Source organism: Atractosteus spatula, chromosome 2, assembly GCF_055471065.1.
Source record: "Atractosteus spatula isolate fAtrSpa1 chromosome 2, fAtrSpa1.hap1, whole genome shotgun sequence".
Taxonomy (NCBI): Eukaryota; Metazoa; Chordata; class Actinopteri; order Semionotiformes; family Lepisosteidae; genus Atractosteus; species Atractosteus spatula.
Genome location: NC_142707.1, coordinates 45,363,596 through 45,493,962, shown reverse-complemented (window position 1 = coordinate 45,493,962; position 130,367 = coordinate 45,363,596). Strand labels below are relative to the sequence as shown.

General features: G+C 39.2%; 3 protein-coding genes across 3 annotated transcripts; 1 reads left to right on the top strand and 2 right to left on the bottom strand.

The window, feature by feature from the left end:
- Positions 1–17,966: 17,966 nt before the first annotated feature.
- On the bottom strand, positions 17,967–72,176 carry afg1lb (AFG1 like ATPase b). The gene is made up of 13 exons (XM_088932084.1): positions 72,037–72,176; positions 70,982–71,205; positions 64,048–64,099; positions 62,976–63,077; positions 58,072–58,202; positions 49,772–49,871; positions 42,378–42,436; positions 34,779–34,861; positions 32,055–32,125; positions 31,677–31,777; positions 23,396–23,536; positions 22,478–22,591; positions 17,967–18,487 (listed from the first exon to the last, which is right to left on the bottom strand). The coding sequence occupies exons 1-13, from the start codon at positions 72,149–72,151 to the stop codon at positions 18,338–18,340; spliced, it is 1,443 nt and encodes a 480-aa protein (XP_088788210.1). The 5' UTR covers positions 72,152–72,176; the 3' UTR covers positions 17,967–18,337.
- Positions 72,177–72,777: 601 nt separating this feature from the next.
- On the top strand, positions 72,778–98,586 carry snx3 (sorting nexin 3). The gene is made up of 4 exons (XM_088933442.1): positions 72,778–73,038; positions 91,751–91,846; positions 95,464–95,588; positions 97,875–98,586. Exons 1-4 carry the CDS (start codon positions 72,877–72,879, stop codon positions 97,978–97,980), a joined length of 489 nt encoding a protein of 162 aa, XP_088789568.1. The 5' UTR covers positions 72,778–72,876; the 3' UTR covers positions 97,981–98,586.
- Positions 98,587–106,418: 7,832 nt separating this feature from the next.
- On the bottom strand, positions 106,419–113,611 carry nr2e1 (nuclear receptor subfamily 2, group E, member 1). The gene is made up of 9 exons (XM_088936122.1): positions 113,554–113,611; positions 112,879–113,024; positions 111,888–111,975; positions 110,471–110,706; positions 109,918–110,064; positions 109,323–109,419; positions 108,797–108,946; positions 107,989–108,094; positions 106,419–107,546 (listed from the first exon to the last, which is right to left on the bottom strand). The coding sequence occupies exons 1-9, from the start codon at positions 113,609–113,611 to the stop codon at positions 107,384–107,386; spliced, it is 1,191 nt and encodes a 396-aa protein (XP_088792248.1). The 3' UTR covers positions 106,419–107,383.
- Between the last annotated feature and the right edge of the window lie 16,756 nt (positions 113,612–130,367).

The following is a 130,367-nucleotide window of genomic DNA, read 5'->3' as shown; positions in this document are numbered from 1 at the left end:
ATGGGCTGGCTTTTCCCCGGATAATACCCTCACGGAACAGGTGCTGGGTAGCCTTGACCCGTCCCTGAGAAAGCATGCCATTTTCAGGAATCCTTCACACAGATCACACGGGGATTGCTGGAACTGTCCACACAGTGGGTTAAGTACTGAACGTCTCTTCGTAGAACAAGGCAAAAACAAAAGGTAGCACAACACAACAAAAATAAAAAAAATTTATATTTGAAAAATATTTTCAAAATAAGCAGCCTTGGCTTCTATTTAATGAGGTCTAGAGCAGTCTTGTTCTGTAAATACATGGGCTGTTGAAGACGAAAAGCCTACTCCTTTAAGATTGCAAACCGCGCTTGCCCTTCGAGTTTCCCTTGTGGTTGTCAATCCTCGTCATTGCAGACAGGACACGCCCCCTTCAAGCTTGTTTGACTTCCTCAAACATATGACGTCATTCTATTTCTAATCAAAGAGCCCAGAGCGAGATCCTCCGCGACCGAGTGTTGGCTGGCTTGACGCTGTCTCCGTCCCTGCTCCCCCCCCCCCCCCCCCCGGTCTGAAACACACCACTGCAACGCTTTTGTTTTTCGTTCGCTCGAAGAGAGAGAAGTTGCTGTCTGTGAAGTGTGAAGCGGATGTGTGCTCGTGTTTTGTGCAACGGAATGCGCTGCTGAATCCTCCAGATAAATTACCGAGGCGTGGGGTTTTGATTTAAGGATGCAGACATAGCAGAACCTCAGAAAGTAACTTTATCGTTATACATTATTTAAATTGTTCCGCTCGCATGGTTATAATGACTTGAATGCGTACTGTATCGACTGCACTAAAACAGCTGTCAGTCATGATAATAATAATAGTAGTAATAAACCCTTATTCGGTATGGATGTCAGACAAAGAGCCCAAAGCACTCGTGAATATTTATCTAAATTTGCTTATTTTATATTTCGAGCCCACGTTACCCGTAGACATGTGCTAGTTAATGTTGTTAGGCGACTCAACAGAAGGTGAGGGAAGAGATGGTGTTTCTGGTCCATACTCGGCATCGGTCCTTGCTGTTCGTACGGGGAATCGAGTTAATTAGTAAGAAGAAGCCGTTCTTTATAATCTCCAGAATTTGTTTTTTACACCAGTGTCTTTCTCACTGCAGAAAAAAAAAACATCGGCCGCGTTATCGGTTAACAGTTCTAGACTATTTTTGTCGATCGACCTTAGTTCTTTGCGTGATTATCTTATGAACGATTTGTTTAAATTTTGCACGAGTGCTTAACACATACAGTACAACTAATAATACATATAACGTTACGAAATCCATCACGGAAACAGGGTTTTCACTACCTGGGACATCAGTTCAGGTGCAAAAGAAAATTTTGAAAGGTGACAGAAGTAGTCTCTGTCCGTGTGTAATCAAAGTGCTTTAACTTGTCTCCGGAGTAAATGGCTTTGTCTCTCCATGCCCCCTCAGACAGATATTAAATTTCAAGCTACAGTTCTCGTAGTGATATAACAAATCAACCATGAGGAGCTTTTTGAGACATGTCAGGGATGAAGTGGTAGAGAGGAACAGATCAGGAGAAGGTGATTTGTCCCTTTGAGTGCAGTGACATGCATCATTATGAACTGGAATATGGACCATTCCTGCAGGGCACTACCTAGAGCAGGCCACCCTTATAATAATAATATTGTAACGCTTACGGCCGTCAGGTACTGTGTAAGAGCCGGCGTACCAGAGCAGGTGACGTCACCGCCCTTCCCTATGATAGCAGGACTACAGCTACTGGGCTGGAAAGAGATCTCTCTTTAGCTCACGGGGTTGGATCGCTGCAGAGAGACGCGGAAGTCCCGGGTTCGAGCCACCTATACTTTGGGCCGACCAGATGCGGCAAGGGCGCCCGCCTGAGCCCCCGTTGCGTTACATTGGTGTCAGAAGTGGGATGGGATAGCCCTTCGCCGGGGACGGCGATTTAAGCGGGGGAGAGTGTAACGCTTACGGCCGTCAGGTACTGTGTAAGAGCCGGCGTACCAGAGCAGGTGACGTCACCGCCCTTCCCTATGATAGCAGGACTACAGCTACTGGGCTGGAAAGAGATCTCTCTTTAGCTCACGGGGTTGGATCGCTGCAGAGAGACGCGGAAGTCCCGGGTTCGAGCCACCTATACTTTGGGCCGACCAGATGCGGCAAGGGCGCCCGCCTGAGCCCCCGTTGCGTTACAATATACTGTAATTGCTTACACTTATATAGCGCTTTTCTGGACACTCCACTCAAAGGAGAGAAGAGTAATGAAGCCAATTCATAGCTGGGGATTATTAGAGGGCCATGATGGATAAAGGCCAATGGGAAATTTGGCCAGCAGGCAAGCAGACATTTTGTCACAGATGCCACTGTGCTGCCAACAGTGACCTTGAAAGATCTGATTGAGATGGTATCCACTGCTTATACAGTATATCAACAACATCTTGGTCTCAACAGCTAGCTGGCCTATATAGATGTGTGGCGAGTAATAAGCCTTTACTGAAAAAGACTCGTCTTAAATCTAGAATGAAGCAAACAGCAGATACATGGCAGAATGGGGTGGCAAGGTGGTGAAGTGGTTAACGTTGGTGCCTCACAGTGCTGGGGCCCTGGGCTAATGTCCAGCCCTGGTGTACTACAGTGTGTGGAGTTTGTTTGTTCTCCCCATATTCATGGGGGTTTTCTCCAGATGCTCTGATTTCCTCCCACTGTCTAAAGACATACTGGTAGTGTGACCGTCACAGTTCCATGCGGGCTCATGCCCTCCACCGCTCCACCCCGCCCGTTTCGTACCCCAACTTGTGGGGTGCGAACCCGGGTCTCCGGCCTAACGCAACAGGGAACCAGCAGCATGAGCTAAAGGAGACCTTCCTCAGCCCAGGCGGCTACGCGCAGGGAGGGTGATGACATCACCGTGTCCAAACTAGCTCCGCTACAGTAGGTCGATTGCCTTGGAAAATTGTCCCTGGTGTGAGTGTGTGCATGTCTGTGTCTATGTGTACCCTTCGATGGACTGGCATCCCACCCAAGGTGTGTTCCCCTTATCTATACAGGGTTGTGGGTGAGCTGGAGCCTGTCCTTGCAAGCAGTGGACACAAGGCAGGATACACCGTGGATGGGGTTCCAGTCTGTCGCTGGGCAGACTCAGGAACAAACACAAACGTGCACACTCTCACAGCAGGGCCAGTATGGCAGTAATCTAAATTTTATCCCAAAGAATCCCAAAGCACATCATCTGTAGGAGAGGACCCTTTCATCTACCACTGAAGAGCCTGACCCACCTGAGTAACTCATGGCGGTCGTTTTGTACCAGAAACACCTTTACACCACAGATGAGGTACAGTGAGAAACTAGTTGAATTAAAGAGGAACTTTGTGAAGGCCAGATTGAGCAAGCCAGAGAAATGTAACCAGGACATGGGGGTTAATTTCCCTACTCTTACAAACGGTGCCATGGGATCTCTAATGACCAAAGAGTCAGAACCCACAGCTGATTAAGTCCGACCAGTTTGGAAAATTATTATCATTTCTCTGTCTAATAGAATAAAAAGATCTTAAATGAGCAGAGATGGTGACTCATGCTGCTGCAGGTAAAATAAACATCAGGCATTTTATTGGATATTGACATTTGCTAGAGGGGGAATTCATTCCAGTCCTGACTGTGACTATGTTTCTATATTTTAAGTAAATCACCCAACAGTGAAGAACACGCTTAGAACTCCAAGCCTCAAGGTTTAGGTTGAATAAAATTGAGAACTGGTAAGTGAACAGAAAACTGATAATTTACTAAAAATATAATGTCTTTGCCATGTCTTGCAGAAAGGAGTGTAATACTGAATAGCCAATGTTTCACCACAGAATGTTTATCAAACACAAGAAATTTAATAATTAGCCAATCTAAGACAGTTCGGAGTCAGAAAGGATGTATCTATTTCAGTGCCAGTGCCCTGTTTCAAGACTGATAAAAGAGTTCTAGAAAAAACATTGATTTCAGACAAGACATAACAGAAGCTGGTGCAGTCAGCTGCTGAGCACGTGACTTCAACACATTCTGTAGTGTGATCGTATGATAGGAAATTCTGCAAATTCATTATGTATAGACTCTAAAAATGTCAGCAAGCAAATTTTCAGAACTGTATGTGGTATCAATAAGAAGCAGTTTGTTAGTCACAAAGGGCAAAGATCAGTTCCACATTGTCAAATGTGAAGTATCCAGCCAGAGGCAGATCCACTAATATATATTTGTGAGATATAATGAAGACACTCAAGACACTATCCACTCAAGGAAGAAACAGACATCCACCCACCATAAGGTTAAAATATAGTGACTTTAATGTAGATATAGAAAATTAGGGGATGAAGAGACCTAGATTTCTTACAATAACTGATTTACAAAATAAACAAATCACAAAACTGCTGCCTGCTAGGCCAGAAATGTATACCGATGGAAAAAAGAAACACAACATTTTCTGGAACGAGAATACTATAGTTATGGCTTTTGTACTTCCACAAAAAGATATCAATTTGTTTTAAGCCCTCTGACCAACAATACAGCTTGTGCAGTGAGGTATTGCAACTTGCCAATCACACGAAGGCTCGTTAGGTGCACTTTTACCCAACGAAGTCCAGGTGGAACAATGCCTGATCAGGTCACCTTTAAAAAGGCCTTAATTCAAAGCTTAGGTCACTGCAAGAAAAAGGCCACACTTATTTAGTTTTCTGTGCATTCCGTAATGCCTCGAATATCACCAGAAGCAAGGGAGAGGGCCATTGGCGTGCTGCAGGCAGGCATGTCATGTGCCGCTCCACTGTGTCCCGACTACAGAGAAGGTTTCAGCAGACCAGCAGGACAGATGACCGTCCAAGATCCGGTCGCCCTCGAGTGACCACACCAGAGCAGGACCGACACATCAGACTGGTCCATCTGAGAGATCATTTCAGATCTGCCTTCCATACTGCTGCTGAAACTGCCAGCAGACACAATGCCTGCATCAGTGACAGGACAGTGAGGCTCAATGCTGCTGGCCTTACAGCAAGGTGACCTGTCAGAGGCCCTCTGCTCACACCTCGTAGACGTCACACCCAACTGGCTTGGGCCAGATAGAGGCTGCGATTGGACTGGTCAGAAGTGCCATCAGGTCCTCTTCACGGATGAGTCGCTCTTCAGCCTGTTCCATGCAGATGGGAGTCACAGAGTGTGGAGGAGGACGTATTGTGTTTCTTTTTTCCATCAGTATATTTCTAACTCGAAATGTTATTCCTTATTAATAGACTAGCCATATTTATAATCAGATATTAAGTCTGGCTTTAAAAGACTAAGAATTTTTCAGTGCTCTTGGGGCTAGAGCATTACTCAACAAAAATATATATTATTAATAATTTTGTAGACTTTCATCATTTTTTAAAAAATTACCACATATTGCATTTCCTTTCACATCTTTGTGGAATATACAGTACAGTACTTGTACAGCTGTATGTGCTGTATAAAAACACCTGTGAATGAACCGTGCAATTGGAATTCTGAAACATAAAATGATTAGTAAAGAGTAAATGTTCTGGCATTAACAAAATACAATGCATACCAGTACACAGACACAATAAGGAAGATGTCAAAGTTATCATTTTTCACAGTGAGTGCAAAATATCATGGCTCAGTTGTCCCCAATGATTACTGTGATAACACTCTGGAAAAAGTTGTTTGTGTCTTCAGTACTGATGGTATTTCTGCTCTGTTGATTTTGTTTTGAATTTGGAATTATGTCTTTTTAGGGTAACATTGATTACTTTGAAGTTTTGTAGAACTTGTCAGCCTGTTAATGTGTAGAGTGGGAAAGAATATTTTTCTCTCATCCTGTATTCTGTGTTCCTGGTCTTAACATATTAAGCATCCACATACGTTGTGCAATATATACCCTTACAAACAGAGTGTCTGACAATACATTTGTTTTTTCCTAATGGAAAAAAGAATGAAATACTATTATGATTTGCGTGAGATATGATTTTGTCATTCATTCTTGGTTTTAGAACATTAAAAAATCACGTCTGTATTTGGAGAACTGCAAAGAAAATTCAAGTAACAGAGCTCAAAAATATGAAATGTGTTATGATTCTGATACAAGGAGAACTGCACATTCTACTGAAACCCGTGAGATACACAATCCATATTTCTTTCATCCATCTATCCCTTTTCTAACTGCTTTATCCAATAGAGGGCCACAGGGAAGCCAAAGTCTATCCTGGCAAACACTTGGCGCAGAGCAGGGAACATCCTGGACAGGACGCCAGTCCATCGCAGGGCAGACACAGATACGCACACACTCACACCAGAGCCAGATTTCCCACAGGCCAATTCATCTACCAGTATGTCTTTGGATCGTGGGAGGAAACTGGAACACCGGGAGGAAACCAGTGTGAGCGTGGGGAGAACATACAAACTCCACACAGATAGTACCCCAGGTCCAGAATCAAACCCAGGGCTGCAAGACAGCAATGCTAACAACCAAACAACTGCACCACCTGCCGCCCTCCTTACCTCATCCCTGTCTCTGAATTGTGCAGTTCAAGCTGCTTAACCTGTTTGTGTGTGCAATTATGAGAGACTGAAGAAAACTGCTAGAGCTCTTGTCCCCTTTCTTGCACACATCATTAGCTCCTGAGCACAAATGACAAAAGGTGTGACAGAACACACATATATGGTAAAAAATGTGTACCTGCAAGTTTTCTCTGCCAAAGGTAATTATTAGTGCTCATAAAAATACCAAGCCCACAGCTTCATTAGTTTCAATTGCACAGCAATGCCAGAGCTAAGTGAACAAACAATGGAAAATGATCTAGGAATGTTACTGGCAGGAATGTTGTGATATTAAGCCACTAAAGAAGTCAGGGCCTATTGGTAACTTGCCACAGAGAGGAAGCCTGACCCAGCCCCAGGAGACAACATGTTCTTACCTACTGTAGGAAGGACGATCTGAGCTTTCACCTCTGCACAGCAACACCTGAGAGATGAGAGTGCAAATGGAACTGGGCATCAGAGATGATTTTTGTGTGTTTTCTGTTTCTCTCTTGATGATGGAACGTCATTTAATATTTCAACATGATTATGCTGATCCCCGTACAGTAGGAGTCACTACTTCAGTCTGAGGTCAATGTCATGTAGTATAGAGACTATATCACCAGCTCTTCACCTGGCTTAGCGTTAGATAACATCTCTGGTCTGGGAGCTACTTTACTCATGGAGCCTTGAGTTCTGGGTTTTGTAATTTAAACTAACAACGCATTTTTCACATTCTGATCACTTTTAAAGAGTTACCTGGCCTGAATGTACCCTTTGATTAATGCAAGATGTCACTACCTTGGTCATAAAAATATTTATAAGGTGTAAAGGGATGCCATTGCACCATGACAAAAATATAGAGAATAAGCCTTAGTTTGTTCCATCTGAAGATTATTGTGAAACTAGGGTTGTGTTTCTAAAGTATTTTAGAATACTTATCTTATTATTAAGCTCACTTACTATTGTACATGGTTGTATTTGTGAGTATTGTGTATTTTTTTAGAAAGGCCAGGCATTCCAGCACAATCCTGTGACAGTCAGTAACTGACCATGAGGCTGCTGTGTGCCTGAGAGATGGGCTCAGCTGTCTCGTCTGAACGTGATGCAAACGCTCAGACGTGGACGCACTCTGGTCTTTTAAACCATCTATCTGACAGTGTTGTGTTTCCTTGTGTTTATTTCATTTAACAAACCACACTCTTCACTTCAAAGTGACTGAGCAGACAGTTTATTCCTGATCACCTAATACATCAGAGGTTTGGTCGCCAGTCACACTCCAATGACTCTCAGAGTGACCTGCCCTGGACAAACCGACGGAGATCAGTGAGCAGGACTCGGTCCTGCCCTGGCCAACCCGACGGAGATCAGTGAGTAGGTGAGATCAGTGAGCAGGACTCAGTCCTGCCCTGGCCAACCCGACGGAGATCAGTGAGTAGGTGAGATCAGTGAGCAGGACTCAGTCCTGCCCTGGCCAACCCGACGGAGATCAGTGAGTAGGTGAGATCAGTGAGCAGGAATCAGTCCTGCCCTGGCCAACCCGACGGAGATCAGTGGGTAGGTGAGATCAGTGAGCAGGACTCGGTCCTGCCCTGGACAACCCGACGGAGATCAGTGAGTAGGTGAGATCAGTGAGCAGGACTCAGTCCTGCCCTGGCCAACCTGACGGAGATCAGTGAGTAGGTGAGATCAGTGAGCAGGACTCAGTCCTGCCCTGGCCAACCTGACGGAGATCAGTGAACAGGACTCGGTCCTGCCCTGGCCAACCCAACGGAGATCAGTGAGTAGGTGAGATCAGTGAGCAGGACTCGGTCCTGCCCTGGACAACCCGACAGAGATCAGTGAGCAGGACTCGGTCCTGCCCTGGCCAGCCCGACGGAGATCAGTGAGTAGGTGAGATCAGTAAGCAGGACTCGGTCCTGCCCTGGCCAACCCGACGGAGATCAGTGAGCAGGACTCGGTCCTGCCCTGGCCAACCCGACGGAGATCAGTGAGTAGGACTCGGTCCTGCCCTGGCCAACCCGACGGAGATCAGTGAGTAGGTGAGATCAACTTGAACTTGAACTTGATTGCCATATGTAACCGGTACTGGTACAATGGAATTCTTACTTACAGAAAGTCTCTCGATTGTAAAACAAGTGTAAAAAACAAGACAGAGTGCAAACAGTGCATCAAGACAATATACAAACAAACAGTAGACAATGTGTAAGTAAACATGTAGACAGTTTGAATGTAAACAATACAGACGTGTAAACAATGACTGGAGATGTGCAATAGATAAGAAATCATAAAGAGGTAGATGGTGATGGTGTAGGTGTGGTCCGAGGGGGATGGCTAAATGTGTTCGCCAGTCTCACTGCTTGTGGATAGAAGCTATTGAAGAATCTAGTGGTAAGTGTCCGTATGCTCTTATATCTCTTGCCTGAGGGCAGTGGGGTGAAGAGCTCATGCCCGGGGTGGTGACCGTCCTCTGTGATGGCCAGAATTCTACCACGGCAGCGGTCCTCATAGAGCTGTTTAATCTCGGTGAGACCGCAGCCGATGATCTTCTGGGCCATATTGACCATTCTCTGCAGTGCCTTTCTTTCTCGCGAAGAGGTGTTGCAATACCACACGGTGATCCCGTTGGTGAGGACGCTCTCGATGGTGCAGCAGTAGAAGTTCACCAACACATGTATTGGCATCCCCCATCTCTTGAGGCACCTCAAGAAATAAAGGCGCTGCTGAGCCTTCCTCATGATAGAGTCAGTGTTCACAGTCCAGGTTAGATCTTTAGAGATGTGAATTCCCAAAAACCTAAAGCTGGTGACTGTTTCCGCTTCTGTTCCATCAATACTGAGTGGGCTGTGAGTGTACGGCCTGTGTCTCCGAAAGTTCACTATTAGCTCTTTCGTTTTCTTTATGTTCAAGTCCAGGTTATTGCTATGACACCACCTAAGCAGCTGTACAACTTCATCCCTGTAAGTGGACTCGTCATCATCACTGATCAGTCCTATTATAGTGGTGTCATCGGCAAACTTAATGATGCGGTTGTTGCTGTGTCTTGCTGTGCAGTCGTGAGTAAATAGGGAGTACAACCTTGGACTCAGACAGCAGCCTTGTGGGGTTCCAGTGCTCAGGGTGAGTGGTGTTGATGTTTTATTGCCTATCTGCACCACCTGTGGTCTCTCGATAAGAAAGTCCAGCAGCCAGTTGCAGATAGAGTTGCACAGACCTAATCCCCTGAGCTTTGTCACCAGTTGACTGGGAATGATGGAATTGAATGCTGAACTGTAGTCCACAAACAGCATTCTCACATACGAGTTCTTAGTGTCCAGGTGTTCCAAGGCTGTATGCAGAGCCAGGGAGACAGCATCATCCACTGATCTGTTGTTCTGGTAGGCGAACTGCAAGGGGTCCAGGGACTCTGTGATGGAGGAGTTGATGTGTGACAACACCAGCTTCTCCAGGCATTTCATCACCACAGATGTTAATGCTACTGGGCGGTAATCATTCAGGCATGTCACTTTTGTCTTTTTGGGGGTTGGAACAATAGTGGTTTTTTTAAAGCAGGTGGGGACCATGGACTGTGACAGGGAGGAGTTAAAGATGTCCGTAAGCACTGTGGTCAGCTGGGCTGCACATGTCCTTAGGACTCGATGTGGTATCCCATCAGGCCCTGCAGCCTTATGGATTTTCACCCTGCTCAGAGTCTTCTGCACGTCCTGCTCTGAGAGTTTCAGAACAAACTCGCCCTGCACACTTGGGGTCTTCTCAGCATTGCCCGTGTTCAGAGCATCAAAGCGGGCATAGAAGTGGTTCAGCTCGTCAGGCAGGGCAGTGAGCAGGACTCAGTCCTGCCCTGGCCAACCCGACGGAGATCAGTGAGTAGGTGAGATCAGTGAGTAGGACTCGGTCCTGCCCTGGCCAACCCGATGGAGATCAGTGAGCAGGTGAGATCAGTGAGCAGGACTCGGTCCTGCCCTGGCCAACCTGACGGAGATCAGTAAGTAGGTGAGATCAGTGAGCAGGACTCGGTCCTGCCCTGTCTTCCAATGGTTTTATTTTGCTCACGCCATACCTTTACTTGGCATTCCCTTCTGTGGCACACTGTTCTCTGTGCCTGGGCATGAAGGGAGCTATGTCCACGACATGGCCACTAGAGGCCGCCAAGGAAGACATGAAAAGGTTTTTTCCATGGCTGGTAGATCTGATAGATGGTGGCTACAATGGCTGTGTAGTTTGGGGTTGTGTTTGAGCCCAGTACAATAAAACCAGGAGCCCTCTTGGACTGGTCTTGCTTAGTGTGTTCATGTTTGAAGGCTCCCAGTGGCTTCTCATCTGTACATAGGCCTTCCCATAACTTGCATCAATTTTTAAACTATCGATGTTGCTGTGCTTGATTACATTATACTACAATGCAGCTCACTGTTAGCAGATGAACTGACCAGAAAAAAAAAACAAATACACTAATATAAGGACAGAATGTTTCCACAGTAAAAAGCAAAATGTCCAGCTCAGATTTTCATTCTGCTTTTTTGTATCTCAGGTATGAGCAAAATGCATTGGTGACTGTTGGCCTGATTTAATCAATGAATAAAGAAGTCACTTGGCTCTGCTGAATTGTGTTGAACTTTGGCATATGTCCTATGAATTTACCTCCTCAGCCCATGCAGTGACTTTTGCAGCTTACAAAATTGCAAGTAAATCTGTAACTATACTGCAATAGATGTTTATAAAAACAGCTTGATTGCCTGCTCCTCTGGCATTTGGGAATGTTGCTTTTGAGTTTGATGTATGAGTGCATGTAGGAGTCTATAAAGGATTATTCAGTATAGGTATGTCCTCCAAATTTCAATATCGAGTAAAATGAAATAAGGACCAAAAGCTTAGTACAGTTTAATCACTTTATCACATTTTTTTCTGTATGTTTGGCACATGATGACCAATTTGTAATTAAGAATCATCTCAGTAAGACTGTACACATTAGAGAAAGGTATTTGGGGGCATACTGTATTTTTTTTATATGCTAAGTGAGTGAGCATTAGAGGTCTGCACGGGCATGAAATTGAAGCCCGAACCCGGCCCGTACCGGAGACCTTGAGACCCGAACCGACAAAGCCCGAATGGTACTGCCAAATTTGAAACCCGAAACCGAAATCGGTCGCTCTCTTTTCCTCTCAGAGCGAGTAGACACACCTGCACACACGGAGACAGATTTTCGCAGACTTTACTATGCTTTGCTTGACTGCTATGCGCTTGAGTTGATAGAAAATGCAGTGCGCTGAGAAAAACTGGTATTTTATAAATCCATAATACTTTTGAAAGCTGTGAACGTCTGATGACCGTAATAGGCCTACTAAAAAAGCTAGCGCTATAAGCAAAATGAATATGCGCAGGCATGACTGGTTTAGCTACTGTACCTTCCGCGTCGCAAGTCAAAATAGCATAGCAAGCCCTACACTGTACGTGACCAGTGAGCTTTTCATCTGTTACCACGAGGTCATGTTTCCATAACGAAGCCGTTCCCGACTCATTTGGCATTTTGAATAGTTCTCCCTTTGTGAGTTTTCGTTTTATTTAATCCTTTGCGAAGTTAGCTACAGTACGTACTGTAGGCTCTGTTACACACAGAAGAGAGAGAGAGAGCGACCAAGCGAGCGAGCGCGCAAAATGAGTTACGAATTTCTTCTAATAAAAATACATTTAAAACATAAAATAATAATCATTAATTTTCACTTATTAGAAAACAAACCCCAACCTGGCCCGAGCCAAGAAGTTGTACGTGAAAAACCGACCCGAACCTACCAGGGTAATGTACTAAGCTTTTGACATGACATTACCCATCTTTGATTCCCTGAATACAGAAGAACAGCTCAGCATGCCTTTCATTTCCTACCACACCTGTTCGTCTGAGAGATGTGCTCACTGCTAAATTCATTTTTGGCCTTTTATAAGTGCACAGTATATTGATTTCTTGCGACAGATCAGTGTTTCGTGAACGCATAATTTGTCCTGTCAGTGCAGTAGTACAAACAGTAAAATATAAGAGGTAGAACAGTATTGTGTTTTAATTTATACTCAACAGACAATCAAAGAAGAAAAGCCCCAACTCCACCCCCTCAGAAGTAAGGTAAGGCTGTCTGGTTTAGCCTTTAAAATTAAAACAGATAAATTACACAAATGATTGTTGAGTACCGAGAATTCCCCTGGTTTCTGTATAACTGGTTTCCTGGAATGACGCCGCTGATTAAGCCACATCAGGTAATATTTGCATCCCTCTCTCTTTGTCATGGTGACCAGCCATGCACTTGACATTCCAGAGAAGACGTCATCAGTGCAAGGCACCAGCTGTTTCAGAGAGTGTCATCTTCGCTGCTCTTTCATGTGTACAAAACAGAATGTACACAAGAATATTGTAGACAGAAAAAAGAGGTTAACCACAGGTTGAAAAAGAGAAAGCAGGGACGTTCTTTGCTTAGCAGTCAAAAGTTTTTCAGGGTGGACTGAACCTTTGCAGATCAATAAAGATGTTAACAGAAAGCACCACAACTCTCATCTTTTCGGAAAAGTGTTCACAAATTCGATACAATATTGTCCGAGAGACACACTAGTTTGTTACTCCTTTAAAACGTGTCAAGATATCTAAAAATTAAAATTCCTGACTCTCCCCGGTGAATTTGTTTTTTATGTAAACCCAAAGCAAGGATTTGCATTGACTTTGCAACACATGCAGCATACAGTATCTACAGTATTAGAACTGAAGATATTCCCCAGCCTGTAGTAGTTTCTCCGGGTATGAGTGCTGTCTGCAGGAGCTGGGAAGTGAAGGTCAAAGGTCTGTTGGTAAACTGGGGGGGAACAAAGGGGGCTCTTGTCTACATGCATGTCCACTTCTCCGATTGAAGCAGAATTTGATCATCTTTTCCCAGCCGTTCTCCAATCGCATGCTCTCCCGACACACACCCCCTGAAGAAGCCCCACCCACACAAGGCTGCTTGCTCCAGCTCAGTTTTTATTGGCGGGAAGGAAATTGATTTGAAACAGCTGATCTGTTGTTTACACACAACACCCATGTGCTTCCGAATGGTGATCATCTGAAAACCTAGACGCTCAGCGTCGCCCAGGTGAACTCTACTGCCACCTTGTGGTTTTTCAGGCGACTTTTCCAGAACTCGCAAACCTACTGATGGGCACAGCATAGCAGAACTATTCCTCATTGATATTACCATGACTTCAGCCATTTCTGGATACGGACTCAGAAACAACTGAATTTATCATACTTTTAACTTGGCTTGAAAGACACTAACGATTAAATTATCATCTCTTAAATAAATTATGAACTGAAATCTTCAAATACATCTAAGCATCAAAATCTGTACAGTGACCTTGTTATGTTAGCCAATGTACTGGCTGCTCACTGACAGCATTGTCTGATACTGGCATCTGTTACATGTGTTCTTTCCAGCTAGTTTTCCATGACTAGTCACATAGTGCCAAGCTGACTTTACTGTAAGTTCCAGTGTATGGACAGCATCAATTATACACATCCCGTCCCAGCAATTATTTTGCAGTATTATATCAATTTACAAAGCAAGTGATAAGCAGTGCCATCTCACTTGTGGAAAAAATGTGAAGATCAGATCTACACATACACATTTGTCGCTGATCTCTCTTCTAATACACACAAACCAATTGTTTCTTTTACCACCGTTTTTTACGTGATATGGGCTAGGAATTTACCTACGTTTTTATTGTTCAGTGCTGAGGTTAAGGGACAGAGCATAAAAATCTATGAGCGCCCTAGATTGCATGAGCATCGCTTAGGGACAACAACCTCAGTAGAAGGCATAGAGTAAGTGTGCTAGTACAGTATGCAGCAGATGTTCTTAGTCAGCAGGACTGTTCATCTAATATTTTGAAGAGACTCTGCAGATGTGTATTGTTCTGCTTTTCTTGCAAAGTCACCATGTTGATTCGATTCAGAAGTGTTACCTTGACAATCTGTGGGGTTAGCTTGGGTGACGTCTACAATACCATTTGCCTCGACAGAGTCTCTGGCCTTTACAGTGCTCTTACCCTGCTTAGGTCTTGCACTGGATTTGGTCTCACTGTATGGCTGTACTGCTACAAGAGTCATCAGCTCTACTTATCATCCAGGTGGATGCTGCACTTTCGTGGTGGTGGAGAAGAGGCCCTATTACCTGTTAAATGCTTTGAATGTCCAGAAAAAGCTCTATATAAATGTAAGCCAATTCATAGATGGGGATTAATGGGAGGGTAATAATTAGTATTAGTATTCATAGATGGGAATTATTAGTAGGAGTAACATCCCTACTCTTTTCAAGAAACACTACAGAAAGTCAGGACCTCAGTGTCCCCATCACTATACTGGGGAAATAAGACCCACACAGGCTGCAGGGTGAGCACCCCCTGCTGGCCCCACTAATACCTCTTCCAGCAGCAACCATAGTTTTTCCCAGGAGGTCTCCCATCCAGGTACTGAGCAGGCTCACACCTGCTGAGCTTAAGTGGGCTGCCAGTTGTGAGTTGCAGGGTGACATGGCTGCTGGCTATAATATTCATCATATTTTTATTTATTCCCAATAATTTGATCATTATTGTTGTCAAATATATTATTAAATATTAAAGCTGACCAAAATTACATGATTCAGTCCTTGTGTTTTTAGTGTTTTATAGTTCTATTTGTAAATCTTACTGTATTTTGTGTTGTTCCAGGTTACCATGCAGTGACACTGGTCAAGAGGGAAGAGCGCCATCTACTGGTCTCACCACACCTCTTGCAGCAACAACCTGGCTTTTCCTAGAGGTCACTTGGCCCAATACCAAGCCCAGCCTTGCTGAACTTCTACCATGATGAGGGTACAGGATGGAAATACTGCTTTACTCACTGATAACTCAGGTTTACATAAAATCAGACTTAGACTTGCTGAGAATTACAGTTTTGTTTTAGTTTTAGTCGTAGGTCTGCATTAATTTAGGTAGAAGCAGAGACGAGGGTTCTGGCTGCCTGTCTGGCTGATAGGTCAAACAATGGAACAGAGGAAGGATTGGTAAAGGTTTAGAGCTCAGTTAAGAGTCTGATAAGCTATACAGTGAGTATTGGTCCATTGCCTTAGCTCAACCTTCATCCTGACCTTCTGAACACGAACACCAAAGACACCTTTACCTCAACACTTTCATAATGGTAGTTTACCACTTTCAGTTCAAAACCTAAACCTTGAACATCTGATCCACCCCTGTCCTTAAGTCACCATTTGTCTTATTATTTCAGCCTTCATCTAAGGCAGCTTACCAACAAGACAAATTGTCAAGCAATAAAAAAAAACAGTAAAAATAAAATAAACGGCATATGAACAGAAATTATTCATAAACGAAACAAGGTACAGAAATTATGCCAATGCTATATTTGAAGAAAAAGCAACAACACAAGCTACAAAAGTCACATCCATGCAGGATCTAAAGAAATAGTTTGAATAGCTGAGTCTTCGGGAGGCTTCTTAAGGTAGTCTACAAACAGGCCTGTTTGGTTTCTATGGCTAACAGATCCAAGGTTCGCATCTAGTTGTTTCTTGAAAGAAGTTAAAATATCTGTATTTCACAACATTACTGGACAACTTGTTCCATACTCCCACTACCCTTTGGGTACAGAAATGCCTGTTGTTCTTGGTTTTAAATGAATACACTTCACCATCCTGTAGTTTTCTCCTGTCCTCTTGTACGTTTCAGTGTTCATTCTGACAAAATGCACTGGGCTGACTTTGCCAGTGCCTGTTAGGATTCGGAGTGCTTGTACCAGGTCCCCTCATAATCTTTTCTTTTCAAAGCAAAAAGATTTCAGTTCCTTCAGTCTGTCAGTGTGTAACAGCGCTTCCCTTCATTGGTCCTGAAGGAACACTCTCTTCTCTTTTTTGCCCCCGCCTAATCATTAATCACAGGAATTGATTTAAGTTTTTTTGGGTACATTTGTAAATTTGCTCCCTCAATGGGTCAAAAGGGATTTGTAACCCTGGGCCCCTATCTGAGTTTCAGAATATCCCTCATTCAGGTGTGCTCAAACACTAACTAACAGCATTACCTCTGAATTCAGCCCATCTACAATCCTGACAGAAACTCTGCTAAATATAAACTCAAAATGAAGTTATAATCTAAATCCAACCCAGCCTAATTCAATATGCATTTCCAATTCTCAAAGTTCTCAGTGTAACATGAAATGGTAGCATTACCTCCCCATCTTTGTCAGACCAAACCTTTAACTTATTGTCAGGGCTGTAAAAGACTCTAGATTAGAATCAAGGCTGGTTATGGTCAGAATAATCTATTTATAATAACACTATGCAAATAACATTTCAGATATTGAATAAACTCAAGAATTAGTCACACAATAATACTATTATTTCTATCAGTGAATATTTTACAAGTAAATGTTTTAGATTTTGGCAAATACAATCATCTCGGTAACCATCATGTACAATACAGAAAAAAATATTAGAATATGTTTCCATTTTCCCCATTGTTTTCCACCCATGCAAGCAGAGCATGAGTATTCAGGTTTTCATATTCCTGTGATGCTCCAGACACATCAGCCATGTACTAACATTAATTTGTTGGCTGGTAAGTGACTTACATCTGCACCCACTTATACAGCTCAAGGATACAACAGCAGGGTCTCAGCTGGGATTAAAACCCACAGGGCCAGAAACCTAACAACTGCACCACTCACTTCAAAAAGCAGAACCCTTTCTGCTGGAACAACAAAACCTTGACATGCTAAAATGAGTGGCTATTACTTGGGGAGAATATGTAAAGCAACAGTTTGGACAATTCATCAGCAAAAGCACAGAAACATCACCCTTTGTATTACAGTTCTGGTTTGAAAACTGCCCCTTTCAACAGGCAACAGCTGTGTGCATAAACCTCAGCTATTCCAGTAGATGGCAGTAGTTTGTTTCTGAACCAGCCCAAACTTCTCATTACCTTCAACCAGCCTGATGTTTGAATAATCTGCCACAACCATATTGAAAATAAATATTTAACTACTAATCATGAAAACCTGTTAGTTGAACAACAGACTGATTATGACACTTATCAAAAGGTGACTGGGATTTCATAGGTACTATAAAGTTAAGGAAATCCTGCAAATGTAAACCTTTGACACAGTTTTAATGGCTCACCATCCGATATCTCCGGATCAAAACAAAGATGTTTAAGATCTATCTGTATAAAGGATTTTACATGTAAAACGAACATTAGATAAACACTCACAATTTTTAGTTTGGTACATTTTTTAGCAGGGTTTTTAGTAAAAAACAACTTTTAGGTTTAGGTTTGATTTGAAGTACTGACACTATCAAATGGAAAAATGCTCACAAACACAGAAGTGATGATTTCAAAGATATTTTACTTGTGTGTTCACCAGTCAGTGACAAGTCTTACAGATTTAAGGCAGTTTTTTTATTTGTGACAAACGAACAACGGGAAATTCTTATAAATTCCATGTTTAAATACCACACCTTTCCCTCATCTAAAATGTCATCAAGGAATATCGGGTTTAAACATCTGTGCCTGATGTCTAAACAATTTCATTATTCGAGTATTCAGAATATTTTTAGAACATAAAACATTATTCACTGTACATCTGGAAGATACATTTTGGAAACTGGTAATTGTAACTTTAAGGTAGGACATTATGAAGTTTTCATTATGATAATAAATAAATTGCACTGCTTCCTTCCTGGGCTGTATTTAAAAACATCTGTGCTTTCCCAGTGCATGCTGGGAGCTGATCAGCTAAGAGCCCTCACAGGGAGACTCTTGTTTGCTCCTGTCACCTTCAATCCAGTACTGCTCAGTCTGCATCTCAGTCAGACGGGACACCGTTCTCTGGAATGCAAAGATCTCCTCCTCACCGGTGAAAATAGACAGTTCATGTGCCGAATCCTAGATAACACAAAAAAGGATCTTTTTAGGACAGGGACGATCATCATCAAATCTGTTGATTAAAAAGTGTGGAGGTGGCTCTTAACATTCAGAAGTTGAAATGCTTGAAATCGTTCTTGATTTAGGCAAGAAAGAACTAAATGGGTAAGAGGATCAGTAACTTATGAAGAGTATGGGCTGGTTCTATCCATATGTAAAAATGTTATTGGGTATTTAGGGTAAATTTATTTCTTATTTCGAGAGCTAAGCAGGAATTTGAAGTGCTGACAGGTAAGTCTAAGGGGAAATCCTTGTTTGAAGCCACAGTACTGTAGGTCTTCTCCAGGGCACCCCTCCAGTAACCGCTGGGTACCTGAGGGCACTGGTTACAAGGAGGTGCTAACACCAGCAGTGGAAAGGAAAACAAAACCTAAGAAAGAAACATTTTTTTCATGAGGAAATAACCTCGAAGGGAAAAACAATGTCTCCCATCCTATATTTGTTCCTATATTTTCACACGTATAAGGAGAAAGAAATAACAAACAAGAAACTGAGATGCTACCACCCCAGACAAGGGCTTTTTCCTCCTCCTCGGAAAACGTGTGGCAGCCATGGGCTCTGCCACTTCCTGTTCTCCCTGAGCCTCACTCCTCTGCACCCAGCAGCTCTCCAGTCTACTGGGTTATTCTCCACTGGTGCCGAGATACAGACAAAGGGAGATACAGGACACTGTCCAGCCGCTGACATCTCTAAATAACTGTAGCTGTTTGCAAGCTAACCGAGACTACTGAAGTCAGATCTATAAGGACACAGGAATCTAAATATTTCTGTTTAATTCAAATCTAGTTTCATTTCATTTGCCCTTCATGTTCAAGAATGTAAGGTATATGGTACAGTTTGTCTATTTTATGGTATATTCACCGTTTTACTTACGTTTTGTGAAGCCTTGAAACACAAAACCGAAAAAGAAAGAGGTCATACAGTACTTGGGGATTGTAGCTGTTGTGATGGTGTTGCTGGAAGAGTTTAGTACAGGCCTCAAATCACAGACTGACTCTGGGAGGATAATCTTAGAGGGACAGGACATTCACTTACAAGGACAGTCTAAAATCTATCCTGAATACTAATAATTGTCCTGTTCTCTGGTCTTTATTCTTGTCTGTGTAAGCTGAGTGCTTGATTTTATAGATATGATACCTTTTATCAACATCGAGCGCACTATCAAAGTATCTATCAAAGCTAAGGGGTACAAACAGCCACGAACTTGCTATGTGTACATTTCAATATAACAAATACTGCACACCTATATACCCATACCTATAATTATTCATTCATGTGCAGATGTTTTTTAAAATTGACTTCACCCTTGCACTCTTGCATGTCATTGATCATGTCTAGTTTGCTTTTAAAATGAACATTAGTTAATTAAGAGATGTGCCACACTAATTACCTGCGATGTGAAAAGCTTTTAGGTTTAGATAATATTACAGTAATTATTATAAGCCTGGAATGTAAAGGAGGAAGAGTTAAAGTGAATGGCCATACACTCATACAGGTATAAAACAGAATGGCAAAAGGGAATCATCAGTATAGAGTACTTCAATAGCCATGTAAACGTACATGGAAGCACAGTAACTGAATAAATGTATCTGGAGGTGAAGAAGTAAATACTGTAGATATATGTATTAAGTGAAAGAAGAATGCAGCTGTCAGGAGTTTTTACATTTTTCTAACTATGTCATTGCATACGCCTCCGAAACAAGTGCTGTATTTGCCCCGATATATACTGTAGGATGGAACTGTGCAAAGAATATCATTATGTTTAACTGTTGATATACTTGCATACAGTAGACATCAGCTGGCATGTTCAAAGCAAATTGTTCTTTTCAGGTTGTCAATGTTTCTTTGCCATCCTCTTTAAAGCATGACAAAAGTCACAAAGGAAAGGCTTCAGACTCACAGATAGGCAAGCACTTCTGATGGCCAGAGGAAAGAGCAGTGAGAGGAAAATTGCTCACATGGCTGTTGGGGAAGGACATTTCAAGTGTGCAGACGAGACCCCAAAATCTCTTTGCGAGTGCTGAGATAATTCATGATAAACAAACATTTGAGATAAATAGCAATACTTCCCTTTAAACTCCCCTTGGTCTTGTTCTCTTCTTTAGTGTTTCCATATCTCAACTGATTATGTGTATATGCTTGAACATGTATTTTCACCAGTTGTTGAATGATATGCATCAATAATTCTTTTTTCAGGTTAATGGAGATATAATCAGTGTATAATAATATCTTAAAAACCTTTTATAATGATAAAATAACAGTTAAAAAAATTGCAAAACTGGATGTTGTGAAGATGAAAGAAATGCTAATTGACTTTCAAAGTGAGGTATGGCATTATAAAATAAATGTTGAAAACACTGAATGCATTAATGCTAGTAATTTGGTACTAAATGTAAGGAAAAAATGCTGAATGCATAAAATACTTCCAGAAGTACAAATAAGGCTTACAGTCCAAAACGTAGGCCAAGTTACAAGATAGGAAACTACCACTAATTTATCTTATTTTGCTTGTTTGGCTGTGAGGTGTTTTTGATCCAAGAATCTCTGTGGTAAACAGTTAAAATGACAATTCCTCATGACTTAAGACATTCAGTTCCTGTAAACCGTGTGAGATACCCTTCAGATAGAATATTATTCTAGGTGCTCTCTTCAGTGTAGCTATTTGTGCATCGTCGATGTAAACTGATGACCAAGAACTGTAGATAGAATTCTGGGTGAGACTATCCAGATATGTGTCCCATATACTTTTTTTACTCTGCATCTTAAAATGTCCTTATTGCTTCCCCAGATTATCTGGATGAAAACAAACAAGTAAACAGAGCCACCTACTGTAAGTCCTTTCTATATGTAGCACATTCACATTCAGCACCACCCATATATTTACTTTATAGATTCATGCTACCCTTGTGTAATACTGTGCCCTTATTACCATTAAAATTCATAGAACATGAGCCCATCTACAAATGAAGAAAATCAAATGTATTTACTGTAGTTATTTTTTATTTTTGAATCAGCAGTTAACCACTGTAAGAGGCACACCCAAGTGGGGTGTCCCTGCTCCCATCCAAATCACCAGCTGATTCTTTACTGTACTGACATTCACGTCTTGGCCTGGAAGATCACGGTTTCTTCTGCTTTTCATTTCACCCTGATGTCTTAATGACTCTGAATCAGTTATTCACTTAAACTCACGGCAATTTATTACCACTGCTTCCATGTCTTTTGACATTGGATGAAAGGATGATAAAAAATGTGATGGACTGCCGCCCACCAGGAGCAGCAGTTAGGATCAGTGGCTCCTGTACCCACTCAGCCAGACTGAGGAAGGGCAGGTAGGTTTCAATGCACTCACCCCTCTAAGCCATTGATCTATTTTTTTTGACACAACGCAAGGTCTGCAGCACCTGACAGGAAAGGAGCGTCCTGTGCCTCACTGACGTCACCAGAAGCCCGCAGGCCTAGGCAAGTCACAAGTGGGCTGTTGTGCTGGGTGCTGAAAAAATGCTAGCCAACTCATCTCTGGCAGAATCATGCTAATTATGTGCTCTGCCGCTTGGGGAATCAGGGTTGCAGTCAGCAAGTGTTGTGACCAAGGCTTGAACTTGAGATATCTGGAGTATTTATCTATTTTCCAACAGAACATCTCATGCACAGAATTTGTCATTGTTCATCTCACAGGAAAAAGGACTATTACCTTAGGATACTACAATTCGATTATTCATTTGATTATTAATGCTTCTAGCTGCAAACTAGAAATGCATGAACCACTGGGTACAACAGAGCCTGAAATGAAACACTAAAGGATATTTCCTATGCAGCCCTAGACATAATGGCAGCAAAAGTTCTTTGCATGACTTGGGGCATTAAGTGGACATGGGTCCCTTTTGTTTGTGATTAAAATGTGCTGATGAACATTGGTGATCGGTAAACTGAAGAAGAGTCCTTGTTTACCCTGCTGAGCCCAAGGTCATCCATGAGTATCCTGTGGGCCTCGTCATCACTGCCTTGCTGGTCATGAACAAAAATGCTCTCCAGCGGCGCGTTGGCTAGACACACAACCCGCACCTGGAAAAGGCAAAGACACCGCTGAGCTTCGCAATCGCTTCTGATTCCAGTGGGATTTACATGATGCTGAAGCCACTACATTTCCCTCTCTCCTTTCCACCAGTTCTTCATGTAGCTGAGCTTCAGGACCCAGGACACACATGACTCCAAACTGTTGCAATGGGGTGAAAAGGCAACACCACAGAAACCAGGGTAAGAAGTGAGTTTCTAGAATAGACTACATGGAATAAGAGAAAATTGAATATATATATCTGACAGAAAGATAGGCTGATTCTGAGAAATAATACAAACCTCTTAAAATGCAAAGCCAGGAGAGAGGATTACTAATGTATTGCTGAAGTTCTTGTACGACTGACAAACCCAGCATGTAAAACATATTGTAACAGAGAAACATTGTAGAAAGAAGTACAGAAAACCAATCTTTGTTAGTTTTCTCAAAAAATTGATACAAGTAACTAATAATTTATCTTTAAACCATAAACAGCAAATAAAACCATTTAATTGTAGGAATATTTATTGAGGAGGCATAAAGACACTTTATGAACCTGCTTAGCTGAGGGTCAACCACTTGGCTGAAGGAGTAGGAAGTTAGGACCCCCATGCAAAGTAAGGAGTTAACCAGGGATGCAGAAGAGAGAGAATTTGACCATAGTATTTATCATTTTTCTAGGAAGTGACATCATGAAGAATGAGGAGTCAGAGTAGCAGAGCTGAAGCACACCTTGGCTGCTGTCACGCCTTTCCAACTGTTGTTACAGACTCCATTAAGAAGAAAAGACATTACAGTGAAATAAAGCCCCTTACTTTGTGCTCGTAGAAGGCATCGATGAGGGTGATGAAGCGCCTGGCTTGTGTCTTCTTGGCCAGAGTCAAGAGGGGTATGTTTCGGATAAACACTGTGTCAAAGTGCCTGCACATCTCCAAATAGTCACTGGCACCCAGAGGCTGCAATGCAAAGGTTTATAGTTTTAACAAAAAGGTCCAGAAAAATATACGAAACCTCTTTATAATGAAATGTCTAAAAATAAAACTTAATAGAGTAAGTTGTGAATAGACCAAGGAGAGATTATTTTTGAACCTTGTGAGGGTCAGTATTTTATCTCTCAATTTCTTGTTCAGTTTTTCAGTTCAGTTCTTGGCCCTGGAAAAAGCTTAAGGTTTAATAGCGCAAAAGGACTGAAAGCTTCTTTATCTTTGATCAATTCTGATCCTGAGTCTCAAAATTGCTAAATTGAAGTGAAGGCAGCTATTCAAAAAACCTCACCACCACACACAACTCTTCCCTGAAACTAAACATACCTCAGCTACTTTCTGCTACCTCTGTGAATACCTACAACCATTATTATACATTACTGGTGCTAAATAATGTATGTGTCCCATAAAGGAAAACAATGAGATGTATATATTTTTGCTAAGCACATGTCTGTAATTTTACCAATTTGTTCTAATCCAATAGAAAAGTGAGTAGACTGAGTAATGGGCGATGTGGTGGCTCTGTGGGTAAGGATCTGCAACTGTGGCTGGAAGCTTGCTGGTTTGTATCCCGTGGCCGGCAGAGGAACCCTACTCCGTTGGGCCCCTGAGCAAGTCCCTTAATCCCAACTGCTCCAGGGGCACCGTATAAATGGCTGACCCTGCGTTCTGACCCCAAGCTTCTCTCGCTTTCTGTGTGTCTCATGGAGAGCAAGTTGGGGTATGCGGAAAAATAAATAAATCCTAATACAAGAAATTGTATATGGCCAATAAAGTGATCTTATCTATCTTAAGTAGCCTGTGTGTTTTTTACTCTTTTATTACCTGATAAAATAGTTAGGCAGTCTTCAGATAGTATGCACATTATGTCTGGAATAGCAAAATCTAGACAGTTCATAGAGCAAAATGCATAGAGCAACACTCTATCCATTTACCCTCTCTTATCAGTGAAAGGCATATTCTGGGTGAAGGGCTGAGGCAGCTTGACATCTGTACTAAGAGCAGGGGGTGCATGAAGGAATCACACCCTAAACAGGACACTAGAGCATCTCAGGGCACACACACAAGCACAATGGGACAATTTGGACACTGATTGACCTAGGCAGCTTGTCTGGAACAAGGAAAGTTTTATGAGCACAGAAAAAGATATCCATAAAAGCTGAATTATGTAATAACACATTAAATGTTGTACTGTATGGAAAATACATATTCCTAAGTGCAGTAATGAAAGTATCTTTGGTCCAGCAAAAATGTTATTACTTTGGAAATTATTCTACAAAGTTGCTCTTTCTCAACAAAATTCTTTTAAAACATGAAATTATTTCAATATCTGAAATGGGCAATTATGCTTTTTGTTGTGTACAGTACATTATTTCAGTAATGCCTGAGAACATTTAGGAAGTTTTGGAAGTGATCCTGAATGTCATTGGGTTTTCAAGGAAGCCGAACACACAAGCAAAACACTCATTATCACATCATCTTTGGTATGTACAGGGAATTGTCTGAAGAGCTCTTGTAAATGATTATCAATTTAAACTGTTTTGTGGACAGTTATAAAAATCCTATATACATTCCTGTTTTGACTCTTGTGCCTACCAACAAAAAGTTCAATGCATAAGTTTGGCACTCCAAGAAACAGTTCATAAGAAGATTAAATGGCAATTAACTGCTGGATAGTTAACTGAGAAATTTAGAATGATGGAATAAAAATGTGGAACTCACTTCATTCTCTTACCAATTGGTAACAACACAAAGAAAATCTGGTTAAAATTACTCTAGTAAACTGTCAGTTGTTGTGCTTTTGAGGAAATAAATCTTCTTCAAAGTCTTATACATACCAATGGGTGGAACACGAAGTTGTTCCAAATGATTCTTTCACAACCTATTATTTATTATCAATAACCAGTTGTTGACACCACCTTGTGCTATCATGACAAGCCCACCCTCTCCAGCTTTCACACTTATGGGTTTCTCTCTTTTTACTGCAGTTGATCCCTACCTACGTGACTGATTTGGAAGCTAATGAGACCAACTGGACCACCTGTGCTACCTGTACTTGGCTTCTTTGCTCTTTGTCCATATGTTACTAACCTCATCATTGAGTCCTTCAAATCTGGACCTCTGTAGGCTTAAACTCTGCTGCTACCACACCTGAGTAGAAACAAAAAATACCATACACCCCCAAATACTTTACAATTTACAATATTGTCCTGTTTCTAACATGTCCTTCTTTGAAAAAAGTCTTGAGTGGACAGAAGCAGCAAAATTACAATTTAATCTAGCATTTAATGAGGCACCTGAAATGTTTCAGTGAGGTTTCAACCCTTGTAGAGGTAGTTAATTGTGCTGATGGCTTCTGACTCTGGGTTGCTTAAGATTTTTGTCTGCTTCTGGATTTAAAGGAGAACTCTAGTCCACATTTTTCAGACTGGTTATTAAAACTCAGTAACAAAATAAATTAACCGATGGTATCGGAATATTTTACAAATTCTGAATTAAAGAGAAACTGCTGTCCCAATTTCTCAGACAAGTTATTAAATATTGGTAACAACATAAATTAATTGATGGTATCCCAGAATTTTACAAAATCGTGAACTTTGTGAAAGTACTGTGTGGTTGCCATGTTGTCTCACCATGGGTGAGAGCAAGGGCTTGTGAGATTTATATACATAAAACTAGCTCGTTCTGCTCACTAGTCACTGTAATGACTAATGTAATGTGATGTACAAGCAAATATGTGCAGCAGACATTTCACTGAAGAAATGTTCCAATGTGATCTGGAGGCAGAGTTAACAAGTAAAAATTATTTGTTGGCAAAACCATCTCAAAGTCGGTATGTTGAATTCAATTCAGTTGCAGTCTAGTTAAAGTTAAAGTATCTAAAAAACGTATATATAAATTAATATAGTAGCAAAATTTGCTTTGGTCTAAAGTATGTGCTTTATTGCAACTGACAATATTTGAAATATTTTCTATTTGGGATTGTGTATTGAAATTTTTGCTGCTTTAAAGTTTACATGATTATGAAGCCTGACAATTCGTAATATGAAATATATTTTCATTTCAGATACTGAAACAAAACGTCCCCAGTCCAGGTGCCAATCCTACCATTTTGTCCATAAAAAGCAACCAATGAAAAAAGAACAGAGTGATATCAGTGCTTCATATAAAAATAGAAAATCTACAGTATCTTCACAATTTAAGTAACCTTTTTTATCATAATTATGATTAAGACAAGACCCAAATTAAGATCTGCTGAATGATATTCTGATTATTTGTTTTATGACTAAGAGCAATATTTCTATTGGATTAAAGGAGATGTATTCACAAGTGTGCTTGTTTACAATGAAATAGGACTGCTTCATGACACCGAAGTTTTGTTGCCTCGTTCTGAATCACAGACAATGATGGCAATATAGCACTGTGTATATCTGGAAATTTTGTCTATTTTGTGATGTAAATTGAGGGTTTTACAGGTTACTGTGTAAATTGTACTTTCACTGTGGTTTCAAATGAACTCATCAATGCTGATTCTTTATAACTCCAAAATGTAAAAATAGTGTTGCAGTTCCCCTTTAAGGGCAGCTTGTTATATGGTCAAACATGCCATCCTACTAGAAAGCATGGAAAATTATTTAAGGATCACCGATCCTTTCCATGACTGCTTTAGCTCCTACTTGTCATTCAGGAAGAGATTTGTAATTATTGGCTGTTTTAAACCTGTTGTCCCACTTACTGCGGGTGTTCCTCAGGGTTCTGTGTAGGACCTTTATACTGTACATTAGGATTTGCAAGTTGACACTGGTAATTCAGATGAGTCATGTTGATTACTGAGACCATGCTGACCAAATCAGATACTACTACTGTGGTTTCTCAAACTTTATACAAAACCACCTTTGCAAAACTGGATGACTTGTTAAATTTGGTAATATCAAATACTTAATGGAAGTTAAAAAACGTTAATAATACTATTATTCTGTCACTTGAAGTGCGAGTTAGAAATATTCAAAAGGTATCATTCTTCCACCTCTGCAACACTGTGTATGACCCTAGGTCTGCCCATCTGATGGTGAAATAATGATACATTTATTGTATCAAGAATGGACTAATTAAATGTCTTATTTACTGAATCTTCTCAGATACTAATAATGCTCCTGTATGTCTAAAAGTCTGCAACTTGTGTGCTAACTAAAAGTACTCTACATCAGGGTTATATAACTCCTGGTCCTTAAGAGCCCCAGTCCAGCAGATGCTATAGGTACTGTACAGTACCTTCAAATGATCAATTTCTAAAGGTCTGGAAGAAATTAGCTATGATCAATTAAACATGTGGTGTGCTCAAATAACTAATTCATAGATAATTGAGAATAAAAATCAGAATATCATTCAACACTCAATGGTCATAATTCCCCTAATTAAAACACTACTTGCTTACTTGCTTAATTGATTAATGACCAATAAGAATGACTGGATTGTGTTCTGTAACAGATCTCCAGAACCAGGGTTGGACAGCTCTCCTATACTTCAATATATAACTCCTGTTTAATGCAAAACTCCCTGGAAAACGGAAAATTGACTTTAAGGCACTGAATGGTCCAGCTTCAGGTTATTTTAAGATTTTAGAGTTTCACTGCAACCCTTAATCCACGCTCTGTGGATTCAGGCCTTCTTCTTACTCTACCAAAGACTCAGCCAAAGCTTCCCACATTGGGTGATAAAGCCTTCTCCCCAGCACCTCATCTGTAAAACCAACTGCCCAAACTATTACAGACTCTGAGACTACTAGCATGTTTATACCTTAATTAATTGGGTTTTTACTTAAGCTTTTAATGGATAATTTCATTTTACTAGGTAAATTATTATGCTTGCCTTTTAACTTCTGTGATATGTATTATGTACATTATGTGCTATTGCTCAGTGCAATGGGTTTCGTGAAGGGGGTTCATAAAAAAATGTATTATTATCCATCCATCTATCTAAAGTTGGCAAACACTTTATTTTCAACCCCCTCACAGTTACCTAAATCAGTTTATGGTAACCTGTCACACTGGGACAGGGCATGACGGTAAGGCAAACACACCCTCTAAAATTTGCCCTGTCTGGGCATTAACGTTCTTTTCACACTGTGAGCCCACTGTGGTCAGGGCTATAGGACAGGTGAAGGCAAATCTGTCTGTCTTCAAGCCCATCCAGCTCCACTGGAGCTGAGACAACTATGACCCTCAGCTGATGACATGTGTCCTTGCAATTTACAAATGGGCTTTAGCGTAGTCCTGATTGTGAAGGTGCATGTGTCACAAGTGACTGGACAGAATTTGGAGGATAGCTGTATCAGCATGCAGCCTGCAAAAGGAAAAACTAAAGATAACTTCCACAATGGGAGGAAATAGAAAGAGAGCAGCTGAAATGTTCTGTACTTCACTCTCTTTCATCTACCTGTCGGCGTGAAATTCCACTACTTGTCTCTTGATGGGATTCAGTCTACCATCTCTCCATCCTTTGGGTTACAGCAGCATTGATAAAAAGAGTTTACCAATACAACAGTATCCTACTTTCTTAGGAATAGAAGCAACAAGTCAGTTTTTCACTTCATTGAATTTGGAGAAGCCTTTCCTTATTAACTTTCTAAGGACAAGTCTGAAAAATTCAAAAATGAGACAAGAATGCACGCACAATGTAATTGACGTGCTGTCCAAAGAAAATTCTTCCAATAAAAAAACAGCAGGATGCACACTCTTTACTCCATTATAACTTACAGTATTTTACACTGTCAAGATCAGGACATGCACATTTGGCTCAAATCAGATCTTATATCACCTAACACGAATTATTTGAAAAAGATACCATGTAAAAGGAAGCCTTATTTCCCAATTAAATAAAGTTGAGAGTTAATCAATTACTGCATAAATATGCCTATTGAGATATAGACATCAGAACATTAAAACTGTCAATTAGAGCACAATGCCTGAAATAAAAATAATAATTAGATGTACAGTAGATATAATTGTATGTGAGAATATATGGAGATATAAACACATATTTGCATTTAATAAAATATTTAGGCTCTCACACAGCTTCAGATTCTGTATTACATCTTAGGTGAATTAAGATCATGATAGTTCAGGTGGGTAGCTGCGTCAGCATGCGTAGGCTGCAAAGGAACAAGTAATAGGTTTATTCCATGCTGAAAAAAAGAAGAAAGAGAACACAACGTTTCGGCCGTGGAGCCTTCTTCAGGTGTGAGAGAGACAGGGCAGTAGGCAAAGGTAAAGTAGCGGGAGAACAAAGGTTGGGAGGGAGGAGGAGTGAGAGGCGGGAGCAGGGGACAGAAAGATAGGCCAATCAAGAGGTGTGAAGTCAGAATGGGTGCAAAGAGGTGTGAAATGAAACTTCCAATGAATGGAGAAAATTTAAAAGAACATTAGTCTGTCGTTAAGGGAAGGGAGAATGTGTGATCCTAGCTGCAGAATAATTTTAGTTTCGGTGGTCTTTCTGATGTATGAGTTCGGAAAACCATCTTTGAGAACACAGACGGAGAGATTAGAGTGGTCATGGCCGTCAGAGGTGAAATGAGAAACAATGGGCTTGGAGAGATCTTTAATCTTCACAGCCCTGACGTGTTCTCTGAAGCGGTCTCCAAGTCTCCTTCCTGTTTCTCCAATGTAGATGGCTGGGCATTTACTGCAAGAGATACAGTAAATAAGGTTGCTGGAGGTACAAGATGCTGTCTGGGTGATCCGGAATTGTCCTGAGGGGCCTTGAATGAGTGTGGTGGTGGCTGTGTACTTGCAGGTGATACAGCGAGTTCTGTTGCAAGGAACTTAACTGGGCTACCGTATCTCTAGTCGCTGAAGATCAAGGCCTTGCAACAGAACTCGCTGTATCACCTGCAAGTACACAGCCACCACCACACTCATTCAAGGCCCCTCAGGACAATTCCGGATCACCCAGACAGCATCTTGTACCTCCAGCAACCTTATTTACTGTATCTCTTGCAGTAAATGCCCAGCCATCTACATTGGAGAAACAGGAAGGAGACTTGGAGACCGCTTCAGAGAACACGTCAGGGCTGTGAAGATTAAAGATCTCTCCAAGCCCATTGTTTCTCATTTCACCTCTGACGGCCATGACCACTCTAATCTCTCCGTCTGTGTTCTCAAAGATGGTTTTCCGAACTCATACATCAGAAAGACCACCGAAACTAAAATTATTCTGCAGCTAGGATCACACATTCTCCCTTCCCTTAACGACAGACTAATGTTCTTTTAAATTTTCTCCATTCATTGGAAGTTTCATTTCACACCTCTTTGCACCCATTCTGACTTCACACCTCTTGATTGGCCTATCTTTCTGTCCCCTACTCCCGCCTTTCACTCCTCCTCCCTCCCAACCTTTGTTCTCCCGCTACTTTACCTTTGCCTACTGCCCTGTCTCTCTCACACCTGAAGAAGGCTCCACGGCCGAAACGTTGTGTTCTCTTTCTTCTTTTTTTCAGCATGGAATAAACCTATTACTTGTTCCTTAAGATCATGATGTAAGGGTCTCAGTTCCAGTCCTACGGTACCCCTGAGCCTACTATTCTTTCTCTTCCAGGTGAACTGTCACTTACTTCACTGAACACTGAATTCAACATGTATCAGCCTTGATCTTCAGCGACTAGAGATACGGTAGCCCAGTTAAGTACTCAATAAGAAACTGAAAGCATAGCTGGAATGAAGACAAAATAACTAAGATTATTTTGACCAAGACTGGTAGACTTGGACCACTGGACCAGTGCTTTTGTGTTTCTCTATTTCTTCATAGACAGAAGTAAAGCACAGCCTATGCTCCATTGATTACATACAGGCAGCTGTCATGAATGAAACACTCCAGCAGAATTTATCAGCATGGGCCATGTCTCCATAACAGTGGCCTGCTGTCCTTACAACAACCCTAGCCACTATTTTTGAATTGACTAATTTGTTGTCCCTATAAGAAACACAATATAAAATAACACTAGAAGAGTTTCTAGTTGGGCCTAAGCAAAGAAGAGGAGAAAAAAAGTGCTGAAATGTGTCCCTTTTTGTGAAAAGTGTCTTAATGTCCAGGCACACTGCGGGAGACATTTACTCACTCTGTCACACAGCTCCTCAAATGTGCAGTCGGCTACAGTCCCACAGGCTTTACTCAGTCTCAGCTTTCTGCCTTGCACTTTCAGAATCCTTGGCCGAGTAACTATGGGAACACGAACAAAGGCTAAGTCTTGCCTGGGTAATTACAACAACAATAAAAAAAGGAAAAAAAAAACATCTCTCAGCACTAGGAAATGCACGGCCTGATGAATAATAGCACATGATTCAACTAATAAATAAGACAAAATACTGATACAATAGCAGCCACTTGAGTGTGCGGCATCAACCCATGTTCACCAATGGAACTTACTAATTGGTCAGCGGAGATTGGGCATTGTGTTCTAAATGTATGCTCTTTCAAGAGAAATTAACTTACGTACTATCATTTTGTTTTTGAGCCAGCTCATCAAACAGCTTATCCATGACAGCCTCCACATCAGCTTCACTTGTGCTACAGTGAAAAGAAGAATAGAATATGAAATTAATAACACTTGAAGCCAACATCAAACAGCTGCTGGGGCCCGCTTAGCTTTTTGCCCATCAAAAAAAGAACAGGATGTTATACTCTAAATACAAACATTAGATTTAGAATACACATTAAAAGCAGGGAATAGTAACTCTCAGGTAGATGATTCTGCCTTATTTGCATACACTGAAAGACGTCCACACTTGAAAGCTGAAGCCAGTAATGAGGCAATAGAGGCAAAGCAAATCCATTAATGCTATGTGTACACAATGAGAAGAAAGGCCGCTGCTTTTCTCCTGCATGCAAAATAAGAGCAAATAGGCAAAACAGTCAAGCATCCGAAGCAGCCACCTTTGAAATCTGCTCTGAAATGGTGTGCGAGTGTGCGTCCGCGCTTTGTGAAAGTAACAACGGAACTCGCCCGCTTTTCAAATGAAAGTTACTCGCCTCAGAAGTTACATATTCATGGTTTTGCCTTTTTAAGCATGATTCACCAACCAATCTCCTTTAAAGGCCAATAAAAAACCTCGCATTTTAGTAACATTAAAGTGACTAATTAGAAAAAAACGACAATCACACCTCGGGCCGAGGTGTGAACACTCTGAATACGGCAACGAAGGTTCAATTGTGCCAAATGACTGATCGGGACAACTGCTGGTTTTTCTGGATATATCTACAGTGACTGGGCACCATGAGAATCGGTTGTGTTCAAAGCATCAGCTCTGTGTTCTGTCGTGACCCCATGAAGTTATGGGTAGAGGGCTAATAACCCTCCCAAGAAGGTTTATATCTTCTGGCTTAACAGAGGGAGGAGCTCAAGGGCTTAAATGAAAGCTATTGACTAGTGTCGCCTAAAGCGTTACCCCACACAGAGTTCTCTGAAAGTAGACTGAGAAAGAAACTAATTGATACTGATGCTTAAGTGTTAATAATTCATTTTCCATTGAGCAATTGAATAATATCAAATCTGCTTTAAAATAAATCAGCAATTTAAAGCAATGCTCTTGTGGGGCATGTTGTAATTAACATTATTACAAATGTTCTTAAAGAGAGTTTATTTCATTTCACTTTATTAGTGACAAAAATATTTGAATTGTGTTCATTGTAAACACAGCACAAGTCTGAAACTTTTCTTTTTTGTTTTAAGAGTCACCTCAATGATTATATTGGGAGTGACAAGAGTTTGGGGATTCACCAGAAAAACAATCTGTCTATAAATACTTTCCCTGAAAGTGTAGAGTTTCAATTGTCTTGCACCACAAGCCCACTTTCAAAGAATGAACAGCAGCTTGTGGAGGACAGAAGATCTCAACTGTTTTCAACCACTTGAGCCTGGTTTTCATATTACCGTTTTCTCCTCATTTTTTTTCCCTTCATTTTGAATGTGGTTCTCTATTTAAAACCAATCATCTAAGCCAGGACTATCACTGCTGTGAAAGCTGTGCAAATTTGTTAGAAACAGGTTATATACCCAAGTTGCTAAGAACTGTACATATAAAAATAAGGAATTATTTCATTTACCTATTTGTGCAGATAATCTGGGCAAATTAGTTTAAGAATTGCATAATGTGCATAAGGTTTAATGTGTGTTGTGTGCTCAATAATGGAAAAACACTTTGCCTTTCTTACTTTTGACGGGCAACTGAAATCACCTGATATGCACTATTTAAGGTGCAGTGCCACTTCAGTGGAACTTACAGACGTCTTCAGGCATTTATTGAGAGTATTTCATTTAGTGTAGGTGATTTGTTTTCCTGTTTCTCAGCTGGGCCCTTTTGACAGCCCTATAATACATGAGCTGCAATATAAGAACATTTATGGATACTTTAAAAAAAAAAGACCTGACCAAACTTAAAGAAATCCTAAATAACTATGGTATAAATGGGATATTCATGGTATGGTAAAGTTTTTCTTTAAAACAAAACTGAAATGCACAGAATGCTGATTTTAAAAAGGCAGAGAACAAGTGCATTAGCCTACACTGTCATCCAAGGAAAAGCCTTCATGAACATGGGGCACTTTTCTTCCCTTACCTCACACACAACACACAGGGCCAGCTCATTTTGCAGGAAGGACACTGTGAAGGAAATCTAGGTTGCCACTGTCCATGGTGTTGGGGCACCAGTAGGTGGCGATCTTCCCTCTGTACCAGAATTTTCAATAAATTCTGAATCTCAATCTAAAGTTCCCTCTTAATTAATCCAACTGATCAAGCAATTTCTCACTTCTGTCCCTGTGCTGCTGCGTACCAGGACTGCTGCCAAGCAGTAGCTTACGCTGCTCTTTGGGGCAGAGCGGTGGCACTGTGGCTATGTATCTGCGCCTGTGGATGGAAGGTTGCCAGTTTAAGTCCCGCGGCTGGAAGAGGAATCCTACTCCGTTGGGCCCCTGAGCAAGGCCCTTAACCCCAACTGCTCCAGTGGCGCTGTACAATGGCTGACCTGTGCTCTGACCCCAAGCTTCTCTCCCTGTCTGTGTGTCTGTGTCTCATGGAGAGCAAGCTGGGGTATGCGAAAAGATGAATTCCTAATGCAAGAAATTGTATATGGCTAATGAAGTGATCTCTCTATGTGAAGTGCTTTGGTAGCATGAGAACACAGAGTTATTAAAAATATCAACATATATATGTACAACTCACAGGTAGTATAGTTTTCCTGCGGTGGGCATGTGTCTTTTCCGGTAGTCTATTCCAGAGTCCAGCTGCAGTGATCGGCAGTGTTCCTTGATATTAAGAGAAGAAAATGAGGGGTGAACACAGTGTGTGTTGGTAGTGGAGACAGGGTCTAGACAGATCTCAAGTTCAAGAGATTTTACAGAGAAGTCACTTAAAGTTGACCATTTTTAGCAATGCTGTCAGTCACACTGAATTAGACAGCATTTTCCCTTTTAGCCTTTGCACCTCTTGTGAAGTGTTGCCTGTCTTTGAAGAAAAAATCGTGAGAACTTAACCCCATTAAAAAAATCTATTTTATAACAAGTTAATGGGACACACAAAATATGTTTCATATGACAGAAAAACTAGTGCACATCGCAACTACCAAATGTGAATCAGTATTCTACAACAGTACTGGCAAATTATGGAATCAGTGAATTTCTGCTATCATCCTCCTTGATCTGAGAATAATTAGTAATCACTACAAAGCTAGAGGACCGAAATATTCTATTCTCCTGTGCTGTCAACTTTTACCTTGATCTATGCTTAAATGAACAGAGTTCTCTTTCTGAGGCAATTTGTTGAATCAGGCATAATTACAACCTGACATGCTCTGAATTGCAACACAAAAGGAGATGTCATTTCATCAACCTCTGCAACCTTGCACCATTCTGGGATGTAAATAGTTTTAACGCCACATCGCAATATCAGGTAATGTACATTCTCTTTTGTTTCACGTACTATATAGCTTGACACAAAATGCATTACTTCACGGCCTATGGAAGAAGCAACACAATCAGTCATAATTTCATCTGTTATTTATAATCAGATGTGCTCCACAGAGTCTTCATGCATCATTACTTGATTGTAATTTTATTGGGTTCATTAAAACTTTATACCCCTCGCTGATTTATTTTTTTCCCTGCCTTTTGCACATGACCTAACACAAGAAATGAACCCTTTTTAAAACAGTTCTAATCGTGCTTAGTGCAGTATGAAACGTATAAAACAAAAGCAGTCCAGGGCGTCCAGCCTTCTGATGAGAGGGATGCCCATCCTGCTATACTGACATTAGTATGAACAGAGGACGGTTCTGAAGTTGCATGAGAACACAGGTCAAAGAAACATGTCTTCTGATTACGTTTCAGTCAGCTTTGAGACACTATGGGAAGCTCACAGGCTCCTTCTGTCAGCACTGATGCAGTGGTTACCAGATTACACCGGTGCAAGCAACACTCACTCCTTACAAAAAAAAATCCAAGCAATCTGACATAATGGCAAAACATTTTAAAATGCAACCTTCCTGTCCACAATATTAGTAATTAATTTAGTAATTTCAGACAGAATTCAGTTAGGTTTAACATAGGCTCACATAGTGTATTCAGGTCAGGTAGCACTACACAGGTGATCAACATTTAGTATGTCCTCTACGAGTCACCAGAACACACACAGTGTGCCATAGACTGGCCGAGACACTTCTAAAGTATCTGAACCAGAACAATGTTCTAATTTGTCTGTAAAACAACTTTGAGATAACCAACATTATCTGAATGCATTTGCTGCTCTTTGACATTAAGTGTCTATCCAACTCATTCCACAGGGAAATGAAAAGGTGACGATCTGGTGGCACAGAGGACCTGTGGATAAAGTTAATGTCCCCTCTGTGTGGAAACACATTATTGTGTTGAAAGATTAAAGGATGCATTGATGTTGTTGCTGTAACAACAGGTAGAGCGGTAATATCAAAATGTCAGCCTAATGCTTTGTGAAGAGAATATCTTTAACAACAAGTTGTCTTTTAAAAGTTGGCATTAATGGACCCCCACACCATTACACTACTTCCACCAAAGCAATACGATTGTCTATGTATGGGTTTATATACAGTATACAGTATAGCTAGATAAGACACAGAAAAATGATTCATCTGAGATTTGTTTTACCAGAAATCAAGTGAGCTGCCATCCATACTGAAGGACAAAACGCACAAGGACAAGTCACACAGCTCTGAGACTCTGCGTCATGATGGCCGTTTGTCTTTCTATATTCTGGAGCTAGCAAGGATCACAGAAATGATGCAGGGCTGCTAACACAGTGCACACATATCACTACATCTCATTGTATCACATTCAATTGGGTTAATTAGTTAGACTTGCAAAATTCATAATTAGGACTAAAAATGTAAAAATGTTTCTAAAATGGGTCAATGTGTTCATATAGTGAGAAGAAGAATACTGAGAGAAAAGATTTACAGATTAACAGATTTTTATCAAATCTCCAAAGAGAGACAATGGGAAATATCTATTGAATCAAAGTGATTAATTTAAATTTGACAAATTTTACAAATCTACAACTAAGCTTCACAAACAGCAATACAATAACACTCATTTATGTTAAAAAAATAACCAATGCTGTGTAAGCATTGTATAAAACCATGTAAAGTCAGGCTTTTTGAGGTTTTTACCAGTTTCACTGGGTTTTACAGAGAAGGCAGTGTTTTGCAGGATACACACACACATCAGCAAAACTTCCCTAAGGCACTTGCAGTAACAACCTGGGCCCTGGTCAGTTTCCTTAACTTCACCATATTGAGCCATTGACCAAACAAATCCACACCAGCCCGGCAAAACCTCATATACTGTAATCAACTCTGAGCCGATGCCATTGCCTAGAAAAGAGCAGACCTGGCTGGACTGTCCGACAGGGGCATACAGAAGCTATTGTTGTTTTCTTTTGCAAACATGCTGAAAACAGTAGTGAGGTAAAGTTGGAAGCAGGGATTTCAAAACTAAGACCGAAGGGAGAAAACCAGAAATAAACTAAATACAGTTTCGCACTGCACACAGATGCAATGCTGTAAGGATACAGGATGAATCTTGCCTTTCAATTCAGAAATCTTAAAGGAATCCAAATGCTAATAAAAACACAGCCAAAATCATGAGAACAAGTCTTTAAAAGTCAGCTTAATGCACATTTTTCAACTTACGGCGCTCCTGATTGTCCAGACTTTCTGAACTGCAATTAAACGTAATAATGAGCCTTTTTTTTCTTCTTAAAGTAAGATGCTTTCGAGTTTGGAAGAAAAAGAGCCATTGAGCTCCAACAAAAGCTAAGGATAGCTAACTATTTTGCTCTGATGAGGTCCACTGCCTCATTACTAACAGCAGAAAACATTTGATGCTTTTTTTGTTTGGGAGAGAATTGACTAGCCTCAAAGAACTTGGGGTGGGAAGCTGTAAAAGAGAAGGGGGAGTGAGGGGAGAGAGGGGAGGTTGTAGTCCATTCACCAGTTTGTGTCTTACAGCCACTGTGAAGGGGAAAGAAAGGAAAAGAAAGCTTAAAACACTGCCTTTATGCTGCCAATCCAGGACGACTCCTCTTACATCAAAGTGTTTTCACTACCATGGCCTTCTCTGCTAAACGTATTCAGTCCAGGGACAGGGAAGCAACAATGCATACACACTAATTATGCCTAATTATCTATTCCCTTTAAGTGTGACCAGCTTTGGCCAGGCCTGTTTGTTATATGGGTTTCTCACAACCTCCCCCCTGCCCTGTCCGGTGCTCTTAAAGAAACATCTTTTGAAAGCTGTTACTGCCTTCAGTCAACCACCCCCGGCCCCCCTGACCTCCTCACTCCTCAGTGTCTCTCCACTCCTGGATGAGCTTCACCTGCGCTAAAAGGCTGACTGTTCTATTATTAGCAGCAACTGAGATGCATGTAAAATATAAGGACTTCCTTGTTAATTTGGCAATTCCCAACTGTGCTGCCAGCACAGGAGCCTCTGAAAAACAACCCGTCCTGTGGGTCTTGTCCTCTTGCTTTCTTTTCATGATCTAAATGAGACGTTTATTGGATTAAAGTTCTTCTCTGCGGAGCTCCAAGGTGGCCTGGGACAAAAAGCTTAAAATCTCACTGGCTATACTAATTGCCTTGGGACTTCCAAGCAAAAAAAAATGATTTCACATTACATCAGAAGCTGAGCTCATGGAACTTTAATAGGATTTGTAATCGGTTTCCTTTCCTGTTTTCACTCTCAAAAGGTGAAATTTCAGAATGGCACCGTTAACGCACAGAATATCACATGCAATCAAATGCTGTGGCATGAAAACGAATATAAACAGAAAAAGCAACAACAGAAAAGCCCATCAGTAAGAAACGTAGTAATGCAGTTTCAGCATGTGACTTGCGCAGTGCTAATCTTTCTTCCTTTTTTGTGTTGAACCTTTAAAGTTTCATTCACTTAACATTGGTTTGTGGAAAAGAAGACCTTCAAAGACAAGCAAATATCAATTTTGTGCTTTTCGCTTTCTCATTACAGACCGAGTTTAACTTGATTCTTGCTTTCTTCAGGCAAGCTGATGCAGCAATTAATACTCACAATAGAGAAAAGAACAAATGAAAGAAAGAGCCCACAGATACTTGAACTGAAGTACGGTTATCATATTTCCGACATAATAACTTAATATTGTAGACTACCGCCCATCAAAAGGTAAAATAAAAAAGTCAATCCTTTACTTGGGTTTGGAATACAAAACATGACCCTGAGCAGTCAAATGGAATAAACAGAGGCCTTTAGAAAAAGAAGAAAAAAATACCCAATGAGATTTAATAACATGTTCGAGTTCTAAAAATCCATGTGTCTGAAACTACCAACTTTAAGTCCCACCGACAGACGCTTCACGTAGCATACAGCATTCTAAATATGAACGCTTGCTGACACAGTATGCGTAAAGCACCAACTAGGATGAAGAAACACTAGATGAGCACAGAATGATGCCTAGACTTGTATGCACTCCTGTAATTGCTCTCCGAGTATTTCAAACACCTGGCCCATACAAGCCTTCTTCAGGACTGACACTTATTGATAAGTCTTACTTTAAATAAGGACACTAAACAATTTTAAAATGTATTATCTTTTTATATCACCGATCAACTAATGTACGGACACCAGGATTATATCTTCATGCAAAAGCCTTAATTAGCTGGCGAACAATAGGAGAAAGTTAGGAGGATGTGTCTTCTTTTTTTTTGTATGTCTCCTTAACACAGCACCAGTTCAAACAAAAGCCCATAAGCCCATGCTTTTTACTGTACATCTCTTTGTTTGACAGAACAAAAGTGATTAAACAGCTGCAAATGTTTACACTAACATTTAACACTTGTTTAACTCCAAATGAACTTAGGTTCATTTAACTGTACGTCACAAATATTTAAATCCACGTTTTCAAAGATCAAAAATACAAAGACATCTTCAAATGTTTCAAAAATACATTTGCTCTGTTTAACGTTTTTAACTCCTGGCACAGATAGCCGTATTCTTCCAAATACCAATTTTTTCACTGAAGATGTACTGTAGGTCCTCCACCACTAATTATATAAAAGGAATGTCTCCTGTCATAATGAATAACGTACTACAAAGGATATGTGTTTTTGAATACAAAAAAGAAAGCACATAAAGAAATGTACAATATTGATTCTAACTAAGTAATCTTTAAATTGACTGCACTTAAGTTAAGTACAAGGATCTTATTAACTTCAGCAACAATTTATTACTGGTTTAAAACCACAAATCTAACAACAAAAAATCGATCCTGGATTCTGAAACAAGGTATAACATAGTGCTGTTGATAATTTCAAATTAACAATCATTTTAAAGATAACTAATAACTAAAATATGATAAAGATGCATTTTCACAACACAATAATGTCAGTAAAGAGCTGTGTAGAAAATGAAATGTTCATAAAATATGGTGAGATGTTAAGATTTTACCAGTGCTACATGTGCAGAACTGCTGAAGATTCACGTTTTAATTTGTATTAATAACTCCTAGCGGTATAATCCCGGATTAACAGAGAACAAAGGGCACATCATTTCCACAGGAACAAGTGACACAGAGATACGGATTCAGGCTCTTTCTGCCCAACATATCAATGGTTAAACAGATCAAGGCCCCTCAGCCTCACTTTACTCCAGGTTGATTTCCCATTAGCCTCTCTACTTTTCTCCTAACCACTAATCATGGTGATTTACCACAAGACTACTTCATTGTGACTGAAATCATTTTCTGCCCAGTGGGAACTCCTCCTCCACACACCTCTTTAGAACAAGCCCTCTGCGGCAGCAGCATTGTGAGGCTCTAGAGTGGACGGCAGTCCTGCTGTTCCTCCTGCAATTCTGGTAATAAAAAGTCAATTGATAAGTAAAGACATCACTGGGGGGATTAACCCTGGCACTCCAGCTCAGGTGACAGCTGAGCAAAGGTCAGGGGGGTCCCGGCACTGACCTCGGGGCCTGGCCCATGCCTATTCACGCCATAGAAATGCTGCTGCATTTTCGGGGTGTTACGAAGCCGCAGCCTGACAGCTCTAATTTTATCAATTAAAGTACACCGCTGAGCAAAATGGCCGCTTTCCACTACAATTGGCACTGCTAGAATAACCCTGTGTTACTAAAACAGATGGCACGACAAAGGGAACATGGAAACATGACGGGGCTTTAAAATGAAGTAAAATAAAAACAGAATGAAAAGCATTAATTATTTCAATCAACATGGATTAAAAGACACTCTAAAAATGACTTCTCCAGGCAATCAGATTTATATACCGAGTTATCAAAGAAATAAACTCCCAGTGTGCTTTTCAAAATTCTGTAATTAAATCTTGCTAGGAATCTGCATTTGCCCTGCATTGTCGAGAAAATCAAAACTGCCTGTAATTTCTTCAGAAGCAGCTCATAATTAAGGGCCATTTAACAGTGATTTAGACATATGTTGAGACATTTGGTGCCACAATTTGTTTCTTTTCATAATTCTGTACAAAAGGTAGCTCACTTTGAAAAAGGACATGGAAGCACAATTGATTCAGCTTTTATGCCGCATTTACTTTGTCTGGCATGGAGCGCTAAGTGAAACACTTGTATATCTATTACCAGGGGTACAAAATGTGCTAACAAATTACACCATTGGATCATAAAAGTTTTAAAAGCTTAAACAATCAATGACTCTTTTATTTCTCCAAGATGTGCAGTTATCTAATTTTATTTCTTTTTTTTATTTTCTTAAAAATATTTATTTACTTAGAGCTGGCCACCAACAACACAGAAATATATTTTTATATATATAACATGACATGTTTTGATGAGATCAAAATGGTCAAGCAATTAGAGAAAACTTGACATGTGAAAGAAAACAATAAAAATATCTCTTCTAAATGTGGAAAAATGTTTTATTTGTGAAAATTCATGCTAATCAAGCATAAAATCTATTTTTCTACTAAGCAATGATGTGTAATGATGTGTAGAAGCAACAAGCCATATAAAGATATAAAAGCTTAAATTAATATAATTAAATTGCAAAGCTCTGGATCGCATTGCTACACCTTCTGCAGCTCACATGCTCTCTAACTTTGAAATGCAAGCAGGCTAATAATTCCCCAGACTAGCCAGCTCTTTACAGGTGCTACTTATTTCCTGTTTTAATTACTAGCTGGATTGTAATATTAGTATCCCAGGGAAGATCAAAGAAATCCTGCAAACCAATATTATAGACAGATGGAAAATGCATAAAAACATGACTTTTCATTACCTTCAGCACTGCAATGAATGGCACAAAGTTAGCCCTCTGAAGCCCATTTTTATACAGGTCTGAAAGAGAAAATTTGTATTAGCCTTGCTGTTTAGCCTTAATAATGTCATTTTTCCCTCACAGATTGGCAAACAAAGCCTCTATTGAGAAAAAACATGAAGAGAAAACAAAGGAGATGAGGAAGAGTAGAAATTGATTTCTCTACTGGCAACACATGAAATTCATTTCATTCGCAAACAATGATTGAGAAAGAAAGGCTTTGCTGAACACACAGCATCTAAAGGCCGAATGAAAGGGGAACTCAATTAGCTCTGTAAAATGCACTGCATTTGAAATGCAGTACCACAAATACAAAACATCATCAAGCTGCTTTCTACAAATACTAGCTGTTGGTGTTTGTTCGAGTCAAAAAAGTTGCTTAAACAAGGGAGTTTTATGAATTAAATAAGGGCATTTTTTATAATATATAAAATTCCACACTGATCCTAAGAGTCTAGAGACCAAAGTCAGTGACAATTTGGCTAATTGTATAATTGTAAATTGAAATTGCACCATATTCATTTCATTCTGCTTATATTTCCATACTGGTAAACAGATGAGATTGACTCGATAAGGAATTTCCAAAATCTGCAAAAATATTTTATGTGAATGATGTAGCAAACATTAATCTTTATTTACGCTAAAGCTAAATTGGATTTTTTAACTTGACAAAAACTGCAGCGTGCATACTGATGTCTGCAACAAACGAAAGCATTTACCCATTCACTGATATCTTAATATTTGAATAATGGCCACTCTGTTTTTTCATAAACTATAGTATTCACTCAGAAATGAAATAGATATACTGTAAGTTGACTATATTTTCTCTATGTATAAATGTATTCATCTAAATATTAATCATGGACTGATTGCAACTTGAATGGTTTTAATTCCTAATACACTTTAGTAAAAAAATATTTTTAAAACAAAATTGTATCTAAGAAACTATATAAACAGTGCTCAGAATGTACTGGTGTACCTAGACATCTCTCAGAAGGATATATGATTTTGTATTCCCTTCGTAAGGAAGGTTACTAATCTTTATTGTGGAGTTATCCACTGAATAAAGCTTAAAGACATACTATGCTATGTAGCAGCAACAAAAACAGCACAAAAGATTTCCACCCCTCTCTCATGACTGTCTGGCACAAAGCACACCTGACGTTCTGTGCAGAGCAGTCTGCTAGAGTCGATCCAATATTGACAACACGCATAACAGTATTTTCTATGCTTTGCAAAAATCCCACACAAGTTGTTGGGCACTTCTATTTTGTGTTAACGTGTAGCATTTCAGTTTCTGAGGTTTTAATACTCAGAGTGAAGTTAATTCATGCTGACCCTAAAAATATAGTCAGCACCAAAAATTAAATAGAAGAGCTAAATGTCTGACATTTTAAAGCACATGTGAAAATGCACTTTTTTTAAATACATTTTTTAATTCGCCATTAGTTTGTTTGGTGGTAGATGACACCCTTAGTACTTTCATTAACTGTAAATGGAGATGGTTTGCAGTCTATTCTGGTTTGAAATGTGGTCTGCCCTTTAACTTTCTATCTCATTGTGGGGACTGACTGAAGATATAGCTATCACAGCAACAAATTTTGCAAAAGCAATATTTAAATGTGTTTGTGCAAAGGTCTAAAACACCTATTTCAACCAGTCTGAGCCAGAGGTTGAAAGTGTTAACAGATTGAGACTTTGACACAATGGCATGGAGACCAAGACAACTGAAGGTTCTATTCTGGTGAAGGCTTCATTCGCCTGAACAGCCGTTGAGATATTAAGATACTTCTGGTGGTTCATCATTTTTAAACTGCCATGGAGGACTCGGCTGCCCCTGTTTGCTGGGAATGGAGGACACAGGAAACCTAGCAGGCCTTCATGGTAACTGAAGTGGCTCCGAGGCTGAAGGAGTTTCTTCTCCGTAACCCTGTTAAAAACAACTCCTCAGAACTTATTATCCAGGTTCCACAGCGGGGACAAGGGGATTGACTTTGGAATCCACACAACACCAACAAAAAAAAATCGCCTAAAAAAGTTGCCTAATTTGTTAACGATAAAGATATTCTGACCTGAATTTCAAAGGCCAATAAAACTCAATTCAAAACTGGTTTTCTGTAACGGCAAACTAGCGTGCCTCTCTAAATGACAGCTACCAGACTTGCAGGGTTACCGAACGCTGGCTAAGAAACTCATTTGTGGTGTTAACTCTCAGAAAACATTATCTTTTTTCTCTTGAAAAGCTCCGTTTGTGATAAGATCTGTGTTGAAGCACCAGAAATCCATTATTGTCTTTTGTAATTATGCTTAAGAGTAAGTTAACCAATAAATCACCTACTGTAGAGCCATGGTTCAACCCTAAGGTATAGATATCACAGGTTTTCATCTAGGCTGTCTTGTTAATTGGCCATGACCTGGATCTCCAAGTGGTGGAGCATAACTGTCCACATTAACTGTCCAAATCGTCCACTTCACTAGGGTCCTGAGTTAATTCAGTATGCATTTCCACAGGGTGCCATGTAGCAACGACACCTGTGGATTGCCTCACATACATGGTCTGGAAGTACCATCAGAGAGACCTGCATCAGGCTCTCTTCAAGGCTAACTCTACAGTGGGTAATGTGGACCTTGCAGCATGAACAATGGAAGGAGGTGGCCTTCTACTTCCACATGGTGCTCATTCCTCTTGTGTTGACGTGCGTGAAGTGACAGTCAGCCAAACTCACTGATATTGATTCCATAAATATAAAACTGATTCCAGAAGTATACAAATCCAAAATGTAAACAATAGATACAGTTGGAGGTATACTGTCTTGTGGATGATGGTCTTTAAAATGATCAAAGCAAAAAAAAGTCCAAATGATAAGCAACACATTTTATTAAATTTGGATTTGATAATATGGTTGCTGCGATGTAATCACTGCTAGAGTCAATATTTATTCAGTGACGATATACTATCACCCCCCAGAGATAAAAATTTAGAAAGTAATGTCAGCTCAACATTTTAACTTGCACAGCTGTCTAGGATGTTAAATAAGTGTGCAGTCAAAACTAAAGAGAAGGCAAAATCTGATTATGATGGCAACATTTTCTGTGGGCATTACTGTCATGCTACCTAGGAATCCTGTACTTACACTTTTATATTTGGCTGATGCTTTCATCCAAAGAGACTTACTTTTGCACCTAGATATTTTACCTGAACAATTAGAGTGAAGTACTTTGCTCAAGTGTACAACAGTAGCATCTGACATGGGACTGAACACCTTCATACAGTATATGATGATGTTACTCTGTTTCTAATGCCACTCCTGCTTGCCTGCAATTTATTTTTTAAATAGTTGTAAACTGTAATACGGTTTATATTAATAAATCAATACCACATGTAACCTTATTCATTTTTGCTTCTCATCCAGTTTCATTTACATACTTTATACAACTTACAGTACTGCTTTGAATGTTCAAAAATATTAAGATATAAAAAAGTATAATAATAAAGGCACTGATAACATTTTCAAAAATTAACACAAATTTTAAAAAATACACTACATTGCAAAGTAAAACACAGTAGCTTTCTGAAAACAAGCAAATCTCCAGGGTCTGATGGTATTCTAACAACAATACTGAAGAAAAACAGACACTTTTCATAGGTCATTAATAAACTTCTTCCAACAGTCACTCAAGACAAATTTAAAATACACAGACTGGAAAACATTTAATGTGGAATTCATCCACAAAAAAGGCAATTAAACCAAATGAATTACAGACAAATACTGTAAATCTTATTTCTACATTTCAATTTATGGAAAGAGTATCATAAATACAATAGAGGATCTTCTGTATGACAATACGATTCCAGGGGATCGTGAACATGGATTTAGAAAAGACAGGTTTTGCTCAACTAAGTTTCTTGTACTTTGAACAAGCAACGGCAATAATGGATACAACCAGAGCTTAGGATGTGGTGCATTTAGATCTTCAGAAGGGTTCTGATAAGTTTCCATATAAAATATTAATTCTGAAATTCAAAGCAACAGCTAGATAAGGTTTTTGGATAGAGGTACTGGTTAATTGTTAGAAAACAGAGTACAGATTAGAGTGAATGATGAGATTGGTGTGATTTAATTAGCAGAGTGCCACAGGTACAGCAGCTGTATTAGGAGCACTCCTTCCTAGTTCAATCTTCCTACTGTAGTTCAATCCTTAGTCATTAAGGACCCCATGGCACTTTATAATTGAGTAGGGGTGCTAACCCTAAGATTAAGGCAATCCTAAAATTCCCCTTAATTCAACTGAAGAAGCAGTTTCTTATCACTCAACCTAATCTGTGGAGTGGTGGTGCTGCAGACATATAATAGCTGATGTGTGTCACCCAGGTGAAAGCTGCACTTTAGTGCAGGGTGTGAATCCCCTCTTATATCCCTCTTCCTATATCACTACACCTACAGAAATGTAAGGATTTAGCATTATTACAACTACAACTGCTACTACTACTATTACTACTACAGGGGTTGTGGTACAATGGAACAAATTACCCACTGGATGAGATCGTTGGTCAATGAACTTCTAGAGACCAAACAACCTAGATGGGCCAAATGGCCCCCTCTCATCTACAGCCTTTTCTTGTGATCTTATGTTGCATTTTCTTTAGGCATAAAAATACAGAGTGTATGGGGTTTGCGGTAGTGCTTAGGTACCTTAGCGTAACCCTCCCCTTGCAAAAACATTAGAAATCTTAAGTGTCCACAAGACTAATTTGGTGAGGCTCAGCTGTTGACATGATTACAAATAAAGATATAAGCCAGTAGCAAAGGCTGCTGGTCTTGTGGCTGTTGTAATGTGGTTTGCTGAAGGGGTGACAGGTTACCTTAAGGCACCTGTGTAATTGCAACAGTATCCCCCAGACTGTTGGGAGAGGCAGGGATTTGACACAGATTAAAGCCTAAACACTGCTGAAAGCAGTGAGAGGTGCAAACAGATTCATAGCTGACATTTTGGCTTATTCTAAATGCCAGGTATTAGAATTAAATCAGCTTTGTATGTAAATTAGGAGAGTTGATGATCAAATATGTCTACTTCAAGCAATGCACAATTTAAAAACTCAATATAAGCTTTGAAAAAAAAACAGCCAAAAGAGTACTTGGGATAGAAGGACCAACTAAGGACTTCTCAAAGTTCAAGTGCAAACACGTAATCCACTTATACGTCCTGATATCACCTTGCAAATACACATGCAGATGAAATTTCTAAGCCTTTCATATAATGTATACCTTACTATGAAGTGGTTATGTATTTTTTCATGGTTTACCTTATTAATTATAAAAGCTCTTTATTAAGTTCTTATGGTTCACTTCTTTTTTTCTGATTATTAAGTGATGTCAGGAAAACTTCTCTGCATAAAACACTGTATAAGAGGCAGGGCACTTGAATGTCAGAATATTAGCATCCTCTAAGAAGATGTAAGAACATTATTCTACTGCCTCTCTTAAATATGCATAACAGCGTTCACCATGGACAAACAGATATGTTAATTAGACTTGCCCAGGTTTTCAACTGTGACACTTGAGGTAAGCTTTGAAAGGGAATATTCAGGCTGGCACATCTGCAGAAACCTTCATTTTAAAAGGGATAGCTTAAATAAACAATCACTTTTTTCTGAGGGAGTGGAGAGGCAACAGTAAAGAAGTATGCTGAGATGCTGATGTTTCAAATTCAAAGCCTTTACAATGTCACATTTTCATTTTAGTTTTTTTTTCTATACTTCAACGGAGTGAACACCAATTCATTCTTGTTTTCAAAAACTCATTACTTTCTGTTAAATTAAAGTTGAACAATAACAGGGCCTGGTCAGTACTTGGTACTTGTATTGAAACCTAGGTTCTATTTTAGAGCTATAACGTGACAGAAGTAAAAGAGAATTTTTTTATATTTAGGACAATATTATCAACAAATACCATAAATTAACAATGTGGTTAAATGACACATATATAAAGAATATTATGTACTTCAGTGAACACAAAATCATACCTTGGTCATTTATAAACTAGGGCAGAAGAACATCTGTCTTCCTTTGGCTATTAGTTGGAACAGTGTGGCTGTATCTGACAGCTTTGTTAGGCAGCAGCCTTAAAACTTGTAAGCTGATCTGGCCTCACTGAAGTGGCTCTGTGGCTAAGGATCTGTGCCTGTGGCTGGAAGGTTGTCAGTTTGTATCCTGCGGCTGGCAGAGGAATCCTACTCCACTGGGCCCCTGAGCAAGGCCCTTAACCCCAGCTGCTCCAGGGGCGCTGTAAAAATGGCTGACCCTGCGCTCAGACCCCAAGCTTCTCTCTCCCCGTCTGTGTGCCTAATTGAGAGCAAGTTGGGTATGAGAAAAGACAAATTCCTAATACAAGAAGTTGTATATGGCTAATAAAGTGATCTTATCTTATCATAAAAAGGTCATTAAGGCCGAGTCTGGTCAGTACTGAGATGGGAGACCTCTAACACCCAAGCTGTGTCGGTGGACCAGAAGGTGGCGTTCTTCCCCCTGGGCCAGAATTTCCAAACCAGCACCCCGTTATGGTGTGCTGTGCTGTGCCTGTGCTGTAGCAGGCGTTGTACTTTGGATAAAATATTAAAACAAGGTCCTTGCAACCTGACTGGTAGGGATATTAACCCTTATGTCAGTGGTGAATGAAGTGGATCTTCTCTCATGTGTAAAGTAATATGGGATCATTTGGGATATAAAGCACTATGCAAAAGCAAGAAATTAATATAATATTTTTATTAAAATATTACTGCTTTTAAAAATACAGACGGGCAGGTACTATTCTGTTTTTTTATGTTGCACCTTGAGAGAGAATACTCAACTGAAAAGAGGTGATCTTAAAAACTTTCTATCGGACAAGACAATCCTACCTCTGAAGGAAAAGGTAAAACTATTATTACTAAAAACACCAAATCTGCAATCTAAGTCTCTCATGGTATGATTTTAATTCATCCAAATTAAAATTACTTTGGTGTAAAAACAGAATTAATAATCTGCTTTCAAATGGTTAATAACAAAGATGAGAAAGAAAATAAAGGATTTTTTTAGGAAAAAAACATTATACATTTTCAAACAAAAGAAGTGCCACAGTATACTGAGAAGTATACTTACAACACTTATAGAAAGTATACCTTTACTGCTTCAAACGACTTACCTGTATGGACAGCTACCCATAATTATTACAAATACATCCGCATTCAAGATATGTGGGGGGGGGGGGGGGCATTATTCCAAAGCCTCACCTTCAGAGTCCAAAACAGAAGAGAGTGGTGGAGGCAGCAGAGATCATGAGAAATCACCCTTGCAGCTGAAGAAGATAGAAGCTCACCTTCTGCAGGCCGGTTGGTTGTTGCCACAACAACCACCCCATTCTGGAAGAGGTTTTCGAAGAGCTGCTTTAAAATCATGGCATCTGCGATGTCAGTGACCTGTGAGAAGAAGAATACTGAAAAAATATTCTCTTTACGCGATCTGTGTTTTTTTTCTTTTTGCTTCTGTCACAGGTAGAGCACTGTGCCTTCTAATTATCATTAGGGAGAAAAAAAGGCAGAAGAATGGTCAGGAGAGAAGGTATGACACCATCTTTTGAACTCACACATTTTCTTTACGAAACCTGTTATTTCCTTAAGGGTAGTTAAATGACTCAATCTTAACTTCCATTATGAGGTTACAGGTGGGCGCTGTAGAGAACACACCACCATTTCCTTGAGCTAATTAATGAGATCTAACATGAAGAACAAAATACCAGGTATTTTACATTTCTATAACCCTTTTTTGGCCAAGGCCTTTTTCCCCGAGCTGACTGTAAATGGTCACGAAGCTGCTTTCTGTTGAAATGAGGACAAGTAGCTGATGTATGGGAGCTGAGATAATCAACTGCTGTTGAAAATGGACTGATATGAAATAGAAACTATTACACAATGGCAGACAAAACAACTCCACAGATGGCCTAACACAAAAATAAGCAGCTTCATTGTCTTTTAAGTGCCTCACATTACTGTCTATGAATAATCACAGGCGGAGTGTTTTTTTTTATTTTTGCCTCCTGTAGGTGAATAAGAACTGAAACCTGTAAAAATACCAATAAAAACACAAATTATTTCACCATCAAACATGTATGTGGCTCCACTTTAGCTTTATAATATAAAATTAAAAAATTGTATATACAAATACACAAACTGAAAAAAAAGAAAGAGACAAAAATAGAGGTTCTTTTTCCCCCCTTAATACAGTACCTTAGAATAATAACCCTTAAGACCATAACTCTGTAGAGCTACATATGACTCAATAATGTGCACTGACAAAATCAAGGGCAGATCCATTTCTGACACATTGTGCAGTTTTGGAAAAACAGAGTCATCTATTATATGTCAACTAGCTGATAGACAGATGCACGTGAAACCACTCTTGTGCACACTGGTTGAAACAGATCTGAAACAGACTGTGCTGAATAGAGCTCATATGGCCCCATATTCATATAACCACACCTTGAATGGAGGAAGATGTGATCTGCCATTAAAAATTCTCTTCCTGAAAGAGCTCAGTCCTGCATGCGGTGTTTCTTTCCAAAACTGCTCAAGTAATAACTCCAACTTGAGCAGCATTTCAATTTTCAATGCAAGCAGCACAGTGCAGAATATGCACACACAGTGGCCCTTGCCAATATCTGTACAAGCTGGAGTCCCTGTTCACATAGACCATACAGAAGAGTGTACTTTGCTGAGTGAAACTCAATTCAGTATTGTAGAAATGTAACTTAATCCTGAGATATGCCTTATATTGATTCCCTACCAGGACTGGGATCTAACGCACCTTGTTTTTATCATTTTCTGTCATCAGAAATGGGTATAACCACAAGGTGTCGACCAGACTCATATTCTATTGATGCATTGTACTTCAAACCTTATATCCATTTTCTTAAGCTTTAAATCAATACATATTATGTACATATACTGACATTAGCAAAGCTTTGTTTAAAGACTTTCAAGCTTAAAGTGCTATGTATATGGGAAAATTGGAAATAATAATAAACTTTATTTTAAATAGTGCTCTTAAAAGAAGTAGTGGAAAACAGTAGGAAAGCAAAAGGGAAGAAACAGAACCACTTAAATAAAAGCCCTTCTAAACAGGTTTTGAGTCTTGATTTGAAAGTGCACAGGGAAGGTGACTCTCTGATATCCAAATGTATAAACCTCCAGAGCTTTTGGGCATAGCAGGAGAAGGCCCCATCACCCACAGTATGTAGGGGTACAAACAGGAGACCAGCATTAGATGAACGAAGTTTGTGAGGTGGGGAGTAGGACTATAGTAAGTCAGACAGACGTCAAGCCATGTAGAGCCTTATAAGAGAGCATGAGGATTTTGAAGAGACCTGATAGGAAGCCAATGCAAGGACTCCAGGATAGGAGTAATATGATCACTTGCACAAGACCTGGCCAGGATTCTGGCTGCCAAATTCTGTACATAATGAATCTTGATTTAGATACCCCAGCAAGAAGGGCATTACAGTAATTAATTTGAGAGAAGAAGTGTTCACCAGCTTTCTTAGCAACAGTTAGCAAGAATATAGGATGTAGTCCAGTAATATTTCTAAGGTTGAAGAATGATGTTTTTACAATTTGTTGCAGAAGTGGATCAAACCTCAAACCTGGATCAAATATCACCCCCAAGTTATAATTTTAGATTAAAAAATTCAAGTACAGTGACTTCCACAGAAAGGATTACTGTGTTGGCTTTCCCTAGCTGAAGGGAGGTGCCGAGAAGTATGACTTTTTTCTTGTCATAGTTTAAATGAAGGAAATGCAAAAAAAATACATCTAAACTAAACAACAATGCCCTTCAAATGTACTCATATCCCTGACAACACAGGAACGATAAACTAGAAATAACAGCAAGATTTTCAGAATGGACGTTTCTTGCTTTCTACAATTTAATTATTTATGACAAATATGACTTTGCGCTTTGCTATGCTATTATGATTCATATTGTTATGGGTATGCTAGTATTCGTAAAATGTATTAAGTGTGATGCAATCCATAACTAATTCTGCTATATATAATATATATTGAATTAAAAACATAACTATTAAAAGAGATTAATGCAACAAAACAATATGATTAAGCTACAGTATATGTCCTTAAATTTAAAAAATGCAGCTGAAAGTATATTTCTAACAGAAGGTAGTTAAAGAGTCAATAATCTCAGAGTATAATAACAGAACTTATATCCTTATTCTAGCTGACGTTTGTACAGGAAGTAAAGTCTTATTCAGGTTAATTTAGGTTGCTAAGAAGGTAAAGTCTAATTCAAAGCCAAGTGCCATACATGTGGTGTGTTTCTTACCCTAGTAAGAACCCCTGCTGTTGTACTCTGCACAAGCTGTAATATTGAAAAGGCATAGCATGCAAGATGGAAAAGTAAAGCACTGCAACTATCCAGTCTAGATTAAATAAAATAAAATAAGGAAGTAATTTATCAGTCAAAGAAAGAAAATCTCCAATTCTATCAACATTTCAAAATTGATAAAAACAGTAATATCGGACAGATTTTTAATGTTTCTCAAAATGTAAATCAGAATCACATAAAACTCCCACATTCTTCACCTCAAAGTTTAACTTAGTGGCCAGACTACATGACTAAACAGACTAGTCTATTTTTGTTAGTAACACAACATGTGTTGTCTGAGGATTGAGAATGGCAAAAATAAAAAAAAACACTGGAAACACTGGACTTTCGGCATCACCATTTTTGTAATTACTTTGAAATTCTAAGCATCTGCAGCACATCTGCATCAATACTTATTTAAGACACTGTACATGTTAAATAATTACTCTTTGACAAAACATGAGTCCAAAAGAAATACACAGCAGTAAATTGTTTAGATTTAAAAGGAAAATGTGCTCGGATGTGAGACGAGGATGCGTAATCTGAGAATGAAATATGAGATGTCTTACTATCTTTCCCTGTATTTGTTTGGAAAACCTTAACCTTTCAGAAGGAGCAAGTATCTTACTTGACTAAAAAAAACACACTTTTCACCCTGGAAAAAGGGTGTCTGCAAATAAATAAATAATCATCTTTGGCAATAATTAAAAGCTTTAGAGAGTATATGGTACTTTTACAAAACAACAATAATATTTAAATCAGCATCCAATTACTAAAGCAAGAGTCACTTTGTGTACTGTATACGGGTGCCAAATTAGGATCTTTTGATCTTACAACCTTACTTACACAGCACTAGAGAAGAGTAATTTCACAGTCTAACTAAGCACAAGACAATAGCCGAAGCATTTTCTTATCCTGAGCTCTTTCAATACCTAGCATTCATTACAAATGGGGACAAAGGAGAAGGCTACAAATTACTGATAATGGTAGTCTGCTAATGAAGAGAATGGAGAAATTTCATTAGCATTTAAGAGAAAAGATTTTTATGACCTACAGTTGCTTTCCATTACGACTCACTTTAGAAAGAAAGAGAAAAAAATCTAATACTTCATTTACATGAGTGAGTGCCTGGGGCTCAGTCATCTGTTGATTGGTATGGACTCTTGTAATGCATTACAAACATAAGCATGTGTTTTCACTAACAGTATTAGCACCAACAAAAAGGAGCTTGGCTGTAATTTAGACTTTTAAATCACGGCAATCTTGGAGGATGAAAAACAAGCCTGCAGGGGAAAGTTTCAGAGCACTTGCACAAAGATACCTTTGATAATCCCTAAGAAAAACTGATATTGGGCTGTAGCCTGAACAGAAGGAGATAATCAGGGCCAATTAAATTTATCAGCACCAAGGTAGTAGAGAATCCATAAATATTAGCCACCGATCTTTCCTGGTAGGGGGAAAATAGCAGGGATGGTAACAGCAGAATATAAGATCGGGATTCTAATTCAAGAGGGCCACTTTCTTAGGGAATGATTTCTAAGGGGCCATAAGTGGTCCTAAAGGCAGCTAATGAGGACCTCTGAAGTACCATACGTTGACAGAAAGGTTGAAATGCAGCTCCTAAAAAAGTAAGAAAAGGGGGAATATAAATGAGCAGGCGATGTAAAATATCAAAAACACAGAAAGGATGAGGAACTGAAAAAAAATGAATGTTTGAGTGCTAATGCCATTTATCTTTTGGTACCTACAGTACAAAAAGCATGCAAACATATGCCTCTCTGCCTGCCTTTCTGTTTTCTACATTCATCTGCGAAAAAAATCATTTCTGTTGTAAGAATCCTTCTAGTTTTAATAGATAAACAAGACATCCCTGAAGATAAATACACTCTTGTCTCAGAACACCAGAAACCACTAGAGGGCTCCAGGTTTATTGGACTTACAGGCAATCCATTCTAGTTGTGTTTACAGCATAATCTGGTTTCTCCATTTGACATTGAGTTAAAATTATGTTGGCCCAATTTTTTCTTGTAGCCTTTTCTCATTATTTTGTACAACTACCTTTAAGTTCTGGTAAGAAAATTCAGGGGGTACATTAAGCATTTCAAAAGCTGTTGTTACACTAGTATTTCAAAATTGATCTTTGATCGGTTAGACAAAATGTATCAAGGCAATCAAACCAGATCTAAATATGAACTTACTCCTATAGTTTGCTACATTTGGCCACTAAAAAGAATTAAACATATGTGAATTAATCATCATTACAACAGGGAGTCTCACAATCGTCACTACCAGATCAAAGCACTAACTTGAAATCTCACTTTTTCTCTTCCTTCTCCTCTGTTGATCATGCATGCAACAAATCCGACCCCTGAATTTCAAAATTGTGACTAACTCAACAGTCAAAATAGCGAGTAAAAGCACTCAGAACATGGGTTGTGAGCTTTCAGATCACCTGTTAGAGTCAACTAATGCCACCACATGCACTTTCTGCTTTCATTAACCTTAGAATTAAAACCACAGAGCAGATGACATCTGTTTTTACGTTACTATATTTAAATGCATTTAAGTTGAAAGTAGATCATCCTGTGCCTGCATTGCGTTTATTTTCTTCTGTCAGTCAAGTTACAAATCAAGTAGAACTGTTTCTAAACATCTTTGGATTCTGTTATTTACAGACAGTGATAGGAAAAGATGTTTTACAGTTGCAAATTACATGCATAAGAGATTACTTCTGAAAAATAATAAATCGAGAGGAAATAAATTTAAAAAGGAATCAGTCACAGTGATCTATTTAGTGTGTGTATAGTCACTGTATAAAGGAATACATTACTTCTTAAAAGCAACTTCCCATAATCCCTTATACGTAACTTGTAACAGTAATATACTGTATTTCTTTCACTGACATAGTCTATTCGTTTTAAAAGACAACTTAAATGAAAGTTACTAAATTGTATAGTTTAATAATTTGACTCATGGACACTGCAAATCATATCAGGAACAAAAATGTCAATACTCGTTACAAAGCAAAACACAATTAATATGATCTCTAACTTTTCGAACTCAACAACTGTATCAGAAAAACAGAACACTGTCCTACTGTACATATAAAACAGCACTGGACTCAAGAAGAAACCTGAACTAAGAGCTGTTGATAGTTTTACGATGGGGGATTCCAGTCCTGGTCCTGGGGCATGTTTGTAAATTTGCTTCCAGTGTCTACAAGGTCAAATGGGATTTGTAATTGGTATCAACCTCTTTACAGTTTTTGATTTGTCTCAGAACTGCCCTCCCTTTTGGTGTGTCAACTGACATAGTTGTATAACTGCACCCCTGTACAAGAAAAACACAGAGGGACTGTCTGATACATTGTCTTTTCTACAATGTCTGTTCATCATCAATTGAACTCTTTTTTAGACCTGTAAAATTGAAATAAGAGAGCAAACTCTTAAAAAACACCCCAATGACAGGCATTCTTCATGCTGACATTGCTGGAACAGTACACTTGAAAACACATATTCTAAAAACCAAGTGCAGAAGAGGACAAGTAAAAGACCAAACAAGCTAGCAGAAGAATTAAAGGCGGCAGTCAGAATCAGGGGTTAACAGCTCATTTGCAATGAAATCCAGCCTCCAGATACAAGGTTGGGAAAGACAACTGCAAATTTGGAGTAACCATCTCTGTGAAAAAGATGCAATGTTTCTACCAGAGCCAAGGTGGCACTAACATACTTTGTCACTTTTAATGCTGGTAGATTTCTTGGATTAGTGAACAAGAGCAATTGTCACAGCTTCTGCAGTCGATAGTTCCCCTCTTGAAGAGATTGATTTACCAGAGTCAATGTGACGTGCAATTTACTGGTCATGAACTCATTGCCGCTAACAGTAACAGCACACTAACAATATTTCAGGTGGGTAGCTGCGTCAGCATGCGTAGGCTGCAAAGGAACAAGTAATAGGTTTATTCCATGCTGAAAAGAGAAGAAAGCAAACACACTTCACTTCGGGTGAAGAAGAAGGCTCCACAGCCAAAACGTTGCGTTTTCTGACACATGTGAAAGTTCTATTTTAGACAAGCTCATCAAAAAACTGAAGACTGAATGGTCAATTCTGGAATTTCAAGTTTGATTCCAAAGCCAAAAATGTTTCACTTTAATGGTCACACCATGGAAAACTCTCAGGTTTTCTCAGAGGTCCTGTGTTAATGTGTCCATCTTATCATCAGGACAAGCTGCATGCTAACAAACATCAACAAACTCTCTAAGTACTTTCGTAATTTTATTATATGTGCATATTTAAACCCCCTCAATTACTGCAATGCCGACAGTATTACAAACTCTTTATGCATTCCAACTTAAAGTGCACAATACGTGACGTACAGTATTTAAAATACTCCCACATGAGATGGTTCAGTCTACTTCAAAAAACCCAACAGCTGCACTTCAGCACTTCACATCAGCACACCAGTGGGCACTAAGTAATAAAAGTGGAATTTAAGGTATAAAGTGCTTCGTTATACATTATTCACATATATTAATGAAACATGCAAGAAAGAGAAAAATCTCTCAACACATGTGCTAGCATTTAAAGAGAAAAGTTTAAACTTTAACATTGAAGTAATGTGTGATGTTCACAAACCTTAAAACATCTCAACATGAGCACCAACTCCACTGACCATAATATGAGGCGTAAAATTTCAAGTTTGCTCTTTGCAACACAAAGTACGGCTCTCCCTACATCGACAGTTTCTGCTGATTCCTGTATTTGCTCGTTGGAAATTGAATGAGCATGAAGACACCAACTGATTTGACAGTCAGAATGTGATCATGAGGCCTTATAACTTTTACCAAACCGCTTATTTTTTCATATAGAGTATACTGTATGATGACAGGATTTGACAAAACAAGCTAAGAATCACGTATCATTTGACACAATTGTGTGGTGTATTCTTATCTTTAGAGATGACAAAAAAAACTTTGAACTGACATTGCATAGCATGTCTCATTTTTGCGGTGTTAATCTAGGACAGAAGCAGTTAATAAGACACCTCATACTGTAAATATTTTTAATACAAAGTTATTTTTGCATGTTTATATCCAGAAATACTAGGCAGGCAAATGAGTAATCCGTGTTTATTATTTATAAATAATAAAATCCAGTTTTGACCAAATGAGATGTTCATTCTTGATCTGTCAGGATCTCAAAATAGGGACTTCACCGATTAGGAATATCTCCTTGTGTCCTCACCTGAAATTCATCAAAGCACAACAAGCACGCTTCCTCACTGATCTCTAAAGCTACTGGAGCGATGGGGTCATAAGATTTGGCCATTAATCCAGGCTTCCTCTTTGGCAGAGTTTGTTTAAGGCGATGGATTCCTATGAAATGACAAAGACAGCTCATCAGTTGGTTATATCTTCATAGTCATAATAACACTAAAACACGTTAAAAGGAATTCTGCAGATTCCTGCATTACAAATAAGAAACAATTTACTGCAAGCACAATTTACTACAAATCAATGAAGTAGAACTGTAACTGTGAAAGCAATACGCCTCAACACTGTATGAAACAAAAGGTCTTAGCTTCCAATATTTATTAATGATGACACCACTGGCCTGTGCAAGACTAGGATTTATGTGAAACATATTTAATTACTGCAAAGGAACAAGTAATAGGTTTATTCCATGCTGAAAAAAAGAAGAAAGAGAACACAACGTTTCGGCCGTGGAGCCTTCTTCAGGTGTGAGAGAGACAGGGCAGTAGGCAAAGGTAAAGTAGCGGGAGAACAAAGGTTGGGAGGGAGGAGGAGTGAGAGGCGGGAGCAGGGGACAGAAAGAAAGGCCAATCAAGAGGTGTGAAGTCAGAATGGGTGCAGAGAGGTGTGAAATGAAACTTCCAATGAATGGAGAAAATTTAAAAGAACAGTAGTCTGTCGTTAAGGGAAGGGAGAAGGTGTGATCCTAGCTGCAGAATAATTTTAGTTTCAGTGGTCTTTCTGATGTATGAGTTTGGAAAACCGTCTTTGAGAACACAGACGGAGAGATTAGAGTGGTCGTGGCCGTCAGAGGTGAAATGAGAAACAATGGGCTTGGAGAGATCTTTAATCTTTACAGCCCTGACGTGTTCTCTGAAACGGTCTCCGAGTCTCCTTCCTGTTTCTCCAATGTAGATGGCTGGGCATTTACTGCAAGAGATACAGTAAATAAGGTTGCTGGAGGTACAAGATGCTGTCTGGGTGATCCGGAATTGTCCTGAGGGGCCTTGAATGAGTGTGGTGGTGGCTGTGTATTTGCAGGTGATACAGCGAGCTCTGTTGCAAGGGAAAGTGCCTGGTGTGGATGGTTGTTGAGGGCGGTCAAGGGAGCTGTGAACAAGGAGGTTACACAGATTAGGTGGTCGGCGATATGAGATGATAGGGCGATCAGAAAAGAGGGCCCCAATGGAGGGATCATCCTGTAGGATGGAAAAGTTGTTGTTAATGGTCCTGGGGATAGGAAGTGTGTTAGGGTGGTAAGGAAGCACCAGAGGAATGCGGTTGTTACGGCGGGAGTTCCTGATCGGGTTGATGGTCCGGGGGGTGTTTTTGGCTCGGGCAAGGGCCCTGTCAATCACACTGCTGGGGTATCCTCTGTTGATGAAAAATGAGTACATTTCGAGGGCTTGGTTCTCAAAGTCGATGTCGTCGCTGCATAATCTTCGTAACCTAAGGAACTATGAAAAAGGAAAAGAGAGTTTTTAGTGTGGTTGGGGTGAAATGAGCTGTACAGGAGGTAGCTGTGTGAATCCGTGGGTTTGTAATAAACTGAAGTGGACAGTCGGGGGTAGTTGATAGACAAGTGGATGTCTAGAAACGGAAGAGTAGTGGAAGATATGTTAATCGTATATTTGAGGGACGGGTGGAAGTTGGTGAAATGGTGCAGGAAGAACTCAAGCTGATCGTTGGAGCATATGGCGGCACCGACGCAGTCATCAATATATCGTTTGTAGAGGTCAGGGACATAGCCAGTATAGGAAGCGAAGAAGCGTTCTTCTACCCAGCCGACAAAAATGTTGGCATAGCTGGGTCCCATTCTGGTGCCCATGGCAACTCCACTGACCTGTTGGTAAAAAAGATTATTGAAAGAGAATGCGTTCAGTGTGAGGACCAATTCTGCAAGGCGTACCAGGGTATGGGTGGGTGGATCAAGCACTGTGCGTTTGTCCAGCATGTGCTTGAGTGCTGTAAGGCCGTCATTATGGGGAATGACGGTGTACAGAGATGTGATGTCCATGGTAAAAATGTAGCATTCGGTACCCTGAAATTGGAAATCATTAAAAAGTTGGAGTGCGTGGTTGGTGTCTTTGATGTATGAGGGAAGATCTTCAACCAGCGGTCTCATGAGGCTGTCGAGAAAGGCTGAGATGCAAGTAGTTGGACAGTTACATGCTGATACGATGGGGCGTCCAGGGGTGTCCCTTTGTCCGCAAACCAGCGGACAAAGGAGGCGCTGTTGTGCGCTGTTGTGGTGTGGCGCTGTTGTGGTGCGCCAGGAGGCGCTGTTGTGGTGTGGCGTAAGGATCTATATATCTTTGAAGCCTCTAGACAACTAACTGACACTTCTGCCTACCTCCCTCTCCAACAGGACCCTACCACTGACTACCAAAAGGAAGTGGTATCCACCATTTCTCTTCTGATCAGCAGTAATGAGCTCCCCCAGGAGGCGAACCGGCTCATCATGGAACATCCACAGGTATCTCAATTTTACCTCCTCCCCAAAATCCACAAACCGGACACCCCTGGACGCCCCATCGTATCAGCATGTAACTGTCCAACTACTTACATCTCAGCCTTTCTCGACAGCCTCATGAGACCGCTGGTTGAAGATCTTCCCTCATACATCAAAGACACCAACCACGCACTCCAACTTTTTAATGATTTCCAATTTCAGGGTACCGAATGCTACATTTTTACCATGGACATCACATCTCTGTACACCGTCATTCCCCATAATGACGGTCTTACAGCACTCAAGCACATGCTGGACAAACGCACAGTGCTTGATCCACCCACCCACACCCTGGTACGCCTTGCAGAATTGGTCCTCACACTGAACGCATTCTCTTTCAATAATCTTTTTTACCAACAGGTCAGTGGAGTTGCCATGGGCACCAGAATGGGACCCAGCTATGCCAACATTTTTGTCGGCTGGGTAGAAGAACGCTTCTTCGCTTCCTATACTGGCTATGTCCCTGACCTCTACAAACGATATATTGATGACTGCGTCGGTGCCGCCATATGCTCCAACGATCAGCTTGAGTTCTTCCTGCACCATTTCACCAACTTCCACCCGTCCCTCAAATATACGATTAACATATCTTCCACTACTCTTCCGTTTCTAGACATCCACTTGTCTATCAACTACCCCCGACTGTCCACTTCAGTTTATTACAAACCCACGGATTCACACAGCTACCTCCTGTACAGCTCATTTCACCCCAACCACACTAAAAACTCTCTTTTCCTTTTTCATAGTTCCTTAGGTTACGAAGATTATGCAGCGACGACATCGACTTCGAGAACCAAGCCCTCGAAATGTACTCATTTTTCATCAACAGAGGATACCCCAGCAGTGTGATTGACAGGGCCCTTGCCCGAGCCAAAAACACCCCCCGGACCATCAACCCGATCAGGAACTCCCGCCGTAACAACCGCATTCCTCTGGTGCTTCCTTACCACCCTAACACACTTCCTATCCCCAGGACCATTAACAACAACTTTTCCATCCTACAGGATGATCCCTCCATTGGGGCCCTCTTTTCTGATCGCCCTATCATCTCATATCGCCGACCACCTAATCTGTGTAACCTCCTTGTTCACAGCTCCCTTGACCGCCCTCAACAACCATCCACACCAGGCACTTTCCCTTGCAACAGAGCTCGCTGTATCACCTGCAAATACACAGCCACCACCACACTCATTCAAGGCCCCTCAGGACAATTCCGGATCACCCAGACAGCATCTTGTACCTCCAGCAACCTTATTTACTGTATCTCTTGCAGTAAATGCCCAGCCATCTACATTGGAGAAACAGGAAGGAGACTCGGAGACCGTTTCAGAGAACACGTCAGGGCTGTAAAGATTAAAGATCTCTCCAAGCCCATTGTTTCTCATTTCACCTCTGACGGCCACGACCACTCTAATCTCTCCGTCTGTGTTCTCAAAGACGGTTTTCCAAACTCATACATCAGAAAGACCACTGAAACTAAAATTATTCTGCAGCTAGGATCACACCTTCTCCCTTCCCTTAACGACAGACTACTGTTCTTTTAAATTTTCTCCATTCATTGGAAGTTTCATTTCACACCTCTCTGCACCCATTCTGACTTCACACCTCTTGATTGGCCTTTCTTTCTGTCCCCTGCTCCCGCCTCTCACTCCTCCTCCCTCCCAACCTTTGTTCTCCCGCTACTTTACCTTTGCCTACTGCCCTGTCTCTCTCACACCTGAAGAAGGCTCCACGGCCGAAACGTTGTGTTCTCTTTCTTCTTTTTTTCAGCATGGAATAAACCTATTACTTGTTCCTTTGCAGCCTACGCATGCTGACGCAGCTACCCACCTGAACATATTTAATTACTGTTGTGTTCACTTCAGATTTACAAAAACAGTTAATAATGAATAATGAACTTGGAAAAATTCAACACGTTGATGTAGGAAAAGATGATGTAAATGAGTACTCCTGTTCTTATCTTTTAAAATACAATCAGCTAGAGTTAAACTGGCACTTGTTTTCCTCAAACTTTACAGTGAATGCACTGAATTTCTGAATTAGTATTTTCTATATGCAGGTAGACCCCTTCTTAAATGGATTTACGGTAGACCCATTCAAAATCTAGAAGAATGTTTTCTAGAAAAATTAAGTATGTCTGTTTGTATCAGCCATAGCTCTGCTCTCAAGGCAATCTTTCTTGACTTAATTTGGTGTATACTGTAACAGTAATTTTACAATCAACTAATAATGAAGTAAACTGGAACAACTACAGTAAGGTGGAAACTAGCACTAGCCAAGGGTATGTGATCAGATATGAAATCCTGATTTAGCTAATCCCTGACTTTAAGAAATTTCAGGTACAATCCAGCTCTGTGGTATGATGAAAAGATGAGAAAACTCACTTTTATGGACGTCTAACATAAAACCATGAAAATGGACCCTCTTTTTCTTGTCCACCGCAGCATGAGAATAAAACATGTCCATTACCATAGTTTTCCCTGTACCTGGAACACAAACATTGAATTGAAAACATGAATTACGCAGAAAGGAATTAATAAATTTATTTTTTATAATTATAGATTTTTATGTATAATATTTTTTTAAATATATACAATACTTCACAATGACAGTATTTGTACAACAGTATAAAATGTTGAGATATAAAACTGTTCCCTCCTGGGTTATAGCACTGTCAGGTGGTATCAAGCAACACAATCAAGCACCTTTTCTGAGAAATGTGTGACAATCTCTTTATTTATTCAGATTTAAACAAGTAATAAGTAATGGCACATGAAAAAGCACCTTCATGAATATATAATTTAGGACTAAACCGAAACAAAACCTTAGTTTCTCATTCAGATACCCAAGAAACAAACTCGTGATCTTCTGTTCAGTCTTGTGAAAGTTACAAACAGGCTTGGATATTCTGTGTGCACACATAAATGTCAACATCGCTAATTGCCTATTTCCCAGCAAGGAATAGCCTTATTGCAAAGCACTTTTGCAAGTAAAGAAAGCAAAATGAAAGCACTGACATCCTAACTTGCTCTCAGTAGCTGTTGTTACACCTGGTCAATTCAGTGTAGCAGTCGCACCCATTCGTGAGGTTCTTTCCCAAGGAAATAAACATTGTCAGATAATTTTGGGACCGCCTATCTGCCACTGACTTGCCTTTGTCTTCTTGGATAAAGCATCTATATATTGTGATCTCAAGCATCCCATCAATCTCCCTTTATTGAGAGGCTATTTTCCACTTTTGAAGCAAACAGCCTTGGAGGTTTTGCTTAAGTGGCTGCAATTAGAGTCACTTTTTTAGGAACAGACCCCCTTCTGGTGTTCAGCATCAGAAAAGGAGAAAAAGAGGAAACTTAAAAGCTGGTGCTGACTCAATGAATAGGTGGAGCTCCGGGGCAAATACTGAACAGTATCCTGAGAAACTACTGCGCAATGATCTTCCATTCCTACTTAACTTACCCACATCGCCATAGATATAGAAACCTTTCGGAGGCTGAGGTTTTGTGAAAAGCTGAAAAACAGAAAAGACAGATGAAACTAAAAATCCTTCCTTGCGATTTAACATAAATATAGTTCAATACCACATTTTATTTCTTTGAACTTATCATTCCAGAGGCTGATGGGTGTTGTCGCTTAAGTGCGATCCAATATTATTGCATTGTCTTCATGTCTAAAGCACAAAACATCCCTTTTTTCAGTATTCCTCCCGTGTCAGTTGAGGAACAATAATAATAAATGTCTGTCATGTGTAATCAATAGCTTATATCAGGCTTTTTATGCATGAAACACTAACAATGAACAGAAAGACACAATATTCACAATCCTGATTAGACATTTTAACAGAACCAAAATAAATGTAGTCTAATGCCAAACCTTTCACAGGCTACGGTTATATTGACTGAAACAAAGTGATTAAAAGGAGTTAAGAGGAGTAAATTTAAATTAGTCAAATTTAAAAACTCATTGAGGCAGTTAAAAATGGTAAAGACATCAGGAATCAGCCATCCGGATTGTGTTCCGGAAACTGTGGCACCCCAAAACAACAACTAAGTGGAAGAACTACTGGACTCACTTTGCAAAAACTATAAAAAGACAAAAACATCTTAAAAAACTAATAAGTTATTGCCAGTCAGAAAGGCTATGATACAAAACCGAAGAGGAAATGATCTCATGGCACCACTTACAGTGCATTTTGATTCAGATAAACACTTGAGCTGTATTTAAATTTTCTGAGCTTTAATACGGTTTTAAATTGAAAAGTGGACATATCTCTCTGTAGCAAAAATGTAGTAGGATCTGCACCAGAACAATACTACAATGCTTTGAAGTTCCTATGTGGCTCTGTGCCAATAGGGCAAAGCAAGAAAGCGGTTCAGAAGAGGGATATGGTTGAAATGTTTCCGACAATCATTTTAAATAAGACGAACTGAGAGGGTGTGCATGAGTGGAAGAGAAGGCAAGCAGAGAAACATCATGAAAAATATCATTAAGGTACCCATGACATTCCAGGAATATCAGCTGGGGAAGACACACAAAAAGTGTTCTGTAATGTGCATGAAGTTGACAGAAATTAAACGTAGGAATTTAAACTATTGCATGAGCTTCCCATCAATGCGTTAGTTGGTTCATTTAAGAAATCATTATCCTGGATGCTGAAAGTCATTCCCTTCGGGGGGGGGATTCTAACCAGAACATGTTTAATGAGGTCCAATTGTTTTTATGAACTCTTCCATGACCAGCTGGTGGCTGTGAAGGACAACAATGAGCAATAACGAATCTCTAAAGTCACTCAAAGTCGCACATGTTCCAAATCCAGAAGAAATCCTCGAAGGAAAAAGCACCCGTTGATTGTTTCTCTTTGGTGTGATTTTGGACTGTTCTATCACCGATTCACTTCTGAATTCTTGTTTATTTGCTATGTACCCCAAAGGATCCTTTTGACTGATCCTTTTAATGCAAAGTAACTTTTGCGCAGACTCTGAACACTTAATCAAAAATGGATATTTGTTATGATCTCTTTCTTCAGCTCATTCTGCTACTCATTAATGTATCATAGCTGCCTCATGTTTACTAGTAGGAGAACAGATTTGATGCAGTGCATTTGGTACTAATAATGTCTAATTAGGGGATAAATACAAACATGCTACCTACTCCTACATTAGAAATGCACAATGACAATTTGGTCAATATTTAAGCAAGTGCGTTGCTGTTCTCCAGCAATGTCTCTAATCAGAGTACAAAAGCTGAGCTGCAGAAGTGGAGAGCAAATTAAAATGGCAGCAGCATGACCTAATTCAAACCAGTGTAATTGCTAAAGAACTAGAGTTGGAAGCATAATTCCAAAGTATCGTTCAGCATTTAAAAGCAACGTCCAAACAATAAAACCCTCTCATTATAACTGAAAGACACAATAAAATTTAAAAAAAAAACAGCAGGAGGTCATTTTCAAAATCTGAAGTCCTCATCTTGAGTACTATCTGCAACAAGCTTGCTTCTAAAAGGTCTCATCTTACATATAATACTTATCTAAAGACATACACAGCATTTCTGGTCAATTATTTTTTTTAAGTAGAATTAATGACATATACACTTTGTTGGATTGCAGAGACAAAGGTTCCTGCATTCTCAAAAATGTCTTAATTACAAAGTCTTCCATTTAATTTACAATTAGTGTCCCCTTTGTCAAAAAGCTTTACATCTCCTCAATGCAACTCAGTAAAATGCATTATGTATTTTTTAATGTATTGGACATGTACTGTTTTTAAAATAAATAACTACAACTATTACTGCAATATTACTTTTCTTGTTATTATGTGGTATGATCCATAATAATACAGAATCGTGAAAAGTAAATTTAATTCAGCAAGCAGAACACCTGGTGATGCTTTTAGAGTATCAGGTTTGAAGTGGAGTTACTCTTCAGCAAGCACAGAGGCTGGACACTGCTGGAAAAACCCGCCTTCAATTAGGCAAGAGAACACAGCCAAACAAAAGACAGTCCTTGTGAAAAGAAAAATCACTTTGACCAAAGGTAGATGGCAGCTAAACACAGTAAAAAAAGCTGCATTTCAGGAGTCATATTCAGTTTTAAGCATGAGCCATTAGATGTTTGTTTATTACATTATGAACAAAATGTTCAAGCCCAATTCCAGCTGGTACAAAGGAATGATCTTAAAAAAGTGAAGTTCTTACCGTTTTTATTTTGTGTACAACATAATTAAAGGAACACTATTTTCTTACAGCCTTCTCAACTCTTAACTCTGAGATATGCCATTATATTTCTCTAACACACTAACTTTGCTAATGGCGCACATTTGTTTCCATATCTGTAATAATTTTCAATAGTTTTTTATTTGTTTACATTTCTGATGTAATATAAACATAAACTGAAAATTGTCTACTTTACGATATCAGTTGGTTTGCTCAAAATGTGTACACTTTTGTGCATCCATTAAATACAAAGGCTTCCAACAATCTTTCCTTTTTCTTAGCCGAAGAGTTTTTAATCCACCCTCTATGTGGTACGCTGAGTATCCAAAGTGACTATAACATTTTCAAAAAACATACAGCTTTGCCAGGAAACAAACTATTATAATCCTGACTTGCATGAGTAAGTGCAGAAGTGCACTTCATAGGCACGGAATTTTTCTAATATTCTGTCTATGTGCCTCAAGAGCTCTACCTATCAAATCACTGTGCCTCATGGAATGGATGAGAAACCTTTAGCTGCTGTCTGACCAAGATATTCTAGATTTTAGAGCTGATGATGCGACATGTTTAACTCCTTCTCCACCTCTCATGACGTCCTTTCTGTCCTTCCCTAAATGTCGGGATCCTCCCGAGAATCGCCTCTCCTGCTTCTTTGGATGGACCAAAACCTGTTGAGATCCCTCTGGCTTGTATCAGTGACTGTGCTTCTGAGACAGCTCTCACAGACTACATTCTCTTCTTCAGTAAGATCAGCAAGTGTGTTTCCCCTCCACTTGTCCCTGACCTTCTTTCCTGTTGCTCAGCCACACTGCTCCTGATACAAAGCGAAACACAAAACCAAGGGGCCCCCAGCGTGAACAGCAATCCAAAATATGGTTCTTCTTTCAAAATATTTTGATAGCATAAAATATTGCTCCACGATCACAAGCACATATTGTATAATAAAAAATATAATGAGCAGATGCTTTATTCTTCAGAAAAACAAAAAATAACAAATCCATGACACGAGGCAGCAACCTCTCCTGTAGCTGCTCCAGCAACACTTCCATTAGCAACCTCGAAAGTCCTGTAGTTCCATCTGTCCCTTCTTTCTCTGACAACCCTCCACAGCCTACTTGACAAAGGCTCATCTCCAACCTTTCCTCTTTATCAGTGTCCTGCCAGATCATTACTGAAATGAACCTACAGTATGCAGGACATGGGACTCAAAGCCAGCAGTGGTCACTGGTCAGCATCCCTTTAATCATTTCTGTCAACACTGTTATTTCTCAATTTCTCCTTTAAAATGATTGTAGCTGACAGAAGCCACCTTTTTAGGATTTGTTCATTACAAGATGAGATCTCTCGACGTTCCAGATGTTGAAGTATTTTTAACTGTTTGAATTCAGCTACGTTTTCTGGCTAACTTATTTAAAGATCAGCTCTGAAGTTGCCAAGTAGTTTGCAACAATAAGGATAATTAAACTATAGCATATTTATTTTTTGTTCAGTTTTAAGCTACAGCCTGCTTTAGAAATCAGTAATATCTTTCAGAATAAATAAATGTGCATTTATTAGCTTCTCATAAATGTGCATGTACAAATTATAGTGCACCAAAACAAAATAATGTACAAACAAAATCCAATAGGAACAGGTGATTATATTGATGACTAATCAGAATCACTTCAACTGATGCCAGGTAAAGGCAAATTACCTTTGTACATGATTTGGAATGTGGTTGGTTAAATCTGATCACAGTTACAACCCCCTTTATAATGGGTGTCTACACTTATGCAACAAAGGCAGTGAAAGTTTTTTTAATTTAAATTATTTTTCCTAAAAATTATGCATTTGTTTTTCACTTAAATATTGTTGGTTACAAGATCTTATTAAATGTGAAAAAAAGGTTTGACATGATTTGACTTGATTTCAGCCTTTACATCAGCAAAAGCTGAAATTTCAATAAAGGTGTGTAGACTTTTGATATCCACTGTAGGTGGCTCTAAACAAAATTAGATTATAATTACTTTATCTAAATGTCTTCCAATCAGCACATTTTAATATGTATGTGCCTGTCATAAGTAACTGGAGGCATCAAACACTGTAAAAGAGAAATCTGATAACAATACTGTGGTTTAAATAAAATGTGGTGAATACCAACTGCTAATGCCAAGCCCTGCATATGATGTCACACTTTCAGCCTCACTCTACAGCTTTTGTTCTCCTAATCACAAATATCCAGGTTGTAAAGTCTAGTAAAAGACACTCTATAGATAAGAGTAGTACAACTTTAAGCTATCAATCTTTTTTCATTATCCTAGATTCCCCTGAGTGGTATACTGTATTTGTCTCCTTGGTATAGAACATACTTGCATGGTTGATAATGTATGTGTTTTACCTAACAAGTACAGTTTTGACACAAGTACTAACCATACTGCAAAAGTGTAATCTCATTTCTTTCTTTCACATTGACTAATATCAATGTGTGCTAGGTCCACATCACCCAATCACCTCAACTTCACCCTACAGTAATGCTAACACCATATGGATCTCATGTAACTCATGTTTTTAATGGTAATATGATTTTATTCACTGCAGACTTGGAGTGTGTACCAGCATCATGTCTATATTACTGCATTGTAACAGCACTGCCACTACACGCTGCTATTAAGTACTTAATAAATATTTTTTTTTGTTCTTGTTTTAGTGAGGAACTTGTTACACTTTCAACATTTTTGAACTCACCTTATTATAACTTTGCTATTTTTATTTTACTACACTTGCTTACAATATTTGCTCCCTTTAGACTTAAACTTGATGCTGTGTAATGCTGTTTAAGTTGCACTGAACAGGCGCATATGTTGAGCAAATAACTTATAGCATCCTGCGGCCAGTACAAAGCAGACTGCCCAGAAACCTGTCTTGTATTAAGTGGAATGAACACATTTCCCCATTCCAGAAACATTAACACAGTCAACCATCCTGTATCAAACTCTGGCCTATTCTTATGATCTTCCCAGAACACTGTAGCGTTGATCCAGGTTGGCACTGAGATGCAGCGATATCTGTGTCATACATGGCACTTAAAGTCATATGATTCTGAGATGATATATTCAGAACTGGGCTATTGTTGTTCGACTGTGACTGCCTCAGTCTGCAAATCTCTGCTGGTCCCTCACCTTTACTGGTTTTCCAACCTAAAATGTTCATACAGTAAGTCTGCTTGCACAACTGTCACTATGTTGCTGGGGTTTAAGTTCTTCAAGCTGTTCCCTTTTTTCCTAAAAGTTTAGTTTGTCGTACATTGAGTTTGTTGTACATTGGTTCTCGTAGACTGATTGCTTTTTCGACTACTACTTGCAAGCTTCAAATAATCTATTTTCACCAGTGTTTTTCTCGATACTTTACTTTCTGTAAAACGTCTAACTCTTCTGTGCTTTTAGACATGACTCACCCTGAAGAGCTGGGAGACTAAAAAAATGCATAGAATATATTTTAAATGTCTCCCACTTTCTTAACCAGAATAAACATTTCCCCCTGCTGCAACACATTTCCTATAGTGAAGACCAGTTGTGATCAATCATTAAATCGGTTCCTATTCCAGACATTACCTTGCAACTCACTGAAGCTTAGCAGGAGTAAGCCTGGCCAGTACCTGGATGGAAACGCTAAGGTTGCAGCTGGAAGAGGTGTTAGTGCAGCCAGTAGGGGGCGCTCACCCTGCTGTCTGTGTGGGTCATAATGCCCCAGTATTGTGACGGGGACACTATACTGTAAAAAGGGACTGCACTTCAGATGAGATGTAAAAATAAGGTCCTGACTCTCCATGGTCATTAAAAATCCCGAAGCATTTCTTGAGAAGAGTAGGGATGTAACCCCTGTCTGTATCCTGGCCAAATTTCCCCATAGCCTTTACCAGTCAGGGCCTCCTAATAATAATATAAGAAGTGCCTTCATCACTCTGTTCTCCTCCCCACTGATAGCTGATGCGTGGTGAGCGTACGGGCGCACTATGGCTGCCATCACATCATCCAGGTGGGGCTGTACATTAGTGGTGGAGGGGAGTCTCCATTACCTGTATAGTGCTATGAGTGGAGTTTCCAGGAAAGCACTATACTGTATATGTGTAAGGATTATTTATTATTTATATCTTACCTAGGTAGATTTTCTAGATTGCTGAATGTGTGCTGCCCTCAGTTCTCACCTTTGACAGGAAGCTCAGGGGAGTGTTGCTGTATCCTTTCAGGGCCTTGTGCAGCTGATCTAGATGCTGAAGAGCAACTCTCTGCTGCTGATCTTCTCTCAGTGCACCTGCTTGGATAAGGCGATTGTAATGCTCCAGTGGGCCACTGAAGCTTGAACAATCACCAGGTGGCCGGCTTTCAATGGTCTGTGTAGCTGCAGTGTTTGCAACATGGACTGCATGGTCTACAATAAAGAAAATGCACAAACACTTTAATTATGGCATTAGTATTAGCTTGAAACATGCATGCTTCTGAAAGTTAACTCAATAGGTTGTGCTGGCATCTTAAAAACAATGTGGATGTCCCCACTACTAAAAAATAATAATCTTTGTGTGTGCGTATAAAAATGCATTATAGCCTGCGTCTCCAGTTATTTCATTTTTGACATTATGCAATAAAATAAAAAAAAACTTTTGTAAAGTAAAGAAAAAACTTTTGGGCAGCTGTTTTCCTGCCGTGATTCGCCGGACAAACAGAGGAGAATGTTACTGTGCGAAAGACAAGGGTACTACGAAACTAGAGTCCAAAATGGTGTCGTCACATTCTGTCAAAGGCTCAGTACCACTATGTTATACTACTAGGTCAGGTGGTTTAATGAGTTTTTAAAAACACGTTACTGGAATTTGCTGTCTGGAATATTGTAGTGGGTGCATAATGTCTCGTACAAAAATATTTCAAACTTGTCGTTACGCTTAAACTTTAATTGAGTAAGGCAATACTCCTTTATTTGTTCAGTGGCATTCCAAAGGACTTTTCCTTAATGAATATCTGTTTTGAAAGGACGATTTGCCAAGGATCATATTAAGAACTTGTCAACTGACATTTCAGTATTTTAGTTATTTAAAAGCCTGGAATATTTTATATACGGTTTGCTACACCGCTGCCATCAACCCGCAAGTTTTATTCCATTTTAATCCGTACGCTAAAAAACACTTCTGTCAAGTGACAGCAGCACTTTTAGAAAATAGAACATGTTTTGTTTGAACAAACATCCAGAAAGAAAATAGGTGCTCACCACTTAAGGAATTCCGTGATGTACAGAAGAATTTCTTTTGAACTAAAATGTTTTCTTTATTTAAAAATCGAATGAAACATCTCACTGTAGCCAAGGGTAACAAGGGCGCAGCCATTTTTTTTCAAATAATTTCAAACTTTATTAAGAAACAGCACAGGGCAGAGTACATCAGAAAATGTGTTTGTTCAGCAATTTCTGTAATTTTGTATTTGTAGATTTTTTTGTTCAAACGTTACATTTTAAGAAAGGGTTAGTGTATTCTGTTTTTCGTTCACGATAATTTACGTCATAAGGACCAATTATGTTGCTTATTTCTAAATGATTCTAGATGTTTCTAAATGATAACATAACGTTATTTGTAACATAATAACATATAACAAAAACATCAAGCAGATTCAGAAATAGCCAAATAATGGTGAAAGTCTTATACGTAGTGACAAAGCTTTACCTACTGGAAAACGACTTAATATGGGAGCTATTTTCCCAGAATCAATTAACACTAAGTCTTGCTCGTCAATCTCGTTCCCCAAAAATGTTTAACACAAGGCATGTGATCTTGATTTGACATCGTTTTATATTTTCAGAAATAATATTAAAGCTTTTTCACTATATTATTTGTGAATGTGTTTTCATGGGATTCATTTATTGGCTGATTTCATTGGCTACAGAAAGCGCCGACAGATCAGCAAGCGTTCCTCAGGCTAAAACTACATTTCCCATCGGACCTTGCGATGCGAGCCCGTTCGTAGCCTGCAGTTTGTGCCAGTCAGCTGCGCCTCAGCTGATCGGAAACAGAAAACGGATCCTTCAGGAGGTTAGAGGGAGATCTGTGTGTGAGCAATGGCTGAGGCCATAGCCGATACCAGGAGGTTGTTGTCCAAGCCACAGAACTTGAACGACGCCTATGGACCCCCTAGTAACTTTCTAGAGATTGACGTGAGTAACCCACAGACGGTCGGAGTAGGCAGAGGCAGGTTTACCACCTATGAGATCAGACTGAAGGTGAGTAAGACAGACCTGGCCTTCTGTGGGCAGACTGGGGCTGGAGAGGAAAGCAATCAGATACCTAAAAGAGACTGCGTGATATTGCTGTTTATTCCTTCTTCTTCATCTACTGTAAGAACACCGGCATGATATTGAAGTAAATGCAAGAATGTCAGCTTTTTACTGGTGTTGGGAATTTTCCGGTTTATCTTCCATGAGCAACATTTCTTGTGACAGTTCTATATTAATCTTGTATTTCTATGTTATAATACGCTATGTAACCTAAAATAATTATGCAAAATTCGAATAATTCTTAATATTAATACTTTTAGTATTAATCATAGTAAACAGTTATTTAGTATAGCTGAGGTAGGTGGGTATTGGAGTCCCTCATTATCTAACTAAAACAAGTAGAAAGGGAGAAAACCTAATGCAGAATTGTTTTGTTAATCAACAGAAAATTATTCTAGAATACACTTAAGGGAGATATTAGCACTTGTTTCCTGATGTTACACTAAATCCTCTCTAGTTTATTTGTAGCCACACCCAGTTCATTCATAATATGACTAAATCGATTTGCGGACAAAGCCTTTATATTTCTGAACTACAACTGTCACTCACTGTGGCATGTTGAGAGAAACAGTCCTGCAATTAATCAGCAGTGACATGCTTTAAGAGGGATAATTAACAGAATTTCAGCAAATAATCATCTAGGTCACTTGTCATAAACTACTAGTGATTAACACTGCCAGTTCATAAGTAATAAATTTATAATAAATAAATATTTTTAAATAAACTTGTTTGAAAAATGTTTTTTCCTTGATACGAAAACTCAGGTTTTACCAAAGACTGGAAAGGCATTGAAAAAATGTTTTGAAATTTGTCGAGAGAAATGTCTTGTGTGCACAAATGAACCTATAACTATCTGTTGAAGTGTGTATATATATATAGCCTTTACATCTAGTGCACATCCCTGAAATCTGTCAGACAAAGTGTCCAAGTTTTTGCCTGCTGTCAGAAGTTGCAAGAAAATAACTAATCATGCAAATGATAATTAATGATAATAATAGAACTAGTACAAGTGTATCATACCAGTGTATAATACGAGTGTATCAATGTATATATATTTAATTTACATGTATGTATGTGCATGTACCTGTATGTGTACTGTATATGATTACGTATAAGAACATACAGGATATGCATACTTGTCAGGTACAAGTAAGCTGAAAAGCACAGGATAGGTCCAGAGACCAGCTCACTCTTGTCACGTTTTAGAGCGAAAAGGACTTGGATCAAGTGTTCCTGCACCCACAGTTTGGGGAAATATAGCTGACAAATTAAATTTTTTACACCCTTGATCAGAATGCAAAAACTGAGTCGGAAAGGATGATAAGGGAATTTAGACATTAGTGTGCGTCACTCAAAGGTCCTGATTTGAATACAGTGGAACACTTGAGCAAGTTTTACAATTTTACAGAGAAAACCCAAGTCTGAGGTAAATTCTGCTTGATGAGAATGGAGTAGTTTTGACTTTCTTTCAGAACTGACTTGACTTGTACCCCAAGGAGTTCAAATGTAAAAAAAACATATAGGCTTATTAGTATGATTTGCTATATAGTTTTATTTAGTTGTGAATGCAGTTGACCTTGATCATCTTTTATAAGTGGCTAAAGTTATCATTTAGTAAATCTTTAACAGGCCTCTCAAAAGCAGTAAGTACACTTAAGACAATGGAATGTCAGCCTTACAGCAAATGTAATACCAGAAATATGATCAAGGTTTTGCCATGAAGGATAGGGTAGAGTTCTTGTAAAGCTCTGTAAGGCATGTTATCAATTAAGATTTTACGAATTCCAAAGACTTCAAGCACAGTATGCACCATGGCGTCCACTATAATGAAGGTCACATTTCAAACATCTAAATGGAATAACCTTTTCTAACCAACACTTTAAAATATGATAGATAATAATTTACTAGGAAGACTTGCATTGCAGCATTTACACATAGGAGAATACAAATTCTTGGCCTTTGCACCAGAGTAAAAAAAAAAGAAGCCAAACCACTCATGCAGAGTATGAGTGACTATGGCAGTCAGGATGTTTTCACAGGATGTCTTAACAGGAAGTAGTATTCCCCTCCCACTCATTTCCTTCCTTCTCTGTTGAAATTGGAAGGGGAGCTCTGAAATGAGTGCCTTCATCAATCCTGGTTCCATCATTGGTAGGTCAAGGTTCAGGTGAGTATTTAGGTTATTACTGATGACACATCTCCAAGGCAGATGAGACACAGCACCAAGGTGATTATTTGTGGGATAATGGTGCATTTGTGTAATGTATGCTTGAGCTAAGTAAACCGTAATATTTTCATATTTTCATATAATGCAGTATCCCCTAGGGGAAAATTATTTTACAACATAAAAACATCATCCACAAAGAGTCCAGGACAACTGTTTCAGATGAGAAAGTAACTGTTTTATATTATTCAAGAGTGAGATTGCATGGGGCTGAATGATATCCTAAGTCTATTTCTTTCATGGCGGGGGACACAGAGGCATTCCCCACATGGCAGGAATATAAATAGACAGCGGAGGGCGTGAGCCACACACTTCATAATACTGTTGTAATGCTCAGACTTTGCACCAGGTGAAATCAAAACTTCATCCCAGCTGCATATACAACAAGACGCCTCAATCAACAAAACACTACCCTCCAGTAACTTACAGGGGTTTGATACTGGTGCAGAGTGGTCAAAAGTCTGATTTGGTCCTATAAGACAGTCTTAATACAGAAACATACACAAATGAATAAAACAAATTAAAGACTGCTAACAAGAATGGGTTAATTACACTGAATGATTGCAAGTGTCAATGTAGCAGGGTGGTGAATTTTTTAAAACAATTTATATGCTACATAACTTCTGATTATATAACTTTTGCAGCTACCAAAACAGAGACAAACTACTTCCGACTTGTCCTTTTCATTCTTTGTATTGGAAGGCAAATAATAGTTTTACTTCTCAATGAAAGCTTTGGTGCACGCTGGTTTTTCTGTTTTGCACATTTATATGGTGGTGGCAGCTTTGAGTCTGTAATTAAGGGAAAAAAAGTTGGTGCTTATGAACTGGTCTCTAATCTCTTGTAAAAAAGAAAAAGAGATTCTGTTACTGCAGCTGCTTCATTAGTACAGGATGAACATCGTCACGGCTGCATGGACAAAAATATAACGGGGACTAACATAAAATGCAAATGGCCGCATTCAGTTTTGTTATTTTTTTTAAAGGACCTGTCATTGTGGCAGATTTGTCAGGAAGATTTGTTTTCTGGTCAAATCTTATACAGAAGCGCTCAGACAGGTTTAGATCTGGTTACGGCGATGAGGTGACTGAACATGCCTACAGTTCCCACACCAAGGAGTGTTTGAAATGCTGCCCTCGAGTTGCCCTTCTGTTTTCACGTGTATGTGTGTGAGTGATATCAGCCCGCATTGTAAAGAATGAAGAGATCTTGGGAAGCTTATGTTATCTCAATTGATAGCAGAGTCTCAAAATTGCAGATTATGTTGTTGACTTTGTACATGAAAAGGCTAGTGCATGAAATCTAAAGCTTCGTAGTAAAGTGCCTTTTTGGGGCGGCACAGTGGCGCAGTGGTTAGCACTGCAGCCTCACAGCGCTGGGGCCCTGGCTTCAGTTTCTATAGTCCTACTTGCCTGCGGTCTGTTTGTGCTCCCCTTTTTTACGTGGGTTTCCTCTGGGTGCTCCAGTTTGCTCCCACAATCCAAAGACACACTGGCAGGTTAATTGGCTTCTGGGAGAATCGGTCCTGGTGTGAGTGTGTGCGTGTTTGTGTCTAGACTCCAGCCCAGAGTTTACCCTGCCTTGCGCCCGTCGCTGGCCAGGATAGGCCCTTGTGACACTGCATTGGCTCAGGCTGTTAGAAAATGGATGGATAAACTGCATGTTGGAATACCAGGCTTTCTCACCATGCTGTTCAGATCTCAATTCATCATCCGTTTGCTGAAACTGTGAAGGGCTTCTCTTTTTCTGTGTGTCAGAGATGTATTTAGTTCCAGCCTGAGCGTTCTGCAGTTCTTGGTGGCAGTATTTACAAAAGAAGCTCAAGCAGGGAGCTGGAAAGGTGTGACTTGAAGAAGACTCCACAGCTGAAACATTTTTTCTTTTCCTTTCAGTGTGGAGTGAACTTTTACCTATATTTCCAACGGGCAGAGGTCCTTTGTTGCTCACGGAGACTTACAGTTTTCCGCCTTTTCTTTGATAACCTGTAGCCATTTGTAAAGGTTCAGATCTAAAAATTTTAAGTAACCTTCAAAATTGCAATGCACTAAACTGTTAATGGAAATATGCAAATTGTTTGCTGTTTTGCATTATTACAATTCTATCAAATTCAGAGTTTTTGTTCTCAATAATCATGACATTCCTGTCTCTGGGGGAAAAAAAAGTACAATAAGGAAAGACTGACAGTTTTGACTAAATAGCTGTTACATATTTCCGGTTGGGTGAGAATTTAAAACCCCTTTGCAAAAGTATTTGATTAATAAATTTATGTCACATGTTCCGCTGCTCAAATAATGTCACTTGCAGCTACAGAGAAGCCCTAATGCCCAGTTTATCGAGTCTTTTAGCTGTCCTTGACCTCTAGGCCTGTTCCTTTTAATTAAAACCAAAAACTGAGCTGTATTCATGCAGGCAAGGATACCATTGTCTTCTAGATTCAGTTGTGTTTGGAGGATTTGTATTACAAATGTTTATGCTATTTGACTATACGGGAAGCATAGTTCTTTTTAAATTTGTTTCAGAGATCAGCTTGGAAATGGCAAAATGTGCTTGCATCATGCCCAGATTTGTTAACTTTACTTTAAACGTTATACTAATTTAAGCTCAAAGTAACCTTAATGAAGGTTACGTGATAATGCGTAAGATTGTGTGCTTTGCAGGACTACGCTTTATTTTAAACTAGGAGTTGTTTCGTTTGGTGCCTTTGGTCTTCTGAGTGAGAGGGCACAGGAAAAATAATGGGTATTATGAGCTTCTGTGCCAGAGAACGTTAGTGCTACTACGTTTTACATTTGAAAAGGCAGAACTTTGTAAAAAGGTAGCAAAAAAAAATTGAAGTCTGGTCTGTCTCTGAAAATATTCTGTTGTCTGGTGTGGAACCATCAGTGTTAACGGTGTTTTCCACAGTGGAAATCTGCAAATCCGTTCTTGTACAGAGTGCTGCGCTCCCAGGAAAGCCGCTGGATCAAAACCGTGACTGACGCCAGACGTCCTTGCATAAAATATTGGTGTCCTGCTTCTGGTTTTATATGTGTGACGTTGGCATCTTTTGGCAGCCGAATTCTGTGAAGAGGTCATTTTGTGTCTGGAGATGTGTCCCATTTTCATTCCTTTTGTGCCATCTTCCCAGTTTCCCAGTTCCCAGTGCCTAGTCCCAGGCACTGGGAAAAAAAAGAATGTTTTTGAAATAGCTAATCAGTTTTGGTTGCCAAAAAAGTGGGGTTTTTCCCTCGTTTTAACAGAAAGTAAGGTGTAACTGTTTATGAGGCTTATACTGTATAGTATTTGTTGAACCTTCAGCTGCAAAGCACATAGCACCAAGGTACAAGTTAAGCTTTGAAACAGTTTAATTTGAAAACTGATAGAACTCTAATATATTCTTATTTAATCAATTATATATATCCAGTTTCAATTCGATCTACAGGATCTGGCAGTGATTAGGTTAAATATAAAAGTACTGTACTGATTTGGGTGTAATAATTAGCATACGCGTGTAATCAGCATTATTGTGCGGAATGAAACCTCCTGTGACCCTGCTTTACATATGACTACAAGAAAAAAGGGAGCATCTCCCACAAGTAACTTAACTTTCCAGTTACTTGCCTCAATTCTAACTTTGAATTTTTGCATCTTATTTTTCAATTGCAGTATCTGGTCATTTCAAAGCAATACGGACACCGCAAGCTCAGCGTTTAGTTCAGAGCCTCAGCAAGTAGCAGTTCTGTGTCACCCAAACTTGGTAGCCTGTCTCTTTTCTCCTTTTTTTTTTACATGAACTCAAGACCGCTGGACTAAAACAGCTACTTTAATCCTCTCATTCAGGCGGGAGAATAATGAACTAGGGGAGAGATTTCCTTCCCCCTCCATCAAGGCACAAAAAAAAGCCTCCCCACTGAAACCACAGCTGTTTACAGTCACAGCCTGGCCAAGAGGCATTGCAAATTGGCTCTGTAGCCCTCGGCGCTGTTGCTAAAGATTCATACCTGCCTAGTGATGTGCCTCATTACTCCTTTAAATGAGTGTGAGGTCAGAGCCTCAACATGCATAATAAAATCATACAGTAAAACTGTAGACCCTAGCAGACATTCAGAGCAAAGGAAAAGCCACTCTGGAGTAAACTCTTGCTTAACATGTGCCTCTGACCTTAAAACGCCACATGATACAATACGACAAGCCAAAGAAATGGTGTGTAGCTTACCGCACCCACTGAAATTCGGTTGTGGTGGACAAGGTCTGACTGACCTGGGTACAGCTGCAAAATGTGTGCATGGTGATGAGCTGGCAATAAAGTGACTGAAGGAAGATGCATATGGGCTCCTGGGTTGTTTGCACAACACAGCGACTGTTTCTCCGACATAAATGGATTTGTGACATGTCTGTTACTGTGTAAATAAGATGCCAGTCTTTATTAGCTGTGCTTAATGGTGTGTATTGTAAAGAACACATACAGTATTTACATCCACAGATGCTTCCCCCTAAGGAACAAAAAACAGCCACACAATCTGCTGCAGTTGCATTTTAAATGGCTACTATAAATAATCTCTCTTGTTTTGCTTTTAAGTTGCTTATTATTGCTTAAATGACATGTAGCTCCATCGGTTTGATTATTGTGTTACTGTTACTTGCTGGGATTCCATTAGTACTTGAGGACCTGTTTTTCCAGGCAGTGTCTGGGGAGCAGTGTGGGTTAATTATCTTTATAAGTTCTATAAATTAATCTAAAGTTTATTTTATATGTGCAAGCGAAGGCAACTCTAAAGAGTATAAATACAATTTGAATGACTTTAGAGTGGTTTCCTGACAATTATCCTCATTTTGCTTTTTGTTTTGAGAACACATGTAAGAATTTCCTATATGCAAGAACAATTAGGTAAATCATTAAATAAATACTAAAAGGCTCAATATTAAAAAGATATCTGCTGCAGAATCAAAAATAATTTGCAATCCCATTTCTAGCATACTTGTTATATCCGTCTTACTATGCACTTTTTTATCCCTTACAATATATTTGAGCTATTCTAATATATGCAGTACCTCAACAAAACTTTCCTTGTTTGGTTTATAATCATATAATTATAATATCAGGGCCTGTATCAGTTTATAATTATATATCAGTGCCTGTAATATTCTTTGTCACCAATTCTGTTTTGTTTTTTAAGAAAAAAATCTGTATGTTACTTTCCACCCCAGGCATAATATGAATGTGAAGAATCATTACTTCTTTTTGTTAATTGGTAGCAATCATTAGAATTCATGTTATTCACGAGTTACCAACAGCTTTTGTAGATTATAAGTATAATTACAACAAAATATAAGTAGATTACAACACTTCCTTCAGTGCAGTTAGAATTGCATTCAGACTCATTTGAGTCCACACTTTATTAAGATTACTCCATCCTCTCATTACACTGACATTGCAAAATGGATGAAAACTTCAGAATTTTACTTTATGGAGAGGAACAGAAAAAAAAATGCTTCTCTGTTGCAGCTTTTCCTTTGTTGTTGTTTTGTTGTGACCTCTGTTCATTAATAAAAATGGGCAGCCTGTCAACCACAGTCAAGTGTAATCCGAACTATACAGCATCCTTTCAGGCAACTATTTTAATGGAAATGTGGAGCATATTGTATCAAGGCTACCATATCCTACTTGAAATGACAGTATTAAAAGTAGAAGTTGATACTATGGTAACAAAACAGCTTTCTGCAGCAGAATCGAACTCTGTTAGGCCCAGGAGAGTGCGCCGAGAGGCGGAGACGTTCTTCATTGTTCTTTTCTTTGGAATATGATGCGATGAGATGGCATTGTGCTCTGCCTGGCTTCCATTTTTTAATACTTGTATTTAGAGGGGACTCTTTAACTTGACTTGATCCATCCTGCTAAAAGCTAATGCATAGCCAGCCTTGAACTGTTCACAGATAAGTGGTGCAACCTCTCTGCTTTTTAATGAGTGATGGCATTGTTTCTAACACATGCATACATTTGAATGCCGGCTTCAAACCCCCATGTAAGCAATGTGGGAGCTTTTAACAGATCAGTAGGGGCTAGATGTTGAAGAAGTGAACTAAGTAGATCTTGGACAATGGCTATTTTTGTCATAGAGACGGAACTAAAGCTGGTCTGGGCTGTATTTCTCAGGCTGTCTTTATTAAATATCATTGTATTGTCAAAGCTATATCAGTTGGTATGTCAAGTGTGGCTGTGAAAGCTGCGGCTATGTAATCATATTATTTGAGCAGCCCATTTTTATAAAACATCACTATTTGTTTTCAGCTTTCTGTTTCTTAGCATTTTGGCATGTGCTCCTTCTGTGCTCCTCTCAGTTTCTCTTTATATACAAGGGGAATGTCGTCTCTTGGTCGTTTTGCCGCCTGTGGTAATTGCCATCTTTCAGGTGCAGGGAAAGAATTTGGTAGCTTCTTTTTAAGGAGAGCTTTCTTTCTTATTTCTTTCTGTTTTGTGTCCTGCTACTCCCTCTCCCTTATTTCGACTTGCGTCGGCTTCCTGAAGTGGAATACAGGCACACTGAAGAAAAAAATAAATAAAAAATGAACAGAACATCAGTAACGTGGTGGACACTGGAAGCATGTGATGTTTCTTGCTTGTAAAAGTGTCCTGTGTAGTTTCTGGATGCTGTTAGATTTTAAGTAAATATGCCTTTATGCAAATGGAGAATGGAATTATAACTCTATGGAAAGGTGCTACACAAATATCGACAGCGTGAACCACTTATAGAGTTGACTCCTAACAGAATGAGTTAGGAAACGCTTTTATAACTACTTGTTTATGACGGTCTTGTACAATTTCATGCTTAAATGTAGGTCATTCTGCATTTTTCATGGGCTACATTCGGCGTTAGCTTGTTGCTGTGTCGTACAGATAGAAATAGAAGTTCCACCTTCACTTGCAAAATGTTGCAGGAGAAATGTGGAAGTACTTCCAGTTGGCCACAAGCAACAGTTGATCTTGTTCACTGTTAAAAACTGTGGAAGGACTCGTGCAGAATTGTAAGAACTGCTGTACAGTATATGCTCTCTGAAGCTGATCTTGTAATGTCAGGCTGCCTCAGAGCAGACTCAAATTAACACTTATTGAACAAATACACCCTTGAGTATAATTTAACAACAAACAGTGTTTCTGCAGGGACCACATTGTGTTTTAAAACCAATTACCAATTTGTTTTTATTACTGTCATCGGTAAAATTGATCTGATGAAGATTTAGTGTGCTGATTGTAAAGTGATGGAGTTGTCACTGTATGGATGCGTGCCATTAATGTGGCATTAGTGTTGTTCAAATAAGCAATCAGCCAACATATCATAATATATCTGCATAAAGAGCTTCTGCCTGCAGTGGTCTGAGTCCTGAATGCGGAGAGGGCAGCACAGAGACAGACCTGTACTCTACCTAACTGAGTGTTAACAACAGTGCTACATTACAGAGTGAAATCATGGACTCCAGGCTGATTTTATGATTACACTGGGGAGCCTTATGGAGTGTAAGTGGGGTATTGAAGGGAGACTTTCTAGCTGGAAAATGTAAAATGCCCCTGGTCCACAGAATTCAGCTGGCCCCATGGTGCTTTACTGCAGACATCTGTGTCCTGGGCATCACCTCAGCCCTGTCTGGTGAAAAGAGCTTGTGTTTCATCAGTCTTTCACTGTTTAACGATGGGTTGAAACTCGGGGTCACTGCAGTAGTGTTTCAGCTCTTAGTAGAGCTTGTTAAAGCAGGCAAGGACCTATCAGAAATGTATCTGCCCATCTGTACTCCTGTTGAGGATTTCATTTTAAACTCAGAATGCACTGACATGTGAAATGTGTTTGGGATCCATTATTCACTGTGCACATCTTCCCACACAGGATTGGCCATTCTGTTGTTCTCTGGTGCATTATCGGCTGTAATCCACCTACACGCGAATGACAGAATTTCATTCTCTTTGCCTTCCGTGTTCTTATTTTTAGATTTCTGTATATTTTATTTTGTTGCCTGGAAGATGAAAATGACAACAAACGATTGGGGGAAATACTTTTTCTGAGTTCTTAAAACCTTGAAGTATGGGTCCTACAGTAATGGCTTAGCAAAAGGTGATTTTTAGTGCCGTCTGTTTAGTGTGGTGTAAGTGTGAGAAGGGATATTAGACTTCCCTTTTTGACATGTTGTCATAACATTCATTATGTTTCCGTGCTTTGAAATAACGCTTTTTATCCCCGAAGACCTCAAAACTCTTTCCACGGAGGAGGAGACCCACTGCATCCCCCATTGAAGAGCAGGATCTACCTGGGCAGAGCACAGCGGTGTTGTGCCAGCAGTCCCAATACACAACAGTTCAGTAAGAGGAGTGGGAGAAATTGCTTCCCCAGCTGAGCACAGGCAGAACTTTAGGATGGCCGTATCACATTGTAGAAGCCAAGACTGGAATTACACGTCTGCTCTTTCAAACAGTTCCACAAAATCTTTAATGACTCAGTCGTCAGGACCTCGATTTATGGTCTCACTGGGAGGATAGCAGCTCCTCCAGCCTAGCGTCCCTGAGCACAGCCCTGTGGCATTGGTTAGCTGTGCAGGAATAATACATGTCCTATTCTCCTAGCACTGGTGAAAGAATCTTAATTTTTCTGACCTCCGTGTACACCTGTACGTGGTCCATTTCATGCCTGAGTCTAAATTAGTTTGTTTGCAGCAGTTGCATGTAAATAAGAAAACAGACTCACAAGAATGATAAAATAAAGCATTACATTAAGTAAGGGCATTAAGTGAACTTCAGAAAGTGGATTAATCTGGGTGCTAATCACCCCTCTGCACTCTGCTACTCTCTATTCCTCATAACTCCTTCAAGAATTTGACTGCCGCATGTTAATCACCCTGTTGGGCCTCAGTGCATAATTGCCATAGCAGTGCTCAGTATGAGAAACAATGTGCCTCATACATATTCTAAAATAAAGCTGAAATGAAAACAATTAGTACTGTATGAAACACTTAAAGCTTTTTTTTTCTACCAGCGGTTGCCATCAGTGAGAAGATTCCCTTCAGATTTTAAAAGTTAAATTAATCGGTACGCTTTTCCAACAGGGAGTGGATTTGTGTCAAAAACCATAAATACTGCGTTATTTGTAGTTCATCAGTAAGTAACTGAAACAGTAATAATCAGTTACAACATCATTTGCTCTATATACAGTACTTCAAACCAAATAATTCTCAATAACATAAGATACAGTCCATTCTGCACAGTTTGTCAGTATCTAAGGCAGATTTCTATAGTCTTGCACTGGCAAAAACAATGTTTGCCCTTTTAGTTGTTTTGTATGTATTGTACCTTTTATCAGATGTTGTTATTGATGTTCTTTCTGTTGTTGTCTGCTGTGACCCTTACAAGGTGTACAAGTTGCCTGATTTTGGTTCAACAGCTTTAAATTAGCAAATGCATCCCAATAAATATACATTCAGGGCTTTCTGTGGTCACTAAAGCTCAATATGACTCTGTAATCATGCTTTAAACGTGACTTAAAAATTCAAAGTAAATATAAGCAAATGTCACTGTTTATAGAGAGAGAAATACAAGTGTTTGACTCGAATCAGTATAGAAATGGAGAAGTGGAAGTGGCTTCACTGCTAGAGCTCAGAGATTTCAGCGGCCAAACAGGAACATCTGGCACTGAACCTCCTGAGAATAGACAAGCAGTCGGGTTGAGATTCGTTTCTCTTTTCTTAAAGGAAAGAGATAAACACCTTAACAGCAATGCTGGATTCGATGTTGCTTTTTTTATGTACAAGAAGGAAAAATCCAACAGCGTAGCCGACAGACCGGTAGAGCACACACGTCTTTGTGTTAACATCCCCACGTTTATGGTTTATTTGAATTTTGGAACATCTCTTGGGTATGGGGAGGCAGTGACACTTTGCGTGAATATCTGATGAGAAACCTGGTCTGCTGCTAGTTTTTAAACTTTGTTGATGCAACTACACTCATTAGGTTACATTTCAGGAACAAATGAACAATTGCCACTTCCAGTGTGATGAAGTACAGTGTGGTCTCTGCTGTGCTGTGGTAAGAGAAGTCTGGCTGCAGGACGGATGACCTTGTTCCAGGGAACAGACTGGAGCCCACTGCCTCCTGCTTTTCCATGTGCTTTTACAGAAGGGTGCTGTACATCGACGTAAGTGGTTCATGATCACAATACCCTCTACACCGTGCTTTGTCAGTCTTTGGTTGACCTTGTCTGGGTAAAGTTCTGTTCCCTTCGCCGCTGTCAGCACCCTCCTGTTGGGGCTCTCTGCCTTCCTTTTTCTTTTTGAAAATGATTGGAGTTTCATTTGAAGGGGTCCACTAAATATAAAATATTTCTTTCCCTTCTTTTCTTCAGTTTGCCAGTCTAATAAGAAATGCTAATTAAAATCCCCAGTGGGTTTAATAAGGACATAGGGGACTCAGTTCCTGCTGTACGTGTTGGAATCAGATTCCCCTTCTCGGGATATTTTCGGATTTTCCAGGATTTGTGTTGCTGTAATTCTCCAAGATAAAGAATGGAATGACAAAATAGAAGTGGATAATCAATGTAAAGCATAGCCATTTTACTGCATTTCTAGTTATTTACTTTCAAAACATCAGTTATACGTGTGCACATTTTAAAGTGTTAAACTAACAAGCCCTGTTTAATGAATAATGTTCAGCTTTAAAAAATGTAGTTCAGGTGGGTAGCTGCGTCAGCATGCGTAGGCTGCAAAGGAACAAGTAATAGGTTTATTTCATGCTGAAAAAAAGAAGAAAGAAAACGCAACGTTTCGGCCGTGGAGCCTTCTTCGGGTGTGAGGGACACCCTCACACCTGAAGAAGGCTCCACAGCCGAAACATTGTGTTGTAAAGAGGTGTCTAAACTGCTTTTCATTGAGTGAACCAGTAAGAATTTCATCTCATTGTAGTGTTTTTATCAACTTAGTGCCACAATTAAAATAAAGAAACAAAATCTTTTTTTTTCTTTCTTAATAACAAACACCTGGTAGTTTTGTCCTCTGTGAAGAGGTGAAAAACCGCAGTAGACCCAGTGGTAGTCGAACACGGAGATCAGCGGGAGGGATGAAGTGATCGGAAGAGACACAGTTTGTCTGGATGTAACAGAGCCTTGGCATTTTGTTTGTCTGGCGGAGCCATCTTTGCAGACTGCTTTCGCTTCCTTGCTCATATAGCAGATTACCATCAGCTCAGACTAAGGAAGTGAGAAAATGTGTGAAAGATAAAACATAAGGTGTTTGTTACTTTTGTGTGTCTTTAGAGTTTCATGTCACTGGAATGTACCAAGAGATCTTGTCTTCAAGAGGCCTTCTGGTTCTCTTTGGTACTTTTCAGATTCTACAGTCAATTATAGATATAAGGTCAGCCTTGACATTCACAAGGGTTTGGTGCAAGTCCACCCTATGTTGTCGCTACCGTATAGTATATATGGTTAAAAGACATAATTAACCTTCCCTTATTTGACAATTAAAGTACTAATGCATTGATAAACCAGAGCAAACAATAGTAATTGTTAAAGGAAACAACATAAATCTGTCCCTCTCGTCCAGCAGATATCTGCACTTTTTCTCTGTGCCTCCATGATGAGCCCCTCTGGTAATGAAAAGGGCAATAAGACTCTCAGTGTATAAAGTCGTCTCCAGCCTGTCATTCCCCACACTGCTGACGCAGAACCTGGAGTGTTCGTTACAATAGAAAAACAGGACCACACTGAGATGCTGGGTAGTGGATAGTGGGTAGGGGGCAGGGAGAGGCTCACTCGCCAGCTAGATTTGTCTTGCGATCCTAGTCTGTTGCGCAGCTAATGTGAAAGTTCGGTTTTGGTTCGGTTTCATACTGCTCTCTTCTTCTTCTTCCTCCTCCCCCATACATCCTGAATTCTGTGAAAGTCCTGTGTCGTTGCCATTGTTGTCAAAAACCTCTGGTCTCGCCATGGGCGAGAGTCAGAGTTTGCGCAAATTAAAACGCCAAGTAGCCCTTCCTGCTCCCTAGGCGCTGTACTGACTAATGTACAAGCAAATAACTACAGTTTATATAGCAAATATTCTACTGTGCAAATGTTCCAACGTGATCTGCATACATTGTTGTCAAGTAAGTTGCAGTACTCAGCATCGCCATCTTGCAATCAAGAGAAATATTTCAATTGGATTAAAAGAGATGTTTTCACAAGCCTGCTTGTTTGCAGTGTAATAGGGCGGCTTCACATCACCGGACGTTTTGTTGGTCCATCCTGAATCACAGAACATGGCGTTGCACAAACTTGGAAATGTAGTCTATTTTGTGATGGAAATTGGAGATTTTACAAGTTACTGTGCACCTTTTACTTTTATTGGTTTGAAATGCACTCATCAAGACTGATTCTTTCTAACTTCAAAATATAAAAATAGCCTTGCAGTTCCCTCTTTAATTATTCTAAACGTTTAGAGCTTTTTTGCTGTATTCAAGATGACGTTTTTGTCCATGTCCTTCAGTGTTTTTGTCAGGTTAGATCTTTCAGTAAAGATTTAAATGACGTATACGTGTGTTTACAGTCATTGCATGTCACTCAATATTCCATTGACCGTCTAGTTTAGAAACTGGATTCTTTTATTATTTGCGTCGTTGTTTATTTTGACTGACCTTTATGCAAGACAACTTGAAAGATTTGCAAAGCAGCAAATGCAGTTTTATAATGGTGAAAAGGAGATGAGATGGCAGCAGTGCAACAGTCGGTAGGTTTGAGGGTGGAGGAGACCTTAGGATCTGTGAAGTGCAGACTGTCTTAAAAACATTTTTCCTTTGGAAAAGAGTCGATGTTCCATTCTCAGACCGGAAGGTTGTGAGTGACAAGGGAAGAGTTGGTTAAATGCCTGCTAGTGCCCATTGCTGAACGAGGCCATGGTATTGTGACGGTGTAGAGATTGTATTGCCAGAGTAAAAAAACTGAGGAAGAAATATGGGCCTTAGGTGTGCTTGCTGGGAGGCCAGCAGCCATGTCACCCTGCAACTTACAATTTGCACCCCACTGAAGCTAAGCAGGTGTGAGCCTGGTCAGTACCTGGATGGGAGACCTCCTGGGAAAAACTAAGGTTGCTGCTGGAAGAGGTGTTAGTGAGGCCAGCAGGGGGCACTCACCCTGCGGTCCATGTGGGTCCTAATGCCCCAGTATAGTGATGGGGACACTATACTGCAAAACAAGCACCGTCTTTCGGATGAGACGTAAAACCGGGGTCCTGACTCTCTGTGGTCATTAAAAATCCCAGGGTGTTTCTCGAAAAGAGTAGGAGTGTAACCCCAGAGTCCTGGCCAAATTTCCCATGCCTCCTAATAATCCCCCTCTATGAATTGGCTACATTACTTTGTTCTCCTCCCCCCGCCCCCCCCCCTCCGACAGCAGGCGGAGCGACGCGCCGGTTGGATTATTCTTGGTCGCATTTAATGGCAATGTCAGCTCAAAGATTTGGTTCAAACCACCAAATGGAGACAGGCGTGCCGACAAGCGGACCCTGCTGATGTGGGATTAACGCTAGAATGAGAGAGAGAGAGGTGTGCTTGCTGGGGAAAAGCACCCTTCCCTTTCTGGAAAGGTGAGGGTAAGGTGAGGTTTGTTTTCAGTCTAACCTTACCTTACCTCAGTGGGAAAGTTTTTGAAAGTGAAGGACTTGCTTCCTGGATGGATGCCTGACCGTAGACCTGCATTTCCTGGAGTGCTCTTGGCGCGAGCGTTTGTGCTCACCGCATATGCCTCACTTGTGAAGTGAGAAACCTTGAGGACTTCATTTCCAAAGTGAAATTTTTATACGTTTCAAAGATGTGTATGGCAGGCTGTAAAAAAAATGAGTTTCTTATCATCAATTGGGATTATTTTGATTTAAACCATAATTACAAGACCAGGCAGCCAAGCAGCCCCGTAGTAAGCGGCTCTTCTGAGACAGATGAACAGTTAGTACAGTACTTTATATATGTGCAGCAAGTCATAAACAATTGTAGGAAACAGCATTCAGAGTGTCAGCCATATCAGTATACGACATTTCTTCATAGTCAGGAATGTATCTGGTTGATTCCTTCTGATATTATACTTCTGAGCAGCAACATCTTTTTTGTAATGTTGTGACCAAAATGATACCAACTATTGTAAATGTGGTTTTCTTCGTGAGTGAGCTTGTGAACCACGACACCGGTTATCTTAAATCTTGGTGGGTTACCTCACACCCAGGCCTGCTTCAGGCTTGCACCTCAAAGCCTCCAGTCATACTTTATACACCCACAGCAGGTCACGACCAGTTTGGTGAAACGAGCCATGCTGAGCTAGTTGGTCTTCTTCAACAAAGGTCCTCTAGCTCCAGATTTGGAAGGAATCATTCAAGAGGCGGTGCAAACATGTAGTGAAACAGAGCTCTTACATTAAGAAGGATGGCAGCCTGACCTCCGTTATGTTCTCTCGTTGGTATGCATCATGTAAGACAAACCGCTGCTGTTTGGCCCATTAATTCCAATCATGGTATGCATCATATTCCATACAGTATAGTTCACTTAAATCAGTATGAGGCTATTGCTTAAACCAAGATGGCTACCTAACTGCAGTTTAGCTTTCAACATTCAAATTGTCTTGGTTTCATCACGCCAAGACCTCTTCAGAACTGCACCTACAGGTTGCACCCTGTAGTGCCACTCTTCCCTTGTTAGAAAATTGGTCGGCCAGTGAGCCCCAGATGCGGTGGGGTTTGTTCTAGCTTCCCCTTAGTTTGCTCACAGCTCTCCCACGCTGGTGAGGTAAAAGTGGACCCGTGGCAGTCCCCTTTCAACCTCTGCCAAGCATTTAGAGCTTTCTTGCTCATGCGGGGTTTCATGTTGCACTGCATGGGTATTGACTTGTTTAAAAGGAGAAACTGCCTGCAGTTTTCTAGTCAGATATGTCCTTTTTTTTACTTTAGGTGCTACTGGTGTATAGACCAGGATTTCCAGTTCTACCCTGCATTGAATCAAACCCGGGCATAGAATAAACCCTTTACCATGGGTAGCTAAAAGCTAGATTGTTGTACCATTTCCATTTTTATCTAAATACCATAGTTTTGTGTGAAAAGAACTTCCAGTGCGGTTGCTGAGGTAGTGTCACGGGGGTGTGAGAGGGAATTTCTGGACACCCTGAAGTGGATTAGTGCCTCTTCAGTGGCCTATTACCTGTAACCATGATATGTTGTTTCAGGGATTAACTTTATAAACTTCCGTGCTGAGGTAACAGAACTCTGAGCGAAAGCCATTCACAAGCCTGATCCTAACACACCGGACAAAGAGAGCGCACTAATCTGCATCTCCTGTTACTGCAGAGGAGAGAATTACACATGCAGCGTCTCACCTGAACAAAAAAAGATCAGCGCTGTACCTGTTTATTAACGCCGTTGTGGGCTCACAAAGGCACAGAGATATTTAAAGCCAGGGAGGGCAAGCTCAGGTAAAAAGCTAATAAATGAAATAAAAGAGTAATCCAAAGCTTAGCTCCAGAGCGTTCTAATCTTTCTCTCTGGGGGAGTTTTCCTTTAAAGTCTTTCCTCAGAATCCTACTGCAAAGAAAAAAAAAAGTTTCCCCCCCCCCCCCCGACAGACCTGACTTTAAGGTAATTGGTTGTTCAGTGAAATTGTATTTCAATTATGAATTCAGGCAAAGAATTTATGTGCCTTACCTCTAAAATGCATTTTAAATTGAGTTTGGGCAAGAGCAAAGCACAATGTTCTTTACAACAAACAGAAATGAGGCTGCCAAGGAAACACTTCAAGGGCAATATACTAACTTATTATATTAGACATAAGTATGACCCACTGCGGCCCTTGTAGAACCACTTGAGTCAGAAGTCATACAGGCTTTTCTGATGCCAGACAATCTTCATAATGATTTTGTTTACTGCACTAATTTATTTATTTTATTTTTGCACAAGGCCATGAGCAGTAGCTGAATGCGGATGGTCTTGGCAAAGTGGTTTTCTAGAATTTTGGCTGTCATGGGTATCGCAAAAATCCTGTTCGAGCTGCAGATGTGTCCATAAACACAGATTATTAGCTTCTTTTTCTTATTAGTAAGAGATTGCCTCCGCCAAGTATGTTTTGCTTTATTTTTTGGTAGCGCTCTGTTAATTTCTTAAACCAAAGATGCATTTTCCCCTTTATTCTTTTGAAGAAATAAGGTGACTTGGGCCATAAAGCAAAACAGAGTAAGAGAAAAGGAAAAGAAGGACGGGGGGGGAAATTGATGCAGAAAAACTCCCGTTGGCAAGAGGTACATGTGTACCTGGTATGGGTGTTGCGTACACAGTGTGTCCTCAATCACTTTGCAGTTCTCACATGACTTCACATTTTAATTCTATTACCTCTTCCTCTGTGTGCAAACTGCTGTTCCAGTTGGCTCTTTCCTTTTGCACTTTCCCAAATGAAAGCCTCGTTTTCTGTCTCTTTTACAGACCAATCTTCCCATTTTCAAGCTGAAGGAGTCCCGGGTGAGAAGAAGGTACAGTGACTTTGAATGGCTGAGGAATGAACTGGAAAGAGAAAGCAAGGTAGGCTATTCAAATTTCACGCATTTCTCATATCATTAAATGCAAAGGTGTTATATATAAAGAAGGTCATCTTTCCTTTAATTAATTCCACTTTAATTGGCTGCAATCCCAGGGGCTTATTAGTAATGATCGTGATTACTTGCATATACGTCGTGCTTTTCTTCGCTAAGGATCCAAACGCTTTATACTGTATATACAGGAAAGGACTCGCTCATCCTGTCCCAGAGTGCAGCACACAGCAGATCGGGGAGAGGCAGAACTTTAGGAAGGCCTTATTGTACAAGCATCTGTACAAAAAATCTTAATTCTTTAAAGAATCTTTAATGACTCAGTCGTCAGGACCTTGATTTATGACTTCATTGGAAGGATGACGGCTTCTCCAGCCCAGTGTCCCTGGGCACAGCACTATGGCGTTAGTTATGCCTGTTTGTTGTGCAGTGATCACTGTGTGGGAACTGTACATGTTCTATTCCTAGCACTGGTGTAAGAATCCTGCTTTTCTAAGCTCCATATGCACCTATACATGGTCTGTTTGATGTCTGAGAGTAAATCCTACATTTAATGGTTTCCCAGGCTTTCCTTCATACTGCATTGTTTTAATCTGTTGTGTAGCGTGACCGCCCGCGTACTGTAGTTTCTTTGTAGTTTTGACATGTGTTGAGGGGGAATTATGTTTTTATTAAAACATACACTGGGATTGACACCCCTACTTTAACATCTGGATGTCGCCTCATACAGCACAATGTCTTATTAACCACCATATTCTGGTCTTGATGTAAGAGCGCCACCTACTGGTCCACCAGTACCACTTACAATAGGATCCTATTTTCCCTTCGAGGTCTCCCATGCGAGTACTGACCAGGCCCAGCCTTGCTTTGCTCCTGAGATCAGACAGCATAGTTTGATACCATACTACAGTACAGTCGCTGCCCTTGCATTTGCTTGGTCAATCATTCAATACGTCTAAACTGAAACAATTTATGTTTTTGCGTATTCCACCCTCTTGAAGGTTAAATCTGCAATAATTCAAGATTTGCTCCCAGTCCGCAATGAACAAGAATGATTTGAACATTAGAAATTTTTCAAAACGGGGGGGCCCATTCAGTCAAACCAGTTGGTTTAGTTTTCAGTGGCTAGGTTACCCAATGATTTCCATATTTTGAAAGGAGCGATGTTATCACTTTTAACACGTCACTAGCTCGCTTGTCCTGGTTGCCTGCAGCTGTTTGTATGAAGAAGTGCCTCCTATGGTCAGTTTTTAATTCACTTCCCCATAGTTACCATTTTTGTCCTCCGGTTCATGTTTCACTGTTGATTATGAAAACGTCAGTATGGTTAGCTTTTTGAATATTTGAATCCTGTTCCCAATAGTTTTCTCTGTTAAAACAAAAAAAAAGATTTTGATCTTTCAGCCTGTTAGAGGTTCATAATATTTTATTCAGAATAATGTTGTGCTTCCCTGGACTGGTTCAAGGGTAACAATATCTTACAGTATCATTTTTGTATCTTAGTGACAACAATTGTACACAGTATTCTTAAGGAGGTCTATACTAGAGCATTGCACAATTTTAACATCCCTTAGTTTAATTTTTGTGTGGTTGATTACAGTCTATAGTGTGTATACTATACACTATATAGTGTCAAGAATATGAATGTGTATACTTTAACATAAGTATTTTTCATAGATTATTTTGAGCTCAGTGTTTCCCAGTGTTCTCTTCTTTATAGTGTATGATTTGCTGCTTTTAGGTAACACGGTGCACATCTGCATAAAATGTCATCTACAAGTGTTGGCCCTGTATTGAAAGTTTTATAAACCTGTTTGAATTTTCTCTGTTGCTTCTACAGTGTCATCAGACTTTCTTCCTATGTTGGTATTTGGAAATTTCTCTGCTTCACTATCTTAAAATCTACATTGGTCATAGAAATTCACTGTAAAGTAAAAAAAAAGATCACTGTAGTACTCCATTAATTATATCACCCCCAATTGACTGCATCTTGGTATTTCTTGGCCTGTCAGGACAGCATTTTGTGTTTGGAGTGCGGAGTAAGGTGGATGTCCACCTTAACGCTTGTTTGGCAGTTCTGCAGTTTTCCAATCTCATAATATGATCAAACCAAATCAGTCTTCACTTCTGCTAGATTGTTTTGAGAGGTAGCTGGCTGTTGGCCTTGTCCTGCCATTTGGTAAGTAAGATGGGATGGGCATAGAGAGAGTTGTATCAGTTCGTTTTAGCAAGCTGTTTGTTTGTTATATCCCAGCTCTCTGCCCCATATGGTAGAACATGTATAACTGTACAACAGACGTATAGCTATGGGCATAGACACGACTTGAGCTTGCCGAGATCTTTCTGTTGTTCACTGCGTTGTGCAGTCCGTTCAAGGTTGCTGCTGCTCTGCCAGTCCGCACCTTGATTTCAGCTTCAGTGTGATTGTCGTCCATGATGAGGCTGCCCAAGCAGGTGAAATTGGGTGGAATTTCAAAATCTTGGCTGCTTAGATATATATGTGGATGTTGTGCAGGCATGTTGCTAATCGTGATTTTGATATTTTTTCGCTGATATTACAAGGCCTATCAGTCGACCAAGTCGAGCTAATCTGGCCATGTTCTTCTGCAAGTGACTGGCTAAGCTGCAGAGCAGAGTTATGTCATCGGCAAAATCTATGTCTTCTGGTTACCACTCAACCGAGTGGGTTTTCCATTTGATGTCTGTTGCACCAGCCAGATTATAGCCATGCCATACAGTACTGGTGACAGCACACATCCCTGTTTGACTCCTCTTGTCACCTTGTGCTCAGAGTGGACAACAACTGTACAAACTGGTTTAAGACTGCAATGACTCTGACCAACTTGTGACAGCTGACAGCTGTATCTTGTCATAGTCTTACCAGGAATGAGTGATAACAATTTGATCATGGATGGATGGGTTTCAGTTTCCTAACATTATTTCACTTCACTTGTGTATTTATATATATGTATGTTGTTTGGCAATATGTCTAGAAATAGAAAAACACAGTGGGTTGTCCCACAACTGGCAAATTGTGTCAGAGTGCCACAAAGTGACAGTGTTTGTGATACCAGCTTGTGGAACAGATCTTCTGGTAAGGGAAAATATTAGAGTGAATACTGTGCTGTTCTTGGGTTTCTTTGCAATCTAGGAAGACACACCCAGTGGCCTCTGTGTTTTTGCGTGCTTGTGATACCGTGAAATGTGCCTGAGTCACATTGGGCTCATTGACTTGAAATACCGTGAACCAAAAGATACAAGCTGCTCTGAATTTCATTCCCCTTTTTTACTTTTTCTGAGATATGGCCCTTAATAAATTTGAGCTACAGCCTCCAAAGCAGGGCAGTAATCGTTTTGTAGTCTAGGTAAAGCTTGGTCCAATACTGCTTACTAAACCAATTTTGATCCCATATCGCTGGCCTGTCCGATGGTCAAATGAAATCAAAGCGCATTATATTGTGAACCAAATTTTTATATGGTCTCTACCTAAGCTTAACTTGTCTTTTTTTCCAAATTTTCACAAAGGATGTTTCTGATGGGTTCAGAACGCAACTTCATCACTGTGACTTTGCTTCCCTCACAGTGTGTGTTGTCTCCTTCCACCTTCAGGTTGTAGTCCCTCCTTTACCTGGGAAGGCTTTGTTCCGTCAGCTGCCATTCAGAGGAGATGATGGGATATTCGATGACTCCTTCATAGAAGAGAGAAGGCAAGGGCTGGAGCAGTTTCTAAACAAGTAAGTCAGGGGAATCTCCATTGTGATGTGATTTCTGCCATTTTGTTTTCTTTCCCATGTCCCAGTTTACCTTAAATTAAAGATTGTTTTATAAAGGTCAGTTTATAGCTTTATCCGAGATTGGTTTTAAATTTAGAATTGCCAGCTTTTCGTTGTCATACCCAGCCAATTTGAGATCTCTAATTGAGCGATTTTACATCCCTTGCTCATGCCTGTAAACTCCACAGCCGCACACGGGGAAGAATGAGGAAGTGTAGGTAGACTCCTCTTCCCCACCCACTTTCAAGTCAAGCTTCTTTTAAACGCCTTGCATCAACACTAGCCTGTACAGCAGGTTCTGTGTCTCGGGCATTTCACCTACTGTATGCTTCCAGTGTCCAGGAGGCCCCAGGGACTCCAAAAGCAAAGAGAGCCCGGGCTAGAGAAGTGCCAGTCACAGTCGGCTAGAGACCTGACCCAGGCTCGAAAACCACGATCAGAGAGCTCCACCTACAACCAAGCAAGAGCTTTCACTGCTTGAGCCAGGGCTTAAATCCATTCCCAGAGAAGCCAGATCAAACTGATTTTAAAAGTGCACTGTGAATGCAAAATCAAATGTGTTGACCTAGCTTTATTTCATCTGATTTTCTGCCACCTGGATAGATAGTGGAGTTGAATGAGAATGTACTGATTTCTGCAACTACTTATGTTACTTTTTCCAATTGTTTCGTAAGGCCGAACAAACATTTGTTTGACTATATCCTGATGAGCCTCCATGTTGCAGAAAAGGGGACTTTTCAAGTTTTCCAAATGAAATTGCTTGCAGTTAACAAACACATATATCATTCATGTCATGTAGAATATATCTTTTTATAATTACCTTGAGAATGATTAAAATTGAGGAAAGGGCACAAGTGCATTCTACCTGAGTTTTAAATTTGTTTTATTTTCCATACGTAATTTATGCTAATTACTACTGAAATTACAGTACCTAATTCTTTGAAGAATGTTGTATGCACCCCAGCTTATTTTTGATCCAAGGGTGTTGTTCCTTTTTTTGCATGAACAATAAAAGTTATATTGTAATTGTAATTATTTGCTGTGATTACAGACATTGCTATTATCTTTGTTTCATGTGCAAATGTGGCAAAGCTACCCATTTGAATTTTAATCTGTAAAACTTGGTAAATTGGCAGACAGAACTGTAGAAATGTTTAGTAATTTAAGAAAAAAATATATGGGAATTAAAAGGTATTGTTGATCATGTAATTGTTCAGACTTAATAGCAGAGAAGTCTATGACAGTCTATAACCATTTGCAATTTTCTAAAGGTACCATTAAATGTTTTGTAAAGGTACAGCTTAACATTACAGCTTAATATTGTCTTCCGCTTCAAGGCCATCATTTTAAGCACTGCATTCAGTGTCTTGCTCATTTGGAATGATGATAAAAGTGAGAATGAAGATGAATTTCATACTATAGTTTATGTTAAGGGGAAGAAAATAGATTAAACTAAAGAGAATGACAACAATTGTCCTAATTGCTGGTGTTGTGTTTGTGTTCTGTATTGTGCCCCGATGAAACATGATAAAAACACTAAGGGATTATTTAGGGAGTATCGCTTGCTCTTGAGCCATGATCTCTGTCAATGCTGCAGTCCAGTATCTGTGAATGGCCGTCTTGATAAACAGCTGAATGGATGAAAGAAGGTAGAATAAAGCATTTTAACACTGCAGGGGACTGACCGAGGTTGGTGGAAAAAGAAGACCAGGTGTCATTTGATATTTCAGTTTTGGGAGGACGCATGTGCACTGACATAATGCTCAGATCTGCCAGGCTTCAGGGTATAAACGGCCTCCTCAAACGACCATGTGCCAGTTTTTTCAGAATCTGATCAAGGGAGTAATTTCGAGTTCATTCAGAACGCAGTTCATTTTGATTAAGGTCTTCTTCAGACCTAGAGAACCAGAGTTCCCTTAGCTAAAAAAATTACTGGCTTAACTGATCAGTATCCTACAAGTATTCCCAATCTTTGGACTGGAATGTTTTGCTAAAATGTTTTATTCTAAGATTTGGCGCAAAACATATATCTGTCAATCAATAGTAATATTAATATTACAGTCTACAGTACATTTATGTGGCATGCATTCTATGTTTCGTTGGTTTTATTTTAAAAAGTGTATACATATGCTGTTTTTTTGTAGTTATATATTGTAGGGTTTTTTGGGGTTTTGTCAGCCGGTGTATTGTGCAGAGCTGAATTGTAGATTTTAGACACTAATTGTGTAAAATCTGTTTGTCTTTCAGAGTGGCTGGACACCCCCTGGCCCAAAACGAACGCTGTCTTCACATGTTTTTGCAGGACGAGACCGTGGACAAAAATTACACACCTTCCAAAATCAGACAAGCCTGAAAGACACAGGGATGGATGCACACCAATAGTATCTGATTTTTTTTCCTTCACAGAGTTCAGATGTTATGGCTAATTTTATGGTTCAGAAAATGAATTAATAAAAAAACTTCACCGATCTGGATTTAATTCCTCACAGATCGCCTCAACGATGCTTATGTTTTCACTCTGTCAGCCTGAACTCTTGAGACTGTTATGCATAGTTATCTATCAGAAATCTTTTCACTTTAAATTCCACTAACTGCTTCTCATAATTTTCACTAACACTCTCTCGCAAACAAAACTGAACTCAGTAAAAGTATCAAATCGTTAGAAAAGAAACTCATCTGCTGTGCCCATGTTTAAACAAGCTGCACATTTTCACTTGTCTTTGGTTTTCAGTTTCATATTGATTTTGTGTTAATTACTAGTTAATACCTTCCACTAACTGAAATACTGTATGTGCACCAACCAACACTTCCTTGAAGCCTATAAATGATTTTCTACTGCAGAAACAGTGAGGAAATAACAGCATTTATACTCTGTACATTTAAATTTGTATACTGCTATGCCATTTTGTTTACATTGAAATTTTCCAATAAAAAAAGGTCAAACTTGTATGCATGACACAATGTGCGCGTCAAGATTTTCTTTGTACCTCTTCTCAATTCAGCTTTACTAGCTTTTGTCCACTAGCTTTTTTAGTTGTCTGATGTTTGCTCTTACAATCTACGACAAAGTCGTTCAGACTTCCAGTTGAGCACAACTGGGGGAAAAAAAGCTGGAATCTCAGATGCTGAGAAGGTGGAATAAATGAAGATGCCGCAAGTGGTTCTCTCTCTCTCTCTCTCTCTCTCTCTCTCTCTCTCTCTCTCTCTCTCTCTCTCTCTCTCTCATCCTAGCGTTAATCCCACATCAGCAGGGTCTGCTTGTTGGCACACCCGTCTCCATTTGGTGGTTTGAACCAAATCTTTGAGCTGACGTTGCCATTAAATGCGACCGAGAATACTCCAACCGGAGTGTCGCTCCGCCTGCCGTCAGAGTCGGGGGGGAAGAGAACAAAGTAATGTAGCCAATTCATAGAGGGGGATTATTAGGAGGCATGGGAAATTTGGCCAGGACGCCAGGGTTACACCCCTACTCTTTTCAAGAAACACCCTGGGATTTTTAATGACCACAGAGAGTCAGGACCTCAGTTTTGCATCTCATCCAAAAGACAGCACTTGTTTTACAGTATAGTGTCCCCATCATTATACTGGGGCATTAGGACCCACATGGACCACAGGGTAAACACCCCCTGCTGGCCTCACTAACACCTCTTCCAGCAGCAACCTTAGTTTTTCCCAGGAGGTCTCCCATCCAGGTACTGGCCAGGCTCACACCTGCTGAGCTTCAGTGGGTTGCCAATTGTAAGTTGCAGGGTGACATGGCTGCTGGTGCAAGTGGTTCTGAAACATAAAACTCAATCTGCTTTTTTAGTTTTTAAACAATTATGTTATCGCACCATTTCTGAAACAGTTTTCAAACTATTAACTGCTACCACATCACCAGATCTGCTTCATAGTAAAAGGAAGTTGGTTAATGTTAAGCAAAAGACATGAGTGTGTTCATAAGGCTCAGAAGATTAAATTATTGAAAATAATAAACAAGGGGTATTATATATTGCATGATGTCAGAATCTATGAATGTTATTTTGGCATTATTTGAATAAAACCAAATATTTAAATAATACAAAAAATTGTATTATTTGTGTTTTTTCCTGTTTTGGTCAATATATACAGTGCCCGACAGACCATACCCCCAATTAAATAAATCGAGGTTAAAAAAAAAATAATGTCTCTTGCATAGTAAAAAATATTTTAAAAAACATTGCAGCCGTGCTTTGCACAGAGCAATGTCATATTTGTCAGAATTAATTGAATTCCAGAAAACAAAAGTCACATTTATTTGCACCTTTAAAAAAAATCCATCAAAGTCACATCTCCATAGCATCCATCTCTCTTTATGTGCAATGGAAGCCTGAAACTATGCAGTATATAGAGGCCTCCAAAAGTTTCTAGGAAGGGATACAGAACTGATTCAGCAGCAGTGTGCATCATTATGGTTCAGCCAGAGACCTCTTTGAAGACTGCAGGCGAATGGCCAATGACCTCGACAAGTTGATGGGTGGCTAAAGAAGTCATCAATAAGCTGAATCTGGCACTTTCCTCTGTAGTGTTCGTTATTAAGACATTTAAGGCTATTCGCAAAGTGGCCACCCTGCTAGGAAGAGAGCTCAAGTCTATCTTGCCACCTCAGGCTGTGAAAGAAGTGGTTTGGGTGGCATCTCTGCATCCAAAGGCAAACGTTGTCTAAAATGCACACCACCATCTTCCAAAATACAAAGTGTGTAAAATGCAAAATCACAAAACAGGACTCCTATTTGCCAAACTATATCAGAATTCCAGCAGGAAACCATGCCTTATGGCCAGATGAAATTAAACTTTTTGAAAAGACTCACCAGTGTTGTGAATATGAAAATGGTTAAGATAAGTTTAGGACACCTTCATGTCCAAAATGTGAGGAGAGAGCAGAGTCTATTGTGTTTAAGACAGCATTTGCATCGATGGGTCCTAGTGCTTTAACATGTACCAGGACATTTCGGTGAAACACCCAGTTCCATCTTCCAGGAAACTCAGTAGCTAAAAAATGGACAGTCCAGCTTGATCCAAAGTATACACCCAAATCGATAAAAGACAAATTTACTGCACCATCAATAAATGTTCATGACGTAGTCTCCAGACCTCAATCCAAGTGGCCATTTGTGATTCTAACTCAAAATGGCAGCTCACTAATGGAAAGTGAAGTGGGACAAATAAATATTGCACATACCCAGCTATTCAATATGGTTACTTATCCTCACTTTGGAAAATATTAAAGCAGCCACTGCGGCAACTTATTTCTTTCCCAGGACTTACACTGACAAACACACACCATAAAACTGGACAAACAAGTCAACTTCTGTTGCATATCAAAGGACAGAGCAAACAGAAATCATAAAACAGGACAAGACCTGCAGGCAACAAGACAAGCAAAACATCTTCTGTTATATATCAAAGGAAAGAACAAGAAGTAATTTCATATCAAACAACAGGAGAAGCACTCAGACTGTGAAACTGTGAAACAGACTCCTTTCCAAGCCTGAATAAGAGTTGGGAACCCTTTGCAGTGTGTCTGTTGTGTGGGGCAGACCCAACATGCGTTGCTGTATAAAAACTATATCTGCTCAATCAAAACTATATCTGTACAAGACTGTGTCCTGCTCCTTCAATGAAGAACTTCCCACAACAGAAAGGAAAGGGTTTGAAGGACCTAGAGTAATTCTCTTTGGAGGAATGGTCAAATATCTCCCCCTCTGAAGTGCCACAACCCCACAGCACTTTACAGGAGGCATCGTGTCAGTTTAATCCCTGCCAGAAGAGGATTTACAAAACACTTATTACAGAGGTGTGAATAAATGTGAGCCTCATTTTATTGGACTTGATGATTTATGACAAATATGACATGGTTCAAAGCTTTTGATGTTAGTTTTGAAATTGCTCTCTTCAATGCTATTGATGTCACGGTTTTGAGCTTACCTCATTCTTAGCATTTTGCAGTAAAACTATCCAATCCATAAATTGTTCTATGATGTTTTGTAACTTCTTCATGGAGAATGTGTAGCCTTTATGTGTTTACTACAGGAATACCGTATTGATTTATATACACAGGCATTTAAATTTAAGTGTGATAAAATCCTTTAAAAAATCTGCATTTATTATTTAACGTAGATGATAGCCTTCATGGGATCTGTAATAATTTTGTCCTACACACATAATACATAGTGAATGAAGCCCTTCATTGATATGCAGAGCTAGTCTATGAGAAAAGATGATATCACCAAAATGTAATAACATTCTATGAAGGGTCTTGGCTACAGTCTTGTGCCTGGACAGTATTTTTAGTTCACATGCTCATAATGTCATAATGAAGCACAAGTGAGCTAAATGTGAGTTTTTTTGTGAAAAATAATTAAAAAGCAGAAAGCATGTTTCTCAGAAGTAGCTGGGCGCTGCTTTCTGGTGAGAACAATATTTCTCAGCATGCTTGTCTGCTGTCCTCTTTCCTCTTTTGTGTTCACAATGGGAACTGTGTTGACCTAACTGGGGAGTGAATGTGAAACTCCGTTGGTTGTTGAAATGAAGTGGGGCTTTGATTTCTTCACTGGTTTTAAGTTGCTGTGAATCAGCCCAATATTAATCATGCTGGATTTTCCAAGCTTTTTACTTTTAGATGCAATATTCATTATTCATTATGATGTTTTTAGTGACCGTATTGTATATCTTATAGTCCTATCTAGTTGCCTGTTTCGTTCCATGTTAAGCTATTTTAATACCTTTTTACAGACACACCTAAGTGAAAATATTTAGATCAACTTCAAATCGTATGAAAAGATATAGATGTGAACAAACTTGTTTTTCATATTTATTTCTATAGTATTTTAAACATTTTCATTACATTTTTATTGGATTTTTATTCTAATGTTTTTTTCAAGTTAAATATAAGGTATTTATATATTAATTGTGCTCCAACACAAATATTTTGCCAATGGGAATTTTATGCTGTCATTTCGCTGTCATTTATGTGGTGTTTTTCTTTTTTTCATTCTTATGCTTTTTAAGCTGACCCCTCAAAGGAACAGAGAGAAATCAGTTTGTTTCACTCATCTGGTTGATTGGACCACGTTGCTCAAAGGCATTCACAGTGCCTTTTCTTGAATGCCTGGCTGTTTATTCCGTATGGCCGAAATTCTAAGAATAAACAAGTTCTTCCTTTACGCCATGCTCAGGCTACACATTCACACTCTGGAGATGCAACTCCACAATTAAACACATTAGATGGAGGTAGGAGGTAGGAGGACTTTTTACGTCCTTTTTATGCTGCCGTGATTGTGAAAGTGTTGTTTTGTTTTCTTGGTATTAGCACCACTTTTGAAAAGTAATTCTGAACAGATGTTTTGTTGGGTTATGTTAGGTAACATCCACGTAAGAATATTCAAATGATTTTAAATGGAAAATTATTGTCATCATCATCATCATTTCCTAACGGCTTACTCCTTGTGAGAGTCGCAATGGTAACAGGCTGAGCAGAACAGACCAGACTTTCTGTTCCCCAGCAACAGTCTCCAGCTCCTCATGGGGGACTCCCAGGTGCTCCCAGGCTAGCTGAGAGATATAATCCCTCCAGTCTGTCCTGGATCTGCCCCTAACCCTAACCCTCTTCCCAATGGGTCATGCACAGTACACCTCCAGTGGGATGCTCCCATCCTCACCAGATGCTCGAACCACCTCAGCCGGCTCCTCCCAATATGGAGGAGCAGCTACTCTACTCCAAGGTCTTCCCAGATAGCTGAGCTCCTCACCCTGTCATGGAGAGTAAGCCCAGCAGCCCTACAGAGAAACCTCACTTCCTCCTTGAGGATAGAGAATTTTGTTTTTGTTCTGTCAATAAAACTAGTATAATGATATTGGATAAAGTTGTCATTTTCATTATAGTAAGAAAACTTAAGTAATTGTTGTGTGAAAGCTAAGTAAATTATCATTTCACAGAGCATTGTACTGTACATAGAACATTTTAATTAGCATTAAATTTGTAGACTTGTATTGTAATTATATAACACAAGCCACTTTTTATTAGATTATATAGATGTTCCAAACACAACAAGCTTCCAGCTGTGCATGTGGCCTTGTTTATTAATGTTACATTAGAAAACCCCTCCTTGTGAACATTCAGTTGTGTTGACTCTAGTGAGAATGAAGATTAAGACAGCCATCAGATTTGATAATTAAGTTTATTGTGGAGGTTTTTGTCTGTGAAATCATTCCATCATTTGTAAACTCATTTCTGGCAAACTCATATGTAGTGTGTGTCATATGGTCCATTCAGGGCACCTCTTCCTACCAACATTATCAATAACAGGTACAGTACATCTTTAACTTGAAAGCAAGGTGTTGTACGGATTGGCAGAGGCAATAATAATACTTCTCTGTTCAATAATGTCAGCATTTCTTTAGGTTAGACTACACTTTGACACTTTAGCAGAGCAGACAGAGAAATTGGTCCCAGAATGAAGTAGAAAAGTTTCAGTAAGCATTGCCTTGCGGGGACGAGCTTTATTGCATTTGAAAGAGTCAGGGATTACACTGACATTGTTGCTTTAAGAATAGAACTACTGATGTCAAAATGTGGTCAGCAGAGAACTGTGTAATGTAGCTCTAGGACTGCCATTGGTGCCAGGTCATACTGCACATTGCACTACCATTACCTAAAGAAGTGCCCTTCTTTTAGTCCAATCTCAGTGAAACATTTGTGTTCCTGTACTGTGATAGAATGAGTAAATTGGGATTCATGTGAGAGCTCTTTGCCAGTACTAGAGGGTTGTAGTCCATGTTGTTGGTTGCAGCCAAGTAACAGCTCATTGTGCCTGTAAATGGATCTCTGTGATGCCCAATTGTGTTAGCAACCACAGTTGTTAACTACCCTAGACTGTTCCTCAGTCACTCCAAGATTGGTAGAAATGGTTGATCAGTTGTGGATCCATCAAACCCCTGTGTTTCCTGGAGTTTAGTGGTCAAACATGAATGCCCCAGTGATGTTGTGTTACAATATTCCTGCTAGCAATATTCCCAGAAGAATAAAAGCAGTGTCCTGATGTGTGTAAGCATCAGGCCTTTGCAAATGTAACCTCATCAAGAACAGATAACACCGCATTTAACAATTTTTTGGCATTTTGCATTCAAGAAATAAGAGCACAAAAATGGGTGCTGTAACATTTTTACCATACATTGTATAGCACTACCTCTTTATAACCAAAAGGGTTGGCATTGCACAAATGTAATATCTGTGGCTGTTTGCTTTCTGAAGTGTTTCAGGCCCAATAACTTAATTTCTATCTGTATCCCCAGCTCATGCCTTTTGTTTGAAGGTTAAGACAAGGTAGTGTGGGTTCATAGCTTACAGGATTTTTCAGATCTCGATCACAACGACCTCCAAAATAAAGGTCCCTCCCCAGTCAAAAATCAAAACCAAGAGCTAGGAGCTGGGAGGTAGCATATCTGTTCACTATGTACTGTCTGGGGAATTAACATGTATCAGTTATGTTTTGTTGTTACTGGTTTGGTGAAGATTCCTATCACGTTAATTAGATAGAATGTGTTTTATTCAGTTTGTCCAGCCAATAAATCCTATAACAGGGTCCTAGTGGATGTTTGTACTGTAGGTATCAGTCAAAAACTTTTTTTTTTTTCTGGAGGTGTGCAGTTGAATAGATTGAAAGTTAGTGGGAAATTTTCACTATACTGCCAATGCACAGATCTTGTGAAAATGAAGCAGAGGATTATTTGAAACTATCTTATCTCTTTTAACTTTGAAAAAAGAGAACATTTTATTTGTATGACAAATGATATACAACAAGTGTTCTGTGCCCCCAAGTAAGGTTCACAAAGGCTCATGCAAAGGAAAACACTATCATTTAAATACATTGTTCTTCTTTAGGAATTTTTAAAATGTGGCTACAAATTATTTCCTTCCCTGGACTGGTCGTACATTGTGGTCAATAATATTTTTTCCAAATATTTTAAATAAGAAATGCTGTAGTTTACTAAGAGCTGTATTTGGATTCCTGAAGCACAATTTGACAACGTAATCCAAGTACAATACATACAGTATAACAAGGTACAAGTACGTATGAAGTTAAATTTTCTATATTTTGCCTATATTTTATTGCTCCTGTGGCCTATCATAAAATAAATGTAGCAGTACTTATTAGACTACTTAAATGGACGGACTTACAATATTTGGATTACATATTGTACCTCTTTTCATTTTTGTATAATTTTTGAAGAGGAGAAGAAAATAGATACACTGAATACTTTCGGGTTAATTAGCCATTTGAAATGTACAATTAATTTTGCTGTGCCTTTTGATGTAGCTGTTTTATTCGCTGTATTATCTATTATCATCTTTCTTCAGTTCATCCTTCATTTTGAAGCCCTTAATTCTGTTAAAAAACACTCAAAGGCTTGGGAAGTGGTTTGTTGAATAAGTTCCTTCATGGTTTTGAGTACTGTACTGTGCTACAGAAAGTACCCATTTATAAACAGGTAGCTTCCACGACTTTATCAGTTTCAGACACATCCCGTATAATATCTCATTTTAAATGTAACTGTCCTTATCTTGATTCGTTTCAAACCTAGCCTCCTCTAGACTTAAATTCCAAGGTGAAAACACGAACTTATATGTAAAAATAATTGTATTTAAATATTTTAAAATATGGTCATTTCTTTTTGAAATATTTTAAATAATTGAAGAACACAAACAAAAAGTAAAAGTAAGTAAAAGTAAAAAAGTAAGTAAGTAAAAAACCGCGGTACATCCAATTGAATATTATTTATTCTAATAATATATATCAGTACAACTTTCACAAAATTAAAACTTCACTTTTTACAACAGGAAAAATTATACATTCTATAAAAAATCCAAGTGCTGAATGTTTCGATGTTAGTGTCTACTTTACAGAACAAGAGTTTCAACGCCGCCAGAACAGAAACGAGAAGGCGGTAATTCCGCGGTCCTTTAGAAAACAAGTTCTTACTTTCGCCAGCAGCAGCCTTATCGGCCGAGTTTATACACTCAAACTCTGCACACGCAAGGACCGAAAAGAGCGAGAGCTCCGAAGTCAAGCCTGTCCTCAAAATATCTGTATAAATCCCTGCGCGCCGAGAAGCAGGTCTCCGTGGGGTCAGCCCGCGCCCTCAAGGTGTCGTGGCCTTTGGTTTCAGCACTGTGTCAGGGACAGCGACAACCAGTCTCGACCACTTTCTCATCCGTTTGGTTTCTTCTGCGAATTACAGACTGCACACTGCAAACATACACTGATCGTAAAGCTCACGTCTTTGAGACGCAACATCCTACTATAAACAGCTAACGATTACACACCTTCGATTAGAGTAACCCCGCAGGCTACTTGAAAGTATAAACCTTTACATCCGCAGATACTCGAAGACTAAACGTAAACCGTAAAAGCGCAGTTACAGTACAATCAAGATCCTTGAATTATCTTTTAAGTCGAAGCAAGATGCTTTTAGAAAGTAGACGTCATAAAATCGTGTCCTGTTTTGATTCTTTGTTTTGTCCGACAGAACCCCTTCCCCAGTTTCTGCTTCAGGACGGATATGCGGTGCTTGGCTGGAGAGGTGTTTTTCAAATTCTGGCAGGTTAGTTTTTTAACGTGCTCTAACATTGTTCCTTGGTGGTTCAGCATTCTCTTTAAATAGTGCCGAGCGAAAAGAGATATCACGATTCAAACGGTTATCGGGAGACATGAGCCCCCCCGTAAAAAAGTTCGCATTTAGATGTCACTGGATTTGTACATGTCGGAAAGAAGTCGTGTTATCGGCACATTTCCAATAGTTTTCTTAAAAAACACTTCTTCGATCGTTGAAGGACTCACTGATCGCAAAGCAGGCAGAAGTAAGAGTAGTTTTCCGAAACGACATGGCTGGGTGGGATACCTAAAACATAAACACACAAACAAAAGTTTCTGGTTTGTTGTAAAGACAAAGGATGTGAAGTTGTGACTTTTAATATGAAGAACAGGCTCAACAGTCTCGCTGGATAAGTTAATGGTTACAAAACTGATACAACCAGTATCCATATCTACACCCTTTCTGCTCCCCCGACACAAACATACAGAGAAAACGTAACGCAACATTTTGGTTTCGTTTTTCTCACTTTCCATTACATGAAGGGTTCTTACGCAGTAAAGTGGACAGTGAGGCGGATGGGATTTTTTTTTGTATGTTTTAAAATAAAAAAATCACAAAAATAAAGAGGACAATATTTTTTACCTGGAGAACCCGTCATACATACGACCCATCTTTTCCCCATCTCACACAAAACCCCTGACGAACACATGCCGTTTTCCAATAGGGAAAATTATTTGTTTTTATTTACCTGGTGTGGATGTAACTGTTGAGTGTCAGTTGCGCTTCGTCCTGCAGGGCTGCAATAGCCGCAGCGTTGCGGAAACTCCTCAGTTCTGAACCGCTGTGAGTGGGCACTGCAACACCACACAGCGCAACAGGTCAGAGAGCGGGTTCGACTGTTTTCTGAACTCGCACAAAACTTAGTAACTCCTGACAAACACACGCCGTTTTTCCAGAGGGGAAATGTTTGGGGTTTTTTTTATCTAGGATTGCCAAAAATATTGGTTCTGGGTCAATTCTTACCCTCATTATGAGCTTCACTTGAGTCGAGTTTGTAGGAATACATAAAAATATAATGGGAACGAACCCACAGATCCGGGGGAAACAAGGTTGGATTAAAGTGAAAGGGCACGGCCACGCAACACGAGTTGTGAATGGGTTTTCATAGGAGAAGTTAATTAGAAGAAAAAGTCGAGAATAATATAGTAATTGATATTCACTTGTCTACTTGTTCTAGAACCGGAATAACGTTACCCGAATTCCTTAGAAAACAGCTCTGAATTACTAACGTGAAGGCGGTAAATATGTATCATAAAGGCCGGAATTAACTGAAAATATTTTTTAAGGATTTTCATTGGCTATGGTATAAATAATTAAAGAATTCATTCATTTCATTCTGTAACTATATTTTTCTGTGGCTATAAAGAAACTTATGTGTAAAAAATTAAATTAAAAATGCAATGTTCTCTTTAAAACAATATCGGGAAATACACCAAATGGGCTGTTGGGACATTCAGCTTTCCCCTTGCGAAAACCTCTCAGCCATATATACTCACCAGCTTTAAAAGTGACAATGCACTTCAAACAGGCAAATTCAGTTGCATCTAGTCGCAGCTGTCGGAACCTGGCGACAACTTCTTGAAGAGCTTGTATTTCTGAAATAATTTTATTTAATCTCTGGGATTCTGTGTTTTCTGTGTTCATGCCTTAGAATAAAACAACAACAAAGAGGATCAATCATCTCTCATTTTAAACCCATTTTCAAATTTTCATTTAAAAACTGCATTGCATCCAATTTTTAAAGGAAATCCACACACTCAACAACGCTCCACAATAAAAAAAACGTTACTGCCATTGCGTTGGCTATTTGCATTTAAATAACAATTAAAAAGCTGTAATGAATGCAACAAAATAACGTTATTTGCATTTAAATGTGATTTTATAAATGACAGGTACATTCTATTGTTCATTAGGAATGTGCTATTCTTTGTGTGTTTCCTTTTTAACAAAACATTTTAATGCTAATTATTTACACAAAAATATAAAAGTATGATTTTTATTGGAGTCTTTGACAGTACGTACCAGAAACGGCTAAGAGAGTGTTTGAATCAACTGGAATCGCCCACTGCGCTATGCCTAGAACAAACAGTTCTCTCCAGGCATCTTCTAATAAAATTAACTGCAAGGCAAATGATAATTCACAATCATATACGGAGCTCACAAAATTATATACAAACGCAATGTTGCTATGCAAAGGTGAAATGATTTCCGTATGTAAGAATAATATCTGAAATATTCAGATGTAAAATGTCATCACTTAAAAAAGTACGCTTTCCTATTGCTTCTAACAAGAGTAAACTTTGAACATTAATAACACATTATTTTTTCTTCTGCGGCTAAATGGTTTCTTAGAAGTGCATTATACTGCTATGTTTGATGTGAAAACAAAGTTAACCATCTTTGCCGCCGTTCCCAACGCATATTTTCAATAAAATCTTTAAAACATTGCTTATTGTTACGACGGGTATATCACTACTCCTACGTAGAATCAATGACAAATTATTTATATTAAACTGCAAATAATTTAAATCACCAAAAAGCAGTAATCCTTCAGACAAAGCTGTGTTTCTCGTTTACGACCAGGTAACTGTAGATAGTTCTCCACTTGAAATCCCACCTGGTCTTGCAAGGGCAATGTGGAGAATGCTGGGACACTTTTCGCCCATTTGATGCTCATGAACAGAAGTCGTGCAGCTGATTCGCAGACAGATTCCGTGGCCACCTCGTAAAGGTACATTGGTGTCCCATTGACTTCGTGTGGATACTGAAATGAAAAACATAGTAGCATATAGAGGCTGCACATTGCAACTGGCCAGCTCACCAACTTTTTAACGAGTAACGAGTAACGAGCAACATAATCACTTTATATAGTATCACTAGTATTACTACCAGTTACCTCGTGACTATTGAAACAAATGTATTTTTCTCTGTTTTTTTTAAATCTATCCATTATTATTTAATCCTGCAGTATACACTCTTCCGGAGCGCTGGAAAACAACTAACCGCTATTTCTGAAAGTTAATACATTTTTCAATAGTTGAGGTCAATGCGTCCATTTAATGTATAGATATAATGGGCGTACATGTCCATACACATATGGGCTGACTTCCACAGGTTCACAAAAAAAAAACACTGTGCGTTAAAACACAATGGCCGGACATTTCATTCACCTTTGGGGTGGGCTGAGCAAGCCCCACGATAGCCTGCCGTTCTGGGGTGGAGGAAACAGTGCCCAACTCGAGATTATGCGGCTCCAGTTGTGTAACCGCCGTGAAGAAAGCTGGCCCCGGGATGGACGAGGCGGGAAAGTGGGTAGACGCTCCATTCACCTCCTTGTGTCCTCTGAAATACAGAGCTACTTGTTTCCGGATGGTGGACGTCCTGGGTCCCCGTTCGTGTTGCACGGCTGAGAGTTAAAACAGATTAACGGGAAAAAAAACTTTAAAAAATAGATTACACAAAAAAATGCGCAAGAATAAAAGTTTCTAGCTGGCGTTCCGCCATGTGCGATACACTAAAAACGTTGTGAAATCAATTTGCTTCTCGTTTAAGATACAACGATGTATTTGGTAGACGCAAGACTCCGTCCAAAAAACTCTGCTTTTAATATAGCAGTATTGAAGGTATTTTCCTTTGCTGTTCGAAATGACGATTTAAACACAGAGATTGTAGCTGAACTTCCTCGTTAAAATGCTTAAAATTGTATGTAATTACATGCAATCACATACATATGTACCGTTATTTTCATGGTATGTACAGTCATATTACAATAAATTACAATGCAAAGTTTTTTTTTGAATTAATGGTAGAGATGGTACAAAAGACTGAAGAGAAAATATTAACGGTAAAGCGCAGTTACTGTATGTTGTACAAATTTAAACGTTTTTACATTTTTTGCTCTGCACAGAAGTTTATTCATTGCCAAAAAGAGGTCTTGCTCTTGCAGTGCCATATTGGAGTTTTCCTTTCCGTCGACGGTCTTCTAGATTCCTGACGTGATTTCTAAATGACAAATATCGATCCATTTTCCGCAGTAACTCCAGCTAAAATATAAAACCTTAGAGGTTTGTATTAAAATTTTGTGATGTAAATAAAATATTTCTGTATACGTTTTTGAGCCAATTATGGTATCACATAGGTAGGGTTATTCGAAGTAGATGAGCGCCAAGGCTCTCCGGTTGGGACTCACAGCAGGCCATCGATTAACTATCCATTGATACGATACGATACAGCCGTGAGAAAGGTCGTTCCTATTTGAGAATTCATTTTATTTCCCAGCAATGAAAGACGACCAAGCTCTTGTCCGGGAAATGTGATTATGCATAAGACTAAATATACGTATTCCACGCAATACCTCAGTTCGGAAATAGGCACTTCAATTGAAATATCGTGGAGCGTATCTTTGGCACAACTAAAGTTGTTTTCTTCTAAGGGATTAAACGCCTCTGTCTCAGATACACGTAAATTGCAGCTTTTGATCAGACTATACGCTTTCTGTAAATATTTGGGATTAATTATATTTGCCCTAACTCGGTATCAATAAAACCGCAGAAAGAACGGATGCTGGTTTAATGAAGCTTCATTTACCGTCTTTGTTCATGTTTACTTCAAGGCACTTTTTCAATCGGCAGGCTCTGCATTGATTTCTGTGCGTTTTATCCACAGGGCAGCCTCCCTACGACAGGGGAAACAGGTCATTATAATTAACGCAAAGGCTGTGTTAGAAAATTTGTTACAAACAAACATTATTAAAGTTAATTTTTTAACTTTATCCTTAAAGGATTATCTTTAATTTATCCAATTAAAACCAGATTATATGATGAATTAGATCAAAATAAAAGCTTAATCGCAGGATTTTTTTTTATTTCGCTATATTTAATTTGCTGTGATGGTCTCATAAATGAGAACAAATCTGTACGCTGTAAGACAACACTTTGATAATTATTTTTTTAACTTCCAAGAATTTCAATCCCCTGAGAAGTTGCGTGAGATCCCATTGGCCAATTTACTTAGCGTTACAAAGACGATATCAAGAGCCAAACTGTAGACAGCTGGTGTTATTTCAATGCTATATGACCTTAAGACGAAATATGCTCACCGAACGAAGACAAGGGTGCTTTGTATATTAATGCTAAAAAACCAAAAGAAGTTTCAAAAGGCATGATCATCATTAAAAGGGCGAGCTGGATATGCTTTTAACAGAGTGATTCAGCACCTAAGACAGCGCCACCTTCTTGTCCGCAGCCTGCATCGGCTGAGTTTTGAGAGTACTCTGTATTCCAAGCACTAAGAACAACTTCCCCCACTAAGGCTTAATATTGTACTTAAACGTGAATTCATACCGATTTAACAACAGCAGCTAAATGCGTTAACACCTTCAATAAAATGAAGAAAGGAATGCCTTTGTTGGGCTTTAATTAATGTAATTTAAGATTTTATAGTTCTAAGCAATACACTGTACTCATGCCTTTGTTAATACCCTTAAATAAATACCTGTTACATGGGTACATGAGGTTAGAAATTATATAAATATATATATGTTGACCCCAAGCGATTTAATTAAATTCAGAAAGAATACCTGATTGCCGGATTTGCAGACATAGGTTCTGTTCCTGCGGATGCTTCGCTTGAAAAATCCGGAACAGCCATCACAAGCATAAACGCCATAATGTTTGCCCGAACTCCTGTCTCCGCATACTTTACACGGAATGTCCAGAATACGACCTTACAAAAATAATACAGAAAAATATTTAAGAATAGAAAAGGCTATTTGCTTGTTTACTATACCGCATCTTTTAAATTAAAGCCGTAATTTTAGCGAAGAATTTTACACATCAAAGTTAAACACTATGCATTTTCTTCAAAACTGTTTAAACAATCTTGTAAATCTGCGTTTACAATGTAAATTAGCTGCTTAATGTTAAAGCTCACTTTGAAATATTAAAGAAAATCGATTTTTAATGCAGTCTTTGGGAGAACGTGTTTCCTAGGAAGGTTAAACTTGATATATTTAAGATGACGATCTCATACTGTATAGTGACAAAAGCCGTTCATGTAATTTGGAGTTTACGGAGATGAGTGTGGTAAACTTTAACGTCTTAAAACGCGGTATTAAAACTAAAAAAAAAAATGTTTACATGTATAGGTTATATGCAGGCAGACAAATAAAAAATATCGGGTGTGAAAGTTTCATACTCATCTTTCCAACCCTTTAAAAAAACAAAATTATAATAATTTGAATGATGTTCCTCACTTAACGTTCTGTCCATGGGAATGTCTCGAACTGTCGTTTGTATGGTAGCTAGCGTCATATTCCGGGACTCTAAAACAATGTTTCAGGGCAGACAATGGAGACATTAGAGAAAGTGTTAACTTAATGATTTTCCCATTGAAGCTCGTCTGACTGCCTGCATCTCGACAAGCTGCCAGCTCGCTTTATAATGAAACTCGACAGCTGCCTTATACAACAGGTCTATAGGCTTGGGGATTAGAGAGTGACATAGCAATCGGAATAATAGAAACGATTTCTGTTCACAAACTAAAAGGAGGCAAAATTGCTTATGCATATGAAGTAGGATAGATCATGAAGTTTTTTTTTACTTACGATGTTCACTGGTATGATAACTAACGTTGCTCAAGAATAATCATAATTTTAGCAATAATAACATTTTGGCGACTATGTAATTACAATGACATATTGCCACCTGCCTATTGATTTACCAGTGACCCGTCAAAAAGGGTAGCATGGGAATTCGGATATGGCCTGATCAAGACAGGGAAAAGCAATCGACTTTAGCTTGTGAGCTTTGCGGTTATCTGCCTGTAGTTTTGAACTTATTCCTGGCTAGCTGCACGTTACTTGTGCTTTGATTCACAACAGAAGTGACCGTACTTGATAATAAACATGTGGCATAATTAAACAGCGTTTGCTCTGTATATGCTTTTTAAAGAGCAGACGTACGCATATCAAAAACGTAAATACAAAAATGACAAGGAAGTTACACTGGTAGGGTTGTAGGCAATCCTTTGTTGTAAAATTTCTCTCTGGATTCCATAACCATTATTTGCTAAAAAAATAACACTTGTTGGACCCAGAAAGGGAAACACATTTTTTGTAGCTTTGTTCAATTTTGCTCAGGAAAAGAATTAATTCCATCTAAACTAAAGATCAACCTAAACAAACATTTGTAGTAATTGTATTTATGTTAAATAATATATTCGTATACTTAATTTAAAATGGAAAAATATTCTAAGATATGTATATTACTGACAAACTAATAAACTAGTTTTAAAGTGTTACGTTACCAAACGACTCCTTAATACAGACTGGTGCCTCTGAAAATAAGTTATATGTTAATTACATATTCTTTAATTCTTTACAGAAATGACAATTTTACCGCAGCTATTTCTGTTTCCAACACTTTCTTTTTCTGCGTTTATTCATACAGTACGTAAAAGACTGATTGAGCACATCTAATTGTTTACAATTTAGCTTAATTTTAAAAAGATAAAAACTGGAATCGACTGATTTCGTCTAGAGAAGACTAAAGTGAAATAAACCACAATTTTATTCAGCGAGGGAAAGCGTCTTTAACTTCTCTCTGCAGGGAGTCCCTAGCCACTCATTGTGTGTCATAATTGCTTAAAGATATATGGCATATTCTATTACTGTAATTACCATCAACCTCAGAGGCTGTTGAAAGACGTTAGCTTGAATTTGAGAGGCTGTGAGGAACGGTTTTTACCACCCAAGCAGAAAGTGTATAAACCAAGATACTGCTGTACTTTTTTCTTAAAAAATGAAGTAACCTATACTTGTTGTAGTGGAATTAATAATTGCATCTATTTATATGGTAGCATTTTGTTTTTCTGAAAAACGCTATTCTTTGAAATAAGTAAGGTTTAGTTCACATACATATGCCATTTTACTGAAAAGACAATTTGTATGAAATTAAAACAGATTTAGATATTATTGTTATTAATTTTGATATTGACGATACATAACCAAATGAAAATATCTAGGCCTGTAGACGTGCTCTATTGCTTGGTTACAACAGAAAGAGATTAATTTTAAAAAGTTTCATTAACTTTACCCTCACTACTAAAGCAATTTAGATTATGTGATAAATGTAAAGTTAAAGTAGATACACATTTCTGCTTTGATATGGATTGATCTTAAAATTCTAATAATAATAACACCTAGAGGAAGACAGTTAAAAAATGTTACTTGTGAAGCTAGCTAACGTAGAAACCTGCAGGTATGTTGCATGTTGAAAGTAAAACTTTCAATACTTAAAATGAAGTATTTTCATGCGCAAATCCCCTTGGAAGAAAGTATCCCACAATGATGAAAAGATTTTGGTATTTTTAAAATCCATCTGACTTTTACATTTTCTAAACTGTTCAGGCCTATATCTGATGTTAATAATATACAGTGCAATATGTAATCATAAACACGTCAACAGTTATTTCAGGGAGTACAAATATGAACTCCATATAAAGAAAGTGTTAGTTTGAAGTGTTCATCAACTATCTAATTGCATTCCTACAACTGTTAAATAGTTAAAATCTGCAAATGTAGACGTTTCCTGTATTCTACATACTGTATATCTTTACTTTTATTTTTTATTTTTATTCGGTGTATTTTGTAATTATAATTGCATTGTTTAAAAATATTCTCTCTCCTGGATGATGTAAGTTGTTACTTAAAATGGAAAAGTTGTTTTTAATCAATTTTTATCACGACATTCTGCTTTGCAAAATCTGCCGCATGCTTTACGAGATTACGGGAGATAAAATGTCGATGAAAAAGGACGGATGACTTCATGACGAGTGGGAAACGAGTCGGCTGTCTACTCAGAACGTATTACCTGTTGCTAGAATTGGGGTCTCAACAAAGACAACAGTTGTATTGCATATTTTTAAAAATCCCATAAAGATATAAAGCTGTTCGGAATGACGTTTTATCGATTTAAGTACTGTACAAAATAAAAAAGTTTCGAGAGCATGGAGATAAATGCAATCCTCTCAGCGGTGGGTTGCTACACCTCTGATGTAACCCGTGCTCTGAATTGTTTTCAGATTTTTCAGATGTCTAAGTTTGAACTCAAGGTAATGCACACATTGAAAGAAGTAAATTCTGAACGAATCGTACAGTATGTGTATTTTTGCTTTTCTGTACAAATACAATGTCCTTGTATCGCTATTTAAGCTATTTTACGGTACGTCCTTCGTAAAGGTGTATTTTCCCCCCATTTAAATATCTTAATTATGTTTCTGTTACTTTATATAACTTCATAAAAAATGAGTTTTTTACTGCTACCTGCTATCTGCAATCACACTGACAAGTGAATGCATATGCACATGTCTGATTATGAAATTACCCGAAGTTAAAACTACCGTCAGCTTGTACGGTTTAACTAAGTAAAATGTCTTTAAGTACCATCAAAACTAATTACAGCTTTAATAATGTTAAATATTAATCAATACATCGCTTAGTAAAACATCAGTTAGAAAATAAATAAAAACCCACTTGTTGATCCGGCCGGTTTGCTCATCGCGATTCGTCTCTTGAGCCGTCTTTTTTGTTTTTAAATCCGACTTCGTTGTTAGAATGACAGTTGTTTACGCGAAATATTATTGCCTGAAAATTAATCCTTAATTTCCCCGGAAACGTCTTTCTCATTCACTTCTCTGTCGTTGCATCTGTTTTTGATGTCGCTGTTTCTCTTTTTTTTTCTTAGAAAAGCACAATCCCAGCCTTCAGCCCAGACAGGAGTTTTGAAATGTAACTCCTGAAGTTAAAAACGCTGCTCAAGTCTGAAGAAGAGTGCAACCGCCGAGCTGATGCTCTGAACATAACACCGCCGCTCAAAGTTAGGAAAACTGCAGGAGTGGCGCACAAAATCAGGTTGCCAGCAGGTTCTAGGTGGACGTGTTATAATGAATTAAAACAATAATAAATTATTTTTCATGTCTCGTGGCCTTCGTGAGTTAGAGCTTTGAGCTGTCAGACTAAAGCTTGGTATTTTTTACGAGAAGAGCTGAGAACGAGGAGGGGAGGAGAACTGGACTTCCTTGCCCACTTAGCTTTTCTCTGCTTTTTTCCCTTAACTCCTGTTTGGGTATGACGTCACCAGTCTTCGGGTTTTTAGATGCTAATACCATTTGTGAAGCTCACAGAAACTCTTTACAGGAAGTACAGAGAGACAGGTTTGATGGATTAATTTTATAGTTATTGCATGGCTGGCATAGTAAAAAAAAACCAACACATTTGGACGAGACTTTTACAATAACTGATAGAATAGAATAAAGCCTAGATTTACGTATGTGTATTCTATCTCTGAATATGTCGACGCTGCGCTCTTCGCCATACAATAAGACTGCGATATCGTCGTTTCATGAAATCTTGTCATTAAAAAAAATCGGGTTCAAAACCCACAGTGGCAGCTCCGTCGAGCTCGTAGAGATTTGCAAGATAGGCACACGTACCGTTTCCCAACAGCTAGTAAGTCCTGTTGAGGAATCGAATAAAACGATGATGTCTAAATTAGATTGCCGTCTGGTGATTGAAGGGTGACTTAATTCTCATATTTCACCTTAGCGTTCACGTTGGGCAAAACGCTTGTTAACTTTTTTTTTGGAAATCATTCTTTCGGTTAAGTTCCGCTACCTTGTCTGTGCGAGGGCTAGCAATGATTGCTTCGAGTCCCAGAGACTTAAACACATTGTTCTTGTTCGCTCGTCGCTGTCTGTTTTAGCTTGGGGCGCCACGTATCTCAGTGAGTATCAGCACGTTTAATTAAATCTGCTATTCCTAACGACATAACGAGTGAGACTCTGTGCCCTCGCCTCCCCGCACAAAATTTGTCATGGTGTACTTATTCCCAGGATTTTAGAGCAAATCCTCTCTTTCGAAAGGACTCGTATGGTCTGCAATCAAACCATAGGCGATCCAGGTTATCTGATATCTCTGCTCTATAGCACAAGCAATGTAGCGGTCGCTTTTACACCCTTTCAGCAATTTAGGATCGTTGTATGTAATCCATTACGATGCCATGTTACAGGTTATCCCGTATAATCTCGGATGAAATTAACAATTCTTTCTCTTTATTGAGCCAACCAGTCAAGTAGGGTTCTTCGTTTAATCCACTGTGCAAACATGTATTGTCATCTATTCCACCGATTGACACAAGTGTTCATTTTGTTTCATTAACTGATAAAAAACTCACTTGCTCCATTTTAATATCCTGAAAAAACCCCGAATTAAATCATATAAGAAAACGTAATATTTTGATGAAGTCGTTATAAAACGCATCATTGTACCTCTGCGATATATATTAATATCGGTTGGTAAACGCCTGTGCTTGGGCTCTTGAAAACTTGAAAAGGAAAAGTGAAACTCGTATAGTGTTTGTTTTTTAAAGGTGATTGCCCCGTGAACCATTTTTCAAAGTGGGTACAAACAACGACAAGGCGGTTTGAAACAATACTTTTGAGTGAGAGGCAAATCCTTCATCGTTTTACGCGCCCTCAATGAATACGTGGACGTTATGTAGGGATTTTCAGTCGTCTTTGTTAACTTGTGGAGGTCCAGAGCCAGACAACAATTTGGATCAGCGCACTAAAATTCTCCTCGCTTCCATCTGCCCACTGAGGTGGAAATTTGTCTGGTAAGGACCGCACCCGAAGTCTGAACACTGACATTGTGACCTTGACAGCTTGCTGCATTTTCGCTGGCAACTCCAGAAATCCATATTTTGTTTTTAATTGTGTGCATTCCCACGGAACCCAGAACCATATGGATATGAACACTTTGGATATAGGGTAATATATTACGTGTAGGCGAATGCAGATGTTTGATCTTTAAGCACTTAATTCACTAGTCTGACAACGTTTCTATTATTTGTGCACTGCAAAGGGTGAAAGCATTAACGTATTAAAGCAAATCTGAAAACATTGTTAAAACATTAGATTTAAACACAGCTGTCTTTTATCGTTTGTTGTACGTATATACTTATCTGCTGAAAAATAATTTTGAAAATCCTTTGCATTCTTGTATTGATATAAAATAAACGTCTATATAAACTGCGTTATAATTATAATTTAACATTATACATGGGGAGTAACATGTCCTCTGTATTTCTTATCGGAGTACCGCCGAAATAGCGATTTTAAATTTTATTGAAGAGCTGTCATGGTGCTAGAATCTTTTCGTTTCTTTCGTTGACTGCATCATTTAGGCAAATAGATAATTTAATAACAAAGCTTATTGTAAAGTCTAACTCAAACAGTTACACGATACACATGAAATATTTAATTTCACAATCCACGTGTTTCAAATTATATTTTTTTACAATAATAAAAAACCCTAGTGGCATTCACTAAATACATCAATCAAAGCACCACACATTCGCAGCTTTAAAAAGTAGAAAAGACTTATCCATCCACATAAGACCTTTATTTTGAAAACATAGTTTATTCCAATTAGTCGCGCAAAACCCAACATTTAAAATAACCATTCAAAAAATAACACAATAATAACCACACCCCCAGACATCCTACAAAACTCCACCCTAGATCACATTCATTCATACAAGCTATTACGTGTAACTTGTGCTAGTTTTTGGTAACTTAAACAGCGCCGACGATTATCATCTCTATAAACCCCACATACAAGTTACACTTTCAGCGTTCCACTCCTTAGAGAACATCTTCACTGCTGTTATAAATTGCGCACAAAATGTAATTGATTATAGCTGTGTTATTCAGAGTCTGCAGTCAATAAGTTTTAGTCTATCTGGAGATGCTTTTTTTTAAATGCTAGTTTATTCCATGGGTGGAAGAATAAAAATACGTTACAAGGTGCTAGTTCTATTGAAAAAGTCGAGTGCTTTTGAACTACAAGCACAAGTTTATTTCTGTTTGCGTTACCAACATTGTAAGCATTTTACCCGTGTTTTAATTGAGCAGGTAATAATAAAAGGACCATAAAATTGAATAATTTGATAACCTATTTGCCAGAGATGGAAATGTATACCAAAAAGCCACAGTATAGTTTGAGGTCTAAGGATACACCCTTGGGAGGCATGAAAGCATATGCTTTATCAACGTACAGGACGTTTTCTTTCAGAAAAGCTAAAGTATTACTCAAAAAACAGTACACCTGTAGTTCGAAAAACATGGTTTCGTGCGTGTTAAAACGTGGCTCAGCTTTGATAAAGTTGTGAGTCAGTGTTGGATAAAATTACAGTATATATATCCTTATTCATAATTAGAGGATATAACTGCAGGAAAGTGTACGACAAAAATGTTAGGTGACCGCAAATCCCTACACCTGCTCACGATTTTATTGTATATTGTTCTTTGGGTGTTTCGTAGTTATAAATCTCTTACAAAAAAGTTACAATGATACAACTCTAATTAAATTACACGAGGGGACATAAGACGTAAAAATGCGAACGTTTTTGTGAGTTAAGATTTGTCGATACTAATAGGTTGCAGCACCACAACACAGCAAAGTTCTCTCCAGAGCAACCTAGTGATTTCTAGGCAATATCCACCCATGTAGGGCTGAATAATAATGACCAAAATCTAATATGTTTTTGAAAAATTTATATTGACGTACATGTAGTACGGCACCGTTATTTGCACGCAATGAACAGACAGATGGGCAAATTCCGACATTGCCCGTGTGGAACCTCTGAACAGGTGAGCCAAAATCGAATTTATTTGTTTTAGACAAATATATGTCTACCTTTTCATTATTATGAAATTGGGGTGAAGAATTGGAAAAACTGATTCTTCAAATCTGAACCGTCTGTGAATGCGTCAATTTAAATCTAATGTATTAAGAATGTACGCTCAAAAGGAAAGTTTTTGTATTTAGTTTTTTTGTATTTAGTACAAAATGAACAGATAAATAACTACGGTATTTAAACTCTTGTTCATATCGATTTTTTGTTAAGCAATATATCAAAAATATACTGCGCAGTTATCACAAAAGAGACTAAGAACGCAGTACTCCGACTATCTTCAAGCCTGCTTTTGCGTGGAAATCAATAAATTACTATTCGCCACCATTCACGCCAATTACTTTCAAAATAAGAAAGCAAGTATAACTCTTACTTTATTTGTTTTAGTAACGTCATATACTGTAGTACATCGTAGTTTCAGTTTCTACCTTGGTTTTCCTAATGCTATTCATGTAAAGATCTTGATTGGACAGCGTTTAGTCTCATGGGCCTCTTTAAGAATAAACTGAGGCTAACAAGTTCTTTCTACTTCCCTTTCTCTATCATACATTAAAAAGTTTTGTTTTGTGTATTCATGGCGAGTACGCAAAGCTTAAAAGAAGATGGGCAAGACACCGGCAAAGCTCTTGTCTGGGCATTTTCTCCGTGCGGTACTTTGAAGCTACTTTGATTAAAAAATTCACAACTGTCCATGTGACCATTTAAAATAAAAATCAACCGTCGTTCATTTAACGTTTCATTTTTGCTTTAGTACGTTACAATGGTTTTTTTTGTGATAAATCACAAAAGTGGAGTCGTGGAGTAGCTCATAACCGTTGTCTGTACAGGCGCAGACTGGTACCTACTGTAACAGGAAGTGTTCCTAATAATTTCAATGGGTGACCCTGAAAATGGGAACTTGATAGGGAACATTAAACCCTAGATGTCTATTAAAAACACACAAAGCTTTATAATTGATCTGCATTGTACTGACAATGCAGGAGATCTTTGAACAGACTTCTGTGACAGTTTGAAAATACTATGAATTGTCCAACAGGTTTTGCCAGTTGAGGTTGAGGATCTGTCCTAACCATTACAGAGGTTTGTAGAAACCCAACACATTACCTCTCATTTGTGTGATTTGACTGTTCTTCTTACCAGCACTGATATTCAATTTCTACTCCTGAGACAATGCCAAGAACTCCAAAGTCACTTAATGCTGTGGTCTATAGAGTTATTCAAAATTACTATTTGCATTCTTCTCTGAGTGGGGTTTACAGTGACATCAACCGAAACAAATAACCTTTAGAATAATAATTAAATTTGGTATATATTAATCATCAATGTGTCAGCAGAAATTAACTAAACTGATTTACCAAGCAAAGGGCTATCCAATCCTGGTTCTGGATGGCTGGTGTCTTCACAGATTTTCTAGGATTTTCAAGGTTTAAGGAACAACACCTCAAGGGGTGAGGAAGTAGTTCACCCTCACGTTCAGTAACCGCTTATCCAATTCAGGGTCGCGAGGGAGCCGGACCCTATCTGGACTGAACCAAGGCAGATACACCCTGGATGGGATGCTATTCCATCACAAGCCACACACAAAGACACACACACACACACCAAAGGTCAATTTTCCCAGAAGCCGATTAACTTACCAGTAGGTGTTTGGACTGTGGGAAGAATTTGGAGCACCTGGAGGAAACTGACACAGACACAGGGAGAACATACAAACTCCACACAGACAGCACCCCAGGAGCTGAACCCAGGGCCCCAGCGCTGTAAAGCAGCAATGCTAAGCACTGTGCCATGTCCTGCCTGAGGACATTGTTAAATTAGTCTGATTAAGCGAATGACAAACCGATTTGAATCATTAAACATCAAGATGGAATGAAAACCTGCAGACCTCTCGGCCTACAGACACCCCGTCCTAGCAAGACTAGAAGGGGAAAGGCTTCACAAACACTGATCCTGTGAGACGTTAATGGTGGACTCCAATCAAGTACAAAACTTTCATGAATACCAAAGGTTATTGTCACTTTTGTACTCAAAACAGATTTTTGATTGATGAAAGGAATACCCTCGCAACTAACCTAAAAATAATCAAAGGAACAAGTAAAGATTAATTTGACACTGCAAAGAAGAGAGAAAAAACCCAACGTTTCAACTGTTGAGCTTCTTCAGGAGTCAGCTGTAAGATACAGCGCATTTGGAGTGTGTGGACAATGGACGGAAAACAGTCTTCTTGAAGTACGGTACAGGTTTATTCTGAGAGGGAGGACCTGAAAAGCTAACATCGGTATCCCAGATGTTATCCAGATCCCAGGTTCAATCAAGCAATTAGGTCAAATATGAAGGAAAAGAAAGCACTTTATCCAATGATCAGAAAATGGGATCCATTTAAAGATGAGTACAAGGAATTGCAAGCACGGGTAGCAAAAGATATTACCAAGGCCAAGAGAAAGCTAGAAGGAATTTTGTAAAGGAGGCAGAAGTTTTTCTTTTCAGTTCTGCAACAGCAAAATAGCCATAAAGGATGAAGTAAAATGTATTAGTGTAATAATGGAAAATGTACTGAAAATGAAAGGCAAATGGATGAGTATTTCAGGTGTTCAGAAGAAAGAAGTCAACAACATACAGGCAGGAGGCATTTGGGGAAATGCTTTGGTTGAGAATTGTTTATTAGAAAACAGAAAGTACAGCTAAGAGGCGAATGCTCAAATTGTGGAGATGTAATTATTAGTGTACTGCAGGGCTGTAGGACCACTGCTCTTCCTAACTAACTGGTACCGTTAGTAAACTTGTCAAGTTTGCAGAGAATACCAATAATAGCAGAATCAGCGAACACCGCAAAGGCAGCCAATGAAATTCAAGATGGGACAAATACCTGGCAGCTGACATTTAATGTTGGCATGTGCAGAGTATTGCATAAACTATAAACCCAAAATGGGAAAATTACAGAAAAAGTATTGCCGTTCCTGTATGAGTCCAGAGAAGGGTAAACAGATTGAATCCTGTCGTGGAACTCACAAGAAGAGGAGGCACTTAATTACAGCAAGGGTGGTGGGAGTTGGGAGCATACTACTCAACCATGTTGATGAAGCTGATACCCTGCCTTCTTTCCAAACACAGCTGCATGAGATCCTCAGATCAATTAGATGCTAACTTCCAAACAGGCTAGATGGGCAAAATAGTTCAAGTACATAGCTGGGTCAGCATGTGTAGGCTGTAAAGGAACAAGTAAAGGTTTATTCCATGCTGAAAAGAGAATAAAAGAAACACAACATTTCGGTCCGAAGCTCTTCTCTTTTCAGCATGAAATAAACTTTTACTTGTTCCTTTGCAGCCTATGCACGCTGACCCGGCTATGTACTTGAACTACGTTCAGAATAATTTACACTGTTTTTTTCATTCAAAAAGTAAAACATTCTAATAATCTAAAGTGACTGTCTTCTTGTCTTGAGTCAATGCTTTTTTTCATGTCGGCTGTAATAATTTGTTAAGCTTTTGCAAGAAACTTTCTAGTGATATCTGGATAAGTGGCATACACTGAATTTTAATTTAAAGGTATGGATTAGTATGAAACTTTCTTCATAAACAGCTGTTTCTTTTCTTCTCTTTTCAGCATGGAATAAACCTTTAAGTGTTCCTAGACAGGTAAAATGGCAACCAGTAATCAAATGTGCACTAAAACTGCATACTGCTTTCATTTTAAAGTCCATTTAAAACATTTTTGCATACCATACAAAATTGTGGTACAATTGTATTTTTTATGCTCAGTTGAAAGTGTTAGATTTTCATTATTTTGAGCAAGAGACTTAACACTAAAGACTCTTTCAGGGCCCATATTGCAGAATGTCTTGGTGGCATACAAAGAGTTAAGTCCTTGAAAGGATTTAGGCTCTCCAAACCTCATATACTTACAGCAAATTAGAGATCCTCCTGTAGGTTTGATGGTGTCAGGACCTCTTTAACACGTAGAAGGTAAAATATGTGCAAATCCTTACGGGTGTCCTGCTTCTCCTCAACTTTAATAATCAATATAACTTCAATTTGACCTATTTCGAATTCTGCTTTCATCAGACTTAAATATGGATACCCTTTCTCCACTCTCCGTGTGAGATGAAAAAAATATTATCTGACCTTGGAGGAAACCTTGATGCAGAATGTGATATTTCATTGAAATCTGTGTGGCTTTTCTGGGGGAAGAAGACTGATATTTACCTCAAGACTGATATGATCTTCCTCATACAATTCTGACTTGATATGGACTATGTTCCGGCATTCTGTGTTCTAGGATGTGTATTAAATATATGTGTGAGGGGAATAAGACAGAAGCAACCTTCCAGTCTTCTAATCTTTCCAATTTTCAACGCTTTTCTATGGAGATCTTGCCTTCACTAGTGCTGTGTTACTAGTGTGGTTTCTGGGACATTTTGCCAAATTGAGGTGAGGCTGTGCACCTTTGCAGACAAGTTGCAGGTCTTCAGAACACATAAGAGTGAGTACGAATTTCAAAGTGGTGTCTTGTGAGGTTTTTTCTTTCAGTCCATTCCCTAAACCTGTTCCCTGCACGAGAACTTTGCTTCTGCTGCTTGTAAATAAAGAAACCACTCCTTCAACTCTCGTAGTTGTAACCAACAAATAAAGACAAAGACAGGAGGCATGCTTATTCAGGGGGCTCAATCAGTTTTCATGTATTGGCTTTAATAAAACTTTGTTCAGTTTCTAAATAGTTAAAGCTCAGATTTAATTTATCAAACACTAGCAGTGCCGAAAAAAGGACGTGATACGCATTTCCTTGTTTTGCAAAAGATAGAAATACCAACATCTTCAGTTTTTAGAGCTACTGTGAATGTCATGCCACTATGGGAGTATGTGAATATACAGAATGAGTCTGGCCCCTGATAAAGACTTCCTGGAGGACTCCAGTTTGTGGTTCGTGTTGTGCGCCACATAGAATACTCCCATTCTCACACAGAACACTTGGGAATCTCCCTTCACCAATTGGATATGCCTAACCACAGTCACCTAAACCCTGGGATTTTACCTGCACTCATGTAACAGAAAGCTTCAACTTCAGGTTGACACTGACAAATCTATTTGGGGCAAATTGTCAGTGAGAAACTTCCGCTCGAACTATTTTGGACAAAACTGGCTGTTGGAAAGAGTAAATCCCGTTGCATGAAGGTCTGAACAATGGCCAAATGTGTTGATGTGCTGCTGGTGGTTTGGGGTTGACAAAGAGAGGATTAATTGGTGCCTTGGCTGACTGATTTGAGATGGCTCCACTCAGCCAGCTCTGTGGGGAGTCCCATTGTCCAGCCCCTGACTCCCCCTTTTCACAAACTCGAAACAAAAGTCAATTTCTTTTTTAAAGGGAAAAATATCAGCCCATGTTTTAGCTCTGGAAAGTGACTCGAACTTTAAGGACGACTAACTTTCTCCTTTAGGTTTTTGTCCTTAATGGGTGTTAGTGAGTAAAAAAAAAGAAGCCTTTCAAGACAGACTGAGGCGATAGCACCTGTTGGAAGCTGAGGCCAGCTTTACTGATGTGCCCATTAATATTAAAATATACAGGAATGCCATCATTCAGAGGTCTGAAATCAGTCTGATGTAGCCACCGGTTCCCTGGGACGGGCCTTCAGCATTCAGCCATTTATGAAGAAAGTTTCATACTAATCCATATCTTTAAATTAAAATTCAGTGTATGTGACTTATCCGGATATCACTTCAAAGTTTCTTGCAAAAGCTTAACAAATTATTACAGCCGACATGAAAAAAAACGTTCACTCAAGACAAGAAGACAGTCAGTTTAGATTATTAGAATATTTTACTTTTTGAATGAAAAAAAAGACAATGTCAATTATTCAGAACGTAGTTCAAGTAGGTACTGTAGCTGTGTCAGCATGCGTAGGCTGCAAAGGAACAAGTAAAGGTTTATTCCATGCTGAAAAGAGAAGGGGTTCGGGCCGAAATGTTATGTTTCTTTTCTTCTCTTTTCAGCATGGAATAAACCTTTACTTGCTCCTTATTCTTAATGTTCTATGTTCCTGTTGAGATCTGAGAGCTGTTCTTAAAGCTCGATTCCTGAGTTTTCATGGGAGGGAACAGGCAGTTTGTAATCAGTTACAGCAATAACTTTAAATTCTAGTTTAGATTTTTCTTGATTGTGCTCAGATCTGTGAATCTGTGCAGTTTTAAACACACAAGGTTTTTGGAATCCAATTTTTTGTAAAAACATATCAGATTAAGTTGAGGCAGCAAGTATGGAATGATTTAATACTAAGAGAAAGAAACCTTTCAGCTTAGTGGCCTGTGCTTAAATTATCTTTGGCTGTTTGCAACAGTACTTTTTCTTGTGGCAATATACAGCATAACAATTATCTTGGATACTAATCCATACCTTTAAGTTAAAGTTCAGTGTATGCCACTTATCCAGATATCACTACTTGCAGTTTGTATGCTCGTCTTTCACAAGCACTCATGTCTGTGTTGTGCAGGTCCTGGTTATTGTGGGAGTTGAATGAACGTAATAAGAAAGGTTACAAACAAGAGGAGACCATTTGGCCCACATAGCTCTTTCGGTTGCTAGTAGCTAATTGATCCTAGGATCTCATGGAGCTGTGTGAAGGCATGCCTTGTGCCCATGTCTTGCTGAATTGTAGACCCATCACTGGGATCTTTCCCTCCAAGAACGCTGCTTGCTAAGGGCAGATCAGTTCAAGCTCAATTTATGATGGCTTGATGCTTGATGCTTGAAAGTTGAAATCTGCTGATGAGGATGAGGAGCCTAGCCTTATGTAATAACAGCTGTCAGTAATGTTATAATATCAAAAAGTGCAGCTCAGTTTAAATATTCGCTTGGTGGCTCAGTAATTAGCATTGCTGTCTCGCAGTTCTGGGGCCTTGGGTTCACCTCTGGACCTGGAGTGCTGTCTGTGAGGAGTTTGTATGTTCTCCCCATATTCATGTGGATCTCCTCCCACAGTCTAAAGACATACTAACACGTTAATTGTATTCTGGGAAAATTGGCCCTGGTGTGTCTGCCTTGTAATGGACTGGCATCCTGTCCAGAGCATATCCTGCCTTGCTACCGTTGATAGCCAGGATAGGCTCCAGCTCCCCTGTGACCCAGAATTGGATGAAGCTCTTAGAAAATGCATTAATTAATTCATCAGTTTTTACTAATGCAAACTGAATTTCCCACATGGTTACCAATAGGAAGATCAATATTCCTTTCATCCCTTTCTAAATTTTCAAAAACATTTCGATTTAATGATAACATTTCAATTCTTAACTGAATTGTGCAACTAAAAAAACAGAAAGTGCAATTAAAAGAAATCAGAAACTCAGGACCTCCACACCAAAATGACATGAATTGAAGGATAAATTTCACTAATTAATATTCACACGTACATACCCACGGGAATTATTTCGCTTGAACTCTTTTAATTTTTTAGCTTTGGTAACCTTGACTAACAATGCTTCAGAATTGAAAACAAAGTAGAAAGGTTTAGCATTTTTCTCCAACATCATTATTGGTTAAAATAATTCACAACATTCTGATGCTTTTTTCTTCTACCACCATATTAAGTAAATAAACTTCTGGGTCCTATTCACTCTGTTCCCATTATTAGAATTACTCCTAATGTCAAAAATAAAATGCCTGTCTGCTATTGTATATTATTCCTCTTCCTGATTATTATTTCATTTGTAACATTCAACTTGTTCATTCAGTAACATTCAGTTATGGAAAGTTTACCTGTACTGAGAATGAACACTGAACATTAGCAGAAAGAAAGGCTCTGTTGAGCAATGTGTAGGCCTCTTTATCTCTCTTTAGTTTAGTGTAGGGATTGGGCGAGTTTGAGATGTGAGGATAACTTGTTTCCTTCACTTTGTCCATTTCATCTGAACCTTCTTCATACATTCCTAAAAGCAGTGTCCCTAAAAGGGTGGACATCTTGTTTGACAGGAATATACTGTGAAATAATTTCCAAAGCCACCAAAAAGTACTTCTTGGACTTGTCTCCATTATCCTTGGCCTTTAGAATACAATTTTCTAGTGCCATAAGGACTCTTTCTCTGCTGGTTTGCATTAGTAATTGCAATAAACAGCATTCCACTGTACCTAGTTCTACGTGCTCTGGGCACAGAAATAATGCCTCGTCTTGCTCACTGTGCCAAAGTCACCAACATCATCACTATCATAGTAGATATGTGACCGTTGTAACCCTTTTAATCTTTAACACATCCATGGTATACCAGTATATACTTTATCATTGGTTGTTTAATTATTATTTGGTTTTAGGTAACTGCTCATGAGTTTTCTGCACATGCCGTTCTAAACTAGTGCATTTACTTGACAGATGCTTTCCCAGTGAATGTTTACCTGCCCCTTGTTTGATTTGTATTCCTTCGCAGTTTGCATGACAATGCGTAAATGTAAAGGGACGAGGCTGTCATTAGTCAGGACAAAGTAGCTTACCAAAGCCTTGTGTACTGAGACCCTTAGGAATGATCTTAACTGTGTAACAAACACATGAGGCATGAGTGCAACACTCAATGTTTCACAAAAATACGCAGAGGTTCAAAATACACTGCTTCCCTGTGCTGTTCCCAGTGTACTTGAATACATTTTAACATTCACACTTAAATAGGTACTGTATAAGGATAATATACAATCAGATTATGCATTTATTAACTATGTATTATAGCAATGTGTCATGTTGTCATTCTTTTACCAACAAAACTGGAGCTGATGCTAGAACAAGTCTGCAATATTAAACATAGTTTGAAAGATTGCTGCTATGAACTGCTTAAACATTGGGAATCGCCGGTTCGGATTGTCCTGCTCCTCTGATTTGAAAGCGCAAAGGGGCAAAGGGGTCACCAGCGTGACTGTCCCCAGGAGCTTTAAGAACAGAGTCCAGAAGGGGTTGGCTTCACACGACAGGCCTCAGATCCCTGTGCACCACTGATTGTGCAATCTTAGCAGCAGTTAATGACATAGTTCGGAACGGAAGAGGCGCAGGTGGGACTAGAGGGGACTATCCACCTGTGATCCAAACCCTCTCCATCACTAAGACAGTCGGCTGCCTTGGAGATATGTATTTTAAAGGTATAGTATTTATTTGAGTGCAATGTGATCTGAAAATCCAGAAAATGAAAAGCACTAACACGGACATGAAATTAAGCTGACTTTTCTGATGCTCTGGGCTTGTGCTGTTTCCCTGTCTGTCACAGTTATGTTCCAGAGTGCTCCCTACTTTGACCAGCATACTCTATCGCTCAGAAGCTGGTGATTCATTTTATTTGTGTACAAATTGCC

What these genes read in the sequence shown, in the direction of transcription:
- snx3 (XM_088933442.1), top strand. Translation starts at nt 72,877, where the DNA reads ATGGCTGAGGCCATAGCCGATACCAGGAGGTTGTTGTCCAAGCCACAG. An exon ending in AACTGGAAAGAGAAAGCAAG is followed by an intron (nt 91,847 to 95,463) that starts GTAGGCTATTCA and finishes TTCCACCTTCAG; the next exon opens with GTTGTAGTCCCTCCTTTACC. An exon ending in CTGGAGCAGTTTCTAAACAA is followed by an intron (nt 95,589 to 97,874) that starts GTAAGTCAGGGG and finishes TTTGTCTTTCAG; the next exon opens with AGTGGCTGGACACCCCCTGG.
- afg1lb (XM_088932084.1), bottom strand. Translation starts at nt 72,151, where the DNA reads ATGGCTGCGCCCTTGTTACCCTTGGCTACAGTGAGATGTTTCATTCGA. An exon ending in GGCTCAAAAACAAAATGATA is followed by an intron (nt 31,778 to 32,054) that starts GTACGTAAGTTA and finishes GTGTTCCCATAG; the next exon opens with TTACTCGGCCAAGGATTCTG. An exon ending in ATGACCTTGGGCTCAGCAGG is followed by an intron (nt 18,488 to 22,477) that starts GTAAACAAGGAC and finishes TGTGTTATCTAG; the next exon opens with GATTCGGCACATGAACTGTC.
- nr2e1 (XM_088936122.1), bottom strand. Translation starts at nt 113,611, where the DNA reads ATGACGCTAGCTACCATACAAACGACAGTTCGAGACATTCCCATGGAC. An exon ending in TCCCATGGACAGAACGTTAA is followed by an intron (nt 113,025 to 113,553) that starts GTGAGGAACATC and finishes TATTTTTGTAAG; the next exon opens with GTCGTATTCTGGACATTCCG. An exon ending in CATTGCCCTTGCAAGACCAG is followed by an intron (nt 109,420 to 109,917) that starts GTGGGATTTCAA and finishes TTTGCCTTGCAG; the next exon opens with TTAATTTTATTAGAAGATGC.